A 106066-nucleotide genomic window follows, 5' to 3' on the forward strand; every position below is an offset into this window, starting at 1 on the left:
GTGAAGGGAAATACCCCGGTTTAATTTGTTCAAAGACCCACCGTAGGATGGTGGAATGTTGTAAGGACTTGTTCAATCCTACGCATGTGCTGATAAGGTTTTTCATGGTCTAGACCATGAAAAACGGGCAACAAATTAAATATATTTGGGGGGATTCGGAAATCCCCCACTGGGTCTACAAGAACGATGCATGATTTAGGGCTATCGCTCAAGGCTTTATAAAAGTCAAAGAGAGGAGTCTCTCCTTCTTCGCCCATTATTTCAGGTGTTGTGTGTGGTATGCTAGTTAAAGGTGTAGTGAGTGGTATACTAGAGAGGCGTGTTTAATTACGTTAGACGTTTTTCTTCGGCTTGACTGTAATCTCATACAAGGCTAAGACCAATCTTAACGAAACACAACAACACTCCAAACAATCCTGATATGCTAGTATAAACCTCTAACAGAAGATGCGAGGAATGGAAGAAAAGAGTACCTGAATGCCTCATTGCTTTGCTTATAAATAGTGTCTTGTTTACGCGTGTTCAGTGTATATAACAAGTTAGAACACTGAAAAACTTGAAGAAATGGAAAGTTTGAAACAAACCTGAGGAAATCGGGTAATTTCAGCAGAGGGCACAAGTCGCGCTCTGTATGGGCGCAGTCTTCCGGTGTAACTTCAATTACAGTGTCTTGTCTTGAGCGCAGGTCGGTTTGGTTTGCGTGTGGTCGCTCGGGGTTCCAGCGTTTAGAAGCAAAAGTCGCTCTGTTTAAGAAGCGCAGCCCCGCGTAATTTTTCGAGGAATTTTTAAATGCTGAAACGGACAACCACAGTTAGAATCCAACAAGGGTGGTTGGGTGTAATGGGATTTAGAAAAGACTAATTATACTATGAAACAATGCTAAAAGGGAACTAAGATGGCAGCGGCGCCATTTGATAATTCTTTAAAACGCTAGTTTTACCAATGAATAAAGCTCGCGAGAACTCTAACTGCTAGTAAAACTAAAATAAATTGTTTGCTATTAAGCTTTATCAAAGATTCTACTCTCAATCCTATTGAGATATAGTGGAATAGATGATTCGTTCCACTCCTAGTTCTTTAGCATGAGATGTTTCATAACATAATCAGTCTTATCTAAAGTCTATGAGAGTGAGAGATTTACGACTTATACTACGATGCAAATACGCATAACAAGATACTAACTATAATTGATTCAAACTACGGAAATACTACGTTGATTCTATAATAAGGAATTAGGGGGGATTTATTCCACCTTAATTCAACTTAATTTACTAACGACGAATCGTCGTAATCCGAATTGAACTGGTTCGCAGAACAATTGGTTCATCCTAATCCCTAATTATAAATGGCATTTCCACCAATTCATAACTAGCATATGAACGATCAAACCCATTCTCATGGTGAACTAATCGTTTCTAGAGTGGAAAGGAATTTACGACTACTCTACTCTAGCTTTCATCAAGGCTTCTCAACCCCCTCTAATGGAGGTTTAGCCAAGAATCATTACGCTATCCTTTCCGTATGAAATTGAATACGACATAATAGAAAGATTATAACTTTATGCAATTTAACTAAACAATAATCCAACCCAAAATCAATAACTACGAAATGAATAACAAACAATAAATGAAATTAGATCTAACAAATTTAACTGACAAAATTGAATTTGATCAATAATAAACTATTTTATTTATCTAATCAAGCAATAACAATATTCAATACTCTAATTAAAACAAGAATAACAACTAAGAGTAAATTTAACTTCGATATTGATGCTAAGGGTAAAACTTCGAAATGGCTACTCTAATTAAAACTAGATATAGAAGCTATTCTAATGGCTACTTTTTATCCTAAGCTACTCTATATCCTCAGAGTTAAGTCTTCGTTCTTGATATGGAGGAAATCAGATCCAAAATCATGCATGGGGTTGGAGCCATGTTTTGGGCCGGAAAATTGGGCCCAAAACCCAATTTCTTCAGTCCAAAAAGGGCTCTTCAGCTGGATTCGGCTTCAAAAGACTTTTAGTCCACTTCTGCTCCTCTGATTGGGCCAAAGCTTGGACCATTGGAAAGCTCTTTCCGGGTGGTCGGTCGTTTTGACATAAGGTAGGCCCAATTCCAAGGTCTGAGTCCAAAGATACAGTCTTCGGAAGTTCTACTGACTTTGTGCACTGTTTCTGCCTGCGTGGATTTTGTCTTTCAGCTTTTGACCAGGCTTTACAAAGGCTTTTTCTCCTTGAATCTCAGCCTTTAATCATAGAACTTCTTAGCAACCAACTCTTGCTCCTTTATCTCGCCAAAGTGGCACAGTTCTGCACATAATTGACTTTATCGCCTGAAATACATAAAAACACGTAATCAGCATTAACTCTTATTTATTACTTGCATAATTGGTCTAAAAGTATGATTGTTAAAGGGTTAAAACTACAATTTTGGGCTCTTATCAGTGTCCTAACCATTCAGTGGAGCACAGCTCGTTGATTCTGTTTCAAGGAATGTTGAAGAACAACGTGATGTTTGTTTCCGATTTCGCCATGAGATACAATGGCCTGTAATATTTGTTTGACTTTATCAAATGGTGACTCTTGAATATGGAACTCTGGGTTATTCATTGGAATTTGAAGTATGTCGGAGATAATTTCCCTAGTCAATTCAAATCGTTGTCCATAGGTATGGAAAAAGAATTTACCATGTTCATGTCCGCTAAATTGGTAGAACATCAAAACCAATTCTCTGGAATAAGTAGCTTCCGACTGATATAGAAGAGGCATCCATCCTCGACGTACAATTTCCGTGTCAAAATATGGAGAAAACAGGCCATCATCAAAAAAATTCAAATAATTTTTCTCGGGCACTATCTTTCGTGGTTGATCCATTTGAAATTATAAGTGAGAGAAGGATAGTGGAGAATGCATGAAATGAAGAAGGCTGAAAATAAGAGATTTATAGCTAATATATGAGCCTGTACGAATCAGGATGCCAAGTGCAGTTAGATCCAGAATTAATATGTGAAAACACAAGGGAACCATGTGTTGTTGTTACATCTTATTATGGAACAACAACTATGGGTATCTATAGTAGGTCTTTTCATGTCAGATTCCCAAAACAAGTAATGAGGTGTTCCAATGTTAGAAAATACGAAGGAAGGTTTCGCATGGCAGTTAGACCAACATATATTTTCTATCATGAGTTGTCAAGTAGGGTATTGAAAATAACATCCCTAAGACTGTGACTGAGGTATGTAAAGAGATAGAACATACGAAGGTGCAATAGCCACAGTTTGGTTAGACCTACAAGTAATTTCTGAATTGATGTAGCAAACCTCAATAATGGAAGATGGATAGAATGATAGAGCTGCATGTGTGACATGATTTTGACTTGCCGTGTAGCGTGCACGACTTGCTATAAACAAAATGAGTCGAGATTGATTTATTTTTGTGAGTTATTGATTTTGTTTATTTGTTATGGTTTTTATGATTTTTTTATGTTTATGCATGATAAGGTAAAAATATAACTAATACACTCAAATATTAAATAGGGAACTTCTCCATTTAATACGTAAACCGTACAAATGTTTGAGAATTATTTAACACGCTACACTAATATACAAAATGACAAAGGGAAATAGATATATAGGTTACATAAATCTAGATATTCTGGAGGATGTTATGCATGATTAACAATATCACAACGATAAATACTATTATCAGGACGATTGTGAATGCCCCATCACGTTGCTCCTTTTTGAATTTCTTGATCAAATTCATTATGTTGAAGAAGATGAGAATTTGTGAATATTAAGTTGTAGAGAGTGAGAGAATGGAATGAGTGAAGTTTGATGACCGTTTGTGGATATCTGACCGTTGGGCTTAATGAATAAATCCGATTGAGTTACTATTTGAATCAGTCCTTTGGGCCTAAAGATTAGGTCCAATGCTTAAAGGAACAAACTAATATATTTATAGGATGAAGATAATAATCTCCTAACATAAATAATTTCTCATTTAATCCGTCTGGAGATATAAAATTATGAGAAATTAATCGATATACCATTTTAGGTGACTAGAAAAATAAAATGCAATACGTAAGGGAAACAAATGACCAAGTCATTTTCAAACTGAAAAAGGAAACTACTACTGTGAATATTCAGGGTTAGCTGAAGATGAACCAGGTTGCCGATGACGACGAGCACTACGAGCTCCTAAATTAGCTAATTGGTCCTGTATGTTGCCTAAAGACTGGACCGACTGGACCATTTGGTCCTGAAACTGCTGTTGATTAGCCATCATCATGCGCTGGAAATGGCCCTGGTGATTACACATCTCTTGCTGAAATCACCCATGGAAGTTTCTATGCGTTGCTGAAAATCAACCATGGAAGTTTTCATGGTCACTTAGCGAGTAAACATGCTGCACATGCCAGTGTTCATTGTTCTCAAAGCTTCCATGGGATTACTGATTCTACACATGGTATCCTCATTAAAACAATTTGGGGGTTGGTCGCATGAATGCTTTAAGGGTTAGGCACGTGACTTGGGTCGGTTTCGAATTTTTGGCCCAAGCCCATATGAAATTCGGAAATTCCCATTATGTCTCGAAATGTTCGAAACTTCCAAATTGAAATCTCGATTCTTTTCAACTCCAAATGGAACGAATGAGGTGCCAAAACGATTGGCATTAAAAATGACATCCAATGGAATATGACAAGTGCAATTTCAAACCCTTTTTTTTTGGTGGGGTTGAGTCTTGTAACAACAGAACGCAACTTTTTTTTTTAATGTAGAAATGTACAAGGGGAGATGAACGTGTCAACAACACCGGAAGTCCAGAAGAATCACCACAAATACTAAAATCAGACAATTGTCATGTCGGGTCTGGAGTGAACCCAATCCAGCCAGACTGTGGCTTAACCTTTATGTTTTGGGGGCCTAGGGTTCTGAACGGTACCATCTCTAACCGTTGTGCAATGGTCTAATAATAATATTACCCTTAGTACATATGGTATAGCCTCAAACTGCCCCGAAATACAATCAAATAGCAAATTGCTAGGGGTTGGCCTGGTGAAATCCATTGCCTGTCCGAATTAGGGAACATCCGATGTTGCACATCACGACTCTCTTTGTGCACAATGCTTAGTGCAAAGGGAAAAATAAAAGACATGAGTATATACATTGTCGAAAAATAAAAGACAGGAGTATATGCTTAGTGCAAAGGGAAAAATAAAAGACAGTGTAGACTATTGTCGAAGAACCAACTAGGTAAGGACGAAACTTATCCAGGGCATATACAACTGCGAGAAACTCTTTCTCAGTGGTGGTATAGTTACGTTGAGCTTCATTAAGAGTTTTACTAGCGTAGTCAATGACAATTAGCTTGTCCTCTCGGCGTTGCCCTAGGATAGCTCCAATAGCGTAGTCGCTCGTGTCACACATTAATTGAAAAGGTTTAGACCAATCAGATGGTTAAATTATAGGAGCGGTAGTTAGGGCGGAATTTAAGGTCTCAAAAGCTTGTTTGCAATTGAAAGTGAAGTCAAATACAGTATCTTTAAGCAGGAGATTTGTTAAAAGTCGAGCAACCTTAGAGAAATATTGAATAAATCTCTTATAGAACCCTGCGTGTCCTAAAAACGCACGTATGTCGCGAACTATTTTTGGTATATGAAGGGAAGGAATTTTTTCAATCTTATCTTTATCGACTTCGATTTCGTCCTTTGAAACAATATGTCCTTGAACTATTCCCTTTGTAACCATAAAATGGCATTTTTCCCAATTAAAAACAAGATTTTCTCTTCACAACGTACAAAAACCTTTTCAAGATTTGATAGACAGCTATCGAAAGAATTACCATATATTGAGAAATCGTATATGAAGACTTCCATAAAACGTTCAACCATGTTACTGAAAATGTGAAGCATACAGCATTGGAATGTTCCATGGGCATTGCAAAGGCCAAAAGGCATTCATTTATATGCAAATGTACCAAAAGGGCAGGTGAACATTGTTTTTTCTTGATCAGCAGGATCTATGACTATTTGAAAATATCCTGAATAACCATCAAGAAAATAGTAATATGCATGACCCGCTAACCGTTCAAGCATCTGGTCGATAAAGGGAAGTGGGAAGTGATCCTTGCGAGTGACCGCATTAAGTTTGCGATAGTCAATACATATTCTCCACTTTACTGGAATACGAGCGGATATGCATTCATCTTTATCATTTCGCACAACTGTAATGCCAGAATTCTTGGGAACAATGTGTACTGGACTCACCCAAACACTATCAGAGATAGGGTAAATAATACCTGCATCGAGTAACCTTACAACTTTTTCTTGTACCACATCCTTCATGGTGGGATTTAGACGACGTTGCGGTTCACGCGACGTCTTTGCATTTTCTTCAAGATGTATGCGATGGGTGCACACTAGGGTCAATGCCCTTAATGTCATCGAGAGACCATCCAATAGCATAACGGTGTTTTTAAATGACATTAATTAAACGTGATTCCTAATCGTCAGTCAATTGTGATGATATGATAATTGGGTGACTACCATATGGATCAAGATGTACTTATTTTAAAGGGTTTTTTAGACTTTGGTCCTACGCATAGTTGGTTTATTAGACTTTGGTCCAAAAAAGCTTGAATATTAGACTTTAGTCCTAGTTCTATTTGTTCACCGTTAGTCAACTCAGTTGACTAACATTCAACATGGTCAATTTGCTTACATACGACTGAGTTAACTGTTAGTTAACTGAGTTGACTAACGGTGAACAAACAGAACTAGGACTAAAGTCTAATATTCAAGTTTTTTCTGGACCAAAGTCTAATAAACCAACTATGCGTAGGACCAAAGTCTAAAAAGCCCTATTTTAAATCTGAAGGAATAGGCTTTAAGTCAGGGGTGGGAGGAGTGGGTATTAAAGTATCTTGAGGAAAGTCACCTTCCATAGAGCAAACAAATTGATGTTCGTCCAAGTCGCTTGATAGGACGGTAGTAGAGTAAATTAGTGGTATTGACTCTAATAACGCATTTACTTCCTGTGTATAAGCATCAACATCAAATATTCTTCATCGTCAGGAAAATAGTTTGTTAAATATTCTTGTACAAGGGTATCAACCAGGTTAACCTCACCATCATTATCAACCTCTAGAATTTGTTTCATCAACTTAAACACATTAACCTCGACTGAAAGATTTCAGAAGGACATGGTTATGGAACCATCCCTATAGTTTATGAGAGCATTAGTAATTGCTAGGAACGGACGCCCTAATATGATAGGAATGGAGTCACAGGCAACTTCTGTATCCAAAATGACAAAATCGACGGGATAGTAAAAGTCTTGGACTTTTACAAGGACATTTTCACAATGCCCTTTGGATACTTAATGGAACGATCGACTAATTATAGAGTCATCGTGGTAGGTTTAAGCTCATGAAGACCTAGTTGTTTGAATAAATAATATGGAAATAAGTTCACACTAGCTCCTAGGTCTAGTAGCGCAGTAACCGTATATTTGTCACCTAATGTGCATGAAACTGTTGGTCTACCAGGGTCCTTGTATTTAACTATACCATTATATTCGGTGATGGATGGAAACTGTTCGGTAAGGAATGCTTGTTGAGGAACATTTGTTCTCCTTTTTGTGGTGCACATATCTTTCAGAAATTTTGCATGTTTTGGCAATTTTTTGAGGGCATCGAGAAAAGGTAAGTTGATTGTCAAATTCTTAAAAATTTCTCAAATTTCATCAAAATTTTTGTAAGGTTTATTCTTAGCCAAACGGGTAGGAAACGGTGCCTTAGGGCGAAATTTGGCATAAGGATCTTCTTGCTCATTTCCCAATTTTTGAGTTGGTGACTTTGTTGAACTTGGTGTTTCCATCGTAGGTTCATTATTGGAAGCAGATTCATTGGAACTTCCGATTACCTTTGTTTGATCATCTGGCATACGGATTTGATTGTCAACGGTTTTGCCAAAATGAAGAGTAGTTATTGCATTCACCTCACCTTGGTTTGGAGCATTTGTACCAAGTGGATTGGTGAGTTCAAAGGCAGTGTTTGCTGGCTTAGGGTTCGGAACTGCTTGGCTAGGAAACACGCCTTTCTGACTCTTCTCTTGCGCCAATTGTTGAAGTGATTGTTAGATAGACGTTAGGATTTGGGATTGTTGGTTCATGTAAGCAAAGAAAGTCTCGCTTGTCCTATCAGTAGCAAGTGGCATAGGTTGTGCAACAAGGACTAGTTCATGATTATTGCTGAGAAGTTGTTGATTATAGCCAGAACTTGGATTGGCTGGAACAAGGATGATGTTGTTTTGGTAGTTAGCATTGGAATTACTTTGAATCTGATTTTGACTTTGTTGGTACTGCTGATTATTTCCTTGGCAGTATGGAATAAAGTTGTTGGGTGGTCAAACAGGTGGATTAACAAAACCTGGAGGAGCCATCTGTTGGTTATTCGAGAACCAAGCAAAATTCAGATGTTGTCTCCAAGGTGTATTAGGAATGTTAAATGCACATGCCTCCTCTGATGGTTGGGTAGGGGGCATATAACAAGGGACAATAAGCATCAAGATGGTCAAGACTGAGACAAAGAATACACGGGGAAGTGTTAACGTTCATGATCTGTTTTGGGAGTTGATCGTTTACTTGAACTGCGAGGGCATCTACTTTTTTAGTGAGGGATTCTATCAAATTTTTTAATTTGGGATCTGGTTTTACCTTAAAAATAGATGTAACTTTTGTAACAGTGTCCTTAGATGATCTAGAAGAATCAGTGTTACTCCAATGTGTACCTCTTGTTGCTTGTTTTTCAAGAAAAATATATGTTTTAGTAGCTCTTTTGCCCATGAAATAACCGTCGTTCATTATATCAAGAGTTTCTTTTTGATGATTGGAAAGTCCATAAAAGAATGAACGAACAAGGATATCGGTGTCGAGCTGATGATGAGGACATTTTAAAAGAAGATCAGTAAATCGACTTCATGCTTCCATAAAAGATTCATGAGGATTTTGACAAAAGAATTGAATTTATGAAGCATTTCAGTAGTTTTCTTCTGAGTATAAAATTGTAGCATGAAAGTTTGCACAAGTTTATTCCATGTTTCTATGGATTGTGGCTGTTGTCCTGCTAGCTAAACTGATGCTTTATCAGCTAAAGTGAAAGGAAACAACCGAAGCAAAAGTTATTCCTTAGAGACGGCTAGATGGTGAAATGTTATGGCTACTTGCTAAATCCTACGGAGGTGATTGTACGGATTTTCATGATCCAGACCATGATAAACAGGTAACAATCCAAAAACGTTAGGCGGGATTCGAAAATCGCCTGCAATATCCTCGAGTTTGATGCAGGAAGAAGGTCCTTCCTGTAATGCAGTATAAAAGTCCGAAAGGGGCTTCTCAGCTGGTAGAGTTTCGTCAGCCATAACAAATGAATGTAATGGCGGCAAGGGATCTTGATGATTCTTATTAACAGATGAGGAACTATTTTGAGGTGAGAACTTACGCAAATGCTTATCGTATTTTCTTCTACGATAAGTATGTTCAAATTCTTTATTCGTACCAGACATTAATCTCATGCAAACATAAAATTAGATTTGATGCATAAAATGAACTTATTATTACTTGAATTTTATTATTTTTGGAAGCATTCGAAGTGAACAACTTAGGCCTAAGTTGTTGCTAACGTAGCAGTAAAGCTAGGAATACGTGTGCATAAGCCAACCGCCAGGTCACAAGAAAGATATGAGAGAGGATTTTCATGCAAGCACGGTTCTAATTAAGTAACCTCAATCTTTCAAGTTTCCTAGACATTGTTGGAATATGATTAAGATTTATGGGATTTTTTTTTTTTAATTTATACAAGGGATAAAGCCACTACATATTATTATTATTATTATTATTATTATTTAAAATTTATGCAAGGTCCCTATATATATATATATATATATATATATATATATATATATATATATATATATATATATTTATGCTAGGGAGAAAGTACAATCATGCAATCATGCAAATATAACTTACTTATACATTACTAGATACAGTAGCATGTGAAAATACTCTACTCATATGTATAGAAATACTAATAGGTAAGGTTGTATCATCAATAAATACTTCGATACATATAGGCAAATACATATCAGTAATACGAATATGTAGGCTAATAGGTAGATATATATTATGTATATGTATATCTACATTAACAGGCAAATTGTAATTACTCATACGTATCTAAATATTGTAGCATGCGAAGATATTATACGTACGCGCATAAATACTAATAGGCAAAGACGTAACAAATACGTAAAAACTAAACAGGCAACGTATTATATATAGACTAATATACTACTCGTGTTTTGCATAATAATTCGATTTCGTCAATACTCATTGAGATTGTGAATGTCATATAGAGAGCAGCTTCACCTCGTAAGGTTTAGAAACAACTTACCCAACTCAGATTTTAACCCTCATTGGAATGTTCTCCTCTTTCATGACCAAATCGACTTTTTAAACAAGACGGTTTACTCCTATGTAGATAAATACGAAACATGCAATAACAGTCACTTATACGTATAGATAGATATAACCATGCAAAATAGTACCACAGGCATGTATATATACATTAATATGCAATTCATAATCACTTAACCGCATATATATATTAACAGGTGTATTCACATGATTCATACATATTTCTAACCTAATACACAGATAATAGTCCATTACCTATGACATAATAGATAGCACATGTGAATCATACAATAGTATCTTAACATTAGAACCTGTTAGCGTCCCGCAAATCCGTCTAAGAAGTGAAACAGTCGTTTCAACCCGTGGACGTCCCGAATCACCAAAAGGAAGTAGTTGTTACAGTTGCAGAAACTTAGGCCCTTTCCTAGAATGAGAAAGACCAGTAGGTGCTACTATTGAAAAACTAGAAAGTACAAAGAACAACCACCAGCGCGTGCGAGGTAGTGATAGCAAACGCGAGTCAGGTATCGCGCACGCGCAGTATTTGTGTATAGTCATCCAAATTTTTCACAGAAGTCTTAGGTCAGTGTATAGATTATGCTCCAGGTCCTAACTTTTGGTTCCTGTAAGTGCCACAAAAAATCAAATCTCATATCAGTACCAAAATGCGGGAAATTAAAAAAAAAATGAAGAAAAACACAAGAAAATAGAATGAAGGAAAGGAATAAGAGTGGGGGATTCCCCATGGAGCAATTCCAGCTTGGAAGGGAAGATCCTTCGGTCTTTAGGATGGCAGCAGCGCCATTTGATATTAGCATTATTCGGTGTTTTTAGAACTTTACTTACTACGTGCTAAAATTCATATTTCCTTACTCACGTGTTTTATGTGGTATACTCGAGTAAGGGTTTCGTTCCAACTCCTAAGACAAGAATCTATGTAATCAAAACTGAAATCTAACACTTTGGAGAAATGAGTGAGAAAGATTTTTACAATGATATGGATTTCTTTTTTTCCTTTTTTTTTGTTTTCTTACAAACTACTTCCTACAATCATTAAGTTGAAATTATTTGATGTCTATGAGAATAATAAAAGAGATAGAAGATGGGAAAAGGGTCAATCACACTCATGCAATAATTAGTATATATTCTTAGGACACCAAATCATTACTTCTCTAATCTATTTTTGGTTCTAGGAAACCCAAAACAGACTCGAGTCTTGATCCCTAGCACCATATGCTTATCTCTAAACATAACATGCTAGCATGTGGAGTAAAAATGATATTTCATCTCTGAAATATCATTCCAATACCTAGTCTCATTTTCCACCGGCCGGACAAGCAATAAATTATGAATTTTCCAGGTCTCACACGTGCGACTAGCCCAGGCATGAAATGGGTCGCATGCGCGAGTTAGACTAAAGTTCCAGGCTCTACTTTTGGTCAGACTCCGTCATTTTGTGACGAGGTGTCAAGGAAAACCCTAACTTCTATGTAGTGAGTCTAAATTCTTAAAACATACACGTATCTTCACATGAGCATCCTTAACCCTCCCCTTTGGAAGGTTTTAGCTCATGATCCTTGGATTATTTGAAAAACTACAAGTTATATATGCTAATGAGAGAGAGGAAGAAGAAAGGAATTCTAAAACACCTTATTTACTTAAGGAAATGATGATGTTTTATTCAAGAACTAAGAATGTTCCCCATTAAAACTATTACAAGATTTTAACATAAAACAAAAACTAAAACTAAAGACAAGACAAGCAAATGAAAAAGAAAAAAGGAGTTAATGCTCAAAATCAGCCCCCCTCATACATATGAGAGCTTTCTTCTCTTCATCCCACGTGAAACAACCCCCTTCATTAACTTCCCTCTTATCTCTAAACTAAAACCATTTTAACACCTTGCATTTTTTTCTATTATTAGCACCTAATTCCATCTAACTCCATTAATTTCATGCAAGGTGTCAACTTTTTTCCAATTATTTACACATTTGTCTTGACTTGCATGATGACTCATCAAATCTTATGGGCCCGCATAATGGGTCCATGTGCTATGTCCAGTGGTGGGCCGGTCTTTTGACATTTTTACAACTTCCCGCCTTTGCGTAGTGTTCCTCATACTGATCGTCTGAGCAGCTCACTTGTCGAATTTGGAGTCCTGGTTAAAGAGATATGAGATTTGGAAGCTTGCTATTTCTGTGCACGTAATCTTGTTTCTGACTTGATTCTGTCCTGTTTGAGTATTTGGCCTTTAGTCCAAATTTGTTGGGCTTCACATGGCTTAATTAGAAAACTTTATGTATACTCCCTATTCCGTGCTTAAATATTAGCTTTATCATCATTTTTACGTCGGTTGCTTCAATCTGCAAAAACACAAAAATACAATTATTTCATGATTATTAAGCATAAAATTAACCAAAATGTTACGTCTCTACGGGGTTTTATAATACAGTTTTAGATGCTTATCACTTGGAAAGATCTTGGGATGTCCTTCTTGTTGTAAGATCGTTGGATTGTTTGATGGTACCGAGCTAGGGTAATTGCAACTGATTTCCTTCGCTTTTCTAGGAGATCGACTTCTTTAGCTAATATGTTGTCATTTTCTCCTGACTAAACGATGTCGGATCGTGTGGTTGTGATTGTGAGCTCTGATAGTATGACTGCTTCTGTTCCGAAACAAAGTGTGAAAGGAGACTCATTGGTGCTGGCTCTGGCTGTTGTTCTATATGCCCATAAAATATTCTCGAGTTGTTCTGGCCATTGGCTTTTCTTGCTTTCCAACTTCTTTTAGAGATTTTCTTTGATTGATTTGTTCATTCGTGGTTTCTGCTTGGCCATTGTTTTGTGCATATCTAGGTGTAGAAAATGCTTGAGTGATGCGCCATTTTTGTAGAAATATCTTGACTTGTGTGCAAGCAAATTGTGTTCCGTTGTCCATGATTAGGGTGTGGGGTAGACCAAATCTTGTGATGATATTGGTCCATATGAAGTTGATGACATTGACTTCTTTGACTTGGACTAGTGGGATTGCTTCAACCCATTTGGTGAAGTAATCTGTGGCTGCTAAGACGTATTTGAGTCCTGTTTTCTTTTGTGGGATGAATGATCCCATGATGTCTAGCCCCCACATATGAAAAGGCCATGGGCTGGCTATGTTGATCAACTCTCGTGCTGGACTTAGATGGTTGTGGCCAAATGTTTGACATTGGTAGCATTTGAGAACATACTTCTTTGCTTTGATTTGCATGTCTGGCTAATAATATCCCTGGGTGATTGCTTTATGAGCAAGTGATCTTGCTCCTGCATGGTTGCCACACTCGCCTTTATGAATTTTGTCAAAGATGAGCTGGCCTTCGCGTAGGGTTATACACCGTAGGTGGGGTCCTTCGACAGATTTACAGAACAATCGTCCATTAATCACGATGTATCTGGGAGCTCAAAATTGTATTGCACAAGCACTCTTTGCCTCTGCTGGGAGCTCACCATGTGATAAGAGCCCAAAACTGTAGTTCCTTAATAATATTATATTTAGACCAATTATGTTTATAATAAATAAGAGTTAGTATTGTTTACGTGTTTTTGTATATTTCAGATATTGGAGTCGAATATGTGAAGAAATATGTCACTTTTGCGAGATAAAGGAGCAAAGGTTGGTTGCTAAGAAGTTCTGTGATTAAAAGCCAAGATTCAAGGAGAAAAAGCCTTTTTAAAGCCCAGTCAAAGCTGAAAAGTCAAAGTCAACGTGGGCAGAAATAGAGCAGAAAAGTCAATAGAACTTCCACAGGCCGTATTTTTGGACTCAGACCTCGGAATTGGGCCTATTATATGTCAAAACGACCGACTCAGAAAGAGATTTCTAATAGTCTAGGCCTTGACCCAATCAGAAGAGCAGAAGTAGATGAAAAGTTTGTTAAAGTAATTTCCATCAGAGAATCCCTTTTTGGGCATATGTAATTAGGTTTTGGGCTTGATTTTATGGCCCAAAATATGACTCCAAAGCCCATACACGAAATTATAGACCTAGCCCTCTCCTATATAAAGAGGACTAAGGCCAAACTCTTAGACTCTCCTATATTTTACTTAGTTATTAATTCATAGACTTAGTTAATTATTCAGTACTTAGTTTTTAATATAGTTTTCAATCCTTAGACTCTCTTCCATTAGATTAATAAAGCCAAGTTATTATTCTTCATTATGTCTTCTTTTTATTTCTCTATTAATGATAGTCTGATGAATCTGAGCTAAACCTCTATTAGAGGGGTTTGATGAAGACTTGATGTGTTAGTTAGAATTATTGCTTATTTAAGAGTTTCACTCTAGTAGGTTAGTTTATTCACCATGAGAATGGGTTAAACTTTCTCACATGCTAATTATTAGTTGGTAGAAATTGCCATGAATAATTAGGGATCAAATACTTAATCTTCATTGGTTAGGATTGCAATAATCTACACTAGCATATTAGGAATTTTTCTAAGTGGAATCAAATTCCCCTAATTCCTTATCCATATTCACATCTTAGTATTAAATTGTTTTAGTATAAACTAGATCATTAAACCTTTGAAATTAGTTAAATTTTATCATATTAATATAATTACAATCCATTACTCTCATTGATTTTGTTAGAATTGTTAGAACTAATGAAACTTTATGTCTAAACAACTAGGAGTATAACGAATTCTCTACTCCACATATTGCATGATAAACGAGAGTAGAATTTTGATCATAGAGTAAATTCAAGCTTTTACTTATTCTTAGCATAATTAGTTAAGAGTAGGTAATACTTTAGTTTTTACTTTTATCAGCATGTATGATGAATTTCAGAAATGGGCCTATCCAAGATTGAGTGATCTCTTCTTCGGATGAGGGATGGAAGTATGTGAGGCTGTTAACATTTTTGTGCTGGTAGGCAGGCCTGTCCAGGATGTCAATGTAGACTGTGCTGGGACATGCTTCTTGGGTTTTTGAGGCTAAGAAAGCCAGGCTGTCTGTATGTTTGTTATCCTCCCGGGGATATGTTCAAAGGAGAATGCTCTAAACGAGCTAATGATGTTGTTGACGACCTTAACGTATTTGGCTAAGTTTGCTCCATTTGTCACATACTCTTTGGTGATATGCTTGATGATTAGCTGCGAATCACTGTAAGTTTTGAGCTTTTAGACTTGTAGTTGTTGTGCAATGCAGAGACCTGTAATTAATGCTTCATATTCTGCTTCATTATTGGATGTTGTGAAATCAATCTTGATTGACTTTTGTAGCTGTGTTCCCTCAGGGGAAGTTAACATAGTCCCCAGTCCACTACCGTTGTTGTTCCAAGCTCCATCTACATAGAGGTGCCATGTGTCTGGAGTGGTTGGTTGATAAAATGAAGTGATGGGCTCGGGTTTCCAGTTAACATCTTCAACAAGGAAGTCTACCATGAAATTAGCAACGACTTGACCTTTTGCGATACATTCTGGGAACGAATTCAATGTGGTGTTCAACGAGTTCTTCAGCCCATTTGGCCATGCAGGCCATTTTGTTGTTAGAACTTAAGACCTGCTTGATGGGTATATCTGTTATGACCTTGATGTTGTGACCCTGAAAGTAAGGTCAAAACTTTTAAGCGGAGTACAACAGAGACAACATTGTTTTCTCCATTGCTGAGTAATATTTTTCTACATCTACCAATATCACACTGGTTTTTCGACTCCCTCGCTTTTGGGAAAGAGGACCGAGCTGATGGCAAAGTCTGTAGTTGCAAGGTAAAGCCCCAGTGTTTCTCCTTCATTTGGTTTGGACAGGACGGACGACGTTGATAGGTAAGCTTTCAGGTCGTTGAAACTTTGTAGCACTCGTCTGTCCATGTGAATGTTGCGCCTTTCTTGAGTATTTGTAAAAATGGTCTGCATTTGTCAGATGCCCGTGAGATGAATCTGTTGAGGGCTGAAACCATGCCAGACAACTTGTAGATTTGTTGCTTTATAGTTAGTTCTGGCATTTCAAGGAGAGCTCATATTTGTTCTGGGTTAGCTTCAATACGTCTTTTTAAAACGAAGTAACCTAGGAATTTTTCTGAAGCTACTCCAAATACGCACTTAACTGGGTTGAGCTTCATCTTATTTTGGCACAACCTTTCAAAAGCTTCTTGTATGTGAGATATGTGATCACCAGCCTTTTTGCTTTTGACTACCATGTCGCCTATATAGACTTCCACGGTGTCTCCTAGCAAGTCTTTGAACATCTTTATGACTAGTCTTTGGTAGGTCGCACCGGCGTTCTTCAAGCCGAATGGTAGGACATTGTAGCAGAACATTCCTTGTTCGGTTATGAAGGACGTATTTTCCTGATCTTGTTCTGCAAGTGGTATCTGATTGTACCCGCTGTATGCGTCCATAAATAATAGAAATTCATGTCTGCAAGTTTGATCTACCAGAATATCAATCGTTGGTAGGGGAAGCTGTCATTTGGGCAGTGTTTGTTGACGTTTGTGAAGTCTATGCAAAGTCGTACCTGGCCGTTCTACTTAGGAATGGCTACGATATTAGCTAGCCAGGTTGGGTACTCGACTTCTCTAATGAATCCAACATTTTTTAGCTTTTCTATCTCTTCATTGATGGCTTTTTGAAATTTGAGTGCCAGTTTGCGAGGTCGTTGTTTGATAGGCTTTACAGTTGGATCTACATTTAATTTGTGGAAAGCGGCCTGTGGGTCGATTCTAAGCATATCGATATACGACCAAGCAAAAACATCATTATTGAGAGATAGAAATTTAACAAGTTGCCATATTTCTATCTCTCAATAAAGATGTTTTTGGGTCAAATTGCTTCTCTTTGAGCTTGCCTATAGCTAGTGCTTGTGGGCTGGATGCTTGAGGATCTTGCAGCTTTGGGACGTCCTTGTCTTGGACGACCTGAGTTTTGGTCGTGGCTGTTTCACTAACTTGATTGTATCGATGAGCTTCTAGTTGGTTGCTCCTGAGTTCCATGATGCCTCGGGGTCTGGGGAATCGCAGCACTTGATGTAAGGTAGCGGGACTGCTTGGATCTTGTGAATCCACCTACATCCTAGGATGGCAGTGTAGGACGACTTGACATCAATTACGCTGAAATGTGTTGAGGTCTTGACCATGTCCTCTTTTTCTCCAATGGAGAATGATAAGATGACGTCTCCAATAGCATTTGTTCAGTTTTCGTTGAATCCATAGAGTGGTGCATTTTATTCTATCATCACCGAGTCTGGCAGGTGCATGTCCTTATAAGTTTGATAGAAGAGGATGTCGCAGGAGCTGCCTGGATCGATAAGGACCCTTTTGACTGTCCACCCATTGATTTTAACGTGCACTACCAAGGCATCATTGTGGGGTAGGCACACCTTGTTGAGATCTTCCTCTGTAAATGTTATGGAGATTGTTGATTGAGAGCTAGTAGGAGTGATAACTTCCGCTTTATGGGAGAAGTACGTGGTAGATTTCTTGCAGCGCTCCTACACATCTGCGCTTTTCACGACCTGAGGTGTCGTTGTTGGAGGTGTCTGTAATCATGTTGATTACCTTTTCCTCGTCATGATCTAAGGAGTGTTGTCTCCTATTGTGCCTCGACCGACCTAGAGATTTAGACAGTCAGGTTGCTTTGCTTCTGCTCCTTCTGTGAGCAGGTTATTCATGGCTCCGGCTCTAACTCCTACTTCTATTGCGATTGGCATTTAGCTTATGCCTGAGGTCGCTTTCTGGCAAAAACTTTTATAGTTTTCCTTCTTCGACTAAGTCTTGGAGGTAGTGCTTAAGGCTCTAATACTCATCTATCTCGTGGTGTTGGAGTTTGTGGAAGTGGCAGTATGGACGCCCTTTTATTGCTATGACCTTGTTGTTGTTGGGCTTAAAGTATAGTTCTATATATATCTTCTTCAGGATATAACTTGGCATCATGGAGAAGCTGGAGAATTCTCTTTTGGTGTATGAGGGCTTGTGGGAGCTGGAGCCCTTGTTGTTGTTGTTGTTGTTGCTGCCGGAGTAGTGATTGTTTTCTTTGGGTCCTCGCTTGTTGCTTACTGCGAGGACTTCTTTGCCTTTGCACAGGGCCATCCATTCTTCGTACTTTATGTACTTGTCGATTTTGTGGTACAGGTCGTCTAAGCGTTCTGGCTTGTTGCGCATCAGAGACCCCACTAGGTCGGAATCGTCCAAAAGGGTGTTGGTGAATGCAGGAGTTGCAAAGCTGTATTTGAGGCCTGGCTCCATTGATAGGAGCTCCTTCTTGAAACGGCCTAGGAATGCGCGGATCGTTTCGCCATATGCTTGCTTAAGTTGAAACAAGGAGTCTAGGTCGGCTTGTTTCTTCCTGTTGTGGACGAACTCCGCTGTGAGCAACTCAGCCAGTTTGTCAAAGTTGTTGATTGAATCAGGGGTGAGGGTGTGGAACCAGTCTAGTGCTCCATTCTTCAAGTTGGCTGGAAAGAGTTTGCACTTCAGGTAATCATAGTCTGGAGCGTTATAGAGTGCGAGGATCTGGCTGAAACGAGCTACGTGCTGGCCTGGACACAAGCTACCATTGTACAGTGGGAACTTTGGAGATATGACTTCTGAGGGGGGCTGTTTGTCCCTGATTTCAATGGTGAAAGGGGATGCCTTGTACGACTGGAGCATCTTCTAAGTGATCTGTATTGCGCTCGCTTTGTCGTTTGACTTCTCCAATCTATGGGCGAAGTCTTCAAGTCGGTGATTGGTGGTGGTGGTGAGGGTTGTGATAGCATTGTTCTCCACTGCATATGGAGTGTGATAAGAGCCCAAAACTGTAGTTTTAACCCTGTAACAGTCATACTTTTAGACCAATTATGTGAGTAATAATTAAAAGTTAATACTGATTACTTGTTTTTATGCGTTTCAGGCTTCAAAGTCAATTATGTGCAGAAATGTGCCACTTTGATGAGATAAAGGAGCAATGGTTGGTTGCTAAGGAGTTCTGTGATTAAAGGTCAAGATTCAAGAAGACAAAGCCTTTCTAAAGCCCGATCAAAGCTGAAAAGTCAAAGTCAACGCGGGTAGAAACAGCACACAAGTCAGCAGAACTTCCAAAGGCCGTATCTTTGGACTCAGACCTCAGAATTGGGTCTACCTTATGTCAAAACGACCGGCTCGGAAAGAGCTTTCCAATGGTCTAAGCCTTGGACCAATAAGAGGAGTGAAATTGGACGAAAAGTCTGTTGAAGCCAACTGCAGCTGAATAGACCTTTTTGGACTGAAAGAATTGGGTTTTGGGCCCAAAACATGGCTCCAAGCCCATGCACGATTTTTAGATCTGAACATATAAAAACAAAAGCTTAGCTCTTTGTTAATGGTAGCTAGTTAGACCTAAAACTATAGATAATTCTAGATCTAGTTTTCATTAAATAAAATTAAGTTTAGTTCATTTCAATTCTTGTTTTAGATTAATCTTTAGAATCATTGTTCTTCATTAGTTGATAAATAAAATAGCTAGTTTGTCAATTTCGTTTTTGTCATTTACAATTGTTTAGATCTAAATTTCCTTATTACTTGTTATTAATTTCCTAGTTATTACTGGAGATTTAAATTATTGTTTAGATAAATTGCATAAAGATAGAATTTTCATATGATGTCTAGTTTTAAATCAATGGGAAATGATAGTGGTATGAATCAAGGCTAAACCTCCATTAGAGGGGTTGAAGAATCCTTGATGACGTTTGATCTTTATTAAACTTAGGAATCGTCGTGATAATTATTCCACTCTAGAAACAATTAATTCACCATGAGAATGGGTTTAATCGCTCACATGCTAGTTATGAATTAGTAGAAATGCCATGTATAATTAGGGATTATAATTACTATTTTGATATGCAAAGCATTCAATTTGGATCACGACGAGTCTTTGTTAGTAGGATTAAGTCGAGTTAAGGTGGATTCAATTCCCTTTAATTCTTTATCTAGATTCAAACCCTTAGCATTCTCTCATTTCGTTATTCGTAACTTGTTAATTGTTTTCCCCTCGTAGTATAGAATTCCCTTCGTAAATCTCTCACTAGACTTAAGACCGATTAATTAGACTAGAAATCATTCCATGTTAAAGAACTAGGAGTGGAACGAATTTGTTACTCCACTCTATTTCGATAGAATTGAGAGTAGAAAACTTGATAAATTAGACTCGTAATAAGTTTTAGTTTACTTACGTTTTGAGTTTTATCGTTCATTTCGTAGGTAAACTATCATTTTTATGTTTATCAGAGTGCCATTATTGGTGTGTTGGAGTTTGCTTGGTCGCGCATATTTTAATTTTTCTTGCTAGAGAGCTACAAAGGAATCTTGTAGCGTCTTCATTTGATCTGCTAAGGCATGTAGTTGAGATTCCATGGTGGTTTTTCTAACCAGCTTCGTGGGCTTGAGAAAAATAAGTTGTGTGTATTTTCTCAAGGGAACGAACCGGCAGACGGCGCCAATGTAGAGGTTTGGTGTTTCTGGACCAACGACCTGAGGTTGGGATTGATAGGAAGTGGCTACACTCTTTCTTGGGATAACAGTTGCCTACGTATCAAGTTTCTCGGGGTCAACTTGAATCAAGCTTTTCGTAGTTCATCGCTCTCTACTTATAGATGTTTGAGCTGACTTGCCTTATTTGGTTCAGGTCGTTGTCAAGGGCAAATCCACATTGTGTGTTATCTTGATAATTCGCCATTACTCCTAATGTTACGAAGTAAATGTCTCCTTGATTGGTGCGTTGACTGAACTCCAGGATTGCGCTAGATGATTTGCTTCCATATATGGCCGTAACTGAGATTTGGGACGACCTGAGTTTGGGTCGTTATGACGTGTTGGTCAAGTGGCATGAGCTGGTGGGGATACGACCTGGTGTGGACATGTGTGCTGTAGTGACATGAGTGCAGAACGGAAGGTACTTACAAAGAGTGATATTCGGATGAAGGGTAAAAACCGCCGCTCCCCACACCACTTTTGCGAGGATACAGGACCATTGGACATAGCCTTAAGAAGAGTGGAAGATGGAAAACCCAATTGGTTTACAAGGTGGGAACATCCAGACTTGCACTATTATTGTTTTAGCTAATGATACTTCTTTTTAGCACTTATTGTAGTTGACAAAGTAGATGTAACATGAGTGAGGTGTGGATCTATCACAACCCACTCCCCAATTTTTTTCACCTTCATTTTTATAATACATTTCGCTTACCTAGCAAAAAATAAATGTTGTATATATATTTAATAGACTTTTACACCTAACAAACAAAAACAATATATTATAATGTTTGGGTTTGCCTTTATTTAGTGTAATATAATACTAAACTTTGTATTTCAAAATCACACTGATCGGTTCCAGTTTCGGTTCAGATGCCTATCAATTTTTTACTATTCGGTTCTAACGGTTTCGGTTCTTTATCGGTTCGGTTTTTAAAGACCCACTTTTAATGGGTTTAACATTTTAGGACTCATAACCGCTATAAACGGTTTTGGGTAATCGGGTACCATGCACATCCACCCCTAAATTTCTCAACTAGATACAAATACAATGACACTGCGGATGAAGAAACGAAATATAGTGAACATCGTAAAGACAAATTTAGTTGGGGTTTTGTGTGTGTGTGTGTGGGGGGGGGGGGGGTGTTGTTTGTTATACCACTAAAATTTTAAAATATATGCATTGTTAAAGTGCATTGTGACACTGTAACGGTTGATGAACATAATTGTGGGATTTGATCCTATACCTAGTTATATAAAACCTTAATCATATGATTATCGGAAAAAAAATGATTGTAGTAGCCATATTCATGACCAAGGATCTTACATGTATTAATAACTCTGGAGATACGTGTTACTCAGAGAAGGAGGGGACACACCAAAGCAGATGGTGTTGCGGAGTACAGGAGCATAACTAAGTAGGAGGGGACTCTGCGGTCCTGAGGACGACACATGGAGTACCACTATCCGTAAGATGAGATACATGATCTAGGATCGTCTCCTTAGTGGGCCGCGAAGAGAGAGTATATAAGGCAGGGACGACCTAGAGATAAAAGAGAGGAGCCATTGGAGAGGGGAGACAAAAGAATTAGGGTTTCTAGAGAGAGCGACGCCAACTTCCCCAAAGGAAGGAAGTGCTCCACCGTTATCAGTTCAACACCACATCTACTTTATACATTCCACACCAATAGAGCATACAACAAATGAGTGAATTACGTCAGGCTTGTTCTCCACAGTGGGGTATATATGCAGCCACAAGGTTCAGTCTTCTCCATAAGGCAACTCCTTCCCCTTTCCTTGAAGGCCAAAGGCTAAAACCTAATTTCTCACCTCACACTCATCGTGTTTGCCACAAAACCACTCAGATCCACACTCTTCTCACTCCAAATCTAGAGGAGTGGGACATGTAAGCTCAAAGGTCATATTTTTGGGTCATACAAGGACTTTAGTTTTATATATATATATATATATATTAGTCCGGTTGTTAAGCAAAATGTCTGCCGGACATAAGAGAGAAACTATCCACCTAAGCTGAGTAATTTTTTATGGTTGGTAGGTCCCGCAGGTCAACACCAAAAATAAAAAAATATATAAAAAGAAAAATAAACTGATAAGCAAATATGTACTGATTCTAGTTAGGGTCAATAAAAAACGAGATTCAAAATTTCATCTACAAACAGTTTTGTCAGTTCGTCTTCCACTCTTCCCCAACAGTTTCTCTTAGAAAAAAAAATTGTGCTCTCATTGAAGCAAGACACCCACATTTAACTATATTTGTGTTTCTTTTTCTCATTTTTTCTCAGTTCCATCCACATATCATTCTTATTTCTGCCTCCTCAATCTCTATAAACCTCAAAATGTTGGGAAGTTATTTGACAACAACTAACTTCATCTGAACGAGAAAATTGTATTTCCAAGCTTCAAATTACAGCACTAACTCCAAATGATTTTCCGTAGTCTATATAGAATTGTTTTGCAACCTCAAGAATTTCAAAACACATTCCCAAATTTGGTGGCTTCACAATTTCTACTTCCACTTCAAACTCCAGAGGTTGAATAGAGGAAGAGCATGCCACATAAGGCTTGGGTACTGCAATTTAAATATGGCCACATCAATTATAAATTAAAATACACACACACACACACACACACACACACACACACACACACACACACACACACACACACACACACACACACAAACACAAACACAGTACACAGTACACAGTAACACAATATTGAATTTGTTAATGGAAGAGATTAGATATCGAAAATAAAATTGAAACATTAGCTCACCTGAACCATATTCTTCCTGTTTTCCAAGTTCATCAATCAATATGGAGTCATTCATTCCTTTAATATTTTGGAGTGGTGGTGGTGTATTTTGATTTTGGAGAGAGAGAGAGAGAGGAGTGTTTAAGTGGAAAAGATCGATCTAATTTTAGTGATAGTAAGTTTTGGTAGAGAAGATCGATCTAAATTTGGTGATAATGAGTTTTGGCTTCGATCAAATTTTTTTCCCCAAATTACCCTCATTGTTTTCCTGTGTTTGGAAAGTCAGATTTGAGAATTGATTTTCAGTCATATTCGTTGGATTAGAAACAGACAAAGGGATGGGATTTGTTGTGCCTATAATTTGTTGTGCAAAAAGGTACATGAATAATGGTTATTCCTTATATGTCCTTTTACACCCCACGTGCTCGATAGTTCCACAGTAGTAAGTTGCCACGAGATCTCACATTCCATGGCATCGAGTTGTCGCGAGATCCCACAATCCATGGCATCGGGTTGCTGCGAAATCCCACATTCCACGACAATGAGTTGTCGCAGAGAATTTTTTTGTTATTTTTTTTTTCACTTCAAATTTTGAACACACACGGCATACATACAGATACCTCATCTCCTTCTTTAGAGCTTCTTCATACGCTCCAAGAACAACACCAAACCCATGAAAAAAATATGTACAATTGAGGCATAGTCTTGCTATCTTGCAGAAATTTTTTTCATACGCTTTAAGAAAAACTTGTCATCAAGTTGATGAAGAAGAGTTTTGGTAATTAATACAAGCAAAGACTCCATTTTGGTGAACATAACTATTTCGAGGCAACTAACTTTTTTTGCGGTGGCTATAAAAAAAAAATTAACAAAAAAGAACTCACGACAACAACCTTCCATGGATTTGCCATCTCGCGACAACTCTTTGTTGTGGGCATTATCTTTCACCACAATTTCTTGCCACGTGTGATTTTTTATATGATTAATGGAAGGGTGTGAATACCTTGGAATTGGTCAAAGGGGTGCCAATCCCATAAATTGGGTGTAAATATGGTGACCCTTTTTTTTTTACCCTAAAGGCCTAAACCGATTTGGATGTGGTACACAGTAGTAGCAAAACATATACTCCCCGGACTACCAGATACTTACTCTGAAATAAAAAGTCCCATATACCCCCACCTCCTTTCTCCTTCACGAACTAGTCCTCTCTTATATTCTTTTCTGTCTCTTACCTCATCTTCACAATCAATTCTCTCTTAATTCTTCTAAAGGTAAGTTTTTTTTATTACAAACAAATTCATATTCTTTTTAACCTTCTATGCCACACAATATATTTCAGTAAAAAATTTGTTCATAATAATTGTAATTGTAATTATAATGAAAAAAATATATACCCAATTAAAATTTTGGACCTTTTTTAGTAAAGGGGCTATTTATTTTGTCAATATGTAGTTAGTTAGTTAGTGGGCATGGAATAAAGTTTGTGAATTTTGTAGGTAAGAAGAAGAAAATATGACTACTGCAGCTAGACCAATGTGGGCACCGGCTAAAGGTGGGAATGAACAAGGTGGTACTAATAGGATTTTTGGTCCTTCACAGAAGTTTTCTTCTAGGGATATTGCTTCTCACACCACTTTGAAACGAAGGTACATTTTTTTATACTAGTCTATTTTTTGTGCTTAATTTAATATTTTAATTTTGTTTAATGTTGTTACTTTGTAGTTAGTTCTGGCATTTCAAGGAGAGCTCGTATTTGCTCTGGGTTAGCTTCAATATGTCTTTGTGAAACGAGATAACCTAGGAATTTTCCTGAGGCTACTCCAAATACGCACTTAGCTGGGTTGAACTTCATCTTGTTTTTCTATCTCTTCATTGATGGCTTTTTGAAATTTGAGTGTCAGTTTGCGAGGTCGTTGTTTGATAGGCTTTACAGTTGGATCTACATTTAAGTTGTGGCAAGTGACCTGTGGATCGATTCTAGGCATATCGATATACGACCAAGCAAAAACATCTTTATTGAGAGATAGAAATTTGACAAGTTGCTCCTTGAGCTTGGGGTCTAAATTAGCCTCTAAATACACAAACTTTGGGTCATCATTTGTGACCAAATTGACTTTTTCTCCAGGCTCGATTTGTCCTTGCTTCTCTTTGAACTTGCCTGTAGCTGGTGCTTATGGCCTGGATGCTTGAGGATCTTGCAGCTTTGGGACGTCCTTGTCTTGGACGACCTGAGTTTTGGCCAGGGCTGTTTCGCTGACTTGATTACATCGATGAGCTTCTAGTTGGTTGTTCCTGAGTTCCATGATGCCTTGGGGTCTGGGGAATTGCAGCACTTGATGTAAGGTGGACGGGACTGCTTGGATATTGTGAATCCACCTACGTCCTAGGATGGATGTGTAGGATGACTTGACATCAATTACATTGAAACGTGTTGAGGTCTTGACCATGTCCTCTTTTTCTCTAATGGAGACTGGTAAGATAACGTCTCCAATAGCATCTGTGTGGTCTCCGTTGAATCCATAGAGTGGTGCATTTGATTCTATCATCACCGAGTCTGGCAGGTGCATGTCCTTATAAGTTTGATAGAAGAGGATGTCGCAGGAGTTTCATGGATCGATGAGGACCCTCTTGACTGTCCACCCGTTAAATTTGATGTGCACTACCAAGGCATCATTGTGGGGTAGGCACACCTTGTCGAGATCTTTCTCCATAAAATGCTATAGAGGTCATTGATTGAGAGCTAGTAGGAGTGATGACTTCAGCTTTGTGGGAGAGGTGGTAGATTTTTTGCAACGCTCCTACACGTCTACGCTTTTCACGACCTGAGGTGTCATTGTTGGAGGTGTCTGTAATCATGTTGATTACCTTTTCCTCATCATGATATGAAGAGTGTTGTCTCCTGTTGTGCCTCGACCGACCTAGAGATTTAGATTGTCAGGTTGTTATGCTTCTGCTCCTTTTGTGAGTAGGTCATTCATGGCTCTGGCTCCGGCTCCTGCTTCTGTTGCGAGTGGCATTTAGCTTATGCCTGAGGTCGCTTTCTAGTAGGAACTCTTATAGTTTTCCCTCTTCAACTAAGTCTTGGAGGTAGTGCTTGAGGCTCTAACACTCATCTGTGTCGTGGTGTTGGAGTTTGTGGAAGTGGTAGTACGGACGCCCTTGGATTACTATGACCTTGTTGTTGTTGGGCTTGAAGTATGGTTCTGTATATATCTTCTTTCGGATATGGCTTGGCGTCCTGGAGAAGCTAGAGAATTTTCTTTTGGTGTATGAGGGCTTGTGGGAGCTAGAGCCCTTGTTGTTGTTGTTGTTGCTGTTGCTACTGCTGCCGGAGTAATGATTGTTTTCATTGGGTCCTCGCTTGTCGCTTACTGCAAGGACTTCTTTGCCCTTGCGCTAGGCCATCCATTCTTCTTACTTGATGTACTTGTCGATTATGTGGTACAGGTCGTCTAAGTGTTCTGGCTTGTTGCGCATCAGAGACCCTGCTAGATCGGAGTCGTCTAAAAAGGCGTTGGTGAATGCAAGAGTTGCAAAGCTGTCTTTGAGGCCTGGCTCCATTGATAGGAGCTCCTTCTTGAAACGGCCTAGGAATGCGCAGATCGTTTCGCCGTGTGCTTGCTTAAGTTGAAACAAGAAGTCCAGGTCAGCTTGTTTCTTCTTGTTGTGGACGAACTCCGCTGCGAACAACTCTGCCAGTTTGTCAAAGTTGTTGATTGAATCAGGGGTAAGCGTGTAGAACTAGTCTAGTGCTCCGTTCTTCAAGTTGGTTGGAAAGAGTTTGCACTTCAGGTAATCATAGTCTGGAGCGCTGTAGAGTGCGAGGATCTGGCTGAAACGAGCTATGTGCTGGCCTAGACACGAGCTACCATCGTACAGCGAGAACTTTGGAGATATGAATTCGGGGGGGCTGTTTGTCCCTGATTTCAATGGTGAAAGGTGATGCCTTGTACGACTGGCGCATCTTCTGAGTGATTTGTATTGCGCTCACTTTGTCGTTTGACTTCTCCAATCTCTGGGCAAAGTCTTCAAGTCAATGATTGGTGGTGGTGGTGAGGGCTGACGGCATTGTTCTCAACTGCGTATAGAGTGTTGTTGTTGGTGTTAGAGTTTGCTTGGTCATGCATATTTTGATTTTCTTGCTAGAGAGCTACAAAGGAATCTTGTAGCGTCTTCATTTGATCTGCTAAGGCTTGTAGTTGAGCTTCTATGGTGGTTTTTCTAACCAGCTTCGTGGGCTTGAGAAAATAGGTTGTGTGTGTTTTCTCAAAGGAACGAACCAGCAAACGGCGCCAATGTAGAGGTTTGGTGTTTCTGGACCAACGACCTGAGGTTGGGATTGATAGGAAGTGGCTGCACTCTTTCTTGGGATAAGAGTTGCCTACATATCAAGTTTCTCAGGGTCAACTTGAATCAAGCCTTACGTAGTTCATCTCTCTCTCTACTTATAAATCTGACTTGCCATATTTGCTTCAGGTCGTTGTCAAGGGCAAATCCACAATATGTGCTATCTTGATGATTCGTCATTACTCCTGATGTTACAAAGTAAATGTCTCATTGATTGGTGCATTGACTGAACTCCAAGATTGCGCTAGATGATTTGCTTCCATATATGGCCGTAACTGAGATTTGGGAAGACCTGAGTTTGGGTCGTTATGACGTGCTGGTCAAGTGGTATGAGTTGGTGGGGATACGACCTGGTGTGGACACGTGTGCTCTAGTGACATGAGCGCAGAACGGAGGGTACTTACAGAGAGTGATATTCGGATGTAGGGTAAAAACCGCCGCTCCACACACCACTTTTGCGAGGATACGGGACCATTGGACATAGCCTTAAGAAGAGTGGAAGATGGAAGACCCAATTGGCTTACAAGGTGGGAACATCCAGACTTGTACTATTATCGTTTTAGCTAATGATACTTCTTTTTAGCACTTATTGTAGTTGACAAAGTAGATGTAACATGAGTGAGGTGTGGATCTATCACAACCTACTCCCCAATTTTGTTCACCATCTTTATAATACATTTTGCTTACCTAGCAAAAAATAAATGTTGTATATATATTTAGTAGACTTTTACACCTAACAAACAAAAACTATATATTATAATGTTTGGGTTTAGCTGATCGGTTCCGATTTCGGTTCAGATGCCTATCAATTTTTTACTATTCGGTTCTAACGGTTTCGGTTCTTTATCGGTTCGGTTCTTGAAGACCCACTTTTAATGGGTTTAACATTTTAGGACTCATAACCGCTATAAACGGTTTTGGGTAATCGGGTACCATGCACATCCACCCCTAAATTTCTCAATTAGATACAAATACAATGGCACTGCGGATGAAGAAACGAAATATAGTGAACATCGTAAAGACAAATTTAGTTGGGGTTTTGTGTGTGTGTGGGGTGTTGTTTGTTATACCACTAAAATTTTAAAATATATGCATTGTTAAAGTGCATTGTCACACTGTAACGGTGGATGAACATAATTGTGGGATTTGATCCTATACCTAGTTATATAGAACCTTAATCATATGATTATCGGGAAAAAAAATGATTGTAGTAGCCATATTCATGACCAAGGATCTTACATGTATTAATGACTCTAGAGAGACGTGTCACTCAGAGGAGGGGACGCACCAAAGAAGATGGTGCTACAGAGTACAGGAGCATAACTGAGTAGGAGGGGACTTTGCGGTCCTAAGGACAACATATGGAGTCCCACTATCCGTGAGATCGATGAGATACATGATCTACGGTCGTCTCCTTAGTGGGTCGCAAAAAGAGAGTATATAAGGCAGAGACCTAGGGATAAAAGAGAGGAGCCATTGGAGAGGGGAGACAAAAGACTTAGGGTTTCTAGAGAGAGCGACGCCGACTTCCCCAAAGGAAGGAAGTGCTCCACCGTTATCGGTTCAACACCACATCTACTTTATACATTCCACACCAATAGAGCATACAACAAATGAGTGAATTACGTCAGGCTTGTTCTCCACGGCGGGGTATATATGCAGCCACAAGGTTCAATCTTCTCCATATATAAGGCAACCCCTTCCCTTTTCCTTGAAGGCCAAAGGCTAAAACCTAATTTCTCACCGCGCACTCATCGTGTTTTCCACAAAACCACTCAAATCCACACTCTTCTCAGTCCAAATCTAGAGGAGTGGGACATGTAAGCGCAAAGGTCATATTTTTGGGTCATACAAGGACTTTAGTTTTATATATATATTAGTCCGGTTGTTAAGCAAAATGTCTGCCAGACATGAGAGAGAAACTATCCACCTAAGCTGAGTAATTTTTTTTGGTTGGTAGGTCCCGCAGGTCAACACCAAAAATAAAAAAATATATAAAAAGAAAAATAAACTGGAAAACAAATATTTACTGTTTCTAGTCAGGGTCAATAAAAAACGGGATTCGAAATTTCATCTCCAAACAGTTTCCTCAGTTAGTCTTCCACTCTTCCTCAACAGTTTCTCTTAGAAGAAAAAAATTGTGCTCTCATTGAAGCAAGACACCCACATTTAACTATATTTGTGTTTTTTTTCTCACTTCTTTCTCAGTTCCATCCACATATCATTTTTATTTCTGCCTCCTCAATCTCTATAAACCCCAATACGCTGGGAAGTCATTTGACAACTACTAGCTTCATCCGAACGAGAAAATGATATTTCCAAGCTTCAAATTACAACACTGTACTAAACCCAAATGATGTTCCATAACCTATATAGAACTGTTTTGCAACCTCAAGACTTTCAAAACACATTCCCAAATATGGTGGCTTCACAATTTCCACTTCCACTTCAAACTCCAGAGGTTGAATAGAGGAAGAGCATGCCTCATAAGGCTTGGGTACTGCAATTTAAATATGACCACATCAATTATAAATTTAAAAAAAAAAAAAAAAAACAAACACGAACACCTAACACGAACCTAACCTAACACCTAACACTAACACGAAACACGTAACACGGTACCTGCGGTACAAGAACACAATATTGAATTCATTAATGGAAGAGATTAGATATCGAAAATAAAATTGAAACATTAGCTCACCTAAACCATATTCTTCCTGCTTTTCAAGTTCATCAATCAATATGGAGTCATCCATTCCTTTAGTATTTTGGAGTGGTGGTGGTGAATTTTGATTTTGGAGAGAGAGAGAGAGAGAGAGGAGTGTTTAAGTGGGAAAGATCGATATAATTTTGGTGATAATAAGTTTTGGTAGAGAAGATCGATCTAAATTTGGTGATAATGAGTTTTGGTAGAGAAGATCGATCTAAATTTGGTGATAATGAGTTTTGGTTTCGGTCAATTTTTTTTCCCCAAATTACCCTCATTGTTTTCCCGTGTTTGGAAAGTTAGATTTGAGAATTGATTTTTAGTCATATTCGTTGGATTGGAAACAGACAAAGGGATGGGATTTGTTGTGCCTATAATTTGTTGTGCAAAAGGGTACATGAATAATGGTTATTCCCTATATGTCTTTTTACTTCCACATGCTCGATAGTTCCACAGTTGTTAGTTGCCACGAGATCTCACATTCCACGGCATCGAGTTGTCGCGAGATCCCACAATCCACAGCATCGGGTTGTTGCGAAATCCCACATTCCACGACAATGAGTTGCCACAGAGAATTTTTTTGTTATTTTTTTTTTTCACTTCAAATTTTGAACACCGTGACATACGGATACCTCATCTCTTTATTTAGAACTTCTTCATACGCTCCAAGAACAACGCCAAACCCATGAAAAAAATATGCACAATCGAGGCATATATAGTCTTGCTATCTAGCAAAAAAAAAATTCATACGCTTTAAGAAAAACTTGTCATCAAGTTGATGAAGAAGAGTTTTGGTAATTAATACAAGCAAAGACTCCATTTTGGTGAACATAACTATTTCGCGGCAACTGACTTTTTTTGCGGTGGCTATAAAAAAAAAATTAACAAAAATGGACTCACGACAACAACCTTCTATGGATTTGCCATCTCGCGGCAACTATTTGTTGTGGACATTATCTTTTCGCGACAACTTCTTGTCTCGAGTGATTTTTTATATGATTAATGGAAAGGTGTGAATACTTTGGAATTGGTCAAAGGCCAATCCCATAAATTGGGTGTAAATACGATGACCTAAATGCCGAAACCGATTTCGATGTCGGTACAAAGTAGTAGCAAAACAAATACTCCCAAGACTACCAGATACTTACGCTGAAATAAAAAGTCCAATATACCCCCACCTCCTTTCTCTTTCACGAACTAGTCCTCTCTTCTATTCTTTTCTGTCTCTTATCTCATCTTCACAATCAATTCCCTCTTAATTCTTCTAAAGGTAAGTTTTTTTTTTTTGATTAATAATAAACCTTTATTATACCAAACGTAATGTACATAACCCTAATACATCATAAAGGACTTGCATATTTACAACCATTGGGGGATCATGCCACCACACCGACGAGAAAGGCGGAAGGAAAGACAGATCTCGAGCAGGTCCAGATGAAAAGTGTACATTGGACTGACCTGCCAGACTAAAATTCTTTACTTGATGAGCTGCATGCGAAGCCAGTGCATCTGCAGCACCATTTGCTTCCCTATAAACCCAACTGAAGTGCACTTCGTGGAATTTGCGCAGCACTAACTTAATCTGAATAATAATTCGAGCTAGTAACCAGTTACAATTCAGGATTTCATCCTTTAAAACTTTATAAAGCAATTGAGAATCTGTTTCTACCTCCACATTCCGATATCCCGCTTCTACCACAATTTGGAGTCCATATAAGAGAGCTACAAATTCCGCTTCATTACTGGTTGCGAAGAAAATTGGAATCGAAGCTCCCATAATGAAACGACCCGCAGCATCCCTGAGAATACATCCTCCCCCTGCAGATCCTGGATTCCCAATAGAAGCCCCATCTGTATTCAGTTTAACCATGCCTGCATTTGGTGGAAACCATTTAATATATACAAGCATTTGTTCTTTATGCTTTTGACGGAACATGACTTCCATAACCAAATTGTATGTGTTTCAACGCCTCGTGGATGTATCGAGACGGATGCGGACGCTTACCTTGAAACCTTGTTTCATTTCGCGCGATCCAAATAAACCACAAAACCCCAACAAAGTAGCAGCACTGTACTTCCCCATTTTGCCCTGTCCTTATATATTTTAATAAACATAATAACTGGTCCTTAAAACTACCAACATTCATACTCTTCTGATCAACAAGGCCACTAAAATTTGTGCCACACCAAATAGCTCTAGCAAAGGAACACTCAAAGAAAACATGATTTTGAGTTTCAGTAAAGCTCTCACACATTGTGCATTCTGGATAAACTTGAAAATGATGAGATGCCAAAAAATCCGTTGTTGGGATGACACCTTGCAAGCATTGCCATATGAAAAATCTTTGTTTGAATGAGACTTTCATCTTCCAAACCTGTCTATAAAAATTGTTATCCCGATCTAAAGTGTCTGTTGGTGTAATCAACTGAATGCAACCATTATATGCAGACTTCACCGAGTATTCTCCATGGTCCTCCCATTTCCAGATCAAAGTATCCTTCTCATTTGGTGTTAAAATTATCGAAACAATTCTTTCGACATATTCTACAGGCCAAAATTCATTTAACCTCTCCCAGTCCCAAGTATTAGTGTCCATGTTAATGAAGTCGAAACAAAGCTAAAAGGGATACCAAGTGGTTTCCCAGAATTTCAGGGCAAATCCTCGGTATGTGGAATCCATTTTTCCTCCCATGCGTTAATAGAAGTACCATTACCCAGTTTCGAGACCGATCCAGCATTGAGAATGTTTCGTGTTGCACAAATGTTTTTCCACATAACAGATGAATTAGATTTGACTTCTGCCATCAAAAACCTGGAGTTGTGAAAGTACCTCTGTTTCATTTGATGTGCCCATAAAGATGTGGGATTGAAGATCCCATCCTTTCTTTGCCAAGAAAACATAATTTTGTAATCAGAATTCCTTGATGCCCAAATCCACCATTATTCTTTGACATACATGCTACCCTCCACGGAAAATAATGTAGTTTCCTTGTCTCGGTGTATGACCCCATAAGAAAGATCTTCGGATAATCTCCATTCGATCCGGGATCCGTCGCGGGTAAAATTGTACAGACATCATATGAGTAGGCGGTGAAGATAAAACTGAATTTACTGAGTAAGTCGGCCGACCTTTTAGATAAACAATTCGTTTTCCACCCTGCCAGTTTCCTTTGAAATCTTTCCAAAAGAGGAGAAAACCTTTGAACTCTACCCTTGCCTCGTTAAATGTGGTACTCCCAAGTACAATTGGCGGGGACCGAAGTCGACGGCATCATGAAACTTTTTCTCAAAAGTAAACGGACCTTCGATGCAATTTGGGGTGATGAATTATTTGCGACTTGGTTCTATTGATAGTCTGACCTGAAACTTTACAGTACTCCTTTAGCAGATTGTTCAAATGATGTTGCTCCTCAAATCAACACTTACCCAAGACTAAAAGATCATCCGCATACATTAAGTGAGACACCGGCTGACAGAATCTGCCCAATTTGCAACCATGTATAAGCCCGTCTCTGTTCATTTTCAAGAAATTCAAAGATAGTAGCTCTGAACATAAGATAAAAAGATAGGGCGACAGGGGATCACCCTGTCTTAGTCCTCTAGATGGCTTAAAAAAACCATGTGCAGCACCATTGAGTAACACCGAATAAGAAACATTCTGAACACAAAACATAATCTTGTTAATCCAATCCACCGGAAACTCAAACTTTGCTAGCATCACCCGCAGAAAACTCCATTCAATTTTGTCATAAGCTTTTCGCATATCAATCTTCGAGCAAAATATTTAGCTTTTCGTTTCCCATGCCCTCTTATCTTATGATAAAATTCATTTGCAAAACAAAACATTGTCATGAATACTACGCTTGGGTAAGAAGGCAATCCGAAATGGACCAATTATTCTTTGCGGGGATAGGTCTCAATCGATTGACAATAATCTTAGAGATAATTTTATAAACCACATTTGTCAAACTGATTGGCCGAAAATGTTCCGGGAGAGAAGGATTCATGATTTTTGGAATTAAAGCAATGAAGGAATGATTTATCTGCAGGGAGAAAGAGCCCGAAAGGAAAAAAGACTTTACTGTTGCACTTACTTGATCCCCCACCAAATTCCAAAAATGCTGGAAAAAAAATGCCTGATATCCATCCGGTCCTGGAGATTTAAAAGGCTTTAGATGCTTCAGAGCAGTGACAATTTCATCAGTATCAACTCCTTTTAACAGATTTGATTTTTCTGCTTCGTCAAGTGATGGGGCTGGAACATTGAAAATCTGAGACAGAAGATCAGGGTCCGAAGTAGTCATTGTGTCTTCAAAAAAAGCACTGAGCCTATCCCCTATCTGTCGCCGTTCAGTTAAAATGGCACCATTAGTATCTTTGATTGAGTGTATGTAATTCCTTTGTCTACGACAATTTACCATATTATGATAGAACCTCGTATTCTGTTCTCCAAATTGGAACCAATCCAGACAAGCTTTCTGCCCCCAATGATTTGCTTTCTGTACGAGAATATCATTATGTTCCTGCATCAATTCATTCTCCACCCTGAATAAATCATCTCGTTATGGATTTGTGATTCTCTATCAAACGTTGAATCTCACTCGACCTCACGTAAAAACACCCAACTTATGTTCCACATCTCCAAAAACATGTTTATTCCACCATCTTAAATTTTCTTTACAATTTTGCAGCTTCTTACATAGTACAAAAGACGGAGAACCTTGCAACTCCTTGTGAAAAGCATCTCTTATCTGTTCCTGACACCCATCATGTTGCGCCCACATTATTTCAAACCTGAACGGCCTTCTAATCATAACCCGGTCTTGTAGCAATTTTAAAATCAGAAACTTATGATCAGAACTGGTGGCCAACTCATGATGAACTCTATAGCCAGAGAATCTTGAACGCCAACCTTCATTTGCCATCATTCGATCAATTCGTTCCCATATTCTGTGCCTCCCATTCTGTTTATTTGTCCAGGTGTAAATACTACCAACAAAACCTAAATCAAACAGCTCACAATCATCAATCATATCTAAGAAAAACCTCACTTTAGGATAATTAAAAGGTTTTCCCCCACATTTTTCCTCTGGACAAGTTATTTCATTAAAATCTCCTATGAGCAACCATGATTCATTATTGTTGGGCTTAAACATAGTAAGAAACGGGGCCACCGTAATCTCCTAACACAAGATTTAGCATTACCATAGACACAAGACAAAAAGAAACATTCCTTTACACCATTCACTTGTATGCGCTATTTTACGTTGAATGAACCAGAATCATACATCAAAACATCTACAACCACGATTTTTCCCAAAAGATCCACAAACCACCGGACAAACCACGACTTGGAACTACAAAAGACTTCGAAATCTCCTAACCTTTTAATAAGTCCGACTCCTTTATCTACGAACACTTAGTTTCCATAACAAACATAAAGAAAGACCTCGCAACTCGATTTGTTTTTCAGCTCTTCCATCATCGGCGGCCCACTCCCTCGACTGTTCCAAGCTAGTAGACTCATGGAATCCTTGGGGTCTGCTTACGGCCAGGACCCTTAACCGACTGAAGCTTTTTGCCTTTCCCAGCAGAATTCTTGTGCAGTATGTTTGGGCGTTCAACCTCCACCTCACCTTCATCATGAATAGGAGTTTTCTTCTTGATTCGCGATCCGCCTCAAAGAAACTTTCAACTAGTTCATTGGCGATCTCCGATCATGTATCATCTTATCCTTGGCTGCAACCCCTTGTGATATCTCTTGTCTTTTATAAGAGTAATCATCGATGAAACGACGATTATGTAACCGAGCCAAATCAATGAAATGAATCTTCTTAGTGTCGGTTGCTATATGAGCAAATCCAAAGGTATTCGAGTTCATGCAGAGGATGAAAATTATTGAACTCCATTTGAGTTGAAAAACCCAGTTGTCCAGGGTTATGCGCTTCCACTGCAATAGGTAGGTGATCATGTGGAATATGGCATCCAGGTTCATTGCTAGGACCCTCATGCACAGGCAGTTGAGGTGACGAAATATCAATGATCATGGGAGCTTTTAAATGTTCAGCAGCTGTGCGCTTTGAATTAACCGATGAGTCAGCAACATTTGTGATCATCGGAAGAAAAGGTTGGTTTAGATCAGGGTTAAACATCAAGGAGAAGCCTGAAACAATTCTCTCTCCAAATGGTTTTGGAACAATGCGAGTTTTGGAAGAGTAAAATTGAAACCTTTGTCCTCCCCGGAGAAACTCGAACTTCAGTCCCCTGAATATCTTCAGTTACATTACAAGCTGCAAAATGATGTCCAATGAAGCCACATTTAAAACAGAAAACTGGGAGATACTCAAAAACAAACGATATCCAGTCAACTCCATCTATGGATTCCGGTATGAGAAAGCCAGGGGGAATTGGTGCATGAACATCCAGCACCACTTTAACTCGAACACAATTAGGCTGCGTTTCCGTCTTAGGATACAACTCTAGGAATTTGAGATCAGACATATCAAAATAACCAGATTCCACCAAATTCCCCTCAATAATCTCCTTGTCCAAATAAGCCTCAGGATAGTTATGCAACTGCATCCACACATAAAACTTGGAGAAATTTAAGTCCTTGGTTTCATAGAAGTCCATCCATGAGATAATCTGAAAAATGTGTTGTGCGACAATCCAAGGCTGCCCCAGCCAGGTCGCCACCCACGTTCTGAGACTCCATCCGGATTTGATATATTTCCCCTTTGTACAGACTCATGTTTTCAATCTTGAAAGGGTACCATGCTTTTTCAAGAGCTGATTTTACAGTTGTCATATTCAGTCTGCCATCTAGAACACGACCAAACAGAGTGGACTTATTATAGCCTACATAAAGACTCTTCATTTTGTCAGAGCTGGTTATCATTGGTGGTTCAGTATAAGGCATCCTCATCTTGGCAGCAAATTCCATAGATAGAAGTTCAACAGAATTTGGGTGCTTGGTGGAAGACAGAACCTTGTTTGTGGTAGGGATCATGTAAATAAGGAAGTGAAGGATCTCTATTTGAAGAAGTGTGAAGAACCCATAAGCTGCCGATAACCTTATATACAGCCCAAATTCAAACACAATCCCTTCACAGTCAAGTGGTATCAACACCACCTCATCACTTACCCATACATACAAGTCCATCTGTATGCATAAAACCCCAAAATCTATCCATAATCTCCATTTTATGAAACTAATCTGCCAAATGGCAACCTCATCTATCCTTAGACCATCATTGCCCATTGAGCTCATAACCCGTACTAAGCCAGAGAAGAGTATAGATTAAGACAGACATCATCACAAGTAAACTCAGCCAAATCCTGTTTAGAGCACATAAAGATTTGAAACCCAACAATGCAGGGGAAAAACTCCACAGAGAAGTCGTGCATTATACGTTAAATATCAGCCAATTGCAAGAGAATAACAGAATCACTGTTTCTAAAAAGAAGTAAACCCCCAATGGAAGTTCTGAACCCACATGCAAAAACTTATATATTGGAGATAGAGAGCACGAGCATTAAGCCATAGCCACAGTTAGGCAACCTAGAAACGATATGACCACCAGCCAATAAGAAAAAACTAAACCACATGCAGAATCTGGTATGTTTGATATAGAACACGAGCATTGAGCCACAGTCACAACAAAGCCAATCAAGATAAGATGATATAACGTACCAATGAGATCGTCATTTCTGAACCCGACAATGTTTGCATTGTAGGATTTTACCAAGAATATATGGACGTATAGAAAGGTGGGCTATTATTGATCATGGGCTTGTTAAGAAAATAAATAATGTAGGCTTAAACTTAAACTTAAAAGGCGATGGTTTGAAAGGTGGAATATCTCCTCAACCAAAAGTTAGACCGATATATTGTTTTGAAAGGAGAAGGTGTAAGGAAATTTTTCGGTATGATTAACGAGTTTGAAAAGCCGTTCTGAATTTGGGCTAAATTATTGATAGTGGAGAATTTGGAATCTGTGAAAAAATGATTTGGAAATTTGGGCTAAGATCTAGATAAAGGCATTTAGGGATGTGTATTATAGCAAAGAGGAATTTGAATTTGAGAATTAGGGATTTGAGAATTACGGTCCTGAATTACGATGTTAAGACAACAAAAATAGAATAAAAGATTGAAACTACCAATTCTTTTAAAAACAAATTCATATTATTTTTAACCTTCTATGCCACACAATATATTTCAGTAAAAATTTGGTTTATAATAATTGTAATTGTAATTATAAGTTAAAAAAAAATATATATATGCCCAATTAAAATTTTGGACCTTTTTGAGTAAAGGGGCTGTTTATTTTGTCAATATCAGTGTTCTAAAAAACGGCTTAGGCCCTAATCGGTTGATAAAACGGTGGACCGTTTAATCGGGACCAGGAGGCGGATTAATCGCCCTAATCGGTTTCGTTTTTTTGGCCCAATTTGTTACAAGCCCAATTTAAATTTAGAAACAAGCAATCGGGATCTTCTTCAACAAACAATCGGGGTCTTCTTCTCAGTCAAGAACTCAAGATCAGCAACCCATTTCGGTATGTATTTCTTCTCTCCAATTCTGGTCTCTCTCTTTTTTTCCTTCTCTTAGCAATCCAGCAACCAAATAAATTTATAACAATCCTCACAACACGTAAACCATGGCGCGAACTGACAGATCCCACCTTTCCTTTCAACGAAGCATTAGTTCGTCTCAAGCGTAATCTCAATTACACTCTCATAGTATTACTTATCCTGTTCCAGAGAAAAAAATAATAATTATACATATAATCATATATATTTAAATAAAACCGCCTAGCCCGTCTAGCGTTTTTTTAGAACATTGGTCAATATGTCGTTTGTGAATTTTGTAGGTAAGAAGAAGAAAAGATGACTACTGCAGCTAGACCAACGTGGGCACCGGCTAAAGGTGGGAATGAACAAGGTGGTACTAGGATTTTTGGTCCTTCACAGAAGTTTTCTTCTAGGGATATTGCTTCTCACACCACTTTGAAACCAAGGTACATTTTTTTATACTAGTCTATTTTTTCTACTTAATTTAATGTTGTTGTGTTGTATGGAGATAGTAATGGATTGAATTTTGAGAGTGTTGTATGCTATCCCTTATGAGTAGTGAAGAGCCCCTTGACTTGCCCCTTAACATCTGGTGTCGTTTTAACTAGAACTGTACAACTAAAATAAGGATTTGGTTTGGTATTTCAGGTTTGTGTGGAGTCCAAATGTCGTGAATGATTACAAAATTCATTAATTGACGTATTTGGCTTAGCCAAGTATAGATGTTTTAGTGGGAAATGGTTTAATATAGAGAGGTTTTGTTTTCCAATGAATGAAAGTCTTATGAAAATTAAAGCAATATTTTAAGAGAGAAATCCTATGTATAAGTGTAGAACAAGATGGTTGAACGTCATGTATATGAGTCAAGACCTTGGCTTTTTAGAGAATCCCGACTTATAACGAAGTCAGAAATTTTGGATACTTATTAACTGGTAGTGAACTCAAAGAGGTGGCACACGTGAGGGAGGGCCTTTTCCAGATTGGTTGGATAGGAATGTATCCCAAAAGTTCTGAGTTTTAGTTCCACATCGAGTAGGAACTTGTTCCTGATCCCTGATATATAGTAGCACATACTAATGTTGAGGTCTTTTTGAGAAAGCTCCACACCCACGATGGGTTCTACTCTTGTGGCTAAGTGGGGTCACTATTCAATAATTGCTCACAAAACGGTATTAGAGCTGAAACCTACTCGTGCCTAAGGTGGTGAGATTTTTATATCTCCTCATTGGTAAGGAAGTTGTTCTCGATCCAAGATTTATAGTAATGAGCTATAACGTACTAATGTGGATACCTTTTTGAGGAAAAGTCACAGTCGTGTGACAGCTTCGGGCCTTGGGTAGCCAAGTGGAGCCAATGTCGGAATAGCAGTATGGGCTGGATCCCTACTTTCTATCACTGTTTTTGTATACGGATCTTACAGTTAAAGACACTTAATGCAGCGGTCTGCAATTTTCTGTTGTTTGGGTTTGAGATATTCTGACAAGTTATATATCAAACTGTAAGATTTAAGATTAAATAAATGATTTGATGAGCTAGTAGACTATGTTAGTGTTGACCCAAAGTGACAGTTGGGTTGTGCATAATGACACACTAATGAGTATTTAAGGTTTTAATATGAAGGCAATGGCATTACAAGAAATTGGAAACATAAAGGATTGCCACCTTTAAATTATCTTAGGAATATGATGAAACTGAAAACACCAAGTATCCTTGAAAGACATTTTGTCCAGAAGTAACCTGGGATAACATATTTTTGGGTTTATTTGTCATCTCTATATTGACTTAGGAATTGATTACCCTTGATATGATGATTAAAAGTGGATAAAGATTGCACTATGCCAAGGGAAATGATGAGCTTCTTTGATGGAACCTAGCCTCCTTTCTTCCTCTTCATTATGAAATTACTAGATACCCTTAGTTTCCATGTTCAAAACCGAAGGATATGAGAGTATGAGACTTAATGGCGGTGTAGAGAAGAGAAGACACAAAGTTTTGGCTATGCAAGTAATACCTGAGAATTGATCCTTTCTTATATGCCTGCTATGGAGCTCCCCCTGCTTCCAAAGTAATGAGTAAGGGTCAACATTCTCCAATCATGTCGGCTGCTGACCTGAAAAATATCATAGAATCTCCGACCGTTGTACTCCTCCTGGCTACACCAACTGCGGAATCCTTAATACCAAGCGTCTCACTGTTTATTGCATAAGCATGTTTGCTAGATTTATCACTTTTATGTTTAATATCATAGTGGACAAATGCAAATATATGACGACTGTACTGCTGTTTTTTAAAATGAACAAAAGAAATTATCACTGATTGATGCACTTGCGTAAGTTTGATGGATTACATCTCACCTGATACAAGCTTCTTGGACTCTCACTGTGGATACTTATTTTGATTTGTTTAATTTATTAGTATAATTATTTAAAATGCCTGTAAACATAAATTTGTAACCGCCCATTGTGCACCACTAGGATAGTTGCACATATGCTGATGAAATGTCAAAATGTCATATCTGATATTGCTCTTACTCATTTGCAGAAAGGAAGGACAGGACACCCAGGATGAGGTGCAGAAAAGAAATCTCCGGGATGAGCTAGAAGATCGTGAGAGGAGACATTTTTCTTCAAGAGGTAATTAACTTTATCTATGTAACTGCAATCACCCTTCATGTTATATACTTGTCTAGTTTATTACTTGTTCACATTTTTCAACCTGATTTCTTTAATATTTTAATTAGTATTATGTTTCTTTAATATTCCTTTATTCTTGATGCTGCTTGTGTTTGGTTGCAGATGATAGAGATAGAAGAAAGGGAACAAGTTCCAGCCACTTGCTTCTGGAAGGTGACCAAGCATACTACACTTTCTACCTTAACGTATTTATTACATTTGTCATTTGAGTAGGAAATTTATAATTGCTAAGCATTGGGTTCAATTTTAGGAGCGAAAAGGGACACTGAAGACCGTATCTTTCCACGACCTGATGATGCTGATGATTCTGATGTGGATGTTAAAAGTGATGAAAGGTACTATTTTTTCTGTTTTATAAAGTTATGGGATGCAACTGTATGTTGGACTTACTGTAGTGGTTTACGACATAGTCCTATCTAAATGCATGATGTTCAATGCTGTTAATATGAGTGATGAATAATTACGCTATGACAATTTGTAGTATAACTTTTGCATTATAGATTTCTTCAGTTTTTTCATAGGTTAGATTTCCTCTTTGATAAGGAAACTTGTACACTAGAGCGAATACTTTCTATGATAATCAGTGCCCTGGTCTTTCCTTAAAACTGAAATTTCTGCGTCAGAACAAAATCTATTAGTTGCAGCTCCTGTAGAGACGTAGAGTGTAGATAGTCTAGATGTGCATCGGTTGCAATAATAAGGTTTCTATCTGCTATAGAAAGTTAGAATTAATGTTAGGTTCTTCTTTACATTTTGTTGGCTTGTACTTTACCTCTGCAAGTAAATTGGGGTTTTGAGAATGACAAGATTTTAAATAAATATGTGGAGTTGTTTCTCTTTCCTTCGTTGCTATTGCAGTCCATCATTACATATGTAGGTCAGAATATGCAATAAGTCACAATAACTATAATAAAAAAATATAACTATACTTGCACCAAGTCTGTTACTTTGGATTTTATGTACTTGAATATTTTATTATGATTGGAAGTTAATGTGTTGTTTTTTTTGGGTATTGTTTTTTTTCGGTAGTGATGATGATGACGATGAAGAGGATGATACTGAAGCTCTTTTGGCTGAGCTTGAACGAATGAGAAAGGAAAAGGCTGAGGAGAAACTTCGGAAGGTTAGGTTTCCTCCAGCAAACTGTTATCCTGGTTTGATCAAGTCAAAAGATTCTTGTGTCAGATTTCCAAAAATTTCCAAAATTTGTTTGAAATGTTTCTCTAGTAATTCAAAATGAATCATCTGCAAAGATTTTCTAATATGCAAAAATGTGGTCACCCTTTCACTAGTATCTAAGTTATCACTTTCCGATATTTTCACAGCGAATAGAACTGATGTTCTTGTGTTTAGTGCATTGAACTCTTGTTTCTATACGTGCCCAAGTCCTATCACATTTCAGCTTTATGACCATGTAATATATAACTTGGGTGTTTTGTATTGCCTCAGGAACGACAACAACAAGAAGAAGAGCTCAAGGTTAAAGAAGCTGAACTCGTTCGAGGCAACCCTTTGCTTAATAATAACACATCGGCCCACATTGTAAAAAAGAGGTTAGTGGTCTGCGAATTGAATCTACATCCAGTTTTGTAGCTAAAACTATTATATATAGCATCTTGATGATCTCTGTGTGTTCAGGTGGGACGAAGATGTTGTTTTCAAGAATCAAACTCGAGGTGAAACCAAGGCAACCAAGAGGTTCATTAACGACACCATCAGAAGTGACTTCCATCGCAAATTTCTCCACAAGTACATGAAGTAACTCTACTTAATCCAATGTAATGCCAGCAGGACAATTGCTAGAGCAGAACCTTTCGTCTATGTAAGATGTGATGATTGATGCCAATGGGCATCTCATTGTGCTTGTTAACGTTTATTTATTGTTGTAACTGGAAATAGCCTTTTGCTACATTTCAGATATCTTTTGCAGTTTGATTGCTGCACGCAAGAAATGCTTGAATTGTTGGCAAGTATGCATTAAACCAGCGTTTGAATATTGGAACTAGAAATAATATTATAAATTGTGCATGTCAATATCCATACATATTTGTAGAATGGAACTTTCATCCCAACTTAAAATGGTTGTAAGGTGTATCTGAAATCAAGTCTACCAGGAATAACTGTGTCGAAATTTCGGCGAGAAAATCAGCAGTATTGGTTGTTTATAGTTGAAGAATAAATAATATTATTATTAAAGAAAAAAAAAGTCAATGATTTGATTATTATTCTTTTGGTTGGGGGTAGTTTTAGAGTGAAATTTAGTTGGAGAGAAAAGGGGAATAAATGGGTGATCCAACAAGAAAAGACCCACTTCTTGAAAACATCGAACAAGAAGATATAAATACTAGTAGTAATAAGTCAAAACTTGAGGAAGATACTAGTATGGCACCACATTCTACTAGTCTTATTATTAGTACACCGATTCATAGGTCTAGTTCAAGACCACAGCTTGATTTAAGTGGTGCTGCAATTCAAGGCAATTTTGAAGAAAAAGATCCTACCATTTTGTTGCCTAATCAGTCTGATGATATTTCTCATCTTGCTCTAGACATTGGAGGTAATTTTTTTTTTTTTTTTTTTTTTTTTATTTATTGCTCCAAACTATGAATGAATGTAAACATAATGTGAGCTAGTTTTAATAACCACGGCCATTTCACACACGTAGTTAGTAGTAAGTAGCGTTAAATTAGTTGGCAAGGTCTGTGTTCGGCAAGTGGACAATAGGAAAGTCATATTTGAGAGGCGGGGGCCTTAAACTCCTTTCAAAACATTTCTACTCGTTTTGAGATAATTGTGAAGCATTTCTTCTTCCTTTATGCTTAAATGCATTTTCTTTTATTTTCTGCTTGGCAGGGTCTCTAATCAAGTTGGTGTATTTCTCGAGACATGAGGATCGATCTACTGCAGATAAGAGGAAGAAGTCTTTAAAAGAAAGATTGGGAGTTTTCAATGGTACTAGGAGGAGTTGCCCTATTCTAGGTGGAAGGCTCCATTTTGTCAAGTTTGAGACTAGGAAAATCAATGAATGCTTAGATTTTATTTACTCCAAGCAGTTGCACCGTGGTGCGTGTATTCTTAATCAACTTCATGGACTATTAAGCAGTACATCTGCAGTCCAATTTACTTCATCCTCATTTTCCTCTACTAATTTAGTGTAATTTATTATGAGTAGGTACGGATCCACGAGGTTGGAGCTCTGAAGCCCAAGTGAATGAAAATGCAATTATTAAGGTAAGTTCTTTGATAGGAATTACCTTAAAAGTGCTGACATGATACTTCTAATCTGCCTTTGGGTTGTAACATCGGGTTTTCGTTTATGAGTAGGCCACAGGAGGAGGAGCATACAAGTTTGCAGATATTTTTAAAGAGAGGCTTGGTGTTAGTATTGAAAAGGAAGAAGAAATGAATTCCTTAGTTTCTGGAGCAAATTTTTTGCTTAAGGTTGGATTCATATTGTCTTTCTATATGTTTTTCCAAATTTTTGTTTATAAATAAATATCACGTTAGTGCTGTCTAAAACACTTTTAAACTTGAATGGTTAGTTTTGCAATCTCTCTCTCTCTCTCTCTCTCTCTTGTTGTTGTTGTTGTTCCAGATGTTGACTTGAAAATATGAATGATATAAATTGTGTCCTTAGATAGATGCCTGTGACATTTTACATAGTTTTCTTTTTGAAAATATGGAACTCTACTTGCTTATATCACATTCACATTCATATTTATTTGATCACTTATTGATTTTGAGGTAGACTATCATTGATTGGTAAAACTAGCAAGGAACATTATATACAACCAAACTAAAATGCATGGATAGGATTGAGTTCATGTTGAGGACTTAAAAACATACTTAATATGCATGGGCTGAGTCCCTTCAAACTACACCATGCGTGATTGAACTGCGGTGATTTATCCTAGACATTAAAGTCCTGTCGTATGATTAGTTTTAATTCTTGAAAGACCAGCTTCTTATCCAGATTACCTGCCTTTGGAACCAATGTCGTTAAACAATAAATTTTGTCTATACCTATTCCGTACAAGATTACAAGGTACATTATTTTCTTAAGATACTTGTAAGCCATTTTCCACCAGTATGGAACCGAGAAGATGTTTAGTGATTGTAGGTGAGAAGACTAGAGCGTACTTTTGACAAGAGTGATTCTCCTTCTTTTAGGCTTTAGAAAGCAACTTCTTCTTCTCTAGAGCAAAATTTTCTAATCCTTATATCAAAGGAATCCAAATTGCTGGTGATTACATAAATAGAAGAAGCAATAAAATGTTTTGTAAAATGTCTGGCTTCTTTTTCTGAGCAGTAATTTATGTCGTTGTCATTACCATATAGGCTGAAAAAAATTTGTCTTAAAGGCTTACTTTTCTATTTATATATTATTTTTGTTTCCGTGATACTCATTACCTGCATTGAAGTTTTCTCTTCATTGTGGAGTAGGCGATCCGTCATGAAGCTTTCACACATATGGAGGGTCAGAAAAAATTTGTTCAGATTGATCAGAACGATTTGTTTCCTTATCTCCTTGTCAATATTGGCTCCGGTGTCAGTATAATCAAGGTACAATGCACATTGTTATCGTGGTTTGATCTATAATCCAAGAGACATGGTATACTTGTCAACCTTAAGCTGCTTTTTAGGTGGATGGAGATGGAAACTATGAGAGAATCAGCGGAACAAATGTTGGGGGTGGTACTTATTGGGGACTAGGGAGGCTTTTAACGAAATGCAAGAGGTACTTCTCTTATTGGTTCCTTTAAACTCTCAATTTATTTTTATTTATTTTTCAATTTTCTTCTTTAAATGCAGTTCTAGATTTATTTACTTTCTTTGATAAGTTAAAGAAGACTTTTCTCTAAGATCTTCACATCCGTTTCTTGTTCTAGCTTTGATGAATTGCTGGAGTTGAGTCAACGGGGAGACAATAGGGAAGTAGACATGCTTGTTGGAGACATCTATGGTGGCCTGGACTATTCCAAGGTATATGTACTATCTGTTTCCAATCCTAGTCTCACTTTATTGTTTTCTTAACTTCAAATGATATTTCTATATAGGTAAAATTGTAATTTTGACTTTAGTAACCCATTCTGTTGGAGTGCTACCTACTTCAGAGTCTTTGCTATGGGGGTAAAATATTGATGACTCTTTTGTTCAAGAGATGAAAAAAATATACCATACAGTGAAAAACTGAGAAAAAATTGAGTTGGGGTCAAAGTTAGATAAGAAACGCATTGAAAAATTGAACAACATAAACATCTTTTTTGTGAAAACTTGAGTGGGCATTGATATGCGTATGGTTCCTGTTCCAAGTTTGCGTTTTTTATCGGAGTTTCTTATAGTATGCAATTATTAGGAAATCAGGAACATTTAGAAGCCCAAGTGAACAAGGTTCCATCACCAAGCCCGAGACCGCGACACACTGTATGGGCTGAGAGGCTGGAGGGATGACCTTGGCCATCGAGACGTCAGAAATTCTAGTCCCAAGTTCTTTTTCCTCTATGGAAGGGAAACTGGTTTTGTTCTTCCATTGAAAGTGGAATTACTTGCACTATAAAGCAGTCTAAAAATGTGAGAACTCTTCAGTTCCAGCCTGTGTAGGTACAACACTTAGGTGCCACACTTTCAGTTTAAGCTCCTATTCCAGGAAAACTTGTTGAAAGACTGTTTGGAATGCTAAGATATTTAAATAAGACAGACATTTATCTGTTTGGTAATTCTGGGGTCATTTCATCTATGCTTATTTATCTTGTAACAAGTAAACTATTGGTTGGGTTCCAGATCAAAGTCAGAGGTTACCATTGACCCCTTTTCTTTTCCAAGGTGGGATGGGAATTTCAGGTATTATTGTTTTATTCTCTGCAATTTGCGCTCTAATTATTCAGATGGTAACAGATTGGTCTCTCAGCATCGACAATTGCTTCAAGTTTTGGAAAAGCAATCTCTGAAAATAAGGAGCTTGAAGATTACAGGCCTGAAGATATCTCTCTGTCCCTCTTGCGAATGATTTCGTACAATATTGGACAGGTGAGTTACAAAGAATGATTCTTCTTTTTTGGGTATTGATAAAACTTCCAGAGGGGATGTGATCTGGACAACACTACCAGATTACTTGTTGATAAATAAGAAAAATAGAAAATATATCTAAGTTAGTAATATCCCAAAAAACTGACGGGGGGGGGGGGGAGGTTATTGAGCCTTACAACTCAAAATGCATCGATCCTACAAATGGAACGTCAACATCCAAAATGTGTGCAAGTATGGGTCCTTTAGATTTTTTTGTTCTATGTTTTTTTTTCCTGTCTGTGTCTCTCTCCTTTTTTCACATTCAATATGTGTGTTTATATCATATTGTTTCTCCAAAAGTGTGTATATTAAGGCTGGCCACTTAACAAGACTTCCCATATAGAATAGTTTCTATGAAACTAAGTTCAAACTGAAACTTCTAAGTTTTCTAAGTACAAACTAAAGGATTTTCATATCTGTAACTCTTTCCTCTTTCATATTAGTAGGGTATTGGGTGTATGGGCGTCTTGGTGTATCAAGTCCTGGTCCTAGTATTACCTGCTGGCTAATTCTAGGTGTTGATGTAATTTCTCAGTTTGAAATAATAGGATACTAATGAAATAGTAATCATAGGTTGTGTGAAATAGCTTGCTGCGATCTTAAGACTTAAATAGCAATTCCGAATAATCCAATGTGGTTGACAAGGTTTTCAAATGTCAAAATCATTTTTAGAACATAGTTCAAGAACTCAAGTGAAGATAGAGGTTCTGGAAGAACATAGATTACCACTCCTCAATTTATTTCATTTTTTCAATTGGGAAGAGTTGGTAAAGGACTTAATTTAATACGAATAACAATCCCATGTATTATACTTATATCATCTTGCTATGAATTCCTTTTCCTGGATATGCTACGGTCTGTTCTAATAGAATATTGAAATTATGAGTGACTTCATGTGATAGATCGCCTACTTGAATGCGCTTAGATTTGGACTGAAGAGGATATTCTTTGGAGGATTTTTTATAAGGGGGCATGCTTATACCATGGACACCATCTCCTTTGCTGTTCATTTCTGGTAAGGATTTAGCTATTCACTTTTGTGCCTATTGTTCTGGCAACTAATGGTTATAAAATTGATGTCAACTGATGTGTATGCAATCTTTGAAATTTCTATTGTTTCTTGTAAGTAAATTAAATGATACTCGTGACCTCCCATTATAACCATATAAATACTAGATGTTGCATGGACAATTTTGTCTTATTATAGATGTATAGCACACTATAGATGTGTTAGTGGGAAATCTGAATATGTATATCTTTTCTCATCCATTTTTCATGTACTGGTGACGTATGCGCTGTGTTGCATGGGTACGGGACGGAGTGTCTGGTTTGGACACTGGTACGACGATTTGGACACGGCGAGATCTGAGAATTAGGGTCTGTTTTGCTTGTGTCCGTGTCCGTACCCGTGTCCGCAGGACACAGGACACGGGTACGCGATACAGAGGAAATTAGGGTGTACCCATGCAACAGAGCGTATGCGACTATGCAAGTTGTAATAAGACATGAGACGTTCACAAATTATTACTATTACAACCCCCCTCTGGTTTGTTATTGAGTATCATTGTTATTTATTTATTTAGTTTCTCTCATAATGTGAAACTCAACACCTTTTATGTTCAGGTCAAAAGGTGAGGCGAAAGCAATGTTTTTGCGGCATGAGGGATTTCTAGGGGCTTTGGGTGCTTTTATGAGCTATGAGAAGCATGGTCTTGATGACTTGATGGCCCATCATTTCGTGGAACGGTTCCCAATGGGTGCACCTTGCGTAGGAGGAAAAATTCATGGTCCACCACTAGGGGATTTGAGTGACAAGGCAAGTATTATAATTGACTTTGATTTAGACATACTTTGTAGTTTAAAAAATAGAGATAGAGTGCTCAGTTGCTCACATTGCCAAACTGATCTTGACAATCATTGGGATCATCCTCACTATAGATCAGGCAAGACTGAAATTGCAAAAGTAAACTGTTGGTTCAATATTTTGGTATATAGACTGGCTGAATTTGTCAATGATATTTCTCATGATGAGGGAAATTCCTAAATGAAATGCAAATGCATCTCCGGAACTCAGCTTCTTGTGGGTTCCATAGCACCATGTTTGAGCATATAACATCCAGTATAGAATAAGTATATTCTGGAGGAATGTTTCCTTTCTTGTCTCCTTTGCACTGTCTATTTGGAGTCTCTCCATGTGTGTATGGCTGTACTACGCCTATTAGAAGTGGTAGCGGGGTAGTGGTTTTCTAGTCGAACTTCCTACTTGATGAGGGTGGAGATTGGCTATTGTGCATCATCTTTTAGTTTTGAGGACAAGGCAATGTAATTGGGATGGTAATTTGACGCCATTCATATCATGTAGTCTTGGGTCTAGTGGGATTTTTGGAACAGTCATTGGATGATCTGATTGTTAATTGAACAGCGGTTCAATCCTCATAATGAGTCCGTTGCTCCAGTGAATATCTGTTTTTTGTAATTAATATGATTGACTAAAGAAGTACAGATAAAGCCCTTATAGTTACTGATGTTTAGATTGCCCTATGTTCTATATTTCTGTGTGTTGTGACTTGGTGTTTTACCTAAAACTAATAAATATTTTGTTTTTTCTGCCCTGTCAAGTTTGATTAAGGTCTAGTAATAATTTGTTTTTGTTTTTTATCTGTATGTGTGTGTTTGAAGGGTGGATTTTTTGTGCATATGATCTCTCCCTACCATCCACACAAAAAATCAGTTCATTCAAAACATTGTTTTAGTTTTGCAACACTGTTTTACAAGGTTAGACACACTCAAATGAGTCGATGTTTTTGTATATTGGGATGGGATCTATATAGAAAGGGTCCTTGAGTGAACCACCAAGATAAATTGAACACTGGTTTTTTTTGGATATGATCTCCCACGTGTATAAGTTATTGGATTAGCTTAACTTGGAAGCAGCCATTTTGTATATCAGTATCTGAATCTTGACCCAGATAACTTAATGTTACCAACTTTGGTAAATTGCATTCGGTCACGTTATAGACTCTCCTTTGAATGAAGACGTTAAAGTATATGATAGAATAACACATGCATATATGTTTAAACATTTAACACTTACCACTAAACTGATATTCTAAAGGAGTGTATCAAATCAAGAAGGTTGTAGGACTAGTTTGCATCATGTTTCAGAACATTCTCAATGCTCGGAGCACCTGTAATAAACTTTGTTGCATAAAAGCAGAAGCATATATATAGATGAATCAAGAACGCAGATCAATGAAATTGTTATGATGACAATATCTCAAAGTCATTATTTCCTCTCTTTTTTTTTTATTTAAATGCAGATATCATGGATGGAAAAGTTTGTGCAGAAAGGCACTGAGATTATTGCTCCTGTTCCAATGGCACCGCCAGGAACCACTGGTCTTGGCGGCTTTGAAAGGCCTTCATCCAAAGGGGAGACTCTACGTTCTGATGACGCTGCCTTAAATGTTGGAGTGCTTCATCTTGTGCCCACATTAGAAGTGTTTCCATTATTGGCAAATCCTAAGACGTAAGTGTTATTTATATATCATCTAGCTGAATCAACAAGAGGAAATGCCCATTCGTCGTTTTCTACGTGACTATGTCCTACAATGGCAGCTAGAACAATTCCTAGAGGAAAGTGTTATTGCCTTGTAATTTAGATATGTATAGGTTTGAGTGTTTGCCATCTCGATTTTCACATAAAAGAGGCATGGGCATAGTCATGTAGAATTTGTGGCAAAAATTGGTATTCCTTTGTTTATGGCTTTCCTTAGGGCATTACTGGTCTAGTTTCCATGCAAATACCTATTAAATGTAAATGATGAGTGGGCTAAGGGGTGCCAGCCTACTTTCCTGGTCTTAGTTTCCATGCAAATGCCTATGAAATTTAATATTCTATGGAAATCCTTCAATAGTGAAATTTCATGTTAACAACTGGGGAAATAATCTCTGCTGATTCAGATCATCCATCCCTTGTGGGCCTAGTTTGGTATTGATCTAGCTGAAACTTATATTGTTCAAGTTGAAAGTGTTCTGCGGCATGACAGGAGAAGTTAGTCATTAGAACGGTTATTGAATTTTTTGATTATATATGTTTTTTTTTATTTGAAAAAATTCACACAAGTCTAGGGGGATATTTCAAATAGTGACCGAAAAAACGGGCAAGAGCTTGTGGATCTAATGTAGTTTCATTTAATTTACAATTTCAGTATGCTTTCGTCATGTATCTGGTGCAAAAGTGATAAGTAAAAGCAGCAAAGGTCCTACTTTAATGAAAAGTCTGCTTTAGTGGGATGCTCCCTAAACGAAAAACCAAAACAAACCAAAATGGAAAAAATAAAAACAAAACAAAAATGAAAAAAATATTAATTATTAGCTGCAGAAAGCGATCATGAGGTTGTTTTCAAGCAATTCCAGAGGGAGCTCTGCTTTTCTTGCATATAATATTGTTATTCACTGTTTATCCGATACAATTTTTCTTTATGATATTGGTCCTATGTGTAGGCATGTAAATAATTTGCTCAATGTTATTTAGTGAATGAAACCTTGTACAAGTTTCTAATTAATTCAACTGAATAACAAGGAAACACGTAAAATGAAAAAAATAAAAGAAAGATGGTGGTGTGAAATGCATAAAGAAGTGCAAAACTTTTCCCATTTGGAGGTATGTGATGTACAAAGGAGAGATTTAGCATTTAATCATTTATACAGTTTTTTACCTCTTTATCATTGTCAAGTGCTTCTAATGCAGATTTAAACTGGCGGAAGCAACAGTTTAATAAAATCTACATTTTTAACAAATAAATCAAAACCCTCAGTAAAAACTCACTCTTTTATTTCTCTTAATAATTTCATAAACATCAACTAATTATTAACTATTTTTAAGTTGCGCAAGAAACCAACTTCATCGAGGAAACCGACTAAACCTAAAAATAGAAATTACTAAAACAATAGATGAACCGTCCCATGATGGACACACTAGCAGCATTTCTAAGCAGCATCCACCAGCATCTAGATGCACACGCATCTTAGGACCATGGAACACCTCTTATTTGGCATGGCTAGAACCATGTGCACTATGCTCTGCATCAATTTCTTTTTCTGATGCTGACCATCTTTTGTAGTTTTATTACTGTTGGTGAAAATTTTCTTCTATTACTTGGTAACATCAATTTGTGTTGGATATTGTCCCTGATTTGGTAACCTAATGTCTCCAGGTATGAACCTAACACTATTGATCTTTCAGATCATGGCGAACTTGAGTAAGCTTCTCATTTTTTTCATTTTTCTTCCTTCCATCCATTTTCAGCTTGACGTTGTTTATTGCCTTTTTCTCAGTATTTGGTTATCGTTGGTTAAAGTAATCTTCACTGTGTTTGTTATCTTTACTTTGTATGGGATGACAACTCTCTTGCTGTAGGTACTGGTTCACTGTGCTTTCGGAGCATTTGTCTGACCTTGTAGATAAGGTAAACATCCATCTCTTTGCAATGTTACCTTGTGTTGTTCGTATATCCTTTCTCTCTCTCTCTCTCTTTTTACTTTCCCTCACACTTACTAAAAGTTGACAGTGTAAAGTGAAAATGTAAACGCTATCAAGAGCCAAAAAACTTTAGCTCATATAGTGTTTATAAAAGAAAAATCTAGTCTAGTAAGCCTTCTTGACCGATGGCTTACTTTGCTTAATTTATAAAATTTTACTTTTACCAAACTAAAATGAAATTTGATTACATTTTTCTGAAAAAAACGAGAGATCTCATATACAGTTTCTGATAATATGAATTGAATTTGTTTACGTTAGGCAGTGGCAAGTGAAGGCGGGACTGATGATGCTAGAAGAAGGGGTGATGCATTTGCTCGTGCGTTTTCTGCTCACTTAGCAAGGTAAAGTATGTTGCTCAAAATATTATTTTTTTGCAGAGTATGGTACCAACCAGGTAATATACCATAGTGGTAAGGAGGAGAAACTTTGAAAATTGGAGTTGTATGAGTTTGTGTGAAAAAAAAGGTTATTCGTCGGCTAGATGACATAGTTTTAAACAAAGAAATACAAAATTATAAGAATAAGTCAGCAACACCAGCAGATATGCGAGAAATACATATCCGCTGGAAGGAGGTCTTTTTTTTTTCGCTCAATTTTGGTTTATAACATTGAGTTTGAAAACATGTTTCTCAAAAAAGAGATGACTTGGAAATGTGTCCAGACAGGCAACTTTAGTGACTTGCACTTCAAGCTTAATGTGCATGCTGAAGATTTCTCCATAGTGGCATGTCAATCTCAATGATATATAGGTTTGTCTTGTTCTTTGTGGAACTATTGGTTTGAAAGTCTCAGCTTATTCGGGTGGTCTTTACTTCTAATTTTTCTGCGTCTTTTAGTCTTTTAAAACAACATTCTACTTGATAGAAGTTATCAAAGAGCAGCCAAAATAATTTACACTGAGACTACAGTAATGCCTAGGCTTGACTTTGTCGTAATCCTAGTAATCTTATACAGTTCACTTACTCTTCTCAACTCTTGTGTGCAACCATGGGACGTATAGGTTAATGGAAGAGCCAGCTGCTTATGGAAAATTGGGATTGGCCAATCTCTTGGAGCTTAGGGAAGAGTGCTTGAGGGAGTTCCAGTTTTTAGATGCTTACAGAACCATAAAACAAAGGTTTTGCACCATACTGGTTTTCTTTTCCCTTCCCCCCTATATATCTGGAGGTTATGTTTTAGTATACTCTTATTTGCGTTACATCTTCACTACCACCTAAGCTTCAATTAATGACACATAAGTCAAGTTTCAATAAGTAGGACTCTAAAACATATGTATTGTATGGTACGCAGATATTGGACGCTTGCATGTCTTCCAGAGTTCTTAATTTATTTCTACTTTGCTTGTAATCAGAGAAAATGAAGCATCGCTTGCTGTTTTGCCTGATCTTCTTATGGAGCTTGATAGTATGAGTGAGGTATGTGAATATTGATTTTCTTTCTAATTCTCTTCTGCAATTATTCAATTGAATTGAGGTTGGCTCTCCTATTGGAGTTATGACCCCCTCTATGCACTAATCAGGTCATGCTTCCAATCACTCCATTGCATTTTGAAAAAAGAAATAAAATAATAAGTAGATAGAAGTTGATCGAGTAAGAGGAAAGTTGAAATCCAAGTAAGGGTACACTGTATTGATACTGTTATCAAAGTAAAAGAGGCAAACAGAAAGAAGTGTGATTAGAAATTTAACTTTGCAGTGATCTTATAGACCAAGTCATAATATCAAAGTTCTCACATCATAAAAACGATGAAACGAAAGTGTGGTTCACCAAGCGAGTTGCAGTCAAGTTGTAGTGCAATTAATTTTCCCACTAGGGGTATGGAAAGCTGTAAAACACCTATGCTTACCACTACTCCACTAGGGCTATGGTAATTGTAAAAAGGGACTTAAACGAGGGTGAAAGCGGAGGTTCAAAGCTACTTTGAGGGCCCAATAAGTATCGGTGGTCCCAACTCCCCAGGTCTTGCACTCTTACCGAAGTTTAGCCTTGTATGCTTTGGAGTGATTCAGGATGCTTGGGCACTTAGGCTTGACTGGACTAGAGTTTAAGGAACTCCAACCAATTTTTACTATATTTTGCATGAATCCTTTTCATCAGCACATCCTTTTCAACTGGATTTCTGTTCAGGGAATAGGGGAAAAGGAAGTAAGCTTTTGAGAAATTATTGAAGACAAATTCATAATGGAAATCCTGTGTTGCATGGGTACGGGACGGAGTGTCTGGTTTGGACACGGGTACGACGATTTGGACACGGCGAGATCTGAGAATTAGGGTCTGTTTTGCTTGTGTCCGAGTGTCCGTGTCCGTGTCCGTACCAGTGTCCGCAGGACATGGGTACGCGATACAGAGGAAATTAGGGCGTACCCATGCAACAGAGTGGAAATCATTTCTTAATCTAGAAAATTTTGATTTATATGTCCAGTGGTAAAGTTTAATTCTTGGCAAGGATGTAGCCTAATGGAGAATCAAAATAAGGATTTGCTGATGATTAGTAACAATGTATAAAGTAAGGTTAAAGAAATGAAATGTGTGTTTGGTTCACATAGCAAGTCGACCAGCTAGAATATATTTTTTTCATCTGAACGAGTATTTACTTGTATCCAGATCATCAATCCATGGCGTAATACTGATTACTGACAGAATGCTCCCAATTATGTTATACTTTTTCTCAGTTTTGATAGGGAACTCCAAGTTGTTTCTTTTAAGTCCTGATTAGCATGTGAGATATTAATATATTGTCCTACTTCCTTGTCAAAATATCAGTTTGCATACATGTTTTAAATATCAAATAAATGGAATCTTCAAACAAATTTTTAAAAAAAAAATGCATATACACCCCAAATTAGAGTAGTACCTCTATTCATATATGTATCTATTCAATTGATAAGGTGTTTCACTAGCGTTTTCGTAGATTACTAGTGGTTTCTCATGAGATATTTAGAATCATTTAGAAGTTATGGATTCCTCTATAAAAACTCGTGAATGGAATCTTGAGTAAAATTGTATGGTTTTTAGTGGAGAGGCAGTTTGGAGAGGAAAGAGAAAAAGAGGATGCAGTCTTAATAGTTTCGGCCTTGTATCACTTCAATATATATATGAACAACAAGAGTTTACAATAATAGAAACTTCATAAAGTATTCGGGTCGGGGGCGCTGGGTTTTGGTTGGGCCTGTAGGTTATAAGATCTCCATATCATACTACCACCAAGTCTCTAATTCTAGTAACAATCTGAATTTTCTCTATATTGTAGGAGTCGAGATTACTTGCTTTAATCGAAGGTGTTCTTGCTGCAAATATCTTCGACTGGGGATCTCGTGCTTGTGTGGAGCTTTATCACAAAGGGACAATCATTGAAATATATCGTATGAGTCGTACGAAGATGCGACGACCTTGGCGTGTAAGTAATACATATAAGTTAATGTTCATTTAAATAAAAGAAAATGTTGTGATCCATTTATGTGTAATCAAAATACTAAATGATTTTGAGAGATGTTGCTTTCTGTGCGTTCAGGTGGATGATTTTGATGTTTTCAAGAAGAGGATGATAGGTTCAGGGGACGGTAAGCCTGTTCCACATAAAAGAGCCTTACTCTTTGTTGATAATTCAGGTGCTGATGTTGTTCTTGGGATGCTTCCATTGGCACGAGAACTCTTACGACGTGGGACTGAGGTGAGATTTGAACGCAGAAACAACTCTAAATCACTTTGTTTTGGAAAACTTGTCTGATTAATCATTAATGAATATTAGTATAAGTATATGATAGGCATTAGAAATGATCAGATTTAGGTTTCTTAGAGTTCCTTTTGGCCACCTTGCTTCATTATCAACCGTTTTGGGCAAACCTACTTCACTCCCATTTCTTTTCTGAAAAACCCCACTCGATGGCTCATGTACAAAGTACCTCTCCGGCTCTCCTTATGATGACTCAAAATTCATTTTGCATGGCAAACCCAAAATAAACCACCAGAACCACTCGTACACACTCCACACTTGTTATGCCTTTTACATGCCCTTGACACGCTCATTACATCCCACAACCAAACTTATTGACCCACCCGACACTCATAACATCCCCTAAAACCACCCAAAGAAAACGTTTTCACCTCTTTCTCTCCCTATTTCTTACTTTTTTGTACTATAATCAACAGCTTTACACATACAATAACATGCATGTTTCACGTCGTATCAAACAATTTCTATGCAAATTTTGTTATCCATAGTAAAAATCGATATGCAAATTTAACTTTGCATAAAAATTCACTGTGCAAATTAAATTTAGTATAGTTTGCGAGTTTCAGTTCTCTCAAATTTTTAATCATGAAATCAATGGCGTTGCTACGTGTCAGCATAAGTTTTAAAGTTGTACATACTCATTTAAAAGTTCCAAACCCTTTCGGTCCAGAGAAGAGTTTTCTAATGGCCTCATGAGTTTTTGAGCTTAGACTACAGATGATAAAAAAGAGGGGGGAAATTCGTATATGTTAACTTAAGTTGGTTTTCTTGTGAAGGAATTGGAGTGAGGTTTATCAGCCGATTTTCTTACTTTACTGTCACACATGTTAAGATTTTTTCTCATACAATACTTATACTTTCGAATGTGTATATATCATATGGATGCAATTGAACGCTTTATTTTGTACCATTTTTCTTCTTTTGGTTCAATCCGTTAACAGAAAAGGTTACAAAACATAACTTTGTTTTGTACAGGTTGTCCTGGTAGCTAACTCCCTCCCTGCTTTGAATGATGTAACCGCGATAGAACTTCCAGAAATTGTTGCTGAGGCTGCAAAGGTTGGTGTTAGAATGTGATTACTCTTAAGTTTGAGAAATATAATAAAATAACTTCAAATTTAATAAATTGTATGCTTACGACCTCGGTTTTACTCTTTTTTCTTAAAATCTTAAAAGTCCTATTGTAAGAGAATTTCATATTCTTTATCAAATGACATTAATTGGAAATTGTTAACAAAAAAGCCATATCTTAATCGACAGCATTGTGATGTACTTCGAAAAGCTGCTGAAGCAGGAGGCTTACTTATGGATGCAATGTTAAATATTCAAGATGCTTCAAGAATTAATTCATCTTCAGTACCTTTAATGGTTGTTGAGAATGGATGTGGAAGCCCATGCATAGACTTCCGACAAGTCAGTTCAGAGCTTGCTGCTGCCGCAAAAGACGCAGATTTGGTATGATCTCTTAATGTGCTTAAATCCTAGAAAAGCTTATCTTAACTTCCATCCCAAGGCAGTAACGGTATCCAATAAATATCATATTATCTATTTAAACAACCTTTGGAAATCTATGGATATGATAATTCACTGGTGATTTTATTTCAACAAAATTAAAATAAACATAAGAGTAGAATATGAACTTATTTTACTTATTCCTTGCCTTGCAGATAATCTTGGAAGGAATGGGGCGTGCTCTGCATACAAACTTCAATGCTCGTTTTAGGTGTGACACATTGAAGGTAATATTTACTATCCAGAAGTGTTTGCATACAAACTTCAATGCTCGTCTCTATACCTATTGACCAAATTTTTGGTATTAAGACCTACTAGGTGTGACTTGTGGCAATTTCCTTTTGCAAACACCAACTCTGAACCTGATTAGATTGTCCAACTCATCATAATACCTTTAAGACCTATACACGTACTTAATATGGTTTTTGTTCCATCATATTGCCCTGCTACATTATCAAAAAGAAAAATGTTGTGTTCTAACAGTCTTACTGAACAAAGGGATCCATCGTGAAACAGAAAAAGTCTTCAAAACCATATTCTTTGGCTGTGGGAGGCTGCTGGACATACCCAATCTAACTCTTGCTTATCGTGGCATTAAATTTGTTGGATTGGGGAATTTTTTTATTAACCCTTAATCCACCGTTTCAAAACAAGTGGTTGTTGGACGAAACCAACTCTTATTATACTTGTATTACCTTGCAGCTCGCAATGGTGAAAAATCAAAGATTGGCAGAAAAACTTGTCAATGGAAACATATACGACTGTGTTTGCAGATATGAACCAGCACATTGAGTGCTTCCGTTGTGAAATTTTAGCCTACATAATTAGAAATCTGAAAGAGTTGTAACTGTCCAAAATCTTAACCTTGACTAGCCAGTTGTTTCTCATCTTTCTTGATATATCCAAGGGTCAGTGGTGTGACCACTGCCCAGTTTACTAGGGCTCAACCAGTAGAGAATGACAATTGTGTAAATTAAATACTTAGACATGAAGTGATGATGATCATGGTTGATGTTTTTTTTTTCGATAAACGATCATGGTGGATGTTGATATTTTTATTCTAGCTCTACTTTTACTTGAGCCATCCTGCTTATTGCAACAATACCTTATGCTGTGAAAGGTTTCATTTAACCATACTTAAAGCGGGGGCGCATGTTATGGTGGAAGATAGCAAACGTAAGAACAAGAAATGATTAATTTGATGTTTTAACAAAAAAAATATTTGGATGTTTCTGCGTTTTAAGATTAAGCCTTCCTTTACCAAAAAAAGATTAAGCCTTCCTGAGCGTACCATTCCATATAGTCTCAAGATGTGACTTTAAAGAAGATGAGGGTTTATTGGGTATATGGTGTAGAGTGACAGTGCAAATGTGCAATTTTACTCTAAGCTTTGGCACTGCGAACCAATCAGCGTTTATCAAATTGTCAATCATCAGGTATGTCGATTAAATCGCATTAAAAACATGAACAAATTGAACGTTCACATGCTGCAAATGTGCAAAGCCAAAAGATTTTTTTAGTGAAGAGAACTACAAGCGAACTCATAGCATCACCAATTAGATTCACTGCCAAGTTGGACTCAGGAACCGTGATCTTGCCTTAAATATTTCTTCCAAACAGCCTTCAACTCCGTATATGCTCAAAGAAACCATGAAACTCTGCTTCGAGACAATGATGCAGAGTTCAACACGATACAAAGTACAACGATTCGCATCAGGGAAAACATCATATCGGCATATCTTTAGGAAAATGTCGATCATATATAGGTGTTACTCCCACCAATGCATCCCTACACCATCCCTACACCTGTGGAAAATAAGGACAGAAGGTCAGGATTTAGGGCTCGTATCTGTAGGCATTTTCGTGTTGCATCTCTCTTCATTTTCTAAGTATCACATTCTCAGTTGTGAACTTGTCATGATGTTGGATTGCCCAACCGAAAGTATTCCCTTTTCTTCCGTTTGTATACTAGTCGTAACCAGGTACCAACTAAAGCTTCGTTACTACTTTTTCCCAAGTGTAACTTGCTACGACTTACATGCAAGAAAATACAAGAAGACAAAAAAAATACAATTTGCGCCACACCACTACAACATAGATTTTACATTTTAAGTTTATGTACTTGTATTCCTTAACAACGTGATCATGGATCATTTCATTCCCCCTCGGTTCTTTTACGATTTTTGTGGCATCTCATGTTTCTCCTGCGCCGTTTCCATCTTTCTTTTATGTCAGTTTCATGGACTATGTCTTTGTTAGTTGCACGCAGCAATTGTCTCGTGTCTTGATGAGAAGTTACACCACCAAAATCTCCCCTTATTCTGGCAGCCTCAGCCAGCAGGTCATTTATCAGCATTTCAGTAGTCCTCACAGTAATTCCCCTCAAATACCAGGAAATGGGTGGAGGAGGAACAATATCTGGTTGAATTAGCTGCTGCAAAGTTACTATCGAAGCAACCCTTCCTTTGCCTTCAGTACATCGATCATAGTCGGCCCACGTTTTTGGCTTGAAAGGGAAGCAAATCTGTTCATCCACAAATAAAGGTTGCAGTCTCCATGAACCCTCAAACCTTTTCATAAATCCCGATTTCACTTGTTTGAACTTCATCTGATGACAGATACAAACAAATAAGAATTTGAGCACACACATTACAGGCATACATACTTCATCAGTATTTTCTTCATATGTCTAAGGTTAGCATGTTGGTGACAGGGCTATAGGTGGCGGCACTTGGTCAAATAACTATTTTTCAGAAGGGGGCAAAAAATCCATTGCCACTATAATTACGTAAGGTAGTAAAATTTAACTTACGGAATAGTCTTCTCTGTTCTGATCCACTATAACATGGACTGATATGGTGCCTGACCACCAAAGAAACCTCCACAAAGCTGCTTGCTCCACCTCAACCACCTGCCTTGGACCCTCATCAACCAATATTCTCCTGGATATTACTTCCTGATAAAGTGATCATTGGATCATAAGTGTGATTTTATTGATTGGAACTTTGATTTTTTCTTTAATTTAATAATTAATTGGAGTGTTATCTGCAGACACCAGTGAGAGGAGAATGAGGCTGGAACGGTGATGGGTTAAACAATCTTTGCTAATAAGCCTAATAGGCACGAAGAATTTTGGTGGTGGGGGTGTTAACAACCTAAGTTTAAAGGAGAACTCAATTAAATGGTAGATGCCAAGAATAAGAAAATGAGGATGCTGGCGATGATGAATTATGAATATTGGAGGTGGTGGGTAGATGTTAACACACTTTATCATCTTTCTAAATGTTTCAACTCCTCCATTTCAACCTCCTAGTTTCTGGTGCTCATATTCTAGACTAACATTTTCCAAATTCCAGAACATTTGAAACGCAATATCAAAGGAAGATTTGAGACCATGGAGGAGTACATTTGAGAATGCTTCAAGAACAAAACCGATCCTAGTTTCACATCTTCAAAATCAAAGTAACCAATAGGGAAAAAGAAAATTTACCTTAATATTCTTAAAGACCCTTTTATTGTCAGGGTCAATAACAATGTCAAATACTGCATCAGGGGGCAAACCAATTTTGACTTTCACATTAAGGTTGCATAAAGAACCTTCTGGTATGCTGACCTGCCAAATTATCACGTTAAAACCTCTGTTCTCATTTTAATCACCAACCAAACCAAAGCAGAAATTAAGATGAAGACTTGTCCTATACCTTTACTACCGGGGATTGATCGACCCAGGAAGGATTTTCTTTCCAAGCCTTCATTTGTTTGTCCAAGTTGGCCCCTTTCTCCATTAGTAACGCAGAGTTTTTTCCCTCTGCATCTTTCGCTGACTTGTTGAAATGTGACTAATAAACACAGCAAAATAAAGCTAAACATTGGATCAAATTATTCAAGACCCACCCCAGGGAGAAAAGAAAATTAAAAAAACAACCTTTAAACTGCTTTCAAGTCTTTGAGGAATCTGAACTAAAAATGTTGGCAATGCCGCCAGATCAAATGCCTTTGGATGTTCGTTTCTCCTATTATTTTCATCAATACTTAAACTTGATCTACTTGCTTGCACATCGCCCATCAAGTAGAATTCCAGGTGAGAGAATATTCCTCTATTCACTTGACTTTCTTGCCAAACTGCACGTGTATCTTATCTCAACCAAAAAAGTCTCCCGAAATACTTCGATATATTTTGATACTTTGTATATATGTATAAATAATAGTTCAAGTTTCTTATTAGTAGGAGAAGGAGAAGATGGTGCGTGGAGGTAGTTTGCTAGAAAGAGTTATGTGGTTGATAAATTAGTTGTGGACACTCTCGCTATTAGGTAACTACTAGTTTCTCATTTTTTCATTCATTTTTCATTCATTTTAAGAGCATTCCCAATGCAAGTGAAAATAATCTTCTTCTATCACCGCCATGTAGGATTCACCAACTTTTCACCGTTTTGGTGAAAAACAAAGTAAAGATTTGCAATGCAAAGGTAAAAAAAAATTCTCAGACGGGATGTTGGATTCCGTCTGGAGGCTTTTTGATCGAGACAGAATGTAACATCCCGTCTGGTATTTTATCTAAAGTTTTAAAAAAAAAAAAAAAAAAATTGAAAAAACACCCGAGACGGAATCCAACATCCCGACCGAAGTTAACAAGTCAGCTACTATCTCGGTGAAAGGTTTCACCTTGAAATCAACTGGGAAAAAAAGTCACCAGCTTTTCACCTCTACATTGCACACACCCATATTCCCCAAAAACTGGTGACTTTTTTCACAAACCCCTCATAATCCCCTGCATTGTGAATGCTCTAAAGCTTCCTTTATTAACTCCATTCTCTCAGTCATGCTTTCCAGAGATTTGCTGTCATAACAAATAAAGGATTAGAGAATGTATCTAAGAGACTAGGGGATGTTTCACAATTAGGTATGTCCATCATCATTTCAACCTTTATTACAATCAATATTAATTTGTTCATGTGCTTTTGTTTCTTTGCAGCTGAACAAAAAAAGCATGAAGTTGCTGGACTTTTGGAATATGTGACTAAGACTTTTCATGTAATTTCTTTACCGTTTACCGTGATTCTGATCACGTATGTTGTTCATAAGGCTAAGTTCAATGGTTTGGTGCAGCAAAACACCAAACCACAATAGCACAATGGATATCGTTAGTGGGATAGCGAAATCAAACCCAATGGTTTGGTTTTTCACCCGCCAGTGATACTAGCGTGTAGCAATAATATCCACTTTTGTTATCCGCCATCATTAGTGGCGGGCAAGAAAAAAAATTATACGCCACTCCCACAAACGTGTAGGTATTTATCTCCCCATTTTACCCTTTAAAAAAAACACCCAGAACACCAAAAAATCATTCTCACTCTCACTCTCACTCTCACTATTCAACACCACCGCGCCAGAAAAATAGAAGTCCATAAATTGGCGCTAAATTTTGGATTTTTCATTGCTACTTCCCACAAAAATGGCTGGAAAGAAAGAGGGAGGCTGATATTCACCTTTTTGCTATATTAGAGATTTGAATCTCTTATTTGGCCAAAGTGCAAATTCAAAGATATTTTTCCTTACTCACGATCTTTGTGTTCATATTGTTTAGAGTAGGGATTCGAACCAACCTAAATTCTATGACCACTTACAACTTGGTTTTACTTTTTTAGAAAACTAGTTAGTAAGTTTAGCTATGATTGTATAAATACTAAATATTTGGTTTCTTTACTACACAAAAATTTTAAATATTAAGTTACGTAAACATGCAACTAAGACAAGATAAAATTTTAATAAAACAAAAGTGGAAAGTTAATTCTCCTCATGTGAAGATAACTTTGTTATTTGATTTTAGTAAGTGCATCTAATCTTCCTAGAGATCTTAGACAAGTCCTAATAAAAGAAAATTTGATCCCTAACATATATGACTCATCTCTAAACTCATACATGCTAGTATGTAGAACCAAAGCAATGACTTATCTCTAAGCTCATCACTTTGATCCCTAACTAGACACTACACCAACTATCATTTTGGAATAGGATGTAGGTCTAGTTGTTCTTCCTAAACAACTTACTAAACCAAATAACAAAGATTTTCCCTCATAAGAATATTATTAACTCCCCATAAAGGGGAGGTTTAGCTCATGGTCCTTGGGCTAAAAGATGACTAATGTAGAATGTAAAAAGAGAGAGAGAGATCAAAAAGAAAACTAACTATAAAAACTCACTTGCATTGAGATTTTATTTCCACTAGAAGAAAACAAAGTTTCCTCCATTAAAACTATTACAAGTTTTTTTTTTCAAAACCAAAAACTAAATAAAAACTAAGGCTAAGGAACTAAAATAATACATGGTAAAGGAAAATAAGTCAAAGGAGTAAATGGATTGTCCCCCTGTTTTGTTTTTTTTTCTCCATTTTGAGAGAAATCTCATTTTTTCTCCACGTGAAACACCAAACCACATTTACTTCATTTTTACCCACCACATTAAAACAAAGTGACACCTTGCCTTTTGTTCACTATTAACACCTAATCTAATTAATTACATGCAAGGTGTCAACTTTGCACCAATAATTTGGCATTTTTGTCTTGACATGCTCCATGATTGATGACTCATCAAATCTTGCGGGCCCGCATAGTGGGTCCAGGTGCAGTCCAGTGGCGGTCCGATCTTTTGGCAATTTTACAACTTTCCGCCTATGCGTAGAGTTCATTGCTCGATTGTCCGAAAGCAGACTCACTTCGTGATTCGAGTCCCTGGTTCAAGTTCAAGAGGTAGGAGCTTGAAGTTTGATGCTTCGTGTCTTGGATTTGTTGGGCTTTTACATGATTTTATGATTTGGAAGAATTCATATATACGTCGTTCCCCGTGCTTTATCGCAGGTTTAACCAATATTTTAATGTTTATTACGAATACCTGCAAAAGTACGAAAATATATTTATTTCATGATTATTAAACACATAATTAACCAAATTTATATGTCTCAATGGGGTTTCATATTACAATTTTGGGTGCTTATCAAAGGCAAAAAAACTGCAGCAGGTAATTCTACAAGCTTGTTTATAGTACTCTTGTACTTTACACAGTTGTAAATGTGAATCAAGAAATCCCTTTGTTTTGATTTATAGTTGTTTTCATGATTGGACGCCAATTGTTTGTTCAATTTCCTTCAAAGCATGTTTTTTTTTTAACCTGACGAAAATTGTGGGAGTTTTCGTCGTCGGAGTTCTTGGATGAGGATAGCGAGCAGATCGCAACACTTCTTAGAGATCTTCATGTTCAACATATGTTCTAATTAGGATGCATTGCCACTCTATGTGATTATTTCTTGTATTTAAATTGCAAAGTTTTATGTACTTGACAGTGAAATATTTTTTGTTAATTCTAATTGTAGTTCTCAGTTATATTTGGAATTTGAGTTGCTGAAGTTCCATGGTTTATTCAATCATTTCTCATGGAGTACTATGCATTGGTTTTCTTAAACGTGCTCAACAACACAAATAAATCTCAAAGGAACAAGCAGCGAAGGATCTAGAGGTAAGATAGAGTATAAGCTATAGAGCCTTGCATCTGGTGGTACACCTAAACTGTGCAGTCACTTTTTGGTTTTCCATATATTTGTCTTTGGCCTTTCCAAAATAATCCTAGGTGATCATGGTTTTTACCTGTAACTTTAAATAATGAGGTATTTTTTAAGTATTTTTGCTATTTTCTCCAACTACTATTTGCTGAATCTTAATTTTTTGTTTTTGGAGAAAAATCAATGAGTAGAATGTCTAAGATCGAATATATGTTTAAAAGTCTGTTTTTAATTTTGATATATCCATAAACATTTCATCTAAAGAAGTGGAATTGATAAGAAGCACGGCCAAATCAAGGAAACACATGCAACATTTTTTTTTTTCTAAAAAAGCAGAATTTATATTAGATGAATCAAATAATTACGATATATATTTTTATACCAGGGAACTCCTAGTTTCATCTAAAGTATGCCTCTCCTAGGACCTCCCATATCTTTAGCTATGAAAGTCTGCCTTATGCTAATTTTCTTGTTGCTGAGTGCCAAGTCTGGTACAATGCTTTGCAGCCTGATCGGCTGCAGTGTTGGCCTCCCACCTGCATTAAAACAAAAGTCCAGCTTCTTCATACTTTGTATCCACCTAGGCTTCACATTTCAAGGAAACTGGCATGAGCCAAAAGCAGTAATTGCAATTCAACCACTGGATCTGATTCCTACTACATATTGTTTTTCTTCCATCCTCTGAAAATATTTTGGGTTATCATTTGATAACTATTGTTCTTCAGATTGCTGTTATGAACAATTCAAATCATAAAATGCTATAATATTGTTATTTTTGAAAAGATATAATGGCATTCATGTTGAAACTTATAGCTTGTGCTTGACTGGCGGAAATATTTTAGTGGATAGGAGTTTCTTGAGCTCTGTCGTAACTTCTCTATCTGCACCTTACTTCATCCCATTATCTGACAAAGTCATGAGAAAATTTTCACGTGGAAGTTCTGTATGCCTCCCATATGAAATTTACCCACGAGAACTTCATCATGAGCTCATGTGAAGATAAACAAAGTACAGGGGAGACATGTTATGGTGGGGATAAAGAAACTCTCACAAAGAAAAAATAACTTTCACCGTAGCAATTATCCCCTTATTTTGTACAAATAAAAGATACTCTACACCAGGTCACCAAAGTATCCATCAACATCTTAGAACTAGCGATGATGTTTGGTTGTCTTTCAATTTTGGTTATTTTTACGGACCCTTCTACTCTATATAGCATAACGCCACAATGTCCTAAATACTTACATATGAGGTCTAATTGCTAATATGACCGTATAGATATAGCTGCTTCGAACTGTTTGTTAGATTTCACTTGTAGTTTTTGGCAAGACTAATATCCTAAAACTAGATCAGCTTAGTTTGGTAATTGAATATGTAGTTATGAAAGAGTAAAATAGAAGAATTTTGGATTTGAGCTTTTAATCTTACCCTTATGGTGTGAGTAACTGTGTTTCATAGAATACATTTGAATAACATATATACCCAGTGTGTTGACGTATGCAAGTATGCAATTAAAACTTGTAGTTCGTTTGAAATGTTAAATTACATTGGCAGGATTATAACTATAAATTCTTTTAATTTCAGTGACAACTATGACAACTTGTTCTGTATACTGATTTCCTTGGAAAATAAGTTGCATTTCCTTTTCTTTTTATAACTTGAAAGCAAGCCCACTGTTAGCACATTAATGCAGTATTTCTTAATGTTCTTTATAAATTTCTACAATTGGAGAGGTGTAGAGAAGAACTTGAAGCTCTGCTTATCACACAAGGGATTTGAGACAACTTATATAGTGGTTGGAACAAGACCATCCATCATAGACCAAGAGAGAGGAAAGTGAGTCTTGCATCCCTTGCTTGACATAAGTATTATTAGTTTTTTTGTTTCTTTTCTTGATTCAATCAATGCGGTTTTTGATAATTCGATCTGTTGTTGTCTGTGAACTTCATGTAAAAAAATTCCTCATGGAGTATCTAATATCATTATAGTGGTAGCTATAATAAATCTGCTTTTCCTAACTTTGTTTTATGGGCGAAAACATTTTTTTCTCAAACCTATTTGTTTTTTGCTATGTTATATTGGGCACGCCATAAGTTTTTGTGGGACAATTTACCCAAAGAAATCCAAGAGCGAGCTACTCCTTCATTCGAAGCTAAGGTTAGAAACACATTGTCTAAGTCTCAGCAATACGTCCACTTGATTTGGTAAATGATGTGTTAGTATCCTTTTGAAGGATAACTGGAGTTTTTCTAGGTTAAGGAGACTAGGATTGTGTGTTGATATACGTAGAATACTATAGTGTGGTCTAGTTTTGTGTCATACCATCAGTAGAAAGAAAATGCGACACTTAATTTTATTTGTCGTAATGCAAGACCAATTTATTTAGTTTCATATTATAAATTATGTTTGATTTTGGTGTTAATTTATTTATTACCAGTTACAATGTCCGGCATTTTACACAAATTCAGAGGTAAGGGTACAAAGTCGAAAAAGTCGGGGACACCAAATACCCCAAATCCAGAAGATGTACATGTAGAGACTTCTTATTCTGAGTTTGATCCTAGTTCTTATCACCGTGTTGTTGTAGAGGAAAGTACACACATATCTTTTACTCTTTGTGAAGGTGGTGGAACGAAGGAAAAAGTCGGTAAGAAAGGGACTTTGGCTCCTGTTATAGAATGGTTGAGCCAAGTGAACTTTGGAGAATTTCAATTGATGCTTCAGAATGTTGGTTTTGACGTCTTTGCTCAAATTGACATTGAAAACGCAAAGAAACAAATTTTGAAAGATCAAACTCTTCGCAATGCACGGACTCCTTCAAGAAATTTGCACTTTGAAGAATACGGAGAAAGCGATTGATTAATTTGATTAAGAATTTTAAATGTTTCGTATGTATTTGATGCATTTTTAATATATTTTATTTTAATTTGTTGTTTTTTTTTTCAATAAATATTTTATTTAAATAATTAATTAAGTTGTTGCAAATCGGAATAAATTTAATCTTAAAATTGAAATTATAACAAAGAAATACAACTAAATCAAAAAAAATTAAAAGGGTAGAATAGAATGGTAATTGCATAAATTAAGTTATTAAAAAAACAAAAAAATAGGAATCAATTCTAACCGCTATTGGGAGTGGCGGGTGGAAATAATAATTGAATTATAACCGCCATTGGGAATGGCGTGTAGGTTATTAATTGAATTAAATCAAATTTCTAACCATCACTAGCTATGGCATGCAGAGTTATTTGGATTTTTTTTGCTGGCCGCCACTGGCTATGGTGTACAGAGCATATGCTATAGTGTTAAAATTGACTGCATAAATAATAAATTTATAAAGATAACATTGGCGGTATAACGTTTTAACGTACCATTGGATCACATTTTACGTGAAATTTAGTATTTTGCTTCACCATTGGACCTAGTCTAAATATAGGATCAAGTCAATAACAACCTTTGGCACAAATGCACATCCCACATGATAGGAGCTGCCAGAATTTCACTTAACTCTGACAAGTGATGTTACTTTCTCTTAATTGGTTTTCACATTGAAAACTCTTCACAAGAGTAGACTCAGCTGCTCTTTATAAGTGTGTTGGATTTACACAATGACACATCCACTTTTTTCATCTTATCTCAAAATTGTTCTAGTATTATTAGGATTTACTAGTTTTCGAACCCGTTCTATGAACGGGTGCCGTTATATTAAATTATTATGAAAATTATAATAACTATGTGGAGCTATGAGGTATAAATATTATATTGGTTTTTACTTTGTTTTTTTATATGGGTGGTTCTTTGTCTTTTCCAGTTCGATTGTGTAACTGTTATCCACATATTCTATGTAGAGCTATGAGATATGCATATTATATTTTCTTTTACTTAATTTTTTATGTGGACGGTTCTTTATCTTCTCAAGTTCGATTGTGTAACTGTTATCCACATGTTATATGTAGAGCTATGAGATATGGATTTTATATTGGCTTTCACTTAATTTTTTATGTGATTCTTATGAATATCATTAATTAGTATATCTCGCTGTCACGTAATATTGCTTCAATCTAGTTATTAGATAATTATACTGGGCTACACAATGAATAAATTATGATTGAGCATTTAGTAATAGTTTCTTGCTGTTTAGCAAAAAAGTGTTAATCTTTTCAAGTTTACATCCATTATCAGCTATATTTTGTGTGTTTATGTAAATCAATTGGGAAATAAGTAATTATTGACAGAGTAGAGGTGTAAATTGAAGGTGGCCGAAAACTGTAGGATTTGAGGAGAAAGGTTATTCGGGGGTTGCATTATCCCATAACTCTTTCGTTGTATATAGAACTTGTTGTTGATTGGACATGATGTTATTTTTCAGTTTTTTAATGTAAATGGTGTAAATTTATAAAATTTTGTAATGGCAGAAAGTAAAAGCAACGAATAGCAGCTGTACAGAATAAATGTTATAAATGCATCTCTGTTGTATTGATCTTATGGGATAACTTGTTGTAAAAGAGACAATAACTGATTTTCATATTTCACTTTTCAAGTGAATTGAAGTTTTTATTTCCTCTTTCTATGCATGTTTCATTGTCTTTTTCTAGGATAAAATAGAAGATGATGTAAGGAAACCAACGTGAATATTTTGTGCCATGGCACTTTATCACCATGCTGAAATCACTGGCCTCATTGTGTTGATGAACTTGGCTTGAGGTTTTATAAGGAATGGTGAATTTATAAGGAAGGGCGGGAATAATTTGATGCATTCTAGGCAAGTGTTACCTCCTTGTGCACTTTACGTCTATCTTTATGTTTGCCTATGGAGCAAAGAAATGCATATATTACTTTCGGTGTCATTTGCCAACAGGGCATAATTTTGAATTATTAGGATTAACAACTATCTTAACTTTGATGTATAAATTTGCACTTATTAGGAGTTTTGATACATCAGTAGATTTAAATTGTAGGTTAAAATGTTAAATAAGTGGCTCGGTGTAAATTTACTGCTTTGAAAATAAGACATATTGTAAACATTTGTCTATGAGCTTCAAATGGGCTTTGAAATAGGTTATGCTATTTTGGTTTGGTCTTTGGTTATTTTCAATTTTGTTTTTTCGGTTTATTTTGTTTCTTTTATTTGTCATTGAAAGACGACGTTAACTGAGATTTAATTGTTTAAACTAGTGGTGTCAAATGGGCCGGGCCGGGCTGGCCCGGCCCTCAAACAATGAAGCCCTCATGCTTTGAGGGCCGGGCCAGCCCTACCCTCATTTACTTTGAGGGCCGGGTCGGGTCGGGCCAATGCTTAAATCTCGAAGCCTTTACCCGCCCCTCAACCCTCTCGAGAGGGCTTGAAGGGCCGGGCTTGAGGGCCAAACGTGAGGGCCGGATACTATGTTATACATTTGATTTACAAAATAAATTTAGAAACATTAGTTAAAAATGATAAAATCGAATGCACTTCACAATTAAACCTTCAAACTACTAAAAAAACTTGTTAAAGTTGTATTAGTCAATTAAGATCAATTAAATTCATTTCATAAAATATTATAATTAAATTATAAGGTTGACAAACTTAATAGATAAACGTTTTTTTAAGTGATTTTTAGCATATTAATATTAAAATAAACTATATTGTAAAAAAAATTATTAAAATATATGTAATAAATGTTGAGGGCCTAATGAGGGCCGGGCTTAAGGGAGGGCTTAAGTTTCAAAGTCTAGGCCCTTACCCTCCCCTCAAAGGCTTGAGGGGCGGGTCGGCCCACCCCCACCTAATGTGTGAGGGCCTCATTTTGAGGGTTTTGGGCCCATGGGCCGGGTCGGGGCGGGCGGGCTAAGGGTTTGAGGGCCATTTTGACACCCCTAGTTTAAACACACAAAAAAAAAAAGAATTTATGATGCTTGAAGTTTGTTTTAGGTTAAAGTGTAGAAGTTCTTTAAATCATCATTCCTTACACCTCCGACCACAAAACCATTTCCCTAAACTCCTAGTTGTCGTTCTCTCTGCTCTCTTGGTTTCATATTAGTTGTAGTCTTACTTATCTACTACCGTAGACGTCATGGATGGGTAAGTTTCTTTAGTTAAATATTGTTTTAGTCCAATTGCTTGAGATACTTAAGAGACAAAATGGGTTGAGTTGTATATGTGCATGTGTTGGGGCCTTGGGTGTTATCTTTATCCTAATTTATGTTTTGGCTGAATTGAATATTTTATGTTTGATTTGACAGGTTTAGTAGTGGATCTGCGTCAGGAGTAATATTTCAGATTATGGATTTGGAAGACAACTGTGTGGCGTTGCAAACACAGAAAAGTATAGCAAAGTCCAATAATGAAGCACATATTGTTAAGAAATACTAACTGCTGTTTTGTTAGTTTTAAAAATTTGGTGTTAGTTTTTATGTTTTTGGAGGGCACTTTTTTATGTTTTGAAATATAATATGTTTTGATACTTTGCAAGTTTGAAAAAAGCTTATACTATGGCATATGCTTATATTATTGGATATAGCTTGGCTACTGGTAGAGTATATGAGAAATGGTTTACTCACGATCTTTGAAAACGAAAGAGATAAAAGAGCATTATTCTTGATCTTTAGGCATTCTTTTAGGCCCATATATATTTCTAAATATGTTTTTTTAGTTATTGGGAGATGATGTTGAATCCTCAAGTATCTTATTTGTTTGACCCAATTAACTACTCGTTATAAGATTTAATTTTTCATTGCTTCCTCCACTAAATTTGAATTAATGTCCGTCTATTTTTAGGTTCATTCGTTTCAGGCATGAACTTCAGTGAAATCAGAAGACTTATTTTGTAATGTTGCAGTTCTAATAGCACATTAACTACAAATATATTTCAAAACAACATTATTTTGCTACAAATGAAGTAAATAAATGAAATTAATGCATATCTAAAGTTTAAAATAAGCGTTTAACAGAAAAAAAAATACTATGTGACCAACATAATAAAATTTTGGTATTCAAGTACTAATCCTCATGGTTTTCTTTTCTTTATTATGGAACTCTCCATGCCCTTCATTCCTTTAATTTTTTCTTCGAGATAATATATTTTATCTTTGTTGTGTTTATCATCAACCAAACAATCTAGCATAATATTTTTGAGGATGTCGAGTTGATTCTGTTTCTCTTCAACTTCTATTCTTTTCTTCATAAGTTATTTGAAATTAAAGTCTTCAATTTCCATATCACGTTCATCCTTTATAAAGCCGATTGTGTAAAAAACTGCTGAATCCTCTGCTTTTGCAACATAATATGTGGTGCTTCCATCAATTTCTTTAACAATGATGTCTTCATTGTTAAAGAAAAAGAATGTTCGGCACCTTTAATGTTACAGTGCTTTTGAATCGTCCGCTCTCTAATTTTGTGTTGTAGACTGGATCTTGTTGAATGTTAAGTTCTGCTTCTAGAATTTCCTTTAACATTTTTTTTTACCTAAGCTGTAATTTTCATACGCCATTATCTGCAATAGACATAATAAAATGAAGTCAATAAATAATTGTAAATAATGGAGAAGAGGAAGAAAATAGGCTACCTGGTTTTTCGATATGTGTAGTTCAATTGTTTTTTTTAGGTTAATAGATTATGTTTTACTAAGTGATTGGAAGTTCACTTTTTGTAGGATTATAGTTTTGTATATATCTTAAATTTTGATATTTTGGAACAGCGAGTTTCTTTTTTTTTTGCAGTCTCCACTCTATTAGGACCCAGGATTATGACACATGTTGGGTAATTTGAAATGTGGATTTTGAGTTTTATGGTGTGTGCACGTGAAAAACGTGTGAGGGGTAGTTGTGGCATTTTGAAAGGGCATAACACCAGACACACCACAATAGATGGTCAAACTTGGTAAATGATGGTTAACTAACAATAGGGTTACCTAAAGCTAAGAAATGTAAAAATGTGGGTCCAACGCAAATACCTATATTATTGGAACGGCCTAAAGCTAAATCACCTTATTTTAAATTAGATTTTTTTTTTTTAAAATTAGGTAGAAGCTTTTGGGTTTTAGAAACCTCTAAGTTTACTATTACTGTTGGGCCTAGGCCCAACAAATTTGGTAATATATGTTTTAAGCGGGTATTGTATTTCAAATTCTATTCAAATTTGACTTGCTACCTCTTTTTCACACTAAATTGCTCCAATCTTCATGGTAAGATGTGTATCTGATTATGTGGATGTGTTCTCAAGAATTGGATTGTTAGCTTTTCTCTTAATTTTCTCATTCACATTTTTTAGGCGATGGGAAGTCTGTTATGGAATGGGCAACCAGGTCTAAGGTTGTTCCTGGTGCAGCTCAATGCTCAAGTGAAATTCTGATTCAGATCAACTTGCTTGGGGTTTAGGTTATCGTGTCAAGAATCTAGTGGTCCTACGCTTCACTGCACTACACTGCCACTCGATTACTTGAAATCGATAAAAATTTGAAACCAAAGAAATCCTATCCATGAAAATTCATTCTCTATTTTTTGAAACGTCATGACTCTTTAAGTTTCAGCATTCATGGCGTTTCAAGCTCAAGCTAATGTATCGTTTCCTTCTCCATTCCTTCGACATTCTAGATTCTCAGCTTCTCCATTGAAATTCAAGTTTGAGAGGAAAAAAGCTCACACTTGAATTCTAAAGCGAAAAAAGAAGACAAAGAGGTATTGGTTTTCACTCATTTTCATTATTACTGCTGTTGAAACTGAAATTGCTATTGATTTTGTGCGAGGATTATTTGATTGATGCACCTGTTTCTATTGGTGATGGCTTTTCTTTCGGTGGATGTATTGCTTATCTTCATGAGGACTTGTAAGCATCGTTTTCTGATTTATAGGTTTTAATTAGTTAACCCGAAACTTGTGGTGGTTTATACTTTATAATCCATAGGTGGAAGACTTTCAATCTCAAACGATTGGACCTTCACGACTGATCCTTGGACATGGTTATTTGAACACATTTTTGTTCAGGTTCATTATATCCATACACATTGTCTTGACACAAATTAAAAAGATGGAGCATAAGAGTTATCACGCTCATATGACCCAATCACGAATGTCGCGATACTTCTTCCATTTCCGTGATCGTGTGTTTGTTAAAAATGGTTTAAAGAGTGTGTTTGCACGAATGCGACTGAGACACACGGGGACACTCGAGAGATCGACATTTTCAGTTAAAATATGGAGTGTCCGACTCGGGTACGACTTCCATTTTGCAGTACCAGCGCAACACAGTTTAAGAGTATGGCAAGGTAAGCTCTTCCTCACAATATTTAAAGGTCATATAGGATTCTTTGTAGCCAAAAGGATTTCTTTATGATATGCTCCTTTCTCAGGGAAAATTCATTCCGACTTAACATTGTCCCTATATCGCCAGTAAGTGCTTTTTCTTTTTTCTCTTCACATATGTCAAATTGGTTTTTCATTTATAGCTGTGGAAATTAAGATTACAGGACTTCATATTCAATTGTGACTATCAGTAGCATTTGTTTTTGTGACGAACTGGGATTCTGACTGTATGTCCTCCATCTTTAGCAGGTAATATGTTTATTACTTTTATTCTAACCCTTTTTCCTTGAGCTCGGTCGACATCATGATGTTACTTTCGAGAGTACTGAAAGCTGAAAGGACAATTCGAAATCTCTATGTGATTATCACGCTCCCGACCACAGAGCAAAATGATTCCTTTGTTCGTAATTATTTCAAGTGAGTTGCCAATCACCTGTGATCAAACTGGTTTTACATGACAAAATTCTGTTTTTGAGGAACTTGGATATGTTGGTTTCCTAAGGTATGGCATGGAGATTGGCGGGCCAATATTTGTTCGATCCAAGACTTAGAGATGGGATTTGAAAAGATTGTAAAGATAGCACATGCTCGTGGTGGTAACTATATAATTTGGAGGCTCTTAAATGAATCTTTATTACTAATTATTCACCTAAAAAGTACCAAATGAAAACTTGTACCGCAGTTTGTAAGCGGCAAGATGCTCTCTCTAAATTGAAGGTTGAGGTCAGTGGGTTAACCAAATTTTTCGTTTTTCTTACTGTATAAGGAGTATCTGAAAAATGTGATATGTTGTTTCAAAGAGGGAGCAATCGATTGGAAGGATGGATGCATTTCTCAGAGTGGTCACTTCCATACCTGGGATTGACAACCATGACAGTTTTTTGTTCGACATTCAATCCACCATGAAGCTGTAAGTACTGTGAGGAAAGTAAATTGCAATTATAATTTAGTTCCTCTTGTATCATTCTGTTCTCAGCTTCATCTGCTTCTGGGATATCAAACTTATAATCTTTTAGACTCCACCCATTCTTGTTCATTAGAATTTCAACTTCAAGAAGTGTTTTCCTTTCAAGTTCCGATTTAGATAAATTTGGATTAGCCCTTAAGATATCATCAGATAGTAACTCCCAATGGCAGTTCCACATATCAATAGCATTGGATAACTCACAAAACACTAAGAGTGTTACAAATAACTGGCGTAATGACAGACTGGAAGACCATTCAGCTGCTTCTTTAATGGCAAGATGCCATTCATTGTCATCTTGTAAAAGACCAAAGCGCCGCGGCAAAGGTGACTTATAATCATCATAGAGAGTACCATTAACAGTTCTGATTTCTTCAAAATTTCTAGCTCCTTTACAATGTTTAGAAGCATCGCATATAGTATCTTTCCCCTTGTGTTGGTGAGCATAGAATATTCTTCCAATCTTCAATCCTTGGCTTCTTCTTTTCCATTCCTGAAAAATTAACAAATATGTATGTTATGAATAAATATAAATTTTATATGTAATTTCAAATATAAATTTTTCTTTGGAAATTGTAATGTATTGAAACCTTGGCATTTCTGTCCCACACAAATTGTAAAGGGAAGTCAACATATGTAAGATGTCTTCCACTTTCGAGTCTTTTTCATTAATACATCCACTCGGTGAACATAGTTTTTGTCTTTTTCACTTGCAACAATTTCAGCTGGATCCCCATTTGCACGAAAAACAATATTCTGCTGATTTTCAAGATGGAAACTCATTCTTTCAACAGAAGGATCTCTGTACTGGATCTCATCAACTTGATGTACGACCCGCTTCTGCTTATCTTGGTCATAGACATTATTTTCTTCAACAATACCTGTAGCTCGATCTTGCCCTTTTGAAATGTACTTGAATAAGTACTTAATCATCCGTGAACGGTTACAATGTTCAACATTGATGTGACACTGAAATTCTTTGGTAAGTTCAGGGTTGTAAGGAACAACCCAGCGATTGTCAATTTCAACCGGATTTTGGCGGCCCACCACTGCCCAGTTCTTTTATTATTATCGCCTTGATAAAGCGCAAAACCTTTCTCATCAAATGTCGTTTCACTGCAAAAATCCTTTGGAAATTTCCTTGTACATTTCTTCTTCTTAGTGTCCATACATGGAGAACCCTTTTCTTCTCACCACACGGACCGTGAATCATTGTTTAGACTACAATATCATACGATAGAGGTTCAGCGGCTTTGTCGGCAATTCAGGTGATATCATCTTGTCTATATCGAAGCACTTTTAGCTTTATCTTCCGGATGTAAAACAATAAAATGTGAGCATGTGGCGGTCCTCGTTTTTGAAATTCAATAACATACAATACTGCACACAAAAAGAAAAATTTATTTATCTTCGAATGTAAAACAATAAAATGTGAGCATGTGGCGGAGTCCTCGTTTTTGAAATTCAATAACATACAATACTATACACAACAAAGAAAAATTTATTTAGTAGCAGTCTTTAAATGATCTTATCAATAAGTAAGAAATATATCTTCCTATTAAGAAGTGAAATAGATGGATCACTTTCGAGAAAATGAGACAAACCGTAAGCATCAATCTTAACAAATTGAATTTAAAAGGGTACTAAAGTACATTAACTAAGTAAATGACACTGGACACAACAAAAAATGGGTAGTTTTCTGTTAGATGGATGCTAGTTACGCTTTTGTGGCTGAGTTCTATGAGGGCAGTTTTCATTTCATTGGGGAGTTATTCTTGAGTATCTCACGAAGGTCTAAGCTGTCATCTTGTAGCATTTACCAACTATGCCCGAGTGGGTGCTTTCGGACTTCTTACTTCTAAAATTTGGTGCTTTCGGACTTCAAAATAATAACTTGATTAGTGTGTTTTTCAGGGTGAGGTAGCTTCCTTCTTTTTCCTCCCATCTCCTCTTCATTCGTTATCGGTTTCTAACAACTTTGACTATATATTATCTTAGCCACAATGCACTTGTTTTCCATAAAAACACATAGCTCAATTGGTGCTTTCGGACTTCAAAATAATAATGAGTTAGTATGTGTGTTCTCCCCTGTCTAAATATAGGATGTTAAAACACATAAATTTACATTTTACAGTTAATAGCAAACATGAATTCCACATTTATGAATAAATTATTAACTATTGTTTCACATTTTGTAGGTTTTTCCTCTCGTCAATTTATAGTCTTCTTGGACATTATCTATTCTATTAAAAAAAAAAAAAGGTATGTGATTATAACCTGCAATGACTCTGCGAAATGATTTCCATAATGCAATCTTTTCATAATGCACTCCAACTTCATTTTTGAATACTTTCGACACACAACGTCGGGAACATCATTAGGCAATAGTCGAGGTCTTTTTGTAGATAACTAAGAATTTCATTCCAATTTGGATTGCAAGTCACAGTAATAAAAGATCGGTGGTCCCCCTTATATACATATGGCAATAGCATCTTGGTAGGTCTGTATCATGTATCTAGGGCCTCCTGTAAATGTTGATGGAAGGATCAAACGTTTACCAATTGATCTTCTTTGTAGTATCACTGTGTTTATTTTAAAACGGGTTATTGATAGATTAAAACAAATTATAAGCTAATGGAAATAAAATTAAATAATTAAATAATATTACTTATATACCTGCGACCCTTTGCATCCATCACATTCTTTGTATAAATCAGCCCTAATTTCTTCTTGGTGTGTCCGATACCAACACATTCTTTGATCTTCTATACATGTATAACCATCAACAATGACTGTTTGACGTAAACATCCGCCTATCCAGAGTAGGCGACTTTCTAGTGTCCTTCTTTGCGGTCTAAAAGCCCAATATTGTCTCATACTAACCGTTATCTCTTTTATGATCATCTATATTAAAAACTCTTTCATTTTCCTCACTATTAGGAAATCTTCTATAAGGAATCCCAGGTCTATAGCCATCTTCACCACGGGAAACATTAAAGGATATTGCAAAGCCATGAATTTAGGATGCAATTCATTTATTCTCTCAAACCTCCTCTAGTTTCAACAATTATGTCCCTAAAATCATTAATATTAAACCCATCCCCTTCAATTAAAGCTTTAACTTCATTGCCGGTTGGCGGTTGTATTGTCTTCCATCACTCTGCCGAGAATTAATAAGTCTTAGGCGGACATCAATCATTTCATCTTCTTTAAATCTGTCTCTAGCCATCCTAAAAGATCAGACAACTTTATTGTGTTGATCAAACATTTTGATCAATCCATCAACAATTGCGAGGATCGGGGAAGTTCATTATATTCATTGAATATTTGCATCCTATTCTTCAATTCATTTTGAGTATCGTATACATATAAGCTGGGCAAATTGAGGAGGCTTATTTTGAATGGAAGAAGAGACCCAATTTTATGATGATTTTGCCCACTTATTCTGAAAACGAAAGGACCTCCTCCATCATTGATAGTCTTATCTATCTTCCCTCCTACTTGAGAGTAAATTGAAACATGGAGTTGTATGTCCGTATATATCTTTTAAATTTAGTAGATCTTATTCCTCCTTGCAAGTCTAAGAGTTTATTAAGAAACTCAGGGGCAGTCTCAAATAGTGGAAGTTGAACTTTTCCTTCTCCACAACATATAGAGAATGTTGGAACAGATGAATTTCCTTTGTTATTTCTTTCTTCTTCCCAAAGAATTGCTCCACAGTACATACACTCTTCAGTTGGTGGTCCAAAGTCATGAACTCCTAAAATATAAAAAGTAGTTGTGAATTTGGCAAACATTTTGAATAAAATATCAAAATTGAAGATGAAAACACATACCATCATTGTTAGTATACTTGCTTAGATCACGATGAATTTTTTTTTTGCTTTTGCAAATGTTTATTCCTTTCACTGATATTTGTGATTTGAGATATTGAAGTCATTATACGGCGCATAGCATCTGTAAGATTCAAAGTACCTATTTGGCCTGTGTAATAAAAAATATGAAATTTCAAAAACTCTAATTAATCCTCAACGGAATATAAAATACAATTTTACCTTTATTTGAACGCAAGTTGTTTTCCTTGGATGCCAACAAACGATTACGTTTCTTTAAAGCCAACAAACGACTTCGATTAAGGCGAGCTATTTTAGCAGTCTGTTCCTTTGTAGATTCAACATTGACTGTTTTAGAATTTTACCAAAAAAGGGTCAATTTTAGCCATTTCTTGTGGAAAGGAGATTAAAATTGTTGTGTCATTATAAAATCAGTAAGTTCATACCAGTACTATTGCTTAAATGATTGCTCTGTTGCTCATTTAATTCCTATCTGTGTATCAATTCCTCTGTAATAAAGGCATAAATAAAAATATAGATATCAGTTACTTACATCTATACAATATCTTAAAATCAAATGAGAGTATAAAACGGTAGTTTTTTATTTCTCAAGTTACATACCAGTGTGACTTTGATATTCCATTAGCTGTGGATGTTTTCTTCTATACTCTTTTAACACTTTTTCTCTATGGTTGCTCTTTGTATTTGCAGACATCATAATTCTTCTATGACGATAAGGTTAGAACCTTCAATATATTAAGCATAATGTTAGACCCTTCAATATATTATTTTGTTAGAATATTTATCAAGTGTATAAAATAAAAATTAACACTTCGTACCATTATTCTTTTTCAGTGCAAGAATACATCGTCTATTGTACCGAGCAATTCTGGAGGTATATATATATTTTTTCGTCATCCATAAGGTAAACCTGAACAACTCTTCCTCTCTTTGGCTAAAGCTTTAACTCTTCTTATAGCTGCTGCTCTTATTTACTGTAGCTAATAATGATTTAGAAATTGTGTTCTTGGACAGCACTCCTTTGGGCCGTATAAATATTATATTGGAAGCATTAGGATATAATCAGTGCTATGATTAAGTTGCAGGTGTTTGGGGGAATTATTTATATTGACAGCTGTGCTTGGGGTGTTAAAACTCTTGGAGGTGCTAAGGGCGTTGGGGAGTTTACTACTTTTGTTAGTGTTGTGTTACCTTTAAACTTTTAATTGTATAGGATTTGTAATTGTGTAAGAACTGAGTTAGCTTTACAGTTTTAATTGCATAAGACTTCTTAAATTTATCCTTGGACATTTGAGTTGTAGTAATTTATTAGGTTATTTACTTATTTGAATAAAGAGTGTGAAACAAAATCAAATTCCTAGTTTCATCAAGATAAAACAGGATCCTATTCCTAGATCCTATATAATAGCTCTGTTCATGTTTGTGCTAGCTCGTGTTAAGATTTCACTGCAAAATGAAATCTTAACACGATATAGGTGCAATTTTATGCGTCACCAAAGATTGAACATCAAAACCTAATTGTGTTCAATCCACCACCACCTTTTTTTTTGTATGTTCACTGTATGAGTGTCTAATACTCCAACAGAAGGAATCTGAGGAGTTGTAGAAATATAAAACACTCAGAGCTACACTTGAAAAAAAAATCAATAGTGAAGTCAAGGAAGGGCACAATTTTGCTGAAGGTTGTTTACAGCTGAGGTAAAGGAGTAAATCGAAATTGATATGCACGAAATAGGGTTAGATTCTCGAAGAAAAAAGTGTGATCTTAAAACTTTGTGGTTGTGCTCACTCGCCCACTCCTATAGACTGCAGATACGTAGTGTGCGGTTGAGACCTTACTACCATAATCTAAAATACGAATATACATGCCAGAGCCATGCTGAAGTGACATACTCATGTGCATATGGTGCAGGGTGTGCTGAAGCTGCACCAATGTTTGTTGCAAAATGTTTCTATGGGTAAAGACTGAGAGCAATGTAGGGTGGGATCCGGAAAAAAAAACAGTTGACCTCTTGTATATGAGTTCACCTTTTTGTGTGCTATATGATGTGTATGAGACTTCATTTCTGATTTTTAATGTCTAAATGAAAATTTTAAGTAGTTCGCTGCTGCAGAAAACCTCTGAGTTTACTTTAATAGGTAACTGTTGAAAGCAGACTTCAGTATTGATAGACAGTTTTAGGTTTGTTTGTTGCTAGTAAATATTATCTAGTTGTCGTGTATCTGGACATTCACTGTCTGTAAGCTGAAGGTCATATGTGTCTCATTTTGCTTCTCCAGGTCTTGTCCCCAGAAATGAGCTTAGCCACAGTTCGAGCTTAAATATGGAAGAAGCTCGATGATTTGGTTCTCAGTTACAGAGTGGTACAGAGCAGATAATACTTTGGAGGACTGTGGAGGTATGCACCACTTCGTTGATCCTATTAAGAAGCCTCCGCCTCCTGTCATAAAATTATATATATCATTTCTGAGGACTTTGATTTCCTTTAAAGTGAATCATTTGTTTGCCGAAACAGAGTCCTAAGGAATTGTATTTCAGTCTCTAAATTAACACATGTTTAAGGGATAAAATCATAAAATATGCTGAGGTAATATCTTTTTGCTCTCGTGTAGATGCTCGAGGCTGGTTTGGGATGGAGAGATGTCAACCTACGAATCTTGTAAAATTCTGTATTTAATTCTTCAATCGTGCTGGCTCATACCATATCTATTTATTGCTTCCTCATAAATCTGGAACACTGTTCTCAGACAGCGCTCCTTCAACGTTTGAAGGAAGTACCGATGAGGTAGAAGAGGTGCTACTTGCAGTTTTTTACTCTGCAATGGCAGGCATGGAAGATGGGTGTTATTATGGAGAATGGTGCTGCTATAGGTCCAAGTTTGTCAGCTGAAGCGAAGAGAACAACTTGTAAATTAGAATGGCCTCCCGTGTCTTGGAGGATCCATAGTAGTGATAATGACGACGATAGCTTTGTAGATGAGAACATGTGGGGGGGCCTAACATACATACTCTTAGGTGGTAATTATCTTTCCTATTTAAATAATATAGTTTTGTTTTGTTAAAACTTTAGCCACATTCGGTAAATTTTCGTTTTGAATGTAGAATTCTACTCTTTTTTGCACGATGATACATTTCTAATATCTCAGCGAGTTTGAAGGATTGAAATATCTGAAGAGGGTAGGAACATTGATATCAGCATCATTTTAGGGTGTCAATATTCTCATCCCAACAACTGATAATGTCCCTGCCTCAAAATTAAAATACACAATATACCCCTATGTTTAAAGTTTAAACTATCCTTTCTTCTCCTTTAACCACAACATCATCTCCAATATATAATTATCTCCTATCATTTCACTCATTCAAAATTGTGTTGTTATTGCAACCTACTGAAACTACAAAATAAAAATATTGTCTTGAGCTGCATCAACTAATCATTGTGGACATCAACCAATCAATGTCAAAATGAAGTAAAATATAGGTGCTGCAAGACAACGTTTAGATAGTTTTGGGGCGTTAAGTATTGAGTTCGGCAAATCAGTTGTGAATATCTTTTGCTCCAACCTGTTTCCTCCATGTGGTTTTGTCAGTTTGGGAAGCTGGGATATGTTATTTCTATTGTATGATAGAAGTATTTATTGTTAGGATTGCATAAGAACTGGACAGAAGGAGGATGCCATCCATAATTTATATTTGTCATGTGTGTTAATTGAAAGCTTGCCAAGTTAAAGTTCACTCAGCAGGTGATGTTTTGTTATCAGCAAAAACTTGTTTCATCTGCTTAACTAAAATCTTGTAGACCCATGTCTTCAATTAACAATCCACTTATAGCCACTAATCATCTTTGATTTTGATGATGACTTAAATTTTACTTTGAGTTGAACCTCCAGTGTGTTTTGAGACGACCAACTTTCTTCTTCATTAGTCATGCATCACCTGTTCTATCAATATTTCTGTTTACTTCCAGGCATTCCTAACCGAAACAGGGGACTGGGAAGTTATAAACAGATTCTTGTTGCATCAACTGGCTTTTTTTTGTTACTTTCCCTGATTAATTAGTTAGTCCTTTAGGTGAACCCTCACCACGTTATAACAATTTGCCCTTTACTAATATAGAAGGATAGTCTCCACCCAATATTGAACACAGTAGCTTGATTTTCAAGCAACGTTTTAGCATGAACATTTTACATAATCTTTTCGACCTTTCGGGCTTATTCAAATCATTTTGATAGAGATCACTATAAAGAAACCATGGCGCGGCCTAGAGTTGATGTCCCAAGCAACTGCGAAAACCTTGATTTGGTGAAAATACGCGCCCTGACATTTTAAGGTGTTTTTTGGACATCAAATTCCCATGCAGAAATCTCTTTCTTGTGTACAAAGACTTTCTGTCTTGCTCATGCTTGATTGGATTGCAATCAAAGCTATGTCGCAGAATTTGGATGTGCCTTAGTAGGTGGTAGATAGTGTGGTACTACCAGATTTATTGTCACAGTGAAATACTGTGACAGACAAAAATTAAATATGGAAAAAAAATGTAACAACAAAATCTTTCTTTTCAAAAACCGCTAAAATCCATTAGAAAGATGATAGCTAAAAAATATCAATTCAATACAAAAGTCCTACGTTCCAAATAACACATTTCTACATTACCTACCTCTAAATGAAAGACGGCAAGAACATCACATCTTTCTGCTTCTGCTTTCTCATATCCAATACTTTCCTATGAGAGTTTGAATGCAGGTCACCAGAGAAAGTCGGGCTACTCGCTGGCCGATACTCTGGCAATAGACGGCCAGACTTGTACCTCACACCACATGCATTACAAAGTGTCTTCGGGCCAAGCGGCCCTGCTCTCCATTGCGGAGTCTTTTCCGATTGGCAATGCAGACATCGCCTGCCACTCGAATTGGCCATTCCCGCCATTCTTGTCACTCCTGCACTCTTCTTCTTAGGTTCATATTGATACCACCATTGTCGACCTGCAAAGTCCGAAAACAAACTCCGTCTTCGTCTTCTTCGTTTGCTTCTTGCTTGCACCGGAATACGAATTATACTGTCACTATTCCCAAGAACCGATATATGACTCTGGTTCTTTGGGACATTGTTGTTAGGCTTCATAGGAAGAATATCAAACATTTCTATCTGCGGAAATGCGTCTTGGTTCGATAACCATTCAAGTTCTTCTTCAACTAACAACTGCATTAAAAACCAAAAGTAACATATCAAAAACTCACTCAAACATTATCACTGAGTTAACTCACAATGGGGCATGACATTTTTACGTAAAACATATAAAAATGCAATCTTTTTCTAAGTTAAGTTACACAGGACCCAGAAGAGAATTCCATCTGACACCTATTCCACGTTACATTCAACAAATTATTGCTTTGGATTACCTTAAAACAGCAGTGTCAACATGTATGCTTCTTTGTTTCACATCATACAAACAAACACTCTGCTTCACTAATAGTTCAAGAGAAAGAGAACTTCAAGAACCAAAGAGAGAGAAATCCCATTTTTAAGAAGCCAAGAACTATAAGCCGTCATTATTGGAAGAATTATAGCTAACAAAATCCTTCATCAAAATACCACCACCTTTTCCATCTTCCATCGACAGCTGTAAGTCTCGAAAAGAAGAGAAAATTGGTGCTTCTGCCTCCTATTGTGATGCCTTCTTCTATGAGTATCCCTTGACACATCCTCACCATCATCACTTGATGTGTCTGAATCAGTAGACTGTCTTCTTTTGTGTTGTCTTGATCCATGTCTCTTACTTTTCCCATCCCCGGCCGTCGTGATTACTGGTATAATATGAAGGGCTAGAATCAGATCTTGAGACCTGATGTCTGTGCTTCCTCTTCTGGTGCCTTGCTACATGACCATATTTGGTCATGCCTTCAACATGATCACTTGGAAAGTCCGAAGAGCTGGAGTTTGATATCAAAACCCGATCTTTGTGACTCTTCTTCCAGACTCGCTTCTTTCTCCTCTGCCCTTCCTGTGAGTCACTCTCATAACCATCATTGCTGCTGTCATTACCTGAACTTGATGAGCATTTCATAAGCTTTCGCCTTGACTTCTTATCCTTTCCCTTCTCACAGTGGAATGAAGAGTCTAAATGACTATGTTTTCGGTACTTCTTGTGGGCCCTTTTCTTTAGCCTTCTTTCCCTACTACTGGTATCACTTCTGTCATCATCAGAATCAGACATAGATCTTCTTTTCTTATAACAGCTCTCAGCTTTGCCTCCTTTGCTTCACGATCAGCTTTTGCTTTTACAGCGGCTTCAAGCTTTTGTTCCCATTTCAAATGAGCTTCTTTTTCTCTTCAACCAACTGCATGAACTTCTTACTATCCATTTGGATACAAAAACAGGCTAAACAATTGCATGTTTGTAAGATGATGACTGGAAGTGCATCTCATAAAAGAGAACGAAACAATGTTAGTTTTTTCGCCATCAGCAGCAAGTTTTACAATGAAAAGGAATCAATACATTATCATGTGTCAATTCAGAAAAAGTATATGTATTAGAGATCTGAATGATCACATCGGCCTTTCTTTCTCTCTTCTTATAAAGATGATCACTCATCTTCTAGATGCCTACAGGGCTACAGGGCAACACTTTTTACGATGAGAATCATATTATTTAGAATTACAAAACAGTTGTTACCCATTACAGTGTTTTATTTGAGAAGAAAGGATGTAAGATGCTGGAATCTCTAAATGAATAAAGACAGTAAATAGTACCAACCTCAACTGAGTATATGTTTGTCCGTCCAGCAGTGTCTTTCTCAACATAACCTGTCCAACCCTTTTCTTCAGTGGAAATGTCCCAGTTATCTTAGTCTTTTCCCCAGCCAACCATTCCAGGCTCACTTTCCCAACCTGCAAGAATCAGTATTTCAGTTCAATGTTGAAAGGCTAATATTCTTAGCTAACGCACAGCAGACTCAAAACTGATCCCAACCGAAATAAGTTTACAAAACAAACTTTACACGGTTCAGTAGTGCGAGCTCTCAGGAAAGAGAGCTTAAGTTACACGTTAAATTCGCTCCTCCCACCAACTTCATTGTGCAGAGTAGTTTCATTTCTAATTATACTTTTCATGATAGAATATGTCTCACAGCTCAAATGTAACTAAACAAAAATTTTCACACTCACAGAGCAATGACTTGTACATTTTGGAAAAATGTATATTAAATTATGCCAGAGATAATTGATTACAGCCAAAAAAGACAGAGGCGTATCAATTAACAGCACCACTCAGCTCACCAGACAACTGAAACCAGGAGGCAATTGAGAAACAGTGGAAAAAAAATACATAATGTCGAAATACGAAGAAGCCTTCTCAAAGTAGGATAAAAAAGATTTGAAAAATAAATAAAGATAAGGAAAAGGAAGTCATCTACACACACTTGGATCAATAGAGTGTCGTCCACACGAACTATTTTGTGGAATCACTCCACTTGCAAAATATATAGCAATCCACCTTGAACTTGTTATTTCACCATAAACTAATCCATATACTCTGAGTCCCTCTCGAAGCACTCGATGCTTTTGCACCCATTCCCTGTGCCCAATCACCGGCCTTCATGGACATGTATAGACGTAGTAATCATCCCTCCCCACCCCAACCCTTCAATTTAAGCTGACAAACATGGTCGTGTTTCCCAACAATTTCTCCTAGTTTAATTTCATTTTTTTTCACCATCAGATAAAACAAAGAAAAAAAAAGATGTAAAATTAAATGAAAAACAAACCTGCAATGACAACACCCCAAATAGAACTTCCAGAATTGGCCGAAAGTAGGATAACGATTGCAAGAGATGAAAAGAAAAACCATGCCTTTAAAATATGTGAGGCACAAAATAAAATTAGAGTGCTAAAAAAATTTAACTAACCCTATCAAGTTACCTATTCAATAGATAATATACATGAAATTAAGTAGGCATAACTGCATGATTTTGAAAACTTCATTACCCGGGAAGAGATGAAGTTGAGCTACTTGGCTCAGGAGTTGATTTCAATTGATCGCTTGGCTCCTCAATCTTGGTATTAGCCTTAATCTATGTTGTTTTCTTCACTTTCGCCAAGAGTAGTAGAAGGAAGCTTCTTCAAAAGTGCTCGCTGTTGGACTTGCAGTTCCTAAAAAGCATGCTTCATTTTTGAGGTGGGGTTTCCATTTTAAGTGGGAGACATCTATCGCAGTTTTTTTCTCCACTTTACTTTTTAAGTGGTTCGGCCAGTTTTTTCTCTACTTTTTTCTTAATCCATCCTGATTTCTCGTGAGTAAAAAGGGTACTTAAAATTAGCCTACGTGGACACCCTCAGAGAGCAGGAAAAAGGACTGCTATTATATATATATAAAGATTTACCAAAGCATGGTTTCATCGCCCTAGCAGATTTGACTTGGCTATAGCCTTTAAACAGTTAAGATTGTATGGGCCTCTCAAGGATTTAAAATTTAAATACCAAGAAGATGTTCTATTGTGGATGAGAAAGTGTTAATAGACAGGCACAATCCTTTATGTAATGATTAGAAAGAGCCAATGTACGAGACATGCCCTCTGGAACGTAATCATATGAAACTAAGCACATGGAAAGTATATGCACTTGCTCACGAATATTGCTGAAACGTTAAATAGAAATTGCGTACATGATGATAGAGTGATCAACAAGATAATCCGATCATTTTTCTTCTGTCTTCATATAACAACTTTCATAACCTCATCTGCTGAGCCAGTTAACCCAACTAAATTTGGGTGAAACTCTACAACCACACACTCCTATTGAAACAAATTGACGCCGAAATTGAAACTAATTATGAATAATAATTCTATGTTTGAAAGCCACTTTTGACATAATCATGAACCTACTCAACAATATCTACAAGTACAATTTCAATCATTGCCTTTTCCTCAGCAAATAATGAGAAACCAACAAAGCTTGAAACTGACAAACTGTCCCAAAAATCAGTAAAAAGAGATTCATTTGAATGACCAACTCGCATACAGTCCTCCGGTAACCTTTTTTAACAAAAAAAAAACAAAAACAAAAACCAAACCAATTTTAGCAACAAGAATTGAATGCATGACGTAACCAGTAAAATTATTTGAGTCCAATAATAATGGAATATAGGCAAATTAGTCATCTTGTTGACTGCATCAGCCAACTTTTGTAGCTCCTCTAGATAAATATCAGGACTGTGGGTACTGGGTAAAGCCATAATACATCACAATACATTTCACACGGAAATCTATATTTTCCCTCATGGTTAACAGGGTGGAATGGCCCACCAATAGCCGTTTTTTCCACATATGGTCCCTGCTTTACTGCAGTTGGTGCATTATTTATCTCGGCAGTATCGAACCCCATGAACTACATCACAGTCATATCTTTATCTCTATATATATATTATAGCTCTCCCCTCATCAATTGAGGGAGAGTTTTGAGAGTGTCCACGTGGGCAAAACTAATTACGATAAAATAGAGAGAGCTAAAACCCACGATTCAATTTCACGCCATCCACTACGAAAACCCCAAACTCTATAACCTTGAACTTTGGCTGCCCAAACTCTTAAAAAAACTGGGCGATAGATATCTGGAAAAACCCACGATTCAATTTCACGTCCTCCACTCTGAAAACCCCAAACTATATAACCTTGAACTTTGGCTGTTTGTTGATTATCCAATTCTCAAGCTGTAATACTAATGTAATAGTATTTAGAGGATCATGAATCATAGATTATTTCACATTGTATAAAGAATGTAAATAATAAAACAATAAAATTGTACCTTGATCCATTGTAAGAGTGATGTCTTGAATCCGATAGCAAAACACCGTTTCTCTTCCAAACCTTTATATTCTTTATTGTTTTAATTGTTGTAGTGTGAAAAATGGGGTTTCTACACTATTATATAAAGGATGGAGAGAGGACTGTGGTTACACTCTTAATCTTCCAAGTCTGTTTATCTCCCTTTCCCATAAAAGGTGAAATAGAAAAAGTAACCTTCTTCTCTTAATTAGCCAATGTAATTAAGGCATGAGTAAATAGGATATTTACTTAGAAGTAACCCACACATCAATTTAGAAACCAAAAGTCTATAACGTTTTGACTTATTGACCACTTTATGGAGGATATGATATAGTGGTCTTTGGACTATTATATCATATCTTACATTCTCCCACTTGGTCTATATGACAAAACTAAACAGTGATTTTATTTACAAAACATTTTGTAAAACGACTCGTGTGGGTTGACATATAAAACAACATAATTGCGATTGCGTTTTTGAAAATATATCCAATACATGCCTTTACATAATTTGGTTATTATAATGTCATAATCAAAACAACTTACTTATGTGAGTCATGGCGGTAGTGTGTCTTTGAAACGGCACAGTCCCTTCCATGTACCACAACATGAGTAACTTGAATGACATGAACTTTAAGTGAGAAGTGTAGGCAAATAATAATGCCTAAATTATGTCCATCCTGAAATCCATTCATAAATGTACGTACATATAATGGAAATAGGAAATAATAACAAACAAATTATATGAGATCTCAAAAATGTCTATCGTAATGAGATGTAACTTAATTCATTCAATCCAAATAACTGAAACATAGTCAAGCTTGACAACCAAGACCCATAGTGAGAACGTGTTCCTTAAATGTCTTTGGTGGGAGCCCTTTGGTTAATGGATCAGCAATCATAAGTTTGGTGCTAATATGTTCAATAGACACTCGTTGTTTCCGTACTTCTTCCTTTACAGAAAGAAACTTCAACTCCATATGTTTAGCACCCTTTGAATATTTGTCATTCTTGGAGAAGAAGACTGCTGCGGCATTATCACAGTAAAGTCTCAGTGGCCTAGAGATAGAGTCGACAACTCTAAGCCCTGAGATAAAATTCCGCAGCCATAAGCCATGAACTGTGGCCTCAAAGCAAGCCACAAACTCAGGCTTCCATGGTGGATGCAAAGAATGATAGATTGCTTCGCACTTTTCCATGAAATAGCCCCTCCAGCCAACATAAACACATATCCAAATGTGGACTTTCGGCTATCAGGACAACCAGCAAAATATGAATCTGAGTAACCAATCACCTCAAGATGACCGGTTTTCCTAAATGTGAGTATGTGATCTTTTGTTCCCTTCAAGTACCTTAGAACTTTCTTGGCAAGTTTCCGGTGTTCCATCCCCGATTACTCATATCTGCCCGAATGCCAACCGCAGCTAATGTCCGTCCAGTGCGGTGCATTGCATACATTAGGCTTCCTACCGGTTGAAGCATATGGAATTGCTTCCATTTGCTTACGTTCCATTCATTCTTTGGACACTCGCATAAGGCAAAACCTATCCCCTTTTGAATTGGAGATTCCCCGGTGAACAATTTTCCATGCGGAATCTTTCCGTAACTTTGTTAATATATGCTTTCTCGAGACAATCCTAACCATCCTTGTGAACGCGGTCTCGAAAATTTCGATGCTAATCACATAGGTGCCCTCCCCATATCTTTCATGTCAAAGTTCTTGGCGAGATACTTCTTGGTTTCATGTAATAAACCAAGATCACTACCTTGGCAAGTAAGATATCATCAACATACAAAATCAGAAAAATAAACTTACTCCCACTGACCTTCAGGTATATACACTTATCAACAGTGTTTTCCTTAAACCCAAAGGAGGTAATGGTATTATGAAATTTAATATACCATTGTCTAGAAGCTTGTTTAAGTCCATATATTGATTTCTTAAACACAAACCAGATGTTCTTTTCCTTTTTTCTGCAAAACCTTTAGGCTGATCCATGTAAAGTTCCTCATCTAAATTTCCGTTCAGAAAAGCGGTCTTTACATCCATTTGGTGTAATTCCAAATCGAAATGGGCCACCAATGCCATGATGATTCTAAATGAGTCCTTCTTGGATACAGGTGAGAAGGTCTCTGTGTAATCAACACCTGCTTTTTGAGTGAAACCTTTGGCAACATATCTGGCTTTATGCTTATCGATATTGCCTTTGCTATCACGCTTGATCTTAAAGATCCACTTTCCCGCGACTTTCTTGCATCCTTCAGGCAATTCAACAAGTTCCCAGACTTCATTATGTTCCATTGATTTCATCTCATCCTTCATGGCGTCAAACCATTTAGAAGAATCAGTGCATTTAATGGCTTGTTCGTACGAAACCGGTTCATTATCAGTCCCAATGTCATAATCATGTTCTTGTAAATATACCACGTAATCATCTGAAATTGCAGATCTCCGATCTCTATGAGATCTTCGTAATGCAACTCCTTGTGGTTCATTTACAACAGGTTCATTGGCGACATTTTCGTTATGAAGTGGTTGGTCGTTTATTTGTTGTTCATTGTCATTGTTATGATCAACAACATTAGAACAACTTTTCTAGAAGCTAAAGGTAAAATTACTTTCACCATAGCTTCCTCATTTACCACATTTCCTAATTGTGTCCTATTCTCTTCAATAGTCACATAACGTGGTAATTCACTCCCACTAATTTCACCATCCTCAAAGAATATGGCATTACCGGTTTCCATGATTCTCGTACTTTGGTTAGGCAAGTAAAATCTATACCCTTTGGATTTCTCTAAACCGATGAAGTAACCACTTACCGCTTGAAATCCAATTTCCTTTCTTGTGGGTTATAAAGTCTAACTTCCATTTGGACATCCCCAAACATGCGGGTGCCTTAAGCTAGGTTTCCTTCGGTCCATAACTCAAAAGGAGTTTTGAACCCGACTTCTTATCGGAACCCTATTTAAAATGTACACAAATGGTCTTTAGAGCTTCAAGCCACGATGAAACGGGTAAGCTAGAGTTACTTAACATACTCCTAACCATATCCATGAGTGTGCGATTAAGCCTTTCGGAACACAATTCTCTTTGGCGTTCACGGCATCAGATATTGAGCACATATGCCACGCTTTTCTAGAAATTTAGCAAATGGACCGGTGGTATCCCGACTCATCATAGCGACCATAGTACTCACCACCTCTATCGGACCTTACGATTTTCACCTTTCTATCTAATTGTCTTTCGACCTCGATGAACGCATTACACCTCGGGGGCATCCATCGACCGAGATTTTTCATGCAAAGAAATAGATATATCCATAACGTGAAAAATCGTCAATAAAAGTGATAAAGTACTTTTCCCCACTAAGGCATGGAGTGGTGAATGGTCCACAAATATCAGTGTGAATGATCTCAAGGAGACTTGAGCTTCTTGTGGCGCCTTTCTTAGTGTGTTTGGTTTGTTTACCCTTAATACAATCCACACACACTCCAAGATCAGTAAAATCTAGATTCTCAAGAATCCCATCTCTTACTAATCTCTGAATTCTTTCTTTGGAGATATGCCCCAATCTTTTATGCCACAAGAAAGAGGACATGTCAGTCATACGACTACGTTTAGTTCCAACTTTAGGATCACGAGAATCATAAGGGTCTCGGCAAAGTGGTTATTAAGTTTCATCCTATATAAACCATCACATAATATTCCGGAACCAACTAGACATGAATTCTTAAATAAACTAAAGCATTTGTTACCAAATGAGCAAAAATAACCATCGACATCAAGTCTAGATAATGAAATAAGGTTTACGGAAATAGATGGAACATATAAAGTATGAAATAAGTCCAAATGAAAACCACTATCTAAGATAAGTCTAAAGGTCCCAACAGGCTTCAACAGGGGAGCTTTGACTCGATTCCCATCATAATGAATTGCTCATTTGGGTTTGTGATTGGTAAGAATCGAATCCCGCATCGAATTAGAAACATGGACGATGAGTACCCGAGTCAACCCACCAAGTATTAGAAGAAACTTGAAGGTTTGATTCAAACATACAAAAAGAAGACATACCTCTTTTTTGAACCATTCCCTTCTTTTTCGACAATCTTTTGAATGTGTCCTTCCTTCTTACGAATTTGCACTTATTGTCATATTCCTTCTTTTTGAACCCGAGGAGCATGAGCGGGTTTATCCTTGTGAGGTGCCTTTTTCTTGCCATTTTGAGGCTTTCTTCCTTTATGTCCCGATCCACGAGGCTTGAGTCATGAGATGAACACTTTACAATCCTTGTTGCTTAAGCCTTGTCTCCTCTTGAACAACCATCTTGGTCGGTTCATTCACATTCCATTTCTCCTTAATGGTGTTATAATGGATCCGGAATGGTTCATCTTGAGAAGGCAAGGTATTCATAATAAACCCGAACAAGGAAAGACTCTTCAACGTTCAACCCTAAGGTTCTCGGTTTTGCGCTTAGGTTCGTCATTTTCGGGATGTGATTATACATCCCACGAACCCCATCATACTTCATAGTGGTCAATTTGGGCCAACAAAGTCCCCCCAAAGGGATTTGTCACCGGTTTTGAAACGATCTTCCACAGATTTTAGGAATTCTTTTCGGCGTTTTCGATCTTAGGAAGCTTAAGATTTAATGTTTCCAAAGAATCATGGTTTTCATAAATCCAAGACTAAGTCTGTTTGCCCTTTTCCAAGCATCATAAAAGGCCCTATCCTCTTCATTAGTTTCATTTGTGGGTTCAAATGGCTCTTCATCTTTGGAGTGCCAAATCAATGTCCATAAAACCTAATTGGAATTTAATATGTTCATACCAGACTGAAAAGTTTGACCCGTTGAGGATAGGCACAGACAAAGCATGGGGTTGTAATGCATTGGGAACAACAGGTACTGAAACAAAAAAAATAGATGCTCACTACATTAATTAAACTTAATGCTTTGAATTTAACACAAATAATCCATAATTTATGATGAACAAGGTAGTATTATGATATGACCTTTGGGTCTATATCACAATACACAAAAATATTCATTCATGTTATAAAAGCCATAAGTAATAGGACTAGTTAATCATGTACGTAAATTAGATAGGTATGTAACCTTTGGGTATCCAACTCCTATTCTAATTCATAATACACATTAATTATCCTATTTCAATTTCTTAAATTTTAGTAATAATTAACCTTTGGGCTAACTATCATATATTTGATAAAGAAATTGCAATGGTAATGCCATTTTTTAATTCATGTGTTGGTATGCATAATTTTCCAAATATTTTGGCCACTTTGGCGGCGTGCAATATTCAAAAAATTATAAATACCAAGAAACAGTAAATGACATTTAGCATAAATCATGCAGCGGAAATAAATATCATATCATAAATAAATAAATAAACATAAAACGAACAGTTAAGAAGCATGAGATTAGTTCGAAAAACTATTCTAGAAAGAAAAAAAAAATTCAAAAACTGTACAAAAAAATAAACTGTTCATGCGTCAAAACCTCAATACTTAATGAGTCTGGTACGCTAATCCATTGATATATATCATGGTAGGGGATGTAATAGACCAACACAAAACCTGGCTGTCTTTAAAACATTAGAGTGGGCCTGGTCAGTATCGTTATACACATAAACATGTCCGAAAAGGTATGGTACAATACACTATACACAGTAAAAAAAAAATAGTTGTTAACATGTCCGGCACATAATGTGTAACATTGTGACCGAAAAAATACAAACAAAAAATACGGTCCTGTGACCCTACTTAGCTTTAATCCAAAAATAGTAGCATAACATGTGTACTATTCATTAGAAACATGACATCCTCAAACTTAACTTTTGTCAGTAACACAGAAATAATATGCCTTAAAGGTACACATGCATGTGAAGTGCAAACAAACGGATCTGTTGCATACAAATGATTTGACTAATATTATTTAGTTAAAATTTGAGTCTAGCTCCCACTAGAGTTCAGAGAGGATATTAAATACAAAATTATATATATTCTGACGTCATCGTGTTTGTTTTAATCCTCAAACTTCATTCTCAAATTAACAAATAACATGATCTAGTTTGAAACCAACAAAAATCCATAAAGTAGCCAAAAGAAATATTATAAAATATGAAAGGCTATATAGTCATGTGCTCATAATCAGTTAAGCAAGACAACAAGAGTGTTCAACCTAACATAGTTTGCATTATATCCCAAAAAATTCATGGAATCACATTAAATAAATATCGGTCAAAAACAACACTTTCAATATTATTGAAATTACAATTTTATAGGAAATAAACATGATTCAATCCTTTGCTCTGATACCAAATGTAATACTAATGTAATAGTATTTAGAGGATCATGAATCATAGATTATTTCACATTGTATAAAGAATGTAAATAATAAAACAATAAAATTGTACCTTGATCCATTGTAAGAGTGATGTCTTGAATCCGATAGCAAAACACCGTTTCTCTTCCAAACCTTTATATTCTTTATTGTTTTAATTGTTGTAGTGTGAAAAATGGGGTTTCTACACTATTATATAAAGGATGGAGAGAGGACGGTGGTTACACTCTTAATCTTCCAAGTCTGTTTATCTCCCTTTCCCATAAAAGGTGAAATAGAAAAAGTAACCTTCTTCTCTTAATTAGCCAATGTAATTAAGGCATGAGTAAATAGGATATTTACTTAGAAGTAACCCACACATCAATTTAGAAACCAAAAGTCTATAAAGTTTTGACTTATTGACCACTTTATGGAGGATATGATATAGTGGTCTTTGGACTATTATATCATATCTTACACAAGCATCTCGACCAAAATCAAGGTGTGACTGGTACCATTGTGGATTTCGTTGAGCAAACTGGAAACAAGTCTCGGAGAGCATTTGCTAAATGTTTGTTGCCCAAGGTTCGATTTGACTCAGGGTTGGTGCGTATGATTGGGCCTGAAGAATGGCATGTTATGGAGGGAGAAAAAGTGTTTGCAACTCGAAAGCAGATTCCTCTTATACTAGCATGGGCTATTAGGGTTCACAAGTGCCAAGGAATGACTCTTGATTACCTTCGTACTGATCTTTCAAAAGCCTTCGGTTATGGTATGGTTTATGTTGCACTTTCTAGAGTTAGAAACTTACGAGGCCTTTTTTTATCTGGCTGCTTGGTACGAGTTCACTCAACTCAAAACTTGAAAGAGAAAAATCCAAATATCCACCTGAAACACCGAGAAGGAACTATAGCATCGATGCTGTTGCATCTCTTGAAGCCGATCTTAACAATGTGTTGTCGGAAATAGCACTAATTCGGATGGAGAAAGGGGAAAAGGAGAGAAAGAAGGGTAAGAGAAGATGGTGGAAGCCAAATCAACTCTGACATGCAGCTCGAGATCGAACAAATCAAGTCATCGGCTTTATTAGCCCATGAAGCGAAGTCAAAGGCAAAGGAAGAGCTGGCTACTCGAGGTTGCACGATAAAATAGGAACCAAAGCTAATTATGACTTAACCCGCCTAAAAAATCCACGATTATTCACAAAAAAAAAAAAAAAAAAAGAAAAACCCCACGACTAAAATTAAAAACAATAACCCTAGAGTTTCTCTTCATAATCTCTTCATAATGCTTACCCTAGAGATCCTGCCTATCGGGACTGATGGTAAGAGAAACTCTAACAGAGTTTTTGTTTTTGTTTTTGTTTTGTTTATCCACGATAAAAAAAGAAAAAGAAACAATGAATCATAGATATCTCCTTTAAACTAGGGATTTCTGCTTAAACAAAGAGGGTGTCCGAATTATAATGAGTGCTAAACAACAAAATTTCTTACAACTGTTATGTAGCTCATTATATAGATCACAAGTTGTTCACAAACCTTTTATGGATGTCTTTTAAGCCAACAGAGCGCTACCACCTCCATTCTCATGGTTCATGGCAACTATTTCACTATCCAAAGTACCAAAAACCATGAGACTAGGATCAGATGGATGGTACTCAAACTGCCTTGGACGAAATCTTTTAATTTCTTCCCCAGTTACGCTGCTTAGCTTTGGCACCGAATCAATAGATGGCCATGCCGAAGAACCCACTTTAGCAGCAGAAATTGACATGGAGAAGAAATATTGACTTTTACGAAGAGGAAATTGTGACTTTACATTGGAACATTGTCTCGACTGGCCTATAAATGATCCTTTCTCACGCTTCTGCAATATACTAACAAGATTCTCCTTACTCGGCGGTTGTAAGGTAAACATTCATAATCTTGAAGCACGATAACTTTGGGCCAGCTCTCTATCTCAGTATCGGTTATGGACAAGTTGTCCAAAACTTCCAAACAAGGCAAAGATGCTACCATGTATTCTCTGTAGTGTTTCTCAAAACAAATTGGAGAAGGATGATGTGGCACATACTTCTTTGAAGCAGCATCTGCATCACCTACAGTTTGTCTTGAATTGAATGGGCTTGCCAAAACCGATGGTAAGAGAAACTCTAACAGAGTTTTTGTTTTGTTTATCCACGATAAAAAAAAGAAAACAATGAATCGGTAGAAAAAAAAGAAAAGGAAACAACATCTAACAGAGATTTTTTTTTTTTTTAATTCACGGCAAACAAAACACTCTATTCATTGTTGATCACACTCTCTCTCTATCTCTGATCGAGATGCTCGATGCTGCAAATGCTATTGATCAAATTGGTATTTCCCCAAATCACTTATGCATTCCTTGAATCAATTACACATTTTTTTTTTGTTGCTGCATTGTATGCTATTGTTTTAATTTCTTTCTACTGACTGTTGTGGTTTGCTGACGACTGATTGATTTTTGGTTATTTATTGCTATAACATTGTTATTTATAAAGAGAATGCTAGAAATTTATTTCTTATAAATTTGTTTGCCACCGATTGTTTGGAGAAGATGCACTCATGAAGAAAATATGAGGTAGATTTATGTTATATTCTTTTATGGTTCATGTGACGAGTGCTATGCTGCCTTCTTTTTCATGGAATCATATGCAATCTTTAGTTTGAGGTGGCCTACGACTCAAATTAAATTTTTTTCTTCTTCCTTCCGTTGGCAAACTTTTGAATTGAAGTTTTTGAAAGAGTGGTTTTCGATTGTTGCTCTCTCTCTCAAAATGGAAAGTCGGTTAATTTAAGCAACTTAAATGAGACTATTAGCTTGATGATGTGTTTATATGATTTGATCAGTGTGAAATGGTTATTTATTCGAATTTTTGGATCTTAATTAAGTTGCACCGAGCTTATTGGCATTGATGTTTTATGTGTTGGTTGATTTTGATGAAAATTGTTGTTAAAGCCATTTGCTAAGGAAATGCACTTATGAAGCCTTCGATGTTACTGCTTAAATCATATGGGTAATTGTTCATAAATTTGTCTATTAATTTTGGCTATTTCAGATATTAGTTCGAGCCACTTAAGAGGTTATTTCAAGAGTTTTCTCATTTATATCTGGAAGTAATTTTCTTATAGGCGCAACAATCAAAATGTATCCATCACATTTAAGTAATGGATTCCATGCCAAGAGTCAACTGATTATTTATTATTATTTTTTCCCTGTTTGTCTATTGTTTGCATATATGTCATCCCGAAGAAACATTATTGTTCTATATGGGATGATCAGACATTGAGTGTGTGTAATTTCCTGTGATGAGAATGGTTTATGCATGTACATCATCTTTAACCTTAAAGTTTATCGTTCGAGGACACAAACTATGTTATTGATCCCTAATTTACAACACAAGATAGTGTACCATATTATCTGAGGTATTATTTATCTTACTGTGGGCTTTGTAATTGCATAAAAATGGGTATGCTTGGTTGAGGGGTATGCTTGATTGGGTATTTTATTAGGATTTTGTTGTTGGATTGGGTATTCCAAAACATGTGTTGATGTCCATGTTATGCACTCATATCAGGTATGCATCCCCTTATTCTCTTTCTTTTCAAATGATTAGTTGTAGATTTTGTCGTTTGGTCATTGCCGCATTAGTTTTGTTCCAATAAATTGTTAGGGTTTACAAATGAAATAGCAAAAAGCCAATTGAATCACAAATGATTGAATTAAAAACATGGAATAGCAGTATGTATTAGAGTTCAATTTCGACTTGATCGGTTTCGAGATGTATAGTTTCCTCATTAACGTTTTTAGTAAACATTGTTTATCAATCGAGCTTTCATAAACATAACCCACCAGCATGTCCGCAATAGATTCAATATCTCAGGTACTTTTTTGTGACGTACGTTACATTAACCTAATTAACCGATAGTTAGAAGTGGCATCAAGATGACATGTTATCCTTAATGTCAATCCAGACAAATTCAGATATGAAAAACTGTAAGGCTTAATCGTTACATCATCTCTCTCAACCTTTATATTGAGATTAGGTTTAACGAGTACAAGTGTTGGAGCTTCCAACTTCCCGTACTATATGCTATGTTAGGCTTCACAACTCAAAATTTTGGAATTGTTTTACGATGGACTTCCTCTAGGTAATTCCAAGGGGTCAAAATTGTGTTTGAAGTATTATTCTAAATTTTAGTTCATATATGTCCACAGAGGTGTTTTTTTTGCTTCATGTGGTTTTCGAGATGCATGTGTGGCAAGATGGTTTTATGTATTCCATCTCTTGCATAAAACCTTTACCTTGAAAAGGTCTTCGCAAGTTTTTTTTTTTTGTCCATTGTGATTGAAAGGTAATGAGCAAGCACCCGGCCTTGGTACTCTTAATTTCAAGCACCATGGTACACTTTTAGAGGCACTAGACTATCTATGTAACTATTTGAAACTTTAGATTATCATTGTAAGTATTTTGATACCTACTCTTCTAGAAGAGTTATGCCCATAATCGGATCTTTGAACTGTGATGAAGTAAATCATGATTAGAAATCAATTAGCAATTTATATATTGCACATTTTAAATTTATATATGACCAATTATAGACGAGTCTACAAGGACTGTGTTGAGAAAGAGATGTGCTTCCAGATATTCAAAATCAACGTCGACTACATTGATACTTTTAATAAAATTGGTGATCGAACCTATGTGCTAAGTGTCAATGGAAGAAACCCAATAGAAAGATATTGACGTTCAATCAAATGTGAGTTTCCGGCCATGGGTTTCATGATTTACTTTTATGTATCTTCGATTCTCCGATATGGGTATATTTGATTTCTTTATTGGCAATGTTTTCCTATAATCAAATCTACAAACTATGCTATGGGTGCTTCACTTTTTTTCTTCTTTGTTTATTTTTCTAATATATATTTTGGTGGTGTTTGAGTTGTTCTTTAACACAGGATTGATTTGGACAGATGGCTAGAATTTCATGGCACTTCATTGCAAGCATAGCCATATAATCAAATCTACAAACTATGCTATGGGTGCTTCACTTTTTTTCTTCTTTGTTTATCTTTCTGATATATATTTTGGTGGTGTTTGAGTTGTTCTTTAACACAGGATTGATTTGGACAGATGGCTAGAATTTCATGGCACTTCATTGCATGCATAGCCATATAAAATGAAAAAAATATCATTTCATGCTAAATATAAGATGTCTTTATGAGTTTTCATATTTGAAATGTTGTTATATATGTGACCTTAGTCGTTAGCTCAAGCATAAACCTTTTATTCATTAATTTTATCTTATCGTGAGTATGCATCTCTTTTCTTTTCACTTCAATTTTTCTAATTATTCAATTTGGTTATTGTTGTTGGATAAGCTACTTTAGGAGAAAACTTGAGTATCACATTTCTCTTCTTTTATTTGCCTTTAGTCGGGTCATCAAGTGTTCAGATATATATAAACAAACATTACATTTAGTGATTTGCTAGCTTTTTAATCTTCTTAATTGGGGAAATTAGTTTAGTCGTGTGACATTGGAGTTGTTTGATTTTATCATTTCAAGATTTATAATCAGTTCTAACAAGAAATATATTTTCCCAAACATGCAAGTGGTGTTCATTTTTTCATCAATTACCTAGGTTTTTCTTTTTCATTTCTTTTTGGTGTATGAAGCTTGATGGGAAGCATTTATGTATTTTCGCTACAATTTGTTGTACTTAGGTTGGTATGATGGCATTGTTATTGTTAGTAATGGTACAAACATTTAATGTATTTTGGCTACAATTTGTCGTACATATATAGGTTGGTGTGATGGCATTGTTATTGTTAGTAATGGTACAGATAATGGCGTGGACTAATTTATGTTGAAGTATTCACAAGGAGCCAACTGTAGGGAGATAGTGGTGTATCGGTTTAGAGCATACATAATGTAGTTGGCAGTAGAAATAGCACTAGAAAGTGCGGGATTGCCTGGTTTCAGTACTTGATAGGAACGGTAACCGAAACCAGCCCAAGCATCGTCCTTCTCCTCCCAAACATGGACCGTACCCTCATATTCTCTAACACATCTCAACATGTTATTGCTTTAGAATCTATGATCTTTTCTTTGTTATGTTATTGGTTGTCGCCGAAATGATTTTCAACTATCTTCTACTGCTGCAGGTGAATTTTATACTTCTCCAGGAGTCAAGAGTCAGGTATATCATTGACACCTATTCTCTGGTTTGTGTTTCAGTTTCTTCTTTACTACTCCAGTACTGTTTTTAGCATATGGCTTCCATGTACTTTCAGTTTAGGTCTGGTTTTTTATTTGTTTAGGAACAACTTGATACGTGCTACCAGTTTAGATCGTATGAACCGAAAGCGATTGGGATGAACTGAAAGCTATGTTTATGACAGGTACAATTCATAAATTCATATTCCTATACTTGCACTCTAAGCCACAAAATAACATAATCTCCTTTATAAAAGGTGATGAACATTTAGTAATCCTTAAGGTTTACGTGCTCACTTTCTGGATCAGTTTTTGTACTTAAGGCGAGTTAACAAACTATTTGCTCCGCAATAGCCTAGCACTTTTGTGAAAATGACTATCATCTATGAGCATAAACACTACGATTATGATCATGGCTTTTATGATCCAGATGACATGGGAATATTATCAAAAAAACATATGGGTGGAAGAATGGGTAGCAAAAGATGTTAATCAAAAGAAGAAAATGGTAAAGCAAGTCCATTCACAGGAACAAAAGAATACCGCCTTGATGAAATCTGACTTGGAGGAGGTGTGTATTTGTGTTGATATGAAGATACACTGTGTCCTCATTTTCTTTGGCTTCTGGATCTTGCTTCCGCTCTTGCAATAAAACCTACTGTCGTTGGCTGAATAGATCTTTGAATCTTATTCACCTTAGTTATAATATTACAGAAAAGTGAAAAAGAAAAATGTAACAAGTACACATTTGCTCCTATGCAGCCTAAGATTTGTCAACTATGAATTATATTAATTAGTTGTATGTTATAATCCAAGTATTTTGTAAGGTTACGTAAAGTTATGAGATTAAAGGCAAATTTGTGTGGTCTTGACTCCTTTCAAAATATTTTTTTTCCTTGGATTTACTTTATTATTATATTTATTTTGCTTAGTTGCTATTTTCCCCGCTATTTTTAAGTTTTCTTTATTTATATGTAAACAAAACACCTATATGGATTTGACCACTTAATATCTATAGTTTTATTTTGTTGGTGATTAAAAGTTTTTTTTTTTTTTAGTTTGTGTGATGGTTTTAGTGAATCAAATCAGACTATTGAAATGACTCATCACATGTCATTTCAATGTATTTTTATAAGTTTTTTGATGATCCCAAATAATTAAAATCATACATAACTACAATATTATCATTTGATAACTAATAGAAGTATTTGTGAATTTGATTTTTATTGCTATTTTTTGCAGAGACACTGCAGGAGGATCTACTTACATAGTTGGCTATTATAGATCACCTTGATTAATCAACGGAAAATCAGAAGCTTGATGCAAAACACTCACGAGACAAAAAAAATTGGATCAATCCCAAAGCACCCGTGGATAGGAAAACAGAAGCCTGATGCAAAAGAATTGAATCAATCTCAAAGCACCCACCAAACGGGAAATCAGAAGCTTGAATAATACTATACTTACAATGTCTAAGGTTCGAGCTTATTGTATCCAACCAACCAAGAACGCCCAATATAACAAAATATCAAGTCTTTTTCATACACATTGTCCATTTGAAGTTTTTGGACCAAACTAAACCACTAATGCATTTGTTTTCTCATGATTTTACCATGTTTCTTGAAGAACATTATTGTTTGAATTGTACACCCATGAGGCGCTAATTATAGCACAAATTCCAATTGTATCATGACTATGATTTTTTTCTAATGGCAAATGTCTCTTATAAAAAATATAAAGATGAAATTTCAAACGGGATCGTTACCAAAAGTCCAACATACATAGTCTTACTCAGAGAACAAATAATCCAAACTCACTCACTCTCTTTCTAAAAAGTCTGAAATTGTTAATAGAAAGACGATTATGACAATAAGCAGGATTAATGTACCATAAGTATGCAAAAACTGTAAATAGGCGCTACCGTGTGTAACAGTTCAACTCAATCTTTGAAGGGTTCAAATTTATATTTTAAAATAGTATTATTAAATGGTACCCATTCGTAGGACGGGTTCGAAAACTAGTAATGTTATAATAGCCCGTGTTAACTTTGTAAACTCACTTTTATATGATTCTATCGCAAATAGAAAACCAAGTCCGACAAAAACCAAAATTGGTTAAATAATGACGAGACTTGAGTTAGTTATCATATTCCTATATACAACTCTAATCCTCCACACCATAGTAATCTACCTTCAATGTGCCGTTTCTTCTCCTTGTCATAATAATAGACCAATCCAGCTCCCGTTGCTATCAGAAAGAGAAAGCTCAACCATGTCACGGGCTACAAAAGCAATGTCCAACAATTTAGTCATATTATTAGCTAATAATGAATCAATCACATGAAAACTTACCGCCCCTCTTGAAGATATTTTCCCTCATTCGCATTCAAACTACTCTAATTAGACGATTCCCCTTCTTTCGCACCTCCTACAGAATCACCTTTAGTATCACGTGGACTAGTAGCTAACAATCTATAAACCAGTCAACATACAACTCTGGTTTATGATATTTCGACAAGGTATCTACAAATAAACGAAAAATTGTTCAAAGTCCAATAATAGAAATGCAGTAAATATTTGATTACGTATTTACGTGTGACAATTTGAAGATACATACTGATGTTGATGGTATGGATTGGGGAAGATGAATGGACGGTGGGGATGGGTTTGGTTTTATGAAATTGTAGTGTGAGTGTATGTAGATAAGTTATGACGGATGTATTGGATCATTCTGTTTCTTGATAAAGAAGAACCCACGACTCAAAATTTTGATAAACCCTACTAGCTTAATAATTCTTTAAGCTGGTTTTCTAGTTTATTTGTCTGCTCTGTTATTCATGTGATCTGCTTGTGTTTCCATAGTTGATGAACAAGGCCGACTCAACCCAAGTCGAGGCATAAAAGCGGAGCCACCAAGTGTGGCCTTCTTTCTCAAACATTTAGTTAACTAAAAGAACAAAAACAAAAGTAAATGTTAACTAAAAGAATGGTAATTCCTACTGAGGACTATTTTAAGGATACTATGGAATATGGACTATGGAGGCCTATTTTTAAGGAATATTGTAGGCCTAATATATAGAAAAGATCTACCTTAATCAATTAACCATCTTCAAGGAAAATGTTTGTA

General features: G+C 36.6%; 5 protein-coding genes, 3 long non-coding RNA genes and 1 pseudogene across 15 annotated transcripts; 6 read left to right on the forward strand and 3 right to left on the reverse strand.

Annotated features, from left to right (window-relative positions):
- Positions 1 to 18244: 18244 nt before the first annotated feature.
- Positions 18245 to 19099, reverse strand: LOC147523363 (uncharacterized). The gene has a single exon (XM_086570767.1). It carries the CDS (start codon positions 19097 to 19099, stop codon positions 18245 to 18247), a length of 855 nt encoding a protein of 284 aa, XP_086426893.1.
- Positions 19100 to 39063: 19964 nt separating this feature from the next.
- On the forward strand, positions 39064 to 44060 carry EMB2769 (Cwf15 / Cwc15 cell cycle control family protein). 2 transcript variants are annotated; one of them, XM_086598293.1, is made up of 8 exons: positions 39064 to 39323; positions 39639 to 39785; positions 41881 to 41972; positions 42135 to 42185; positions 42283 to 42367; positions 43062 to 43155; positions 43482 to 43585; positions 43671 to 44060. In XM_086598293.1, the coding sequence occupies exons 2-8, from the start codon at positions 39655 to 39657 to the stop codon at positions 43792 to 43794; spliced, it is 681 nt and encodes a 226-aa protein (XP_086454419.1). In that variant the 5' UTR covers positions 39064 to 39323; positions 39639 to 39654; the 3' UTR covers positions 43795 to 44060. The 2 variants fall into 2 exon arrangements, with proteins under 2 accessions (XP_086454419.1, XP_086454423.1); XM_086598297.1 differs by having other exon boundaries at positions 39296 to 39484.
- A 186-nt stretch (positions 44061 to 44246) lies between these two features.
- PANK2 (pantothenate kinase 2) lies at positions 44247 to 59946 on the forward strand. 2 transcript variants are annotated; one of them, XM_086598284.1, is made up of 22 exons: positions 44247 to 44589; positions 44886 to 45095; positions 45205 to 45263; positions 45357 to 45473; positions 46476 to 46595; positions 46676 to 46770; positions 46922 to 47015; positions 47928 to 48059; positions 49001 to 49113; positions 49722 to 49914; positions 51419 to 51627; positions 53318 to 53362; positions 53521 to 53569; positions 53902 to 53984; positions 54644 to 54760; positions 54995 to 55058; positions 56894 to 57040; positions 57155 to 57313; positions 58352 to 58435; positions 58637 to 58831; positions 59044 to 59115; positions 59591 to 59946. In XM_086598284.1, exons 1-22 carry the CDS (start codon positions 44316 to 44318, stop codon positions 59678 to 59680), a joined length of 2721 nt encoding a protein of 906 aa, XP_086454410.1. In that variant the 5' UTR covers positions 44247 to 44315; the 3' UTR covers positions 59681 to 59946. The 2 variants fall into 2 exon arrangements, with proteins under 2 accessions (XP_086454410.1, XP_086454414.1); XM_086598288.1 differs by lacking the exon at positions 59591 to 59946 and adding an exon at positions 59405 to 59486 and having other exon boundaries at positions 44255 to 44589; positions 44886 to 45097; positions 45204 to 45263.
- A 923-nt stretch (positions 59947 to 60869) lies between these two features.
- Positions 60870 to 63258, reverse strand: LOC147523366 (OBP32pep, putative (DUF220)). The gene is made up of 5 exons (XM_086598303.1): positions 62814 to 63258; positions 62590 to 62727; positions 62379 to 62501; positions 61701 to 61844; positions 60870 to 61496 (listed from the first exon to the last, which is right to left on the reverse strand). The coding sequence occupies exons 1-5, from the start codon at positions 62952 to 62954 to the stop codon at positions 61044 to 61046; spliced, it is 999 nt and encodes a 332-aa protein (XP_086454429.1). The 5' UTR covers positions 62955 to 63258; the 3' UTR covers positions 60870 to 61043.
- Positions 63108 to 64015, forward strand: LOC147523367 (uncharacterized). 2 transcript variants are annotated; one of them, XR_015216025.1, is made up of 3 exons: positions 63108 to 63201; positions 63722 to 63791; positions 63864 to 64015. It is a non-coding gene; the product is annotated as an uncharacterized LOC147523367 (long non-coding RNA). The 2 variants fall into 2 exon arrangements; XR_015216024.1 differs by having other exon boundaries at positions 63115 to 63201; positions 63709 to 63791.
- An 11599-nt stretch (positions 64016 to 75614) lies between these two features.
- On the forward strand, positions 75615 to 77024 carry LOC147523368 (protein PARTING DANCERS homolog; annotated as a pseudogene).
- Positions 77025 to 82055: 5031 nt separating this feature from the next.
- LOC147523369 (uncharacterized) lies at positions 82056 to 83739 on the forward strand. The gene is made up of 3 exons (XR_015196323.1): positions 82056 to 82679; positions 82821 to 82939; positions 83154 to 83739. It is a non-coding gene; the product is annotated as an uncharacterized LOC147523369 (long non-coding RNA).
- Positions 83740 to 85092: 1353 nt separating this feature from the next.
- On the reverse strand, positions 85093 to 88879 carry LOC147523370 (GATA transcription factor 1-like). 5 transcript variants are annotated; one of them, XM_086598325.1, is made up of 5 exons: positions 88525 to 88879; positions 88305 to 88389; positions 87296 to 87429; positions 86140 to 86950; positions 85093 to 85740 (listed from the first exon to the last, which is right to left on the reverse strand). In XM_086598325.1, exons 4-5 carry the CDS (start codon positions 86146 to 86148, stop codon positions 85201 to 85203), a joined length of 549 nt encoding a protein of 182 aa, XP_086454451.1. In that variant the 5' UTR covers positions 86149 to 86950; positions 87296 to 87429; positions 88305 to 88389; positions 88525 to 88879; the 3' UTR covers positions 85093 to 85200. The 5 variants fall into 5 exon arrangements, with proteins under 5 accessions (XP_086454451.1, XP_086454448.1, XP_086454442.1 ...); XM_086598322.1 differs by having other exon boundaries at positions 86140 to 86962; XM_086598316.1 differs by lacking the exon at positions 88305 to 88389 and having other exon boundaries at positions 86140 to 87429.
- Positions 88880 to 102781: 13902 nt separating this feature from the next.
- On the forward strand, positions 102782 to 104617 carry LOC147523371 (uncharacterized). The gene is made up of 4 exons (XR_015196331.1): positions 102782 to 102923; positions 103045 to 103125; positions 103371 to 103511; positions 104183 to 104617. It is a non-coding gene; the product is annotated as an uncharacterized LOC147523371 (long non-coding RNA).
- The last annotated feature ends 1449 nt before the right edge of the window (positions 104618 to 106066 follow it).

The sequence above is a fragment of the Coptis chinensis genome, chromosome 1 (assembly GCF_015680905.1).
Source record: "Coptis chinensis isolate HL-2020 chromosome 1, ASM1568090v1, whole genome shotgun sequence".
NCBI classification, from domain to species: domain Eukaryota; kingdom Viridiplantae; phylum Streptophyta; class Magnoliopsida; order Ranunculales; family Ranunculaceae; genus Coptis; species Coptis chinensis.

Coding starts and splice junctions, on each gene's coding strand:
- LOC147523363 (XM_086570767.1), bottom strand. CDS start 19,099: ATGCTCCAGTCGTACAAGGCATCCCCTTTCACCATTGAAATCAGGGAC.
- LOC147523366 (XM_086598303.1), bottom strand. CDS start 62,954: ATGGGCGATGTGCAAGCAAGTAGATCAAGTTTAAGTATTGATGAAAAT. Junction 62,728..62,813: donor GACTTGAAAGCAGTTTAAAG/GTTGTTTTTTTA, acceptor TGTGTTTATTAG/TCACATTTCAACAAGTCAGC. Junction 61,845..62,378: donor GGGTCTTTAAGAATATTAAG/GTAAATTTTCTT, acceptor TCACTTTATCAG/GAAGTAATATCCAGGAGAAT.
- PANK2 (XM_086598284.1), top strand. CDS start 44,316: ATGGGTGATCCAACAAGAAAAGACCCACTTCTTGAAAACATCGAACAA. Junction 45,096..45,204: donor CTCCAAGCAGTTGCACCGTG/GTGCGTGTATTC, acceptor TATTATGAGTAG/GTACGGATCCACGAGGTTGG. Junction 59,116..59,590: donor TTAGGTGTGACACATTGAAG/GTAATATTTACT, acceptor ATTACCTTGCAG/CTCGCAATGGTGAAAAATCA.
- EMB2769 (XM_086598293.1), top strand. CDS start 39,655: ATGACTACTGCAGCTAGACCAACGTGGGCACCGGCTAAAGGTGGGAAT. Junction 39,786..41,880: donor CACACCACTTTGAAACCAAG/GTACATTTTTTT, acceptor ACTCATTTGCAG/AAAGGAAGGACAGGACACCC. Junction 42,368..43,061: donor GATGTTAAAAGTGATGAAAG/GTACTATTTTTT, acceptor TTTTTTCGGTAG/TGATGATGATGACGATGAAG.